This window comes from Colius striatus, chromosome 6 (genome assembly GCF_028858725.1).
Source record: "Colius striatus isolate bColStr4 chromosome 6, bColStr4.1.hap1, whole genome shotgun sequence".
NCBI lineage: Eukaryota > Metazoa > Chordata > Aves > Coliiformes > Coliidae > Colius > Colius striatus.
The window spans coordinates 41,568,133-41,711,287 of record NC_084764.1 but is presented as its reverse complement, the minus strand read 5'-3'; the positions used below and the strand labels follow the sequence as shown (position 1 = coordinate 41,711,287).

Below are 143,155 nucleotides of genomic sequence, written 5' to 3'. Positions count from 1 at the left end.
GTGATGCTCAATCAGCAGCTGTTGGCTTCACACTCCTGCTCCTTTCTTCTTTTTTTCTTCTTTTTCCCCCCCTTTTTTTCTTAATCTGTTCTTTTTTTCCTCCTCTCTTCTCTCTTTTCTTTTTTATTTCTTTTTCCTTTTCCAGGGAGTGCTGCCTTCAGGAAACAGTAGGTTAGAAATCTGTTCTGCCTCAGAATTTCTGTCCCACTGGGCTGAGAATTTTAATACTGTACATAACACTGTAAATGTTGTATTTCCCTGCCTGATACAATCTGCAGGTAGATGATGACTCTCTCCGAAGAGGGACGGGTAACTGCTGGAAATTGTCCAGCACAGGGCCACCAAGATGATCAAGGGACTGGAGCATCTTCCTTATGAGGAAAGGCTGTGGGAACTGGGGCTGTTTAGTCTGGGGAAGAGGAGGCTGAGGGGGGAGCTCATTAATAGTTACAAATGTCTAAATGGTGGGTGTCAGGAGGTTGGGGCAGAACTTTTTTTTCCTGTTGTATCAGGACAAGGGGTGATGGGATGAAGCTGGAACACAAAAAGTTCCATTTACACATAAGGAAAAACTGTTTGAGTGCTGAGGTGAGGGAGCCCTGGCACAGGCTGCCCAGGGAGGGTTGGAGGCTCCCTCTCTGGAGGGCTTCAAAACCCACCTGGACACGTTCCTGTGTGACCTGATCCAGGTGAACCTGCTTCTGCACAGGGGTTGGACTGATGGTCTCTAAAGATCTCTTCCAATCCCTGCCATCCTATGACTCTATGATTCTATGTTTGGCACTAGAGACAACTTGAATGCAATTCCTGTTTAAAAACAAGACAGATACATCTTCACACACCTCCCCAGTTCATGCAGTTAATGGTTTGTGGGTCAGTTTTGACCCAGCAGATTATTTCTCTGGCGCATCATCGGTGCTTGATGAGAGATAGAAACGTCTATTAGGCGAACGTGTAACTCCAAGTGAATACTTTGCTGCTTGAGTTTAGCGCTGGGGACCGGCGGAGGCCCCGGAGGGCTCTCAGCCCCGGCCCCGCCGTGCCCGGCCGCTCGCCGGCCTCCGGCTCCCTCTGCCGTCACCGCGCCGCTACTGCGGCATCGCGGGATGCTCCGCAGCCTTTCGGCACTGCCAGCCCTAAGGAGAAAGAAATGACCGGGACAGCCACGTTCCCCCCGGGAAGGGCTTCAAAAGGGCTGGAAATTAAAGGGAATTAAAGAAAAAAAGCCCTACAGAGAATCACACGGAATCCCAGAACGGTGGGGTTGGAAGGGACCTCTAGAGATCATCCAGTCCAACCCCCTGCTAAAGCAGGTTCACCTCGGTCAGGTCACACAGGAATGTGTCCAGGTGGGTTTGGAAACCTTCAGAGAAGGAGGTTCCACACCCTCCCTGGGCAGCCTGGGCCAGGGCTCCCTCATCTCAACAGCAAAGAAGTTTTTCCTCAGCTCAAAGTGGCATTTTATGCCCATCTCCCCTTGTCCTGTCGCTGGGCACTGCAGAAAAAAGACTGGCCCTATCCTCTCAACAGGTATTGATAAGCATTGATAAGGGCACCCTCTCAGTCTCCTCTTCTCCAGACTAAACAGCCCCAGGGCTCACAGCTTTTCCTCATAAGGAAGATGCTCCAGTCCCCTCATCATCTCGGTAGCCACATTCCGTTAGATTTAATATTAATAAATATAAATACATATATAACATATAGATATATAAATGGTAGATTTTTTTTATATAGAAGGCCCTAATACATTAGATTATTTGCCAGAAAGTACTCAGGAGGATGAGGAGGAGAGAAACGGTGCCAGTGTCTGGTTGTCCCAATCCCAGCCCTTTGCTGGGTGCCTCTCATGCTTGCCCACAGTGCTGTGGCAGCCCCATCCTACACCACTGCCAGCACTTCCCACACCCCATTCCCCTGAGCCTGAACCTCGGTGCCCTGACACAAGATGACAGTGGCTTGTAATATGTTTTCTTCCTGAGAAGCAGCAGATACCAGCTAGGAAGCTGTGACAGCCTGGAACAGCCCAGGCACTTCTCTGGGACATATATCCCCTCTCTTTGCTCTTGGAGTAGAATCCAGACACACTTGCTCATCAGTTCAAGAGCAAATCCACCTTGTTTCTATTTATTCTACAAACTGTAAACCAAAGAGGAATAAGAACTGGTCTGTTTAATACACTCACCTTAGAAAAGGACAGCCTCACCTGAAAAACAGCACAACCAAAACACAATACTCAGAGTTGTAGAGACTTTACTTCAGAGCAGCAGCTCTGGGCAAGGTCATTTGGTGAAATGTGAGTAAACACATGGCTTAGGAAGCCCAGAGATGTCTCTTAGGGCCCCCATGACAGAGCAGTTCCCTGGAGGGTGTACAGCTTCTCAGGAATGAGGCAGCTGCTTATGGAGCAAAGCCTGCAGAGCTGTGCAAACTCTGTGTGGGAGTAATTGCAAAGGCTTTGGAAATTGAATCAAATCTGTTTAAAAATCTATTGAAGGTGGTGATTTGATCCCCTTAAGTCTGAGAGTGCCTGAGTGAAAGTTGTGCTCTTATTGTGCCCATGCCCTCAGCATTCCTGGAGGCAAAGGAAGCACAGTTATCTCTGTGCACACTGTGGGAATGGATAGACAGAGGATGTGAGGACAAGCTTTTCAGCAGCAACAGGCAATTCCAAGCCCTATATTCAGGGCTATATACTTGAGAGAGTCCTACTTGCAGTGCTGAGGCTAGCAGCTTTGACTTAAATCCAGTTTAGTTGCCCCAAGCTAAACAATGAAACACGGGGTTGCTTAAAAGAAGAATAAAAACTGTTGAAATGTTGACTTAAATGACTCACCCTGGTTTGCACAGAGGAGACTGAGACGGGGCCAAGTAAACTGAATCTGCCTCCTGAATTGCTGAGTAGCAGTTGAAAAGTCCAAATCTCCATCCTTTGGGACATTGGATGTCCCCAGGGGATGTTTGTCTGTGGCACCCAACCCTTAGAGCTCAGCTCCTGGATCCTTCACCTGCCCAGCCTCCTAATGAAGCACCGTGGTGTGAGAGGTGCTGGGGTTAGTTCAACATCAGGGTGACAACAGGCAAACCTGCCTATTAAAAACAGGTCTCCACTGATGGAGATACCAGGAACCTAAAAGCTCTTACCTTCTTCCTTCTCTTTGTAGATCCTCAACAGAGGTTAGCATCCAGGCTTCAGCAACATGCTGCCTGTCACTATTGACACCTGCTATTATCATCTCTTTGCTGTGTCATCCAGAGTTGACCTTGAGAAAGAAATCTAATATATATTCATAACTCCATTTAATTTCCTCATTAGCTCTTCTGTATACCTAATTTATCACCATAACTATGTCAAAGTGGGAAGCCTGCAATTTCCTTGCCAATATACTATTGATGCAGCAAGAAGACATCAGTGGAGTGGTTACTAATCTGCTGTTGTGCCTCCCCAACCCCCTCACCTGGGGGTAGCTGAAGAGGAGGCAGCTTTTCTTTCTCAGCCATACCAGTCTGTTAAACTGTTAAACTGAATGAAATTGTTACTCCACAAATTAACTCTGTTTATACCTTAAACACATTAATAAGGATTGAAGAGGAATACTTTATTTGAAGAGTACCTTTACCTAAAAGTTAGAAAGGTGTTGAGCAATAGCATCATAAATCACAATTTGGAAGGGATGCCATGTCAGCAAGGAACTGATGGATAAACCCCCAGTTGATGCCAAGAGCATCTGGATCAGGGGTTTGCTTTGGGTTAGCCCTGCTGAAGGAAACGTGTTGAAACAAGAGTAAGGCTTCTCTTTTGTACAGCTGTCAATCTGTTGATCTGAAAATAAACTCCAAACCCACAAAATCCCTGTGTAATGGAAGAGAAATTCAATTTGGAGAGCAAAGTGACAAGACTAAGGGCACTCAGCAAGGTGGTAGCAGAGATGAACCCAAGTCCCATCAAACTTCTCTGCCCACAACATAAAACAGCCTCCTGTCACCTCTAAGAGTGACTAGTGGCAGACAGGTCTGAATTTGAGTCTACCTCACTCATAGCTCTGATCCATACATCTCAGGAGCACTGCAACTACCATTGTGTTCACAGCCACTTTCCAGCAGTTCAGTGCCTCATTCCAACAGCATCCTGGTGCTGTGAAGAGCTATAAAGAGCCCCTATCCAGCCAGTTCTGCTCTCTCTTGAGGCCAGTGACCAGTGTCTCTGTTTGGAGTCACATCTAGCAGGGGGAGCAGCTGCCAGCTGTGCATGGCTACGTGCAGAGGGACATGCTGCACCCCCTCTGCTCCACACACACAACCAGCACCTGCACAACAGCACCCTGAAATCATGCTCCTGACACCTCCTGGGTAAGGCAGGGGCACAAGCCACAGCCAAATTCAGTCACTTGTTTGAGAGACACTTACAGGATCTGTGGGGTCACAGACAAGGGAAAAGAACCTATCTTTGACAGGCAGCAGAGACAATGCTGGGGCAGTGCTCAGAAATGCTCCAAGAAACTCCATTTGCCACTCAAGAGCTGGAGATGTGCACAGACATAATTAAGAAGACCCCCTCCAAATGCTGCCTGTGTAAAGCAAACACAGAATTGGTTTGCTAAGAGGGTCTGGAAAAGCCCTGAAAAACATGGAAAAGAACCAGCACCAGAAGTAATTTACAGGGAAATGCAGAGGAGGACAAAGGACAAAGCAGAGGAGGAAAATCTGCTGGAGGGGTGGGAAATGAAGTGCAAGTGCCTTTCTTCTGAATAGTGAAGGGCAGGGTGTATCAGCAAATGACACACAAGGTCATCAGTCCTAATTGCTGCAAGAGAGATCATCATGCCAAAGCTTCAGGAAAGAGGATGGAAAAAGTGTGAGTGATTTGAAGTGACACAGATTCAGAAAGCAGGCAAAGGGACCAACAGCAAGCAGGTTGAGTTTCCAGGTATTTCTTAGCATCACACAGAAAAGAAACAAAATGTGCAATTAAACAAAGCAAAATTGAAGCTTGGCAGGATCCAAACACCCCTGAGGTGATTCTAAATTACATACAAGATGTTCAGACACTCAAGCACCTTCTTTGGAAGCATGTGAGACAATTGGATAGATCACCACGAGTGAGGGGGACCTGGAGAGGTATCATAACATGCTATGCTGTATATCTGCCCAAGGGACAGCTGCCATCTTACCTGTCTGGGTAAAAGGTAGAAAAGATATCCCCAGTGTTGGGTACCAATGCTACAGACTGGCATAAGCCACTAGGCAAGGAAGGCAGCCTCCTCATCTTGTTTTGAGCACCAGGATTGAGGTACAGATGGCTAAGACTGTCATTTGGGATCAAAAGTAGGGATGTTGCCAGCAAGACACACTAACAAGACTCTCAGGGATCATGTCAGTGCTGATGATATTTAGGGATAGAGATGAGCAGAAAGCTTGCTAGAAGCTGGGACAGTTAAAGGGTACAGCTGGCTTTGTCAGCCAAAATAACAGGGAAGCAATTGGACCTGCTCAATGATACCAAGCTGAAACTATGTATTGCTGAGCTATGCACTTGGTGACCTTCTCAGGGCAGGCTAGGAGAAGTCCAGCCCAGGGCAAAACAACTCAAGGACAAATCATCTGCTAAAGGTCATTGATTAACCATTGATGGATGCCTCAAAACACCCTCAGTGCTTGCTACTCAGGGGTGCATATGGAGCAGTTCAGATCAGCACTGTGAGTGTTCCCTGCTGGAGCCAAGCCCAACTGATCCCACCAGTGTGTGTTTGCTTTCCTCAGCTCTCCAGGAATATCGCAGCAGACTGGTCTTTGGGCAGTGTGCAGTCCTCTCATCATTGTAACCATGAGCTGGCAGCCCTGGCAGAGGCAGTCTGGTGTCATCACTAGTCTTTTCTGCTGCAGCATGGACTGGCCTTGCCACCAGTCCTTAGTCCCTAAGGAAGGACTCACCCCCTACTCAATTGACCCTCTGCCAGGGCCAGTGATGCTCAGGACCAGGGATGCTCAGGACCTTACCATCACCATAGTGAGTTTGAACCAGCAGAGAGTCAACTCCAGCAGCAGGGCACTAGAGATTTCTGTGTGCCATGTGGCTAAAGGGGAACTCTCTCCCAAGGACAAGTCCTGTCACCTGGAAGAGATGTTTTTGGCAGCACTAAATGAAGCCATTGAAGATAAATCCCTGCTCAGGGCTGCTCCTTATGGAGGCACAGGGAATTTTGCCATTGTCAGAAACACACCTTTGGAAACAAAGCTCTCCCTGGAGCTTTGTTAGTCCATGTCCAACATCCTCCCAAAGCCACCTGCTGTTGTTTTCCCAGCTTGTAACTGGGGGAAAAAAAATGTTAAGTGGTAGGAGTCCATTGGATGAAGCTGGAACACAAAAAGTTTCATTTAAGCATTAGGAAAAACTATTTCAGTGTGAGGTGAGGGAGCCCTCTCACAGACTGCCCAGGGAAGGTGTGGAGGCTCCATCCTTGGAGGTCTTCAAAACCCACCTGGACACATTCCTGTGTGACCTGATCTATGTGGGAGCTGCTTTGGCAGGGGGTTTGGACTGGATGAGCTCTAAAGTCCCTTCCAACCCCCACCATTCTGTGATTCTATGAGTCACAGCACATCTCAGGGGAGGTTTCCAAAGCATCCCGACCCACACAGAAGAGAGGACAAGAGGACACCCTGCGGTGGGGGAGCCGGAGGATGCCCCTCAGCATCCCTGCACAGGATGAAGCCGCTGTGTACCAGCGATGGGAGAAATGCCCCGTGCCAGCTCCTCGCCTGTTTCCCTCCTTCCCCACAGAGTGGAGCTGCGCCACCTGCTTTCAGGAGCCTGGCAGCCGAGGCTGGCTGCTGCTTTCGGGATGCAGCTCCCCAGGCAGCCGCGCTGCATCCCAGCACCCAGCAGTGTCAACACGACCTGCACCAGAAAGCACAAGTCAGAGTCTGGGCTGGTGTTTTTTCCAGCTGCAGGAAGGTGGGAGAGAGACGATATGGCATAAATATGAGGCTACAAAGAGCTGCCAAGATGATGAGGAGACAAACATCTCTTATATGAGGAAAGGCTGCAAGACTTGGGGCTGTTCAGCCTGGAGAAGAGGAGACTGAGATGGGATCTTATTGGTGCTTATCAGTACCTGAAGGGTGGGTGTCAAGAGGATGGGGCCAGCCTTTTTTTCTGTAGCACCCACTGACAGTACAAGTGGTAAAGGGCACAAGCTGGAACACAGGAACTTCCACTTGAACATGAGGAAAAACTTCTTTGCTGTTGAGGTGAGGAAGCCCTGGCCCAGGCTGCCCAGGGAGGGTGTGGAGGCTCCTCTGGAGGTTTTCAAACCCACCTGGACACGTTCCTGTGTGATCTAATTGAGATGAACCTTCTTTAGCAGGGGGTCAGACTGGATGATCTCTAGAAGTCTCTTCCAACCCCAACCATTCTGGGATTCTGGGATTCTGTAAAGCTTGTCCATGCAGTGCTACACCAGCAGTGCCTTCAGCACATGCTTGGACAGATGGAGGAAGTCTATGCAGCATCAGCACTTTGTGGCATAGGATTCTGGTGGTTTTGTACTGGGAACCCCAAAGTTGGACTTACTGTATCACCAAATCACAGTACTCAAGAAGTGTGAAGGACTGGGAAGTCTCCATGTCCCTGCCAGGAATGCTGGTGGGTTGTCAGCCTGGTGAACAAATTACAGCTGGACTCCTGACAAAGCAGTGATGCTCCTGAACTTATCTGCACTGCAAAGCCAGTAGCAAGAAATTGCACCTTTGAAATGCTTTTTCCATTAAAATTCTTTATTTGGAGCTCTGATTACATTATTCTAAAATAAATCTTGGGGTTTAAGGGGGAAAAAAAAACCCAAAACACTGAGGGCTGTTTAATGTCAAAGGTTGGATTCTGATCCAAGCTGTGCATGTGTAATTGCATCAGTCTCAGCTGAGATGATGCTTCTCCACACCCACGTAATGGAGACAGTAACCAGGACCCCCCACCCCATCACAGCTACCATGTGCACTCTGTGCTGGTGCTGTTATATGATTGGAAACCCAGACAAGGCTGCCTTCTTGGGATGCTGCAGCTGAGCTGAAATCACAGGTGGCCACAGAGCTACAACTTCAGAGGTGGCACTAATATTTTTAGCTGAGCCAAGTGCTCACGAACAAGGCAGAAATGACACATCTGAGAGGTGAAACCCTCCCTTTGCAAAGCAAGTACAGCAGAGCAGGTCAAATACATGCCCACCTGGATCACCTCCAAGCATTGCTTGGAGTGGAGGAGCTGGGGAACATGGGACCTCCCAGACCTCCACGGGAGTGGCTCCTCCTGGATGGGGCTTTGGACAGGGACATGTTCCAGGCACCACTGGTGTGGCCTCTGATAATAAAGACTGTAACAGATGGCTGAAAGGCAGCCCCTGATCTGTCTGTCTTAGTGCTCTGGAGATCAGGTTGAATGTAGATAACATTTCTTTTCATTCTGGCAAGAGAAGCTTTTGTAAAGCTAAAACAATATGTATTAAAAAAGGAAAACTAGAGGCAGCAGTTCAATAACCCCCTGGGACACATTTCATCAACCAAAAAAGCCCTCAAAATGTAACCTTTTTACAGAAACCAGTCATTCAAAAGACACATTTTTTGTGTGAAACCCAGCTGCCCTTTGCAAAATAAACCCCACTTTCCTAAAAGCCTTCAGCCAAGCCCAGCACCACGTCCATGGCAGCAGCAACCAGCAGAAATGCAGGAAACTCTTGCTTTATTTCAATAATTTCATTTCTTTCCTCTTCCTTCTATATTCTCCAAGGGACTATGTGCTTGTGATAGGCTCCAGAAGCCACAGACATGCTTTATCTGTGAACTGGAAGTCAGCAGGCTTCCTGTCCATTAGCATTGCCTCTCTGCACTGCATGGCCTTCTGGACAACTGAAGTCTGTGTGTGTGTAACAGAAACAAGTCTGTATCTCGTGCAAAAGGGAAACTGCTCTGCCTCTGCTCTTGCTAATGCAGCCCAACACAGTTTGGTAGCTTCCTCTCCATCCTTCTCCCCCAAGGCTAATCCTCTTATATGATAATACTATTAGGAACAAAATTATTTCCTTTCAGTAAGTGTCCATACCCTTCTGAGGGCAGGCAGGCCAAAACACAGAATGGCAAGTTGGTTTTGGTACCTTGATGTCTCCTGGGTGATGGCAGCAATAGCTGTGATGAGTTTGCCAGCCTCTGTCCAAAAAGGTGGAGGGGCAGTCTCTGCCCAGTTTTCTCTGCCTACTCACAAGACAGTGAATTAAGAACTTACCAACAACAGGCCCTGACCCAAAGTAGTTATCCTACCCACAGCATTGGAAGAGGGATACCCCTTTGGCTACTCACTAAGAGTCAAAATGAGCCCAGGTTGGCCTCTCTCATCATCTTGTCTGATGACAAGGGACTGGAGCATCTTTCCTCCAGGAAAGGCTCCAGGATCTGGGACTATTCAGCCTAGAGAAGAGGAGACTGAGGGAGGACTTCATTAATACTTACAGGTATTTAAAAGGTAGATGTCAGGAGGATGGGGTGGCACTTTTTTGTGTTGCCTCAAGTGACAGGACAAGGGGTAATGGATAAAAGCTGGAACACAAAAAGCACAGGTTGTCCAGGGAGGTTATGGAATCTCCTTCTCTGGAGGTTTCCAAACCTGCCTGGATGTGTTTCTGTGTGACCTAATCAAGGTGAACCCGACTGGATGATCCCTAGAGATCCCTTCCAACCCCCACCATTCTGTGATTCTGTGGAGAAAGAGCCAGTCTGCTGATGCTCTGGCATCTGAGCATCTATGATTCAGGAATCTATCCTGGGTGTATTGAAAAGTATGCCAGAAGTCAGGTCCTACATTGCTTTCACATGCTGTTGGTCAGCTCTGCTGTTCCCTCCTAGACCACACTGGTGGCAGGGGCTCAGCACCACCCAGCATCATGATCATTGAGCTTTTTGAGTACTTTCTTCATCTGTGAAAATGCTCTTTCCTGTTCTCAGATACACATTGTACAGTATTTGGAGTAAACACCTGCAGATGCCTCTTTTATTTTCTAACTCCTCTCCTTTTCCTGGTAACATCATGTTCTCCCAGGGAGGAAAAACATTAGCTTGGTGCTTGGGATGATTCAATTACTCAGCAGTAGGTCAGAGAAAAAAAACAAACACTGGATGCTGCTTCTTGCATCCTCTAAGCAAAAGCAGAAGCCTTGCTGGAGCACAGATGAACTGCAAATTCAGACAGCATCTTAGAGACCAGGAGTCTTATACTACTGAAATAGTTTGTACCCTTCATTAAAATGCTTTGTTTTAAAAAGTCAATTGATTTACAACCTGTGGCTTTTCATTCATTGTCTTCAAAACTTCTGGACTCATCACTTATTACTTGTTGACAGGCCTAAATATTTTCCCCCTCTACTTAGAGGGACATATGAAATCAGCCAACACATACAAATGCTGATTTTCATTATTAATCATGTCTGCTTTTAGAGAGTCCCATTCCCCTAGCAGATGTTTGGATGAACTAGAGGCAGATACAGTCATCTCCCTCAACCTTCTTCATGAGATTTCATCCAAGGGAAGACTGTGTGGCAGCTTTATGCTTTCCCTGCATATTGGCACACACGAAGCATTGCAAAAGCTGGTGAGAATTTGTGTGTAGGGAAACATTCATGCCACAAGTATTCATGCTGCCATCACACTGTAATAGGAGAGGACAAGGGTGGAAGTGTCAAATAAGAAATGTGGAAATAATGCCAAGGCAATTAGTCAGAGTAGAGAAATAATGAAGTAAGAAATGATGGGTTTCCATGAAGCGTGAAAATCTTCACGTGTAGCAAGGACGGGGTGCTGAACCTTGACCAAGAATGAGGAATGCATGCAACAAAGGAGTTGAGCTACATGTTGGTGCAAAGCCAAGGTCTTAGCTCAAGAAAATCTTCATTCAGCTATTACCTGACCACAGAAACACCCAGACTTTCTTCTTTGGCACTTCTAAGACATCAGCGCTCAGCCTCAGTGCCTGGGCTTGCCAGCATTGAGCAACCCAGCCTTTCACTCAGCTTTGCCAGAGCAGCCTCAGCAGCAAAGTCATTGGCTTGTGTATCCAACCAGGCAGAGCACTCTGGCATGTGGGCATAGTTGCCTGAGAGTGGCCACAGAGGAGGTTTGAGTATTTATGATAGCCTCACACTCACAGCATGCAGCCAAGGAAGCAAAAGGGACCTTCTCCTCATATCTTATTGCTAGCATGATCTGGCCATTGTGCTTCTTGCCCTGACATACCTCTCTGCTGGAGAAGCCAAGAGTAAGGTCCATTCAGAAGGATATGGCAAGTGGAGCCACAAAAGCAGGGCATCCCCCTGCCATGGTCTCCTAGAAGTCTCCATCCCCCTTTTATGAGCTCCTCGGGATCAGAGGCTGCAACACAGCCAGGCCTGGGTCCTGTGACCATGAAAAGGTCACAGGGAAGGATGAAGTCACCAAAAAGCCCTTTTGCTCAGGTATGCCTGCAAAATGCACTTTGGGAGCAGTCTGAACAGAATCACAGCTGCCTGAAGTTCCTTCAGGGAAGATGACAGTTACTCTCACAAACTCCTGGACTGTTATGCATAACATCACCTCAAAATATCTGTAGCTGCCGTCTGAGCTGCAGCAGGTCTTCCCCCAAAATGCTCTTTCCATGGTTTAAGCAGCCCAAGAGATGGTGAATCTGTCATAGCTCCAAGTTAAGATCTTCTCCTGTTTTGGCAGTACCAAGTATAATAACCTGTCCCTTTCCAGAGCTACTGTGAGTTTTTGGTTGAGTTCTCTGATTTATCTGGATTTTAAGGTGTACAAATCATCATGACTGCATTGGTTTACTTTCTGGGCAGGAGCAATAGTGCAGTCCCTAAACTGACATGCCTATGTACTTTTGTGATAGATCTAAGCTGAGGTACCTGGGAGCTCCCAGATTGCAGCCAATTCCCAGTCTGGTATCAGAGCTGGATGTGGGCATGTGCCAGCCCTTCCCTCTCTTTACCAACACACTCTGCTTCCACAAGAAAAATATCCCAGTGCATAGGACAGAACAAGCTGCAAGAAGGAGCAAGCATGGACAAGTGGCCCAGAACCCTGGAGCAATGAAACAGTCAGAGTTTGTGCAGCTTTAGATGCCTCTCAGAGGGTGGGACACAAAATACTCTGTGTGTGTGACAAGGCAACTCTTGGACTCTTGCATGATCTTCCTCTACTCAAGAATCACAGCAGAGAAGCAGAACAATTCAATCTAATAGTTCTGGTGGCTTATTTTCCTGCTGTCATGTCTTAAATCAAAGGGGATAAGAAACCAGGGAAAGAGATTGCCTGAGAATGAAGATAAACTTTCTCCTCTTAAGATACTTGCTGGTTCAATGAGTGCTCAGTAGGATTTGCAGATATAGGTTATCTAATCACATAGGTGGAGTAGTGCCTACCCCAGAAAAACAGACAGAAACACATTGAACAACATTGTGCTATGGACTGATCAGCTTGGCAGAACTGGTTTGAGGAAGGTTACTCTATGCTTACCTTGGTTTTGTTCCTTGTAACTTCTCAAATGTCTGTTGTTTAGGCTGAAGTTTTACCCACTGTGTACATAACACAGGCTGAATATCTTGGGAGTCAGCCTGCCTTTCAGAAACACGACAGAAAGGAGCTCAGCTCTTCCCTACAACAAGGTTTAGGTGAAGGAAATGTTGCTTTACTCATGCAAAACAAAACCCCAAAGTTACTTTCTCACAAGGTTTAGGGACAGAATGTGTAACTAAACAGTGAAGTAACTTCTGGGTCATGAACGTGGGTTTTCCCAGGCCCATGAAAACCTGTCCAGATCAGCCAGCTCACAACTTACCTCCTGATTTTGCTGCTGCTTGCAGAGGGACAACGAAATTGCAGGAAAAGAGAAGATGTCCCTTCATTAGGCATTTAAACACTGTCCCACTGGAATTAACGTGTCCCCTTGCCTCAGCTGGACCATTTAAGCAAAGCTTTCAATGTCACTAATTGCACATTCCCTCTTTTCCAGGTGGTGCCTGGGGACCCTGAAGTCTGATGTGCAGAAGAGCTGAACACTCCCAGCTGTGTTCTCCACCGGTGCCAAACAGCTCAGATACACTTTCAACAGCAGAGCCCCTGCAGACAGCTGCCTCTGTATTGGAAACCCAAAAGTGAGAGGCTTTAATCTCCAAGCCTCCCCACCTCTACAGCCTTTTTTTACTCATTATTGCACTCCCTCTCTCTAAGCAACTTGCTACCCAGAAGGACTTTCAACCTAAATTAAGCTCCCAGATGCACAAGGCGACTATGGAATGCTTTAGGTTATTAAGGGGAAACCAGCAAGAAAAGGAGCATTAGGCTGATCTTGCAGTGTAATGCCAGTGAAGTCTTGCCCTGCCTCACAATGGGTTTCTTACTTCCCTGGGAAAACCTCGAGGTCACTGACCTTATCCCAGCAGCACCATTTTTTTTACTTACACTTAGAGCTTCTTAAACCTTAATTGAAGCTGCAGGCACTGCTGGTTGCATGAAATCTATGTTCCTGGAGAAAAGCAATAGACCCAAACTGGCAGGAGGCTCTGTGGGTGTCCAGAAGAAAGAAAGAAGAGAAACTTCTGCAATCTTCATGCTTTTTGGTGTTATTTCTGTTCAAATAAGGAGACATGGTGGAACCCTGGGGAGAGGTTCTTACTGCAGGCAGAGGGAAGAACCTGAATTAATTGCCCAAGTGCTCGTGGTGAGCTGTCATCCTCACCTAAAGCAGCTCTGGGAGGTCTGGGTACCAAAAAAGCAAAGAGATGGGGAGGGCTACAAAGTGAGAGCCGTTAGCAAGAGCAGCAAGCTACCAGATATCTTTTCACCTTCTCCCTTCAGCAAAACACAGTTTATTTACCCAAGTAATCCTCATTTCTGAGTAGGAAATACATCTCCTGGAGCAACTGAAAGCTTAGTTTTCTCAAGCTGGGTATTGGAGCCAATGTTTTATTAGGAATCTAAACTAAGATCTGAGCACATGCTTAGTTGCTGCCAGTCAAGTTCTGGTAGAAATGATAACATGAAGAGATATACATATGTAATATTATATCTCCTTACTGAAATACATATCTTTTCTGCACAAGGGTACATGCACCTAAATGGGGGAGAACAGTGCATTTCTCTGCCTGACCTGTGGTAAGCAGTGTATGCCAAGGAGCCAGAAGTTTAGAGGGTGCATGTGAGTAATGTAGGGTGGATTGATCTCAGATGGCTTTAAACTTCCTCATTCTAAGTTTACAGGAACATGATTCATATGCATTTCGATTCACTACCCGTTGCCCCCAGTGCTGCCTGCACAGGAAGAGTGTTCAATCTGAAGGTATCACTTCTCTAAAATCCAGGAAAGAACACAGAACTAGATACAAGATTCTCCAAAAATAAAAAAACCCCAAAACATCCAAATCTGGGGAACCAGAATCATGCAGCAGGAACGTGGCACATTGTCACCAAGCTGACTCACAGTGAAGATCAACTACCAAACCAACACAGGCACCAGAGCAGAACCCAGCACAGATCCACAGTCTTCTCCTTCAGCCATGTCAAGGGCATTTGCACTGTCAATGCCTAAAACATACCAAAAAAGTCTGAAGCTTGAGCTGCAAGAACTGAAGACTCTGGAAAAACTTGGAACATGCCTGTCCTCATATTCTAGCAGAGAAACCTAATGCTCCAAAGGCATATTTGGTGCATATTTGGTGCATTTTCATTTAGTATTTCTGGATAAATGCAGAATGACAAACATAATACTCCTAGTTCCCGCTCTGGTTGTCCACAAAAGGCACATCCCTTGCATCTGATAGGCATTGCCTCCTCTATCACCTTGAAAGGCTCTTGTGAAGCATCCTTCACTGAAAGACTGGTGTTCTGCCAGTGCAAACATTTTTCAGCATAGCCTGATTTGTGTCCCTTCAGGGAATTTGGTCTGATGAAAGGGTGATGGAGCACTGGAAGAGGCTGCCCAGATGAGTTGTGGAGTCTCCTTCTCTGGAGACATTCAGAACCCACCTGGACAAGATCCTGTGTGACCTGTTCTAGATAGTCCTGCTCTGGTAGGGGGGGTGGACTAGATGACCTTTCAAGGTCCCTTCCAGTCCTTAAGAGTTTGTGATTCTGTGATGAAGTGCAGAAAAGGTAGACACAGATAGTACTGTTTGGACATAGTGGAAAGGAGCACTGCTCCAATCATTATAAGGGGTTTATATAGTCTTGCATGTTTATGGTGAATTCATTGGCACCCAAATGACCTCAGAAGAGGCAGAATAAGAGTTACAAACTTTGCTTAAAAGTCTCAGCTGGGGATGCAAACACTGAGCCTTGCAGACCACCTAAATGAATGCAATACAGGCAGGCAAAGCTTGTCCAGCACTAATAAGTCTAACACTTTGGAGCTTAGTTTGCTTCAAAGTTCAAACTCTACATTTCCTGAAGCAGAAACACAATCAGGCATTGAAGTATATCAAAACAGATACTTTAATCAGGTGACACAGCAACAGGATTAGCTTGAGCTTGTTGCCTCCAGAAAAGGACTAGAACAAAGAAATCAGCCTCTGCAGGCAAGGCTAGCAAGGGTTAGAGCCTCCCAGTTGCATCTCCTGGGGATTCAAATGAAGCCACAAAGATGTGGACAGAACAGAAGGATGCAGCCTCCTATAGGGTTGTTTCACAGCCAGGGTGATTTGGGATAGAGTTGTGCCTCCATGGCTGCAATGTGTTGTTTCTCTGTAAAGATGCCACAGATCTTCATTTAGGATCCTGCTGAGTGTTTTGATCTCTTGAAGAAACACTGTCAAAGGTATTAGCAAAAGTAATTTTAACATGAATTTGTGGAAGTGCAACTTAACAGAGTTCAATGTTGAAGTTCACTCTATTACTTACTACATAGAAGAAACATGTAAAGAAAACAATGAGTTAGAATGGGTTTCAAATGATGTTCACAGAGATCAGAGATGTGAAATGGTAGAGGAGACCCTCCCACTGAGACATAGCTTCCAGAATGGACCTCCTTGCTTTCCAAACTCCCCAGAGAGGAGCCTATGTGTAGCTGGATCCAGTCTTAGTCTCAGATTTGGTCAATGGTTTATATCTAAGGGATTATATGGACACACTCAATCCTTTTGTCACTAAGCTTCAGCATGCTTATTCCTCATTCACTTACCAAGTATTTAATGTGATAAGGGGTCTCTCTGTCTCTCCCTGGACAATTATACCCTTACAGACTATACACCTACCTCTAACACAACAGTTCAGGCCAACAGTAATATTTGGGTCTGAGGTCATCTTGTCCCTCATTGAATGCTTTCTCTGCCTCCAGACAGGCTGTTATCTTGTCCAGCTGCAGCTGCTGTTTGCAGTTGTAGCCTCCTTATCTCCTTTCTGGGTCAGCTCTGAAGGCTGTGTTTTGCTTAAGTAGATACATGTCAAGAGCTGTTACAAGACATTTCCATTTTGAAATGGTCAAGTTATGATTAAAGAAGCAAAGAAGTCATCCTCCCAGCCTCTCCAATAACCTGGGAAAGGGAGAGGGCTTGGAGATGGAGGACACACTTGGGTTTTGTTTGTTTGTTTTCTGAAATGGTTTGAAGCTCAGCCCATTCAACCTGTGAAGCTTTGGGATGCTAATTCAGCCAAAAAAACCTACACAACTGCCTTATTTTCTGACAACCAGCTTTCTTGCTTGTTGTAAGAGCAGCCTACATAACTACCTAGACCTCCATTCATGGTTTAACAGAGCTGATTTCAATGGAGCTGTGCCAATTCTGAGGGGCTCCACCCTTCCACTGAGCAAACACATAGCAAGCAAAACCTGAATGAGCCTCTATCTGACAGATCAGGCACTTGCTGTTTAATTATACAGATGAGTAACACCAATGAGCTGGTGCTTTTTTTCTCTGCCAGTTTGTTACAGAGGAATGAACGTGAATTAGGCTGTAAAACAAAACAACTGTGGTGTAAATAGTGTAATTGCTGCCTTCTCATCTGTGGCAATCAATGATCTGTAAGTCATTTTACATGGTTGCCCTGAGCTGCTTCACCATCTTGCAGTCTGGGGGCAATAAATAACTTCCTTGCAAAGGAAAGAGAGGAAGATGTACTCCAGTGTGGTACCCAGAGAGAGCTGCACTACATCAGTGGAGACACAGGCAGCATAGAGAATGATGTGGGCACTCACTTGTAAGCACAGAGAAGGGATGGACAAGTTTAGGTACAATTAATATAGGCAGGTTCTCATTTGCAACTCTACTTAGTAAAGTCCTTGGAAGGGATGCTTACCATAAGCCATACTTTGTGCCAAACTACACTGTTTCAGAAGGCTGAAGTGTCTTCAGCAAAGCTTTCTAATGCACAGGTATGTCAGTTAGCCATGATGCTGAAGTTAGGCTGAGGCCAATGAGTTTTAGTGGCTTGGAGGTCACAAGAGGACTGAGATGAACTGAATGAATAATTTGGAAGTGGAGTAGTTTCTAAATGACAGAAAAATCAGCTGAAGGTGCAATCCTGAAACCCCTGAGTGCCACGTCTCTCCATGCAGCACACAATGTCCTGGTCCCAGCCTCTTCACGGAGCCCTATATGTACCCTAAATGGCAAACTGGGAAATTTAGATAGTGATTTCATGACTCCTTTAGTTCAGGGCTCATCCTGGCCACTGCAGCCAGGGCCATCCTCCTCTCTCCCAATGCAGGGGTCTGGGCAGCTCACTGTCAGGGTCCCTGTTCCTTCAGGCATTGCCCCCATCTCTCTGGGAGCTGCCCCAACCTCGTCACAGCTGCACAGCTACATTGCTACAGACAGTCAAACCAAAACTCAGCCTGCCCTGCAGAGAGCTGCCCCAGACAGCCAGAGGCAGAAAAAAAGAGTAGGGTTTCTTTGGCTGTTGCCCTAGGATTAGGGACCTCAACTGATCCTTTCTCAGAAACTGAAGGAATGAGATGCAATTACCTTGTCCTATATCACTCTACAACCAGTGCTGACCCAGAGCACAGAGCAGCAGCAAGGGCCCCAAAGACCCAGGTTTTCCTCTTATTGAATGTCTGAGCCTCAGCCTCTCCATGCAGATTAATTGCCCCATGCAATGTAATTTTGATGAGAAAGTTGATGCACAGTTCTACCCAGGCCAACAAGCAGGGGCTGTCATGGTGTCAGCATCACAGGCAAGGGTTCAGTCATTCCCTTTAAGGCCTAAGATACTTCATATTTCATCTCCCTTCTCTGGAAAAGAAGAGCTTTCACCCAAGAACGAGAGACAGGGCTTAAAATCCTCTCACTAACTACATAAGCATGGTGTTTCCCTGCAGCTTGGGCTCCAGACACCCTTCCTAAATGACTGCTGGAGCTTGTCAGGGTGACCATATCAACTGTGCATGAGAAATCAAACCACAGTTGCAAAAGTAGGAAGTAGAAAGTGCTTGGTCTGTAGACACTACAGCACAGATGGTTATGAGAGTATGGAATAAGGACCTGCATATCTCTGCCTGGAGATTTCTGAGCCCAGATCCAGGCTTAACTGTGCTGAACAAGAGCCCTTAGTATGCTTTGCTAGCCTACATACACACTCAGGGGACTTCACCTCCAGCTCAGTCTTGTATCTACTGGATCCAGCCTCAGGAAAGGCATAACCCTGAGCCATGAGCACCCCCAAGACAGGCATAGTTTGGTGTGAACCACTCAGCTATGGTTCCTTCCAGCAAAGCATCCAAGTCTATGCATGACTAGTGTGCTTCTGAGTAAAGTTGCTCTGCCTTTGCCATCATTGGGTGCATGCACACCCACACACAAGGTACATGTGGACCAGGAGCTACTTGGCTTCACAGCATGAATCAGTAGCTGAGGTAGGTTATCCATCCTCAGGTCTCTCCCTTAGCATCTTTGCACTGGCACAGCAATGTCCTGCAGGGTTTGACCATACCTGTTCCTTGCAGACTTGGACACAGTCACCACAGACGAGGTCTCATTGCAGCATTATTGGCTCCTGTGCCACAACCATGACAAGAAGGACAGAGCCTATGGTGTCACAGTGCTGTCATCACAAGCCTGGCACAAGCCACTCTCTCCCAACTTCAGTGCTATTGATTTTCCTCCTGCAGGCATGGCACTGGCCTCCATTCCCCAGCCCCCATCGTTTCCCACACTAATAACCACTACAGGAGGGAGTGTGATAGCACTTGCTCCATGCAAGGTGAAAACCTTAGACTTCTCTGCCTTTGATCACTATCAGCATCTTCCTGCATCCTCTGAGAGAGCACCACAGCCTGCTGACAGTGCTCTCATTTCAAGAGCATCCTGTCATACCTGTATCTCTGGGTTGCCAGCACATGGTGTAGCTGAGCATGGCTTTGCATGAATCCCTGCTCCCAGAGGCTCTGCACTTCTCTGTTTTCAATCAGAGCCCAAATTTCCTCCTCCTCTACATTGATCTGTGATTCTAAAAGTGGACAAGATTCACAGCTTCCTTTTTGGCTTCTTGGGGGTGTAATCTCATCCACAGCAGAAGAATCTAACTAACCTCATCAACCCCAGTGCAATGACATTGCTTTTACCCAGCTGTAACTGGCAGTTCATTGCATACCATGTTTCAGGCACCTCAGCATCCATCTTTGCTTTGCCATTTGACACAAGTTCATCTCTTTTCTGTGTCCCATTCACATTAAAATGCAGGGTTTGGGGAAAGAAAAAAAAAGATTAAAAGTGACCTTGTTTTAGCCTGAAGTTCACAGTCCCACCTCCAAGCAGAAAACTGGAGCCCTCCACAATTGCCCTGCCCCTGGCATAGCAGTGAAGCCTCCCACGCTGCCTCCCGCTCCTCCCGGGCAGCCCAGCTGGCTTTAGCTGCCCCCTCCCATTCCAAGTGCCTGACTCCTCCGGCATTTCTGCTCACCTCCCACGTTACACACAACCCAGACCTCTCCATGCTGTTCTCATCTGCTCCCAGGGGAAAGGAGAGGCTCTCTCCCTTCAGAAAGAACACCCTCCACGAGTTCCTGTGTGACCTGCTCCCGGTGGTCCTGCTCTGGCAGAGGGGTTGGGCTGGATGAGCTTTTGGGGTCCTTTCCACCCCTTATGATTCTGTGATCTCTGCTTCTGAGGCTTTGCAAACATCTGAGCCATGGAGTTGCAGGGCATGCACACACTGCCCATTTAACAGCCTGTTGTCCTCAACTCATAGCAGCTGGAACTCCTCCAATTGAAAAGCATTTGCTTTGTCTCCCTTCTCCCTCTTCTGACCATCAGAAGATCCCTCCCAAAAGCCTCCAAGACCAACCAAGGGTAGCAATTTGGAGTTCATCCTTGTAAAAGAGAGGAGATATCAACCCAGGGACCTGCGCCAGCTTTAACACAGCCATTAAACATGAAAAAAACCTGTTTTACTGTGAGGTGAGGGAGCCCTGGCCCAGGCTGCCAAGGGAGGGTGTGGAGGCTCCTTCCTTGGAGGTCTTCAAGAGCTGCCTGACACATTCCTGTGTGACCTGATCTAGGTGGGACCTGCTTCTGCAGGGAGGTTGGAGTGGATGATCTCTAGAGGTCCCTTCCAACCCTACCATTCTATGATTCTATGATTCCATCTGAGCAAGCAGCTCATCCCCCTAGATTAAGCCACCAGATCACACATTCCATCTGGCTTGTGCCCTGTGGACAGTGCCCTGCCATGCCTTCACAGCTCACTTGACCACTGCTCATGATGAAAGCCAGCCAGGCACATTTGCACACTGCTGCATCAGTGTACAGTGGCTCTCCAAGGATCCAAGGCAGCCCCCTTGCTGGGGGAAACCTCCATCTGCCTTGCTTGAGCAGGGGATCAGGCCACAACCTAAGGGAACTGCAAACCTGCCAGCAGCACAGGGCTTCTCTGCACTTGAACACAGAGGTTTGTGCATGCAGCATTTTCACAGACCTCCAGAACAGAAGCCTGCACTTCACTAAGAAGCTTTGTGTGGGTATCTTCAGCAGTGGCTACCTGTGAAATATCTACTGTTTCCAGGCAGAGGGCTGAAGGCAGCTATCACTGCCCTGCTTGCTATCAAGTGCAAAGAGACTGGAGTAGCTGCATGTTCCTAATGTTTGATGAGTAAAAGAAAATCTTTTGCTCAGGCCAACATGAAGCTGAGCTCAGTGCAGGAGCAGCTTTTGCTTCTTATGAGTAATGCAAGTTTGAACTCAGTTCTCAAAATACATGTCTCACCAGCTAGGAGCTGCTAGACTCTGGTTATTCTTAGCCCCCGAGTGACTGTGATAAGGAGCTAAATGAAAGTGATTCCCAACAAAAAACAGACTGAAATGAAAATATTTATCATACTGCTTGTGGAAATGAGAGAAAGCTCTCCATTTTCAGGGCAAAGTGCTGGCTGTTTTTATAAGAAACCACTTCAAGGTTGATGTTTACTCATCTGGACTTCCTGGAGTGAAAATGAGTGCAAGGTGTTTATAAAGGACCCTGCCTCCATCCTCCCATCTGGGATCTCCTCTACATGTTTGATGGGCCAAGGGAACAGCTACACCAGGCACATGGGATCCCAACACAGAGGACCAACTGCAGTACAGCACTGCCCATGAACACATTGCATCTGTGGGGAGAGGCTGGAAAGAAGACCTCAAATGAGTAAATCCCACGCCCAGCATGTGAGATCAGGCAGATCTGCTCTTCTGACTTGGTTGTGTCTCCTACCAGGGTAACTACCTCTAGCAGGGTGAGCTCAGTGGAGAAACAGGCTCTTTTCTGGCTGAGCTGTTGATGCAGGTAGGAGATGTGAGCCATCTATTCCCCATTCATTTACAGCTCCACTCAGGGAGTTAGAAAATTGAGCCCAGCACCTACACACTTCCACAGCTTTTGTCTTACAAATTTGTCAGATAATGCCAAGCTCAAGCTTTTGGACTCATCTTTTTAAAAGCTGATGACAGATTTAAAGACCAGTTTTGCTAAGCCCTGTGCAGATTTCTAATAAATAAAACTGAAGTGAGGATAACAAAAGATCCATCTCCCTGCCTGTCTCACACTGTTTACATCCTCAGAGCACCGTGGCTACAGCAATACTTGGCTATATGGATATTCAAGGAGTCCACAGCAGCTTTCAGCAGCATCAGTAGGATATGGTTTGACCTCCTACAACTTGGCCTTTGGGATTCAGGTCTTCCTGTGCTCTGGGGAAGAGTTATGGGTCTGCAGCCAAGAACAGTCCACACTGCTGTGGTTTGTAGGATCTGCACTGTGCAACCAGGAGCCATGGCTTGGGCTGCTCATCCTTAAGATTTGGCAGCTTGAGATGAGTCATCTTTAGTGTTTATTTCAGCCACACTGAGAAGCCCTGTTGAGGAAAGGAGCCCTCCCTGCTGCCAGCCCACCTGGGATCCTTCAGCAGGCACAATTCCCCTCAGACCCCTATAGGACCCAAGCACAGGAAGGCAACACTGGAAATGCTTCTCCAGCTTTCCCTTGGGCCAGCTTCTGCTGCCAGAAAGGCAAGGGGCAAGCTCCCCCAACCTCCTGTTTTCATCACCTTCAGGTCCTCTCTGACACTCAAGACATAGAAGAGACCAGGAGGACCAAACCCATAGATCTTCACTGGGTCTGTGAAGAGTTTCCCTGGGCACACAAGCACCAGCTCTGCTTTAGCTTTGCAGCCACTGACAAAAACCACCCTGCAGTGACCCATCCTTCATTCTGCAGGGGGGTTGGACTAGATGATCTCTAAAGGTCCCTTCCAACCCCTACCATTCTATGATTCTATGATTCTATGATTCTATGATTCTATGATTCTATGATTCTGAGCCTGGCCTTGTGAGGAGGGGACTGATTTGTCCAGCCTGAAGCAATTCACCACACAGCACCAAGCATTGGATGAAGAACAAGGAAATACAGTACAAGTGAAACAAGCACAAGGCAGCACAGAGTGCTAATAGCAGGGAAACGAGAGCTAGACAGTGACTTTGAAGTCTTGCCATCAAGTAAGAGGTAGGGTATATCCTGCCCTACCCTAATATAACCCTTGCAAGCCTTATGACTCAGAGGTTCACCATGAATCACCACTCCCTCTCTTGTTTCCTCCTGCAACTGAAAGAAGCACTTAGTGCTGGCCCACAGCAATATTAAATAACAGTCTTTCTCATGCTGGCTGTGCTGTCTGGGCCCATAAACACAAGGTGGAGATGTGGCATGTGCCCACACAGCTCACCTCACTGAAGGAGGGGACACATTAGTCCACACGTGGTTGAGAACATAAGCAGGCAGGTCCCTTGAGCAGGCTCCAGGGACTAAGCTGCTTTCTGAGGTTAAGACAAACCCCTGGGACTCAGTGCAGCTGTTGTGTAGCTGGAAGGAGGGAAGGGTTTATTGTGAAAGCAGAAGCTCACACCAGTGCAGTGCAGAAAACAATCGCTCCTCTTTACCCCATCCTATCTCTAACCCAAGCTCTGAGCCTCTGCCCCAGATCCACTGTTCAGATCTTAATCAAATTCAACTCAAAACTGGTCTTTTCTTCAAGCAGTTTTCCAATGAGTAACCAAGTCACATCAGTGGCTGAGTCATAAGAAGCAAACCTTTGTGCAGTGAGAGCAAGCTATGGAAACTCCCTGTGACATCAGCTTTCTGACTGCTGTCTGCAGATGTTTCCAGCTTCTCTGCAACACAGTTAGCTCAGAACTTGTCAGTGGCAGGGGATAAATGTTTTGAAAATGTTAGCAAATGATGAAATGGTACCTTAATTGCAAAGAACAGAACTGCACATGGGGAGGTGGACTGGTTTGCCTTGTCCCACGTACATAATCCCACAGGGACATAGGAGACAAGAGGGCTCTTGCAGACTCTGTTGCCATCTTCCTCCATAGAACAGGCAGACTTTCAAGGTCTAGCACCAATCTGGAAGTTAGTTTTTAAAAGAAGCTTGGCACCCCATTTACTGAGCTCTTTACAGCTCAGGGGGAAAGGCAAAGACACTTACTGTGGGACCACAAATGCCTCACATAGGGTATGAGACCATATCCTGTCTTTGATAGCAGGGAACACTTCAGGCAATAAGGACATGGCATGCTAATCCCAATACTTTTTTAATCCATGTGCATTTTATGAGCTCTCTGATCCAGAGTTTGTGATGTATCTTTATGATTAATAGTCTCAATGAACTTTTCTCTCTTTCTAACCACTTTTGGAAGCGCTTTATTCTTCAGCCTCTACATCAGAACAGAGAACTCTACAGTTTATTGCAAGATTGTAAAGTACTTTCTTTTGTTTCTTTAAAAACTGAGTTACTGGAAAAAAATTAGTTTGTTTTATGACCCCAGGTTCTCATTTTGGGGGGAAAAAAGTTACTAATTTCATTCAGTATTCACCTCCTCCACTGCACTTACAGCATTACAGCCTCAACCATGGAGTCTTTCAGCAATCCCTCTTCCTACTCAGTAAAAAGTCTGCTCAGGACAAGCATTGCTATTGCCTTTACCATCCCTGTTGCTGTTCCTTTCTTCAGCTTTCTTCTGTTTTTGTAGCAAGGGAGTTAAGAAGTGCAGGCTGTGCTCCAGGTATGCAGCATCCCAGCAGTGAGTGCAAAACATTTCTAGAGCAGCTTGTTACGTTTTCTCTTTTGTGCTCTTTTCTTATTTGAACAATACCTAACATCTGATTTGCCATTTTCTCTCTGCTGAGCATTGAGTTGACATTTTCATAGGGTTACACAAGATGAATCTAAGCTCTTCTTTCTGAGTGGAAACAGCTAATTTTAGACCTCACTGCTGTGCACGGTTCGGATTGTTTATTTTCCTTAAGTACGTGAATTGCATCTGCTACTCTACCATTCAGCCAATAACCATTATTAGTTCCTTTCATTAATCTTTACTGTCAGCTTTAATTTTTGTTATTATCAGTAAACTCTGCATCATCAGGAGCTGCTGTCACTTCCTTATTCACTTCCAGATCACTCACTAATTCACAGAAAAGCAACCCAAGAGAAATCACTGTAGCAGTCTGTTAGTCCATTCTAGCAGTCTGTTAGACCATTCCCTCTCACTTAGGTAAACTTTTTGTTTCATATGTTATAATTAAGCCACAGAAATGGCCTCCTTTTATAGGCTGATTGATTCTTCCCTTTATATTTACTCTTTTGACCACTAATTTAATCCTCTCATTCTTTTCTACCCATTTCCCAAGGGCACTCTGAAGTTTCTCATCTAGTTTTCCTATACTCTTCTATACCCCCATCCTAAAGGACCTCACTGCTGAGTTCTCCAGAAAATCTGCCCATTCATCACCATGTCTCTTCACAATGTTTGAGGAATGCAAATGGCAATTATTTCTTTCTTTTAAAAAGGTCCATTTACAGGACTGTCACAAAGCTCCAGACTAAATGCTGAGGGTAGTCAAGGGTTTACATATTTAGAGGCAAAGCCATGTTCTGAGTGACACGTGTGACTGAGTCACACTCTTCTGCTGGAACAGATCTCTGTGCTCTTGGCCTGAATACTGAAACACACACAGACATCCATGTTATTAGAAAATGTTTATGTGTTGTTACCCCATGTGATGTTGTGCTGTAGGAGATGAGTCATTCATGCTGAGCTCTGACAACTGCCACTGCAAAAGCTCTTACCTCATGCTAATCAATTCACTCAATGCGATTAAAATGTCCAAGTAAAATTGTCCCCACCAGTAAAACAACTGAGGATTTTGCAGGAGTCTCTCTCTGGTTTCTTTGTTCTCCAGTTACAGTCAGTTATATTAACAAAGACTCAAATGTTTACATTGCAAACACTCTGTGTCAAAAGCCAGTGGTTTTCTACGTTTCCAGCACAGCAACCCAAATTTTCTTTGCATTATGAGCATAACCACAAAATGAACTGAGCAAATATGTTACAACCCCACAGAGCTTTGCAGACAACATATAAAAACTATCACTAATCTGCATACTACCACTGCTTTACATGCTTGAGCAAGTGCCACTATTCTACTGTTGGAGTAGCTCAGGCTTCTAAAGACAGGCTTTAGAGATTGTATTTTCCTCATATTACATAAAAAAGAACCAAAGTGCAGAGAGTTAGTCTGGACATTTACCATACCATGAGCTTCAAGTTACCTGTGAGGCCCAAGTTCTTCTTGGGCTACTTGTGTGTTAACCATAAATTCAGCCAAGGAAAACTCCTTAATAGAAAGAGAAGTTACAGGGATGGCAGAGAGAAGTGATGGACCACTCTGGCATCAATAAAGGTTCTTTCTCAGAAATGGTGGCAAAATATTTGGAGTCTTTGTTATCAGGCTTGGAATTGAGACCCTCCAGCCTCAGTGGTAAGATGAATTTAGCTTGTCCAGGAGAAGGCAGAGACACAAAATAGTCATTTCCTTGAAAGCAGAGTGGTATTGGGAAAGAGGCTGCCTATATCCTCACAGTGGATCCAAGCATGGCCTGATTTATTTACAGCCAAGCATGATGTATCCATGTACAACAGCCAAATTATCAAATATTTCAACCCATTGTTGAGTACAGATGATGGGGTCAGCCTTTGTTCTGCCTCATGCACCAGCTTTGAAAGAGAGCCTTTGTAAAGGAAAATGGCCTGCTGTTTGTATCAGTTTCCCTCCCCAGAATGAATTCTGCATTTCTCCCAGAGACACACACTAGGTCTAAGTCTCACTCTCACAAAGGGGCTCTGTCTGGGTGCCTTCGTTGGGAACACAGATTGCATTTATCAAAACTGTACATGAAATTCTGTGCCATGTTGATACTTAACATGCAGAACATGCTGCTTCTCTGCAAGCTAGGACAGCAGAAAGAGTGATCCTAAAGGAGAAGGGACCATGCCTTGCCCTGCCATGGTACTTCCATCCTTCCACCAGCTCAGGCCACCTAGCTAAATCAGTGTTAGCTTAGCACCAAGTTGTCTTTGGAAAGAAAAATCCCCTGCCTTATTCAAAACCAGAAGAACAACCTTCAGGGAAGAAGTGAGACAGCCTTTGCACACATCTTACCTTTTGAATTAGTCGTTTGCTAAGTCACTTAGATAAGACTTTGGAGAGCTGTTTCAAAGAATGGATAGTGACCAGACTCTGCAGGTAGTGGAGAATTACTTCCACCTATGAGGAGCAGCCTGGAAGAAAGCCCAGAAGCATAAAACCAATTGTACTGGGCCACACCAAAGTCTCCATCCAACTAGCCCCATATTTAATCTCTGCAAGTGACCAAACCAGATGCCTCTCAGTTGCCAGTGCTAAGTACAACCTATAACGATATTCACTCATAACACCTCCTCCACCTCCAGTATTTGGTGACTTCCAGAGCCAGAATTATTATCTTCATAACCCTCAGTATATTTTTCTTCCATTAATTGCGCTTCAGTGATTTTTCATGTCCACAATATCCTGCAGCAGGGAGTTTGACAAGTCAACATCATATTGGGTAAGGAATTGTCTCTTGTTATTTACCCTCAGCTTTTCTTCTGAGAACCTCTTTCTGAGGTTCTAATTCTTTTGCTGGAGAAGACACTATATAGCAATACTGTATTTTGCTGGATCCAACCACAGTGCCCAGTGCCTGTAAAAATCCTTTCCCAGAAATGAGACATTATTTTTGTGCACCTCCAGTGCTCTGGGGAGGAAAGAGAGGTAGAAGTTGTGTCACTAATGTTGTAATCTGGCTACAACTAGTCCCTGTAACACACATCTTAAGCTGGTTGGTTTTTCTTCCTGTAGCTGTGGATTGGTCATCCAAAGGTTGATGCAGTGAGTTTCCATCACAAGGAACTGTCAGTTCTCCACAGCCCAGGAGCCTTCTGTATCAAAGTGTATGAAACAGGCATCCAGGATGTGACGGGAGAATGGAAGCCACCAGTCAACCACAACCAAGGCATGAGATGTAAGCTGAGCCTGATGTATCTGAGGAATAAGAAGGGAGCCAAAAGAAGGATGAACTGTCCAAAAGCAACCCACTGTCCTTGATGACAGCAACAGCTGTCCTTGATGACTACCCAAGGTGAGAAGGCAAAACTCTGTATCACAGCCTTTCTTCATTCCTTCAGGCTACAGAAAGATGTTTAAATACAAGGAAAGGAGAATTTAGGACCAAATCCCTTTGTGATCACTGAAACTGGTGTCTGATATTGCAGACAAACCCCTCTTCTATCACTTTTCATATGGCAATGAAGCTCCCTTTTAACTCAGCCTAGGATTTTTGGCCTTTTATCTCCTGACAGGGATATCACTTTTCTGACCATTAAAAAACCTGTTCTTTTCCCCAGTGTAAATGCTTTCTTTTCTCATTAACAGCCATTTGTTCTCGTGCCAGTGTAGTTCACACATTTGAATAGCTGGAGGGATTTTACTCCTGCAAATTTGCTGAAATAACTCAGAGATGATCACATCCCCTCTCAACCCTCATTTTGTTACCCTATATCAGCCAAGGCCTTTTAATCTCACACTATAAACCACCACTAGCATTCCCTTTCTCAGCATGCTCCACTTTAGATTCACCATTTTGGGAATCAGTGAGAATTACACACAGCATTTCAAAGGATGCTCCTAGCTGAGTTATTAGCAGCAGGGACCTGAACTCCAGCAAGCTGGACATAAAAGCAGAAGGCTTTCCTGACTGAGCTGGAAACATTTCCAGGCTCTGGCAGACTTAAAAATCTTTATGCTGCCTGGATAAGAAACAGGGCAAGGAGCCACACATCACCTGTACCCTCAGTTTGGCTGACAGATGTGTATCCCACTGGTGAACAGGATACCTGAGTGAGCATTCTGAGTTTGTAACTGGTTTCTTTACCCATGGCAAGTGACAGCAAGCTTGGCTTTGCTGTGTAGCTGGAAGAGTACCAGACAAACCAAGGAGTAAGAGACTCATGGGAAAGCCAAAGCATTGAATCAGTACAAAACCCTGTCCTGTTAGTCCATGCTTTTACTGTGCCTGAATACACCAGAGCCAGAACTACAGTGCTTTAAAAATCCATTACACAGGAAACACAGCCATTAATCCTAAATTGTGACTGTGTGGGTTCGGTGGCAATCTGGGGCTGAGGGGAAGGAGACTTTAGCCTCTTCTTTAACTGCAGTGGATGTTTGCTCTGGAAGCTTTTAACCTCTTCAGAATCATGTTTGAGATGCTGTTGCTGGGCAAATAAACACCACGGAGAAAAAAACTGTTCTCAAGTGGGGAGTAGGCAAGAGGAGCAGGATGAGCCCTTACAAAACAAAGGACTCTCTCTCTCCACATGTCATCTCTAACAAAACAAAATCTGAGTGACTGAAAACATCTTAGAAAAAATTGACTGTGTTTAGCTCCATTATATAATAGGACATCAGTGAGACTCTCTTGAAATTATACAATCTGAGGCATTTCACCCATTCTGTGTCTCTAAGCTTCATAAATGGGTGGGTATTTTATCTTCCTCCCATTACAGCAACTGAAAAGATGTGTCTAAATCCTTGGGTATATATGCACCATTATTGGCTTACAAGCACTAGATTGCTTCCCAGAGCTCTTACTTAAATCTCCCGTGGTTCAGGGAACACTAAAACACAAAGATTATTGTGCTTTGGATATTACAGATAACATCTTTGTCTTTGAGGCTTTTAACTCTCCTGGGGCCCCTCCCTCAGGAAAATTCAACTGCTGCCACTGCTGTGCGACTCAAAACCAAAAAAAAGCACTTTTCTCCTGTGTTCTGACCTTCGCTGTGAGCATTGCAAAGGGCTGAAGTGAAGAAACAAAAGATCAGGGATCCTTCTGTGCAGTACATTCTCTTAACCTCCACCACCGCTGGAAGCGAGTCCTGCTTTAATCCGAGCAGGGACAAACGCAAAACCAGCTCTCGTCATCAGACCTTGGGACAACAATTCCTGCAGCTGTGCAGTAATGACACTCTCAGCATGGCAGATCTCTATCTAAAACTCAGCTAATTGGTAGGAAGAAGAATGTCTGCACAAACATTTGTGTCTGTCTGACGTTTCTGAGCTCTGCTGCGGCTCTGCCTTCACGTCATAAGCCTCAAATAAATGTTTTTAGACCTTCTGAGAGGCAGGGCACAACTGTAGGTAAAATATCAGGATCCTAGGACAGGAAGAAAATAAAGAGAGCAGAAGAAAAAAAAACTTTGATCCAAATATTTGTCATCTGGGCACACAGATTGCTACATGTCTCTCCAACTGAAATGATTCTGTCCTGTGCTACTCTATTCTATGTTAATGTAGGTAGTGAGAACAGAGAGCAATACAAGCTAAGATTGATTTAGAAGTAGCTTGTTCCACTGAAACAAATTGGTTTTTAAGATCTCAGTCCAGCCAGGACAACAACCACTCCAACTTTCCAAGCCTCATCTTCCAGCTGCAGTGGTGTTTTTTCCATCTCTCTTACTGAGATGGACTGAGCAACCAAGGACCAGCACAGGGATGCCATGGAACACAAATAGACTTGCCATCAGGGTTTTTTTTCCCAAACCAAGGCAAAACAGTGGCCAGCTGTGAATCAGTAAATAAAATGTGGCTTATGGTGTAACCAAAGGGGAATTTGGTCCATGTGGTAGACTTCTATTGACACAGTTGTGATGTCATTGGCAGTGATAGCACCAAACAGAAACTGCAGTTCATATAGACATTCAACAGCACCTTCAGTGATGCCATCCCCTCCAGGGCAGGCAGGCAGATCAGGAGCCCAGGGAGTTCAGATTGCTTTTTGAGGATAGAAGCCTTCAAGATGCAAAGCATGGGGAAGGGAGGCAGATCCAGGGAATGAAATCAGCTCCTGCATCCCCTTGGCCACATCACGTGTGCATCCAGCTCTGGACACACATGCACAATGCAGCTTTAAGCCAACAAAAGCACATTTATGTATGCTCACATCTGCTTTGGGCAAAAGGGACTTTGGTGAAAACAAGGGGCATTTCCACAGAACATCATTTTCTCTCATTGCTTTGCCTCTGCTGAGCTTTGCTCTTCAGTCCTACATGATAGTGACAGCCTTCAAAGCCCAGTAGCTATAATCTATGTCCCAGAAGCAACTTTTAAGGCCACATGTACTGTCCCACTCATGTCCAGCTCAGGCAGTATGACTGACAAGTGTCAAGCAGTAGGGTAAGGATGAGTAAAGCAGTGAAACACAGAAGAGGAAGAGCTCCCTTGCTGTCCTTTATCTGCTCCAAGTACTAGGTCACAGTGAGCTGCAGCTCTCCTGCCCATAACGCAGCCCCCCAGCCTCCCTGCTACCCTCAGCTCTGTAAAGACAGCAGGTAAGTGGATTAAAGCACCCATTGGCCAGCTGTCCCAGCACAGGCAGTCACCAGGTGCAAGAGAGGCCACAAACCTGATGCTGAAAATGCCTGAAATGGACTCATGCCTGAGGCAGTGTGAGAGAAAGCCTCATGGGTTCCATCACAGCCAGGAGCAAGGCACTCTGCCCACTTTCCTTGTCATCAAGCCCATGCTTGTGCCAGGGTTGCCCCAGGATGAGAAAGAAACAGACAAAGGCAAAAGAGAAGAAAAGCAGACTCAAGTAGGAAAGATTTGGGTCCCCTGTTCCTCTTTACACACCAAAGTAGAAAAGACATGCAGAAAATGGGTAAAGGCTAAAACAAAATAAGGAGCAGCAGCAGCAAAAGACAATCACTGTTTCCTAAATAACAAATAGCTCTTTCAAAATCAGGTTTAAAGCCTCAGAGAAAGATTCCAGGGTACACATCTATTCTTCCTGCTGTAAAACAAATGATGTACCCATCTGAGCATTGCACAAGATACCAATTAGAAGCATTGGTTTTGAGTAAAAGGAAAACTGATGAGCTGTGCTGGTTAACTAACTGCCATCCCTGAGAGGTGCAGTCTTCTTCCCTTTCTCTCCTCTGCTAAAAACAGAGGAGTGTTTTACCAGCAAACAGTAAAACCTCAGGCCTCATTTTCCAATTTGAAGCCTCAGAGATTCTCAGCGCTGTGTTCTTACCCTGTAACTATTCTCCAGCCTCCTGTAATCACACTCTGTGGTCTACGCTCAGCTCTCATCGGCTTGCAGCAGCACTTTACAGAACACTTTATCATGATTTTTGACATCAGTTATCCCTCTCTCTCCCACCCATAATTTTCCCTGGCACGTGTTCTCTCTGGCTGCTGAAGCAGAGTGGCTCTGCTCGAAACCAGAGCTGAATCTAGCCCTTAATACCTGTAAGAGATGGCACTCCTGACCCATAAAGGGAAACAAACTTTTCCACCACGCTCTCCCCAATTAGCTGATCATATTTAGTTTAACTCCACCTTTTCACCACTCCTCTGGAGACCTGATGCATTTTACCAAAGGTAAAAGCCCCCCTTCCTTCTTTTCACAGGTGTTGAAAGCGAAGCACATAAATTGCTGAGACGAGGGCACAGGGTCCCTTGGCTCTCTGCCCGCCTGGGTAGCCTGTCATCAGTTTCCATGATTCCCAGGCCGGGCATTCAAGTCCCTGTGGCTGCACAGAGAAGGACCCTTACGCTGGGGCTGTAAGCTGCCTCTTGCCAAGGCGTTTGCCTCTGGGATGCTCACGGGCGACATGAAGACAGGGCACGCTGCAGGGGTTGAAGACCTCTCTGCAGCGCCGGAGAGGCAGCACGTTGGCTCGTGGGAGGCTCTGTCCGGACCTCCGCCAGAGCCAGCCTGCGGGAGAGGAGCGGGGCTGCGGGAGGGGCTACCCCCGGCGGTGAGCGGGGTTCCGGCACGGATCTCTCGCCCGTGCGGTGAGAAACTTCCCCGTGGGGGCCGATCCTGCCCCGCCGCACCGCACCGCCCGCGCTCCGCCCCGGAACCGGGCGCGGCTCCGGCGGGCGGGCAGAGCGCGGCGGCTGCGGACGCCGGGGGAGGGTCCGAGCCCGCCGCGCCTCGCCGCCCCCCGCACCGCATCGCCCGCGCCACGGACGGCCGCGGTAAGGCACAGCCCCGCCGGGGCCATCGCGGCAGCGCCAGGGTCTATCGGGCGGGAGAAGTTGAGCTGAATCTCCCCCGACTCGCCTGCCGGGGTTGCGGCCCCGCCGGGCATCCCTCCCCTCCGGCTCTCCGTTAGTCCCAGCTGCTGAGACGGGCTCGGTGCCCAGAGAGGAGAGAACCCCGCGGGATACTCGGCCGTGGCTCTCGGCGCTGTTGGAGCGGCGGGGGGCATTGCAGGTGCGGGAGCCGGTGGGACCTGGGCTGGGATGCAGGTGTGACAGCAGATCGCGTCGCTGGGATATGGTCCGGTTTGGCAGTACGTGGGCAAAGTGGGAGTCGCTCCTGATTGCAGATGCAACAGTGCAATGCATCGGTAGGATGAGGTCCAGGTGGGGGAACATACAGGTGGGAGCTGGTCCGGACTGCAGCTGTGATGATGCCGCGTTAGGGGCTGGATGTGGGTTAGCTCGCAGGTGCAACTACTCAGCGGACAGATGCAACCTGGTCCGAATTACCTGTGATATGTGGGTACAATGTGGACCGAATTGCAGATGTGACAGGCGGGATGTGGTCTCGCTGTGTCTGGGTGTGACGGTGCATCTAAGAGCATTTACCGTACGGCTGCTGTGTCTGCTCGAGGTCTGGGCCGGTTTTAGCTTTTATTTTGAAAGATTCTGTTATCCAGTGGTTTTCAGACAAAGTCTCCCAAGTCCTGCCTGGGTTTATTCACATACTTTTCTCCTGCCTCATCCTCCCTTTTGCTCAATAGGTCTACAATGTTGAAGTGACTTCTTGCAACATCAGCATCCAGAGCTGAATTCCGGAGCTTGGGGGTGGGGGAGGAGTGCTGAGATACACTGATCTTAGGAGAAATATCCCAAAACGGTGTTCACTGTCCTCCCTCCTCATACCAGATCAGCCTTGTGAACTGTAGGTTGTTTTTCCTGGATTACTGAGCTATTTCTCGGAGTAAACAGGCTGCAGCTGTGAAACATGTCAGGCTCCCTGGTAGTCTGTGAGGAAACTTCTGCTGTAAGTCAGTAAAAAAGAAAAGTTGGAGTCAGAGGAGTTCCAGTACGGTTGCAATTGTCCTACTGAACTTGCTCAGAATTTGGGCTGTCTGGCCACTAATCTCATTTCTCTTCCAGCCACTTAAGCTTGATTTTTGGCAGTGGCTGCCAAAACTGGAGAGAGGCCAGGAGGGTGGGCTGAATTGCAGAAGCCTGTGAGGTTAGGGCATGGGTTGGGACTTTTTTTTCTGGTCCTGTTTTAAATTAATAATCCTATTCTAGGCTACCATCCAAGAATCTTGCTGCAAAAATGCAAGCAGTGTACAAGACCCATTGTGTGGAGGATAATCTAAATGTAGGACAGGAAGGGACCTGGCAGGTCAGCAAATCTAAGCACTGAATGATATTACGCCTTATTACTCACCACTTTAATTCAATTGTTCCCAGTCTCCTGGGAAGGGGAAGTTGCAGAACTTTATTGAACTGATATTCTATTTTTTTCCCTAACTATATGGCTTTCTTGTACTTTATATTTGCACTATGATTGCTTGGTCCTCTCAGTCTGATGTTTTTCCTCTCTTATCAACATAGAACTAGGAGTTGCATGCTTTTCTCCTCACTGTGCAGTGCCAAACAAGCTAGAACTTGCCATCTGCTTTCATGAAGCAGACTCCAGCTTCTGCTGATCCCCAGCAGTCCTGGGCTTTCTGACTTCCCTGGGCATGAGCAGGGCTACAAGGTTCAGAAATCCCTCTAGTGCCTCTCATGCCTTAACACCTCACCTAGAAATAAATACCTCACCTGGTAGGTGTGGCAATTAACACCCTCCTCAGGCCCCTCCTGTCTTCTGATGGGGCTGGGAAACTGGGATTTACATCCCCAGGTGTCTGTCCAACTTTTGTCTTTTGCTGTCAGCTCTGATCTTACACCGTCCCTCTTAGTAACTCCTTTTTGTTGCATATCCTCACACTGTGCTCAAGCAGTACTCTCCCAACTTTCTCTCCCTTGCTCTGTCATGAAGGGAGATGTTAAGTAGGATGGGGTCTTCCTTGCTTTCGGTTAAGACCCCTGCCAAACTCAGACTTCTCCCTTCCATGAGACATGCTGTTTGATTCTTTTAGGTCTGTATCCTATTGATGACAAACTTTAAGCTTTTGTGTGTTAACTTCTGTTTTCACTGGGCTGGTAGCAGATGTCTGCAAATTTGCTGGAAGCTGAATTGTAACTCTTTCTTGTGTGCCAGACAGGTTTCCTAGAGCAACTGAGTAGAAAACTGTTCTTAAGTTGCATTTTGTTCTTCCCTCCCGTTTATTTCCATGTCTTCAATCATTATCTTTCATTTATTCTGTTGGTGAGGGATTTTTAATCCCACCACTGTACCCTAAAGAGCCATGAGGAGGAGATGGGTGTAATTTGCTAGTGGGTAGCAACACAATGCCATAGATTAGGCTGCAAGCAATATTCTTAGAGGTGATACAGTTAGGGTCACTTCAGATAAACTCTGTGCTCATACCTGAGCTCAGATTTAACAGCCAGGTGAATATCCTTGCTCTTAATATTTGCAATAAGGTCTATCAGTAATGATTCAGAGGAAATACCACCCACTGTGTCAACAAAGTCAGCTTGTAGCATCACCCAGTGGGACTGAACAGATCCAGTTTGTTCACACAACCACCCTGGGTGCAAAATACAGCAGTTGGTAGGTGCAAACAAACACATAACAGGGAGTTATCCCTGTTTCATTGTTAATGTTGTACATTGTTCTTTTTTTATCTAACAAGGTGAAAAATAGCTCAGTGGCTTGCAGATGTGGCCCTGCAGCCTGATAGCCCTGGTGTTCAGCACACAGGGGAGGCTAGAGAATGACTCCATGCTTCTAACATATTATAATCCCTTTAGTATTATCCACCAAATTCAAGTTTATTCCAGTGTTTGTCAGCATTTCATGTGCAGCAGTTTATCATAGAATGGTAGAGGTTGGAAGGGACCTTTAGAGCTCATCCAGTCCAACCCCCCTGCCAAAGCAGATCCACCTAGATCAGGTCACACAGGAGCATGTCCAGGTGGGTCTTGAAGACATCATACAGTGCTTGTGAGCATCATGGTGCAGAGGCTGCCTTCATCTCTCAGTGGCACCAGGAAACAGCACCAGGAACAGCAAGTGCTGCAACAGAGCAGGCAAACAATCTGTATCTTCATTCTACAGAGAGCTCCTGGATTCTGTGCTGTCAACCGAGATGCTAAGACCAAACTGGGAGAAGGGAAAAAAGGGTTATGTCAAGTTTCAAGGCTTGACTTTCTCCTTCTAACAGAGGGCAGCATCATGCTGGTAGGTCTGGTCTGGGATTGTCACAGCATTCCAGTTGCTCCAGTTTTGAAGATGTGCTGTACAAACTGGAGCAAAGCACAGGATGGTGACGCTTCAAGAAAAGGTTTGCTGCATTTGTGCAACTTCTGAGTGCCACTCAGGATCCTCGAGGGCAAATATCATCTGGTTCCTTTTTCCTAGGAAAAAATAACCAGTGAGCCACAGCCAAGCCTTATGATTGCTACCACATGTCATCTGTGGTAGACAAGGAGTTGATTTTTTTTCTTTAGGCTGAATGTGGAAACAAATAGGGAGAGGGTGTGGGGAGCTCATGAGTCCCTGAGTCATAGCCTGGATTTTACAAGAGTGGCTTAAAGAGTGCAGTTAAAAGTAAGTGGTTGTGCAATATGGCAGGTGAGCATTTGCTGTCTTTTTGTCAGCTTAGCCTTCCACATCTGTGGAAAGCAGCAGGAGAGAGTTTAACAGCACGATGACTTCTCTATTTGAGGTAATGAACAGGTATCGTTCACAGATTCAGCTGTTTCTACTAGTTTGATACCTGAGCTGATGTTTCAAAGTGCTGGGCATGCTGAAGCCACAGATCAATGAAAATCTTAAGCAAGCAATAGTGTTTGCAAAAAGCTCTGGAGCATTTGATGGTTTGTTTCAAGGTGCTCTGCGAAACCTACTGAGCTGCTAAAGGATGTTGGGTAAAGGCAGGAGGACTGAGTGGATGAAGTCCTCACCCAGCATTGCAGTCACTCAGCCCATTCCAAAACATTTAAATATCCTGAAGGTAACAGTTTATTTCAGAAGTGACATTGCTCCAGCACTGTGTGCACTGTGTGTCAGATTTTGTATGTGGTAGGAGGCAATGTTGGCAGGCCTAGAATAAGTGTCAGTAGTTGGTGCTACTTTGTGTTGACTTCCCATTTGTTTTTTGACTATACTTTGGCTGATACATAGTATTCATTTGGGGGGAATATTTAGAGGCAGTGGAAGAATTTCCCCTTTGTAGTGTTGCTCCATTAGAATCCATTGTGCATCTGCCCTTGGTCAGTCCTTACTGTTGGAAGGACTTTCCCAACAGGGACATGAGAGAAACTCCAGTTGTGTAGCTGCTCACAAAATACTCCCAGGTTCAGTAACACTGATTTCTCCTCCAAATCCAACTTGCAAAGCCTTCTGTTGCCTCTGCTGCTCCCAAGCTGCTGGCTGACACTGATGCAGACCATCCCTAATGGCAGTAGGCCATCTCAGGACAGCGTGGGTCTCCACTTTTCCAGCTGGGAGAGCTGAGTCACATTTTAATGAGCGAGGACAGCAGAGGAATTTGGAGATCATTCCAGGAAAGTGTGGGAAAGGAGGCACACTGCAACCATAAAACCTCTAAATTTAGTTGTGGTTTAAAATGGAAAATATTGGTGAATTTGCTCTTGCAGATGTCAGATGAATTTGGAGACTCCCAGGTCTGTTCTGCTCCCCCAGGTCTATTCTGCTCCTGTCTGCTCTGCAGTGAGACTCTCCATGGGGAGTCAGGGATGCCTGACCTTCCTCACCCCCCTCCCACCAACAAGGCTGATGCCATGAAGGAGGGCATGCCAGCCCTGTCCTCCTCCCAGGGACTGCATGGCAAGCTCATCCTTTGCTGGTCAAACAGCCTATCCCCAGCCTGCCCTGGCAGACAGAGGGGACAAAGGGAGGGAAACAGCAACAGAGCCCCTTTCCTCTCTCGGAATCGATGGATGAGGATGGCCTCATTTCTATTTATTTATGACTTTGGTGCACAGCTCTATTTGTAGAAGTGTAGCTAAGGAATAATTTTGTTACCCTCTGCTCTGTCAGCTAAATTGCATTATTTTTAATTAGGCAGCTATCTCCGTGCTGCTTCTGTTGTGCTGATTTCCCCTATCTGGGAACTGTCTGCTCCTCAGCCATCCTGCTTTTCTGTTAAGTCACTGCATGACATTTGCTGAAAGCAGCGAGCTCTTAGCCCCAGAAGTTCCCATAGTACAAGGGAGCAACTTTTTGTATGCCATGGTTTACTTCCCACAGCCTGCCAAGAGACAAAGCTGTGGCAAATCTTCCTCCATCACTGCGACGAGATCAAAGTATCATAGAATCACAGAATGGTAGGGGTTGGAAGGGACCTTTAGAGATCATCCAGTCCAACCCCCCTGCAGAAGCAGGGTCACCTAGATCAGGTCACACAGGAGCACATCCAGGTGAGTCTTGAAGACCTCCAGGGAAGGAGACTCCACAAAGTACTTAAATGAAAAGATGGGCCCTGCTGCCAAAGAGATGCAGCCTCTCAGAGGCTGGGCATGCAACAGTGGGGCTGTGGGATGAGAGGGAATGCCTTCCAGCCCTCCCCACCCCATCAGTTTTGCACAGGCTCGTTTCTCCCAGCCAGGCTGCAGCACTACTGCCTGATGCCGAGCCCTTTCCCTTTGGTATGGCCCATCCCTCGGGTGCACAGGGTGGCACTGATGAGTTCTAGAGTCTGGCTTTGGGGATTTTCCTCCTTTACTGCCCACAACAAAGCTGCCCACCCTTGGTGTCTGCCTCTGCCGCATTGGTTGTGTGAGTAAGCCTCCCTCCTGCCCCAGAAACAGCCACAATCTCCTCCTTTGTGCGTTTCTAGCTCAGAAAAGGCTGATTCATTCTCTGAAGCAGATTAATTACTTCTGCTATTTAAAAAGAAAAAAAAAATAGAAAAGAAATCCTCTAGAGCTGGTTGGCTTAATTTTCAGCTGCTTCTATAATGCAGGAAAGCAAATGTGCTCTGAGCCAGAGCAAAAAAGTTTGCATGCAAAAAGAAACTGGGTTGTCATTTGTACCTGGCACTTCAGTAGCGGGCTCTGCAAGTCAGAAAGTATTCCTGAACACACCTTGTTCTTGACTTACAAGTGGTGCAAACTTGAGTCTTACCATGAAGTTGAACTTGGGAACAAATATTTTTATTCCTTGATACATTTTATAACTTGCTTCTCTTTTGGTTGACATCATGCTGATGTGGTACCCAAGTAAGTTGCATCCAAAGCCTGGCTGAGCTGCTCTGTTTCTTCTTCAGAAGGCTGCTTTCCAGCCTGCTTGGCTGTGCTCACTTGTTTATGCACTGATGGGCTGTAGTTCCACATTTCAGAACAAGCTGTCCAATATTCATGAGTTATTTTGTATTTACCCAGTCCTGAAGGCTTCTTTTATAAGCCCAGGGATAAATTCTGGGTTTTGTTATTTCCATTACTGGAAATGAACTGAAACTCCACCACTATTACCAAGCCCTGAATATGGCCTCTATTTATCTAGAAGAAAGGTAAGGGAAAGGAGTATCACAAAGCTCAATTGATTTACAAGCCTGTAATTCCTTAACTCCTGTTCTGATAACACTTATTAGCAAGTGCTGGAATAAGCTGTATGTGTAGAGGTGAGTCACTTATAAAATGATATCTTAATATTGTATATTTATTTATCAGGTAAATATAGTGTTCTTTCCTCTGCAAGATTAGTGACAGCCACATGCTCAGTTTGCATAAAGCAGTGCAGCTCTTTGGATTAGGCAAACCTGAGGATATGACTGAACAGTTGGTTTCTTTCTAACCTTGTTTAAAGTGATTTAAATTATTACCCAGGAAAAACTAAAAGAGATCAGAGTGTTGGTATAAGATTTCCTGCATGTAAGTTAGACCTATGTGTAGTAGACTTATTTTGCCCCAGCATGAGAATTTCCCATCATAAACCTTCCAGCTGGTTGGGCCATATTAAAATCCCTTCACATTAATTCCTGAACTGACTTAGAATGGAAAGATAATATCTAGGAGGACAATTTTAGGTCCTCTAGAAAGAGCTGGGCCAAACACTGTGGCAAACTAAAGGGTTAAGCCAGTCAGTGTTCTAGGATTACTGCATTATAAAATAGGGACTTCCAACTTTTTCACCCAGGAGCAGAGAAAATAGACTGAAGGGATCTCTGGAGCAGATTAGTTTTGAAATCTTGCTAAGCCCCTGTTCTGAAAGAATTTATTTTAAATGGCTCAAATGCTTAACTTCTTGAATTAGCAGCTGAGCATGTTCTCTGGTTCCTCTTGGTAACGTTCATATTCACACAAGCTCACAGGAAGGTTCCTGGCAGTGTCTGGCTCTGTTCCCCTAATGTGTGCAATATGTACTTTGCCTGTGCCGTTACAAATCCTGGCTGTGGATGGCCTTATCTGAACAAAAAATGTTCAGAATGTTTGCTTTTGGGCTGTTCAGCAGGTGAGATACCAGCTACTGTGATTCATCAGCAGCTGAATGGAAAAACTCGTCTCAATGGGAGGGAATCACGTCTGCAGCTTGTTTGGAGAACAGCTGGAAACATGCTGCTTCCTTAGGTACCAATCTAGTGTCTTGGTAGCTTTTTTCAGCAGAGATGTCCAGAAACACTAATAGGGATCCAGGTAGCTCTTTGGCTTAGTGATGCCTACAACCCTTTCTCCTGTGGGCCTGCTGCATCGTATTGGGTGTTAGGGGAGAGCTATTCCCTGCCTGAGGTTCATCATCCTTGTGTGTGTATGGAGGGTTTGTGTCTGTGCCAGAGGAGTACAGCTAAAACCTGTACAGGACCTGTCTGTCTCCCTCTGGGGCAGGGCTCAAAAGGTCTTTTCTCTCTGTAGTTACATCTTCTCACTACTGCAATCCCAGGGTGTGTGTGAGGGAGCAGAGTTCAGCTGCCTCAGCAGCCTTCCTCCTGACAATTGCTAAGCGGTTCCCCTGGAACCCTAGCATGGGTGTAATGCATGTGTGCAGGATAAATACACTGAATAAATATCAGGCTCTTTACTCAGCACACACATCCTTTAGAAACCCATGTGTGGGTCTGTGCCCTTTGATCGGGGCAGGACTGCTGGTACAATTTGGGGTTTGGATTGCAAATGTTGTCGTTGCCTATCCAAAGACAGCAGTGAGTTCCCCAGGGTTAATGGTTTCATCTCCCTGGCTGGAAGCACCATCCCCAAACAGGATATGTTTTTGTTGCAGAAGCTTCCTACTGGAAGAGCTGCAGAACGAATGTTTTGGATGTTTAAAGCAGATCGACCCCATTAAATACAAAGCTCCAGGAAATATGCATCTGCTGGCAGTGGCAGAGTCCTTTATTGTCATTATCTGAGGTAACTGCTGGATAAAGACTTCTTCAGTGAATGTACTCAGCAGAAAAGTAAGTCAGAGAGACGGTCTGTGATAAGAGGGCTGGAAGGATGTCAGTCTCTAAGGAGGGTAGAGAAATTCAGTGAGCAGAAGAGTCAGCAGTCAGCTTTGCAGCTCCTCTCTTGCTCACTCGACTTCCTGAGGATGCTCAGATGTCTCTGCTCTCACTGTGCTCTTCCAGTGCCCAGGAAGGTCACTGCTGGCCCACCCCATCTGCTCCCTAGCAGCTCTTCTGGCTGTCCCCATGGCCCAGGGTCATGCTGCAAAGGCCAGATGCCTTCCCTTCCTCATGGAGAGGATTGGTCTCTTCCCCCTGAATTTGTATGTCTTGACCAAATCCACTTTCAGTGGCCTTTCAGCACTTTTTTTTGACACTGATCCTTCTGGTTGCCTGACACAGAGTTCAGTTCTCAGGTGAATGAAGGAGCATGGCTGAATTATCCAGATTTCCTTCTCGTACCCTAATTTTTCCCCTCTAATCACATGGTTGTGTTCACTGGCTCCATGGGAGCCACAGCATCCAACAAACTGGACACGGAGATGTGAAGGTAAAGATTACACCTGTAGTTCTGCCATACTGGCTGTGCTGATGTTCAGTAATTTAGTAGCAGATGATACGAGGGCATTTTAGGCAGGATCACCTAAAAAAGAGCCATCACAGCAGAGCTCTGGCTGGCTGCTTTCCCTACCAGCCAGAAATGCGCTGGGTGTCTCCTTTCCAAAATCCTTGACACAACTTAGAAGAAAGGCCACTGGCACAGGAGCTGATTTGTCACATAAACACAGAGCAGGGAGAGGACACTGCTGTAATTAGGAGTAAGCTGACTCCTAAGAGCAAATGGGACATTTATTTCAATTGAATTGGGTTTCTGCATTTGGTAGACCATGTGTGCAGAGGAGCCACTGTGCTGCAACCTGGAGGCAGAAGAGCAATACTGGAGCTTTAGAGGGTCTGGGCTCTTCTTGACCTAATGTGAGACTAAACTCTTCCTGATTTAGTGTCTGGTTTTGATGTAATTACTATTCAGAGGACCATCAAATGACCTGCTAGAAAATCAGGGTAAATTTGGGCTGATTTGCTGTTGGAAAATCATTAGCACTCTCTCTGGGCAACCTGAAAAGAAAGTTGCTGAGACAGAGGCTCAGATGTGAGGGGATGGATTCATAAAAGCTTTTATACTCTCAACACCCTCCATCCTTGTGGTCTAGGAGCAAAGTTTTGCTGCCTATGACAGCTCTCATCTCCTGAGAGAGAAGCCTTCAAATTCCCCACCAGCACCCCTCTCCAAGCACATCAGCATGGAGCTGCTGCTGCTTCCTCCAGAGGAAGAGGAGGCCAGGGGTGCCAAGGAAACCCTCACTGCCCAGGCAGTGCCCAAAGCATTCAGACACGTGTGTCAATGTGGGCTTTTTCTGATCATGCCATGAGAAGCAAACACTTTTGCTAAAGCTGAGTGATGGACGGTTGGGTGGATGGACTTCAGCTGGGGCTGAGCCAGGCAGAGTGCAAGTACCTGGAAGCAGTGCAAAGAGCACTGCAGGAGCTGGAGGTAGCAACTGCAATCCAGACACTCATTTTCCTCAGCTATTGCCCATTGCTGCTGTTGTTCATGTGCCATGGGGCACACAGATGAACACTGCAGCCCCAGAGATGATTTTCCTGCTTTTTGAGCCCAGTATCTCTGCATCTGCCTATCTTTTATGTGGGAGGCAAAGCAGCTTTTCTAAGAACACAACCATTTCTGTTGTTATCTCACAGCCCCAGGCTTTGGATGAAACCTGGTGGGAGCTTATAGTCCTTTAAATTTCTTCTGTGGATGCAAGGACTGGAGCTTACAATCCCTTCTTTGCAGGACTTATTTTTTCTCTCTATTTTTCATTTCCCCCCCCCATTAAACCTGCTGTGAGCTTCATCCTGCTCCCAAGAACCAGGATAGTGACTAATCTTTTGAGGACTTGGGGATTACACTTTGGGAGTGCACTTAACATAAAGTGATGTTCATGTGCAGTTGTAAAAGCCATCATGAGTTAACGTTTGCCTTGGATCCTATAAACACGCCCTCCGAGGGCTTCCTACAGCAGGATGGGGAGCTGTGCAGAGTCATTTCCCTGCATGTTGAATCGTTGTGGTGAAACTGCCTTAATTAGAAAGCACGTGGGCCAGTTTGTTTCTTTAAAGGTTAGCTGAATTTGGGCCAAAGGGCAGAAAGATTGGTGTATTTCTAATATTGGTGGAGCTGTGCTTGTGTACACAAGGGTTGAGTTTTGACACCGAGGCAGGAAAACTCTTGCCGTGGGCTCCAACTTTTGCTCTAAGGGGTTCAATTCAGGGTAGATCCCTCACAGAGTAAGAAAAGAACTATATTTAAAGCCTAACCACTACCCTGAGCCAGGCAGGAGGTCTCTGCTGAAATGGGCCTTGTTGGAATATTCACAATTTCATAACGACTGGCTTTCAGTTAACACCTCCCGAGAAGATAAATGGATGCATTTTACAGCCGTGGCTCACAAACTTAGTTTCCACATGAAACCTTCACCACAAAGGCACAGAGACATTTTCAGTTAAAAAAGAGCTTTGAAAGTCTCCAGACTGCTCATCCTGTAAAAGCTGGGCTGGACAGAAGCTCAGTGAGCCCTGGTGAGAGCTGGAATCCCTTCATGAAACTGCTGATGAGCAAGACACTGCCTGAGCTCACCTTTGCTGTGCTCCTCTCTCCTAGCTGCCCATCTCAGGGTGAGCAGCCTTGGGTCAGATATCATCATTATTTTAAGCTGTCCTGCTTCTCCCAGCATTTCAGAGACCTCTGAGATCTTGCAGTGTTTAAAGCCCTAGTGCCCACAAAGCCCAAAAACCCCACAGAGGTGACACAGGGTGCAAGCAGCTGTCCCTGCTGCCTGCCCACCTCCATGCTCTCCATCCCAGCCATCCTGCTTCCACTTTTTTCTCTTGTCTTTTTTTTAAGCTTTCCTTTGCCAGATCATTTCCCTGCCTTGATCACTTCCCTGCTCTGAGTCACCCCATGCCAGGACCGCTTGCTCGTGCTGGCGGACAGAGGTGTAGTGTGGTACGAGCCTCCCTCCTTCCCAGCCCATGGGGAAGTGTCATCGTCCCAGTGGCTACTCAGAGTGAATGGAGTGACAAATGATATACAAATGCCTTTCCTGGAGGCTACAGAAAAGTCACTTCCTTGCACCTTATAGTATTTACATACTATTAGGCTCTGACATCCTGTTGAACTTACTTAGCGCATGCAAATTTGCAGACACGCTCGTTTGGGGATTTAGACTTTATTGACTGAAGGTTGCTTGGCAGAGAAGGAGAAAATGAGCTGGCTGGGGAAGTGAAAGCTCGTGCAGCCAGTGGAGAAGGATCCTTCCATGCAAGAGAGTCAAGGGAATCATTTGGCTTCAGCTCCGAGGTAGGAATTCTTCCCTCTGCCTGTTTTTTCTGTCCTCTTGGCATCCCGTGGAGGTGTTTAAAAACAAACAAAACAAGCAATACAAGGTTTCTGGCTCTCATAATATCTATTTGTGTGACAGCTTCCCACTGAACAGGAGCCAGGAGAGTCTTAGAAAGTTAACCACCACGCTGTCCGTGTTGCTGGGTAACAGCTTCTGCTCCTCATGTAACCCCTCAAATCATCATAATAAATTGTGTCCCAAAATGCTGAATGATGCTGCAGTTGCTGGTAGGTGGATATGCTGCCTCTGCCCAAGAGGATGCTAGAGCAGGGATCTGGATTTGAGTCCTGTTCTATTGTAGTTGGGGTTAGGAAGCCTACCTGGCTCCTTTGGGACAGCCAGGGATGGCAGGGAGGGATCTGTGGTGAGGAGGGGGAAGGGTTCGCATCCCCACTTGCCCCAGCACAGCTGGGAGCTGACCCCTCTGCATGGGGAGAGTGCTGGCCACCACCTGGCATCCCTCCAAGCCAAAGGAGGATGTGAGGATGCTGCAGGGCTCATTGGGGAAAGCTTTCTGAGTTGATTTGGCTGATGGAATTCAGATAGGGAAGGCTGGCACTTTTCTTCTGGCCAAGTCTCCCTGGCAGCAGTGGCCGGTTCTGAAGCGAAGGTCTGGCAGCTGCACCAAGCTGATTTAAAGCTGGCTTACTGAGCTAAGGTGAATTGCTTATTGAGTGTCTTCACTGTTACTGGCCTAACAAAAAGTGGGTTTAAATCCATTTAAAGCTGGGTTAGTGCAACCTTTAAATATAAATAAGGCTTTAGATGCCACGGAAGATCCTAACATAAACATCCTTGAGCATCTCACTTGAGCTTGATTTGTTTGTGGTACCTGTAGCAGCATGATGATTTGTTTACTTATTTATTTACTGGTAAGGAAGAAGGCACCAGTGTTTATTTCTACTGATAAGATTAATCTTGGTGTAACCCCACCAGTACCAGTACATATTGAATGGACATGGTCATGTGTGCTGTTCTGGCACACAATATCCCAATAGTGGGCTGTGCCAAAGCAAAGGGTGGTGTCCTGGAGGCTTCATGGATTTCTTCAGTAATGCAGAGCAAGATTGGGTCATTTCAAGACCTTTTAAATTATTTTTAAGCATAAATCACTCATTCTGCATTCTGATAGAGGTGAGGGTCAAGCATACATAGATCTGCAGGTGACTGAAGGCACTGGCTATGGCAGCAAAGGGCTGGAGGAGTTGGTCTGCATGCTAAAGCAGAGCTTGCTGGGCACTCCATGCCTGCTGGGTGCATGGTAACCTTACCATCAGGTCCTCTGGGAGACTGAGTACACTGCCAGTTCCTCCTGATGCTACTGGCCCCACGTCAGGTTGGCTTCTAAAACAGAGATTTGTGGTCCCCCCTCCACACACACACTTATTTCCATGCATGAGAGAATGATTTCATTACCCTCTATGTACATGAGCTGTTCAGATGCTGTGTGGCAAAACACTGTAGTGCAAATGAAAGCAAGAGGAAGGAGGAACAAACCCATCAAGCTCCTTGAAGTGGTTTTGGAAAGCACAAAGCCAGGGTGTTGTTTCTTTTTAGTGACTGAGTAGTCTGACGTTGCAAAATACAAAGGCTCGGCACATTCCCAGCGGCAGAGTGAAAACTGGAGCTACCCAGAAGCAAAACCTATCATTAGCAGTCAGACAGGCAGAATGGGCTCCTGAGGGTCAGGAACAGGCATGAAGAAAGGAGGGACTGAGCAGTAAAAAAGAGCCTTTTCTGAAGGGCTGGCAATGTGCCCCAGCAGCCTTGCAGAGAGCAGCATGTGGGTCAGGATGCTCCCAGACTCCTTCAAAGGGGCAGCAAGGAACTGCTGGTCCCCTTCATCCTGCAGCATGGGCAGTGGGCTCTGCTCCCAAATCATCTGAATGGTTTTCACCTGTAATTTCCCCCCCCTTTCTTTTTTTTCCACTCAATTATACTCAGCTACCCTGAGAAATTGCTTTTTACATGTCCTCTCAGGTCCTTGCTTTGATCCATGTCATCCTGGAGGCATGTAATAATTTAGAGTGAAAGCTGTGCTGTGCAGCTCTGTTCTCCACAGCTTCACAGGATGGAGAAAGTATTGACGTGCCCTGATTCATCTCCCACAGATGTCATCTCCCTAGGAGCTGACTTGAAGGACAGAAGGGCACAGAAAACTGAATCTGGGAAGGACCTGATTCTAAAAGAAAGGAGTCAAATGTTTTATGAGCATCACAGCTTTGCAAACATAATGATCCAAAAAGGTAGCACCATGAGCCACAGTATTACCATGGCTGGGTGCAAGAGGACAAGCCTTTATGCTGCCTCTGTGTTTGCTAAAGGAATCTCTTCAAGTTAAGGGCATTTTTTTTGTTAATGCTTCTTTGTCATTCCCCATCAAGCCTAACCAACCTCTGAGGGTGAGAAACAAGATGGAGAAAGGGTTGCATGCATCAGAGTGAATGTTACAAGGGTGTGATGGGCCCTGAGGAGCAGCACCCACACCAAGCACGTAGCTGGGGAGGACAGACCATGGGTATTGCAGGTAGTCAGGCACAGAAGCTGTGGATATCCATCATCACATCCTCCTCAGTGGCCTGGGCAGCAAAAAGCAAAGCTTACCATGCCCTTCTGCTGGCCAGGAGGTGAGGTGTATTCAGCCTTTTAAGTGTAGCTGCTTGTCTCTTTTTTTGTCAGGGAGCTTTCCTTCCCTCAGCTAGCATAAACAGCCTCTGTGAGGTAGTCAGATAGATTGCCTTCCATTTTAATCCCTTATCTATCTCACTCTGCTGAGGTCATTTACCTGCTCATAAGCTCCTGTGGTCAGAGATAAAAGGCAAAACTACCAGCCTTTTAAAGATGTATCTGAGTGGCTTTGCAGCACTATGCTTCCTGGAAAATATGGAAAGATGTTTCATTCATAATATATCCCTTCTATCTGTGTTTGTAAACAGATTTATCACACCATCTGCAGAATCATCCTGCAATCTCCTCTGTATTTATTTCCTTTCCATTTATATAGTACAGCTCCTGTTTATTTTATCCCCTTTTTCACCATTAGATACATTAGCTGTCTTTTTTTTTTCCTTCCCCACAAAAAGAGTGCACTCTCAGTGGGAAAGAACATTTAATCAATCCAGTTTGTTCAGCTTCTTGCACAAAAAGAGTGCTGTTTGGGAAGATACCTACCAGGGTTTGTTTCTCATCTCCTCACATCTCTTTGAAGCAGGTGGGGAGGAAAAGATGATTGAGAAGGTATCCTTCAGGAAACAGGATACTCTGTGGGTATTCCCTGTCTCCTGTTGCACTGATTGAGCATCATTTTCAGAAAGCAGCTAAGCCTAAGGTCTATAATGCTATTGTGACCTCTCTGGCTTTCTGCAGCTGATTTGATGTACAATAAGGTATTTGTACAACTGGGAGCAAAAAGCCAGCTCACTTTGTTATCTCGTTTGATAAGAAACATGTAATCATATGCAAATAAAGTCATTTGCTGAGTATAAAAAGAAACCACACTGGGAGAGAGGGAGCTTGTAGTCTGCAGACACCTCTGCAGTGAATGGTGTGAGCCAGGAGGGCTGTCCCACTCCAACAGCCACTCCCGAGGGCTTTTACACATGGCAGGACCATGAGGTTCTTCCATGCACACTCAGGGCTCAAAACCAGATTCTCTGCTTGGTGCACACTTTCATTTTGGGGAGAGGAAGGAGTCTGCATCAGGGCCAAGAGAAGGGATGGGTCCCACTCAATGAGCCCAGACTCAGCCCCCACCACTGATGCTTGGCTTTGTGCTCATCTCCTGTGCAGAAATAAAAACCATCAGGACAGTCAATTCCTTCTCCCAGGCAGGAGCCTGAGGGATGGTGGATCTGCAGGGAAGCCACAGAAGAGTGAGGCTGGTCAGGATAAGCTGTGCTGTACCCTGGTCAGACAGTCCTCAGCACTGCCCCATGCTGAAGGTCTGTCCTTGATCACTGGAAAAGGTCTGCTGGGCTCGATGCACAGGGCAGCATTCGATTGCAGATCACAGACTCTCAAGGGCTGGAAAGAACCTCGAGAGATCACCCAGTGCAACCCCCCTGCCAGAGCAGGACCACCTAGAGCAGGGCACACAGGAACTCATCCAGGTGAGTTTTGAATGTCTCCAGAGAAGGAGACCCCACACATGCCATCTGGGCAGCCCCTGCCAGTGTTTCCTCATCTGAACAGTGAAGAAATTCTTCCTTGTATTTCTTTGGAATGTCTTATGTTCGAGCTTGTCCCCATTGGCCCTTGTCCTATCATTGGACAGTACTAAGAAGAGCCTGCCTCTATCCTTTGGATTGCTCCTCTAACTCTGAGATGAGAGGTGTAGGGCACTGCCCCATCGCCAGGGCTATGACCCTGGGGCAAGACACTTGTACTTTTCTCCCTCCAGGGAGGGAGTATTTCTCTTCTCCTTTGCATTGAGCCTAACATAAATTCCTGGGCTTGTGCACAGAGGAGTGGCTGGGGGTGACTAACTCCAACAAGAATTTTACCACAAGTGAGTCAGGGCTCTGAGCTGCAGACAGTGATGACAAATCTTAGCAACTCAAGGCTGCTCTTTGGCAAGAGTGTTTGTTGTTTAGGTTTTGGGTTTGTGATTGTGTTTTATTGTTGCATCCCTTTTATAACTTTTCATTTGTACAGTGTGTTCTCAGATGGTATATCTGCAGCTTCATGGTTTTTGATCATGGCTGTCATTATTTCAGAAAACAGAACAGTGAACAACTTCTCCAGCTCTTTCCCCATTGAAACTAAAGGGAAACTCTGCAAGAGAGTCTCTCCAGAGCTCTCTAAAAGGATTTTCTGTGACTGTATCCTGCTACTCCACCACCCCTCAGACCATTACTCAGCACAGACTTTGGTGTTGTGAGCTGAATGTCCCTACCAGAGAGTCCCACCATCACCATTTCCCAGGGGAATTGGTCAAGCTTTCCAGAATATCCCATCCCATTGTGCTTTGCATCTTTTCCAAGAGGCATGTTTAAGCTTATAATATCATGCCTACCCCTAATTAGTGAGCAAACTTTTTGGGTGTACATTTTCCAGGAGGTGAGTGCCAAAATGAGATATTTGGGTAAACCAGAAGCCAAGTGGCTCAGTTCAGATTTTTCAGGCCTTTTCCCCACACACTGCAGGGCTAAAAACCCTTATGCTGGAGCTAGTAAGGGAAAGCATGACTCTTCTATAATCCCTTCAATTCCCCCAGTGCTGCATTTCAGCAGGCAACTGGCCCACAGGTTGAGTCCTGTGTGGACTCACCACCCCATGGAAGCAGAGGTGGCATGGCAGGGAGGAGAGGTAGTGCTAGTGGCTGGCTTTGGCTCCAGCAGGTTTATCCCTCTTTTGTGTGAAAAAACTGTCCTCTCTGTGAGCAATTCAGCTTTAAAATGACCGTGTTCAGCATTGAAAAGGACTTGCATTGTATAACTTAGTCACTGTGGTTCTGACAAATAATAATACTGCCTAAAACCATAAAATGTGTCACAAAGAGTTAATCAGGCTTGGCTTTGCTATTTCTTTATGCTGAATCATCTGCTCACCCTCCTTGCTGCTAACAGTATGGCTGAGACAGACCGTGTCTGTCCTGCAGGTAGACAAGCTCCTTAACATCCTGGGGTGCATCAAGAGGATTGTGGCCAGGAGGTTGAGGGAGATTCTCCTCCCCCTCTGGTAAGACCATCTGGAGTACTGTGTCCAATTCTAGGCTTCCCAGTTCAAGAGAGACAGCAAACTTCTGGTCAGAGTCCAGCAGAGGGCTACCAAGGTGATGAGGAGACTGGAGTGTCTGTCTTACGAGGAAGGGCTTTGAGACCTGGGGCTGTTTAGCCTTGAGAAGAGAAGACTAAGGGGGGACCTTATCAGTTCTTATCAATACCTAAAGGGCAGGTGTCAAGAGGAAGGAGACAGTTGGGTTTTTTTGTAGTTCCCAGTGACAGGACAAGGAATAACAGGCACAAGCTGGAACACAAGAAGTTCCACTGGAACATGAGGAAAAACATCTTTGATGTTGAGGTGAGGGAGCCCTGGCCCAGGATGCCCAGAGAGGGTTGGAGGCTCCTCTGGAGGTTTTCAAAACCTGCCTGGATGTGTTCATGTGCCCTCTGATCAAGGTGAACCTGCTTAGCAAGGGGTTGGACTGGATGATCTGTAGAGGTCCCTTCCAACCCCTGCTATTCTGTGGTCTCCAAAAAGCCACACTGCTGTTTTCATGGCTGTCTCTGCTGTCCCTGTGCCTGCAACCTGTCAGGCTCTCACACCATGATGCACCAACACCACATTTTGCAAACATATTTGCTATTACAGCAGACAGGAGGAGATTGAGTGCTATAAAAGTAACCTCTGCATCAGTCAAAAGAAACAAAGGCAAAAAATAACAAAGTAATCAAATGCTCTTAGGAGCAGAATAAGCTCAAAATTACTTCTCCATCCCACTACAGATGCTTAGAAACTGCACCACCTCTCCAACACAGAGAGGTCTTAAAGTGGTCTATTGGGCATAAGGAGTTCAGACCTGATAATGCTGCTTCCAGCCTTATCTCTGCATGAAAACAGGTAGTGGCTATTGAGTGGTATAAATTTGCTACTTTTAAAACTGTATTTGCTGGTTTAGATGTACTAAGAGCCTCTTCTACAGAGTTTTCAGGGCCTGAATGTAATGTGTGTGGTTAAGGAGGAGATATATTGAGTTTCTTTGGTGGGTGACTGGTTCCAGAGCGTGCCCTATGTGCTGGAGAGCTGGGGACCTGCAAACTTCTCACTTTGTCTTCTCTTTCTCTTTCAGGACAAACTGTTCATGATGTCGATCAAGAAGGAGAGTGCCCACAAGAAGTGGGCTGCCCTGAAGGAGAAACTTGGACCCCAGGACACTGACCAGTCGGAGGCCAACCTGGAAAATGCAGAGCCGGAGCTGTGCATCCGTCTCCTGCAAATGCCATCGGTGGTGAACTACTCCGGGCTGAAGAAGCGGCTGGAGAACAGTGATGATGTCTGGATGGTTCAGTTCCTGGAGCTGTGTGGGCTAGACCTGCTCTTGGAGGCTCTGGACAGGCTGTCAGGGCGAGGAGTGGCCAGGATTTCAGATGCTTTGCTTCAGCTCACCTGCATTAACTGTGTGCGAGCGGTCATGAACTCCCACAAAGGCATCGAATACATTGTGAGCAACGAGGGCTATGTCAGGAAGCTCTTCCAAGGTGAGAAGACATCTTCCTGCCTCATCCATCACATGCAGCATAAGGGGGGGACTCTCTGTTGTTTTCCTCCTGCCCTGCACCAGGCTTCTTGCAAACTGTTGATCACAAGTGGCAATTTTGTGCTGTGAAGACCACCTTGGCCTTTCCAGTGGTTAAGCTTGCTTGTGCACTGATGAGATTGTTTTCTTCCTTAAAATGTTACTACTTTGGAATCACATTGCCACTCAGTGCTGTTGCCACACAAATACTTCTGTAGTTTACTGAGAAGCCAGGGATAAACTCAGCCTTAGCATTAGAAGTCCTTGACCCTTCAGTTGTCAGCAGACGTTTGCTGTTGAGTCTTTGTGAGCCCCAAGGGCAGAGGGAGAGGAATTGAAAGGGCTTGGAGACTTGTAGCCTGTAAAGAGAAGGGAAGGTGGAGTGATTTAGAATCAAGAATGTCCATTCTCTGCACTGCCCAATATCCTCCTCTTAGAAGATGGTAGGTAATACCACTCACTTTCTCCTGCCATTCACTTGGCCTGTTGTGAGTTAAGAAACTCATCAGGGCGTCTCCTAGGGCTTATTGTACAGCTGGGAGGATGACTTCTGTGCTGTTTCACAGAGCTCAGATCACAGATATTCCCAGAAACTCGTATTAATAGTCTTTCAAATGCATTCAGCCTGAAAGCTAGCTTGCTCCCGTCTTCAATTTTCTTCCTTCCTCTCCACCCTGTATTTTCTTAAGCAGTGTGAAATACAGAGCTGGCAATTTTGTGCTGTGAAAAACAAGAGGGTACCCTGGGCTTTTCAGTGGTCAAGCTTGCTTGTGCACTAATAAAGCAAAAATAAGATGGTCTAATCAACTCCTCCCAACTCCAGGGCTCACAGAGAAAGAATAGTGGGGAAAAAAAGAATACATGGGGACTGGTTAGAACAATTGGCCTACTTAATATGCATATTGGATGCTTCTGCACTAAAATAACACTCATTAATTGAAGAAAATGGTTCATCTGTTGTTCTAGAAAATACTCATACATGATAATGGAAATAAAATGTATGATTGTGAGTGTTATCTCAGCTGCTGTTTGCAGTGTGCCTCTGGTACATGGAAGAAATGAACACTGGAAGCAGCAGCAAAATGCCAGTAGGGTACCTGAACTGGTATTTACTGTTTCCACTAGAAGTTACTACAAGATATAGCTGTTGGGATGGAATATCTATAAACTGAGATATTTTTCTTCCCATCTTCCATGTTTTGATTCCACTGCTTCAGTCTTTTCTCTACCACTGCTCATAAGCAATATAGCAGGAGACACTGAGATTCAGAACATTAATGCCATTACAAACTCTTTTGTGTTTTGTTTTGTTTTCCTCCAGCACTTGACACAACTAATGTCATGGTCAAAAAGCAAGTGTTTGAGCTCCTGGCTGCACTGTGCATTTACTCATCAGATGGCCATGCTTTGGCTTTGGATGCCCTGGACCATTACAAGGCAAGTGTTGGGCTGCAGCAGGAGATATGGCTCTGCTCTGGTCCATGTGGGTAGATCCAAGTACCACGGGAAAAGGCTGGGAATTAAAAGTCCTTTTGCATCATTTTGGTAAGAGAGGCAGCAGAGGTTCACTGTGCTGCTTGTCTGGACAGATGACTGCTAACCACAAGGTCCTTTTTGGTAGGAAATGAGCTACCAGATTAGCAAAATACATAGTGCCACATCCATGGCTTTCCCAGGCCACAAGTCCAGTGAGGTGTATCAGTTATAAGAAAGCATAAAGAGATACAAAGAGAGTTTCACTGGCTTTCTCTGCTGACCAGACCGTGCTCTGTGATGGAGGAGTGCTGCTTTCACAGAGTCATAGAATCTTAAGGGTTGGAAAGGACCTTTAGAGATCATCCAGTCCAACCACCCTGCCAGAGCAGGAGCACCTAGAGTAGGGCACACAGGAACTCTTCCAGGTGGGTTTGAATGTCCCCAGAGAAGGAGACTCCACAGCCCATCTGGGCAGCCTCTTCCAGTGCTCCCTCACCTGAACAGTGAAAGAAATTCTTCCTTGTGCTTCTTTGGAACCTCTTGTGTTCCAGCTTATACACACAGCCCCTTGTCCTATCATTGGCCATCACTGAGCACAGCCTGGCTCCATTCTCCTCACACCTACCCTTTACATATTTGAAAACATTAATGAGGTCACCCCTCAGTCTCCTCTTTTCCCCAGCTCCCTCAGCCTTTCATCAGAAGGGAGATGCTCCACTCCCTTCATCATCTTTGCGACCCTTTTACCTGTAGCTTCCCATCTTGTGCACAGGGGGATAAACTGAGGGGTTTTGAGGTGCTAATTTTATCTGAGAACCTGCACCAAAGTAGTAGGTGTTTCTGATCTGTCTGAACAGAAATACCATTTGTGTTAATAACAGACTGTGAAGAACCAGCAGTATCGATTCAGCGTCATAATGAACGAGCTCTCCAACACAGACAACGTGCCCTACATGGTGACACTGCTGAGTGCCATCAATGCCATCATACTGGGGAAAGAAGAGCTAAGAACAAGGACACAAATCAGAAATGAGTTCATAGGTAAGGGTATTTGTTGCACCTGACTTTCTCCAAGCAGAATCACTTGCTAAGGAGTTTTATTTTCAGATGTGTCCATAAGGTGACTAAGGAGGGATGGGGACCAAAACTGCAAATGTTAGAGACAGAGTCTTCTGTTGGTTTTTTTTTTTCAATCTTTTGGTCTCTGTTCTCTTCAACAACCTTTCTGTACCCAGATGTTTTTAAACTTTGCTGCTTTCCTCTAGCTTTGATCTTGTCTGGAATCCCAGCAGCATTGGGTCATTTGAGCTTCTTCAATACCTTTCTATAACCAGCCACCTTATGTAACCACATTTCAATATGCTGAAACCTCTCGTAAGAGTAGATGAGGTTTCTTTGCCCTGTGTCCACTAAGTTGAGCCACAGAAGCTGCTCTTTGATTCAGAAATACTTTCCCACTGGTTGAATACTAGGTTCCTAACTACCATTGTTGGGATCCACCTCACATAAACGTGCACATCTGAGGTGATGAGCCTGGGCTCCATTGCTCTGTGGAGAGTAAAGGAGAATTGACTGCAAATTCATCTGATTTTAGATAGCTAATTTGGAATGAGGTGTCTCATGTCTCAGAATTGGCTGTGTCCCTTGGGGAGATGCTGCCGTGGGTCACCAGCTGCAGATGTGTGCGGGTCTCCTCATTTACCAGATGACACTAACCACTTTGACAGATCCATCTGAAGATATTTTCACATCCTCTCTCTGCAAAAAAACCCCAGTGTTTATGAGCATAACATTATATAAGGATCTTAATAAACCAGTACCAAGTGCATCATAATGACAATATATCTACTGTTTTGTTCTCCCAGGGCTTCAGCTGCTGGATATTTTAGACAAGCTAAGGTAAGGGTCACTGTTCACATTTTCTTTTATAAATGATGTTCACAGTAACTTAATACTTATCAGCCTTCAGCTGTGTGAAGTGAGGTACACCTGGATGGAGTGGACCACACTTGTGTGCACCTATTACATGGGAAACAGAGGCATTAGGTATTCAGTATTCAGAATTCAAATGCTCTTACCAACCCCAGTGCCACGAGGACAGCTGTTGGCACAGATGGCACTAACAAAGGCTCTGGGCACAGATAGAGCAAGGCTCAGTGACATCTGTGTTGAGGCTGTGTTTTGAAGAGAACCTGAGGTGATCCTGTGAGCTCACTGAACAGTTTGCTGTATTCAAAACCCCTTCACCACTGGTCTTCATCCCAGAAGCATCCAGCTAAAATAATTTACTAATGCATATCTAGACATATTTGTCTTCACAGTTTCTTAATTTAAAAGTGATGTTCTGCCAGAAACATCCATGATAAATTCTAGAATGCATTATATCTAGCAACAGGACAAGGGGTAATGAGATAAAGCTGGAACACAAAAAGTTCCATTTAAGCATAAGAAAAAACTATTTTACTGTGAGGTGAGGGAGCCCTGGCACAGGCTGCCCAGGGAGGGTGTGGAGGCTCCTTCCTTGGAGGTCTTCAAGACCTGCCTGGACACTTTCCTGTGTGACCTGGTCTAGGTGACCCTGCTTCTGCAGGGGGTTGGACTGGATGATCTCTAAAGGTCCCTTCCAACCCTACCATTCTATGATAAGAACCTTACCATCACCATAGTGAGTTTGAACCAGCAGAGAGTCAACTCCAGCAGCAGGACACTAGAGATTTCTGTGTGCCATGTGGCTAAAGGGGAACTCTCTCCCAAGGACAAATCCTGTCAGCTGAAAGAGATGGTTTTGGCAGCACTGAATGAAGCCATTGAAGATAAATCCCTGCTCAGGGCTGCTCCTTATGGAGGCACAGGGAATTTTGCCATTGTCAGAAACACACCTTTGGAAACAAAGCTCTCCCTGGAGCTTTGTTAGTCCCATGTCCAACATCCTCCCAAAGCCACCTGCTGTTGTTTTCCCAGCTTGTAACTGGGGAAAAAAAAATGTTAAATGGTAGGAGTCCATTGGATGAAGCTGGAACACAAAAAGTTCCATTTAAATATTAGGAAAAACTATTTCAGTGTTTCAGTGAGGGAGCCCTGGCTCAGGCTGCCAGGGAGGGTGTGGAGGCTCCTTCTTGGAAGTCTTCAAGACTCACCTGGACATGTTCCTATGTGATCTGATCTAGGTGAATCTGCCTTGGCAGGGGGGTTGGACTGGATGATCTCTAAAGGTCCCTTCCAACCCTACCATTCTATGATTCTATGATATGTGAGCTGCCATTATCCATGTGACTGAAATTGCTCCATCCAACCCCGTAAAAGTTAGATCTTTCAGTAGTGCCAAGAGTTCCTGCACTGAGTGGTCTTGGCAGTGCTGAAAAAGTTGGCTTTAGAATGTTACAGGGTTTTTTTTTTAGTCCAGTTATGAGTAACAGAGAAGGAAGTTTATTTTCATACAGAAGTATCATTGGAATATTTTCATTTTGTCTTGACTTTTTAAATAGAGAAGGTGGCCTAGTTTCAAACTGGTAGAAATTCCACTCTGTTGTTACAGCTCCATGAAGTCCACACAAAGCAGCCACCAGGACAGGTTATGCCATTTGTTTGTATGTGTTGACTGCAGGGAGAGGTACATTCAGTTCAAGAAAGGATGCACAGATGGCCTTTGATCCTTTATCAATGGGGCAGAGTTGGGTACTTTCAACACCAGCTGACTGAGTCTGAGAAACAAGAGATAAAAACCGTTTAGATAAATACAATTGTCTGAAAATCAATGAAAGGCTCTCCAGTGAAAATCAATGATGTAATATTGCAGAGACATAGAGGAGGAGGATCTACTTATCCAGTGTGACACATTTGAGGAGTTCAAGATCGAAGATGATGAGGAATTATTAAAGATATGTGATGGGATAAACATGAACGATCATCACGAGGTCTTTTCATCTCTCTTCAATAAAGTAAGTAGACCCTCATGTGGGTTGCAAAGCTATGCAATGGGAGAGTTAACACACTGTGCTTGGAACCAGCCTTGCTGTGATGGAAAGCTGCCCTGTCTTCCAGGTCAGCCGCTCTCCGGTCTCCATCCAGCTGCTGTCCATCCTCCAGAGCCTGCTGCACTTGGAACCGTCTCATCACTCCAGCCTCCTGCTGTGGGAGTCCTTGGATGCTGTGGTGAACAGAGCCCTTTTGCTTGCAAATGACAGTAAGAACGATGTATCCATCCAGCCTTGCACTCTCCTCTTGTTTTCCCTTGTCCCTCTCACTGCCCACGAAAGTCTTTCCCAAATGCACAGAAAATAATCTCTGGTGCTTGCTAAGAGCTGAACAGAAGGTGGGACAAAGCTACACCTCCTGCTTAGGGTAGAGTCTTGATGTGAAGACCCAGCATTTTGCATGCCAGTGAGAGCTGGCCACATTTGGCAACGGGCTGGGGATCCACAGTCTTTGATGGTTAAGCCCTGCACTTTCAATTGTGGGAGTCAGTGGGAATACGTCCTGGTTGGCATTCTGCCACTGGTGCCTGCTAGTCTTGCTGGCAGGCATGCTCAAAACAGTGTTTGTGGGCCAGGACCATGGGAAGGAAATTGCCTGGAAGCTACAAGTGCAGTTTTGTAAAGGGACACCAGGGAGTGGGCTCTGTGGCTCCAGGTCTGCTGCTGGGTGAGTACTGAACAGCGTGAACCTTTGTGCCCCATCCCTTTCTCTGACCCAGGCTTATTTCTCTAGTCCAAGGGAACACAGTTGAAGAAGTCATTGAGAGGCTACTGTCTATCAAGAAGCATCCAAACAAGCAAAAGCAAGCAGACAACCAGCCATGCAGGAACACGAATGGAGGTGCCCAGGCTGAGCTAGAACCATGTGCACGTGCAGCTCAGAGCCCAGCAGCATCATCAAACCCCTCCAAGGCACCAGCAGCTCCTCCAGGGCCACCTGCCAATGAAAAGAAGATCTCATCCTCCCAGCTCACAGCCTGCTGTGTTTCTCTGGAGACATCTAACCCTCCACCCAATGCTACTCCTGCCCCACCACCTCCACCCCCATCCCTTGGCACAGCAGCCGTGACCCCCACATCCCCCATGATGAATGCACCTCCAGCCCCTCCACTCCCTGGTGTCCCACCCCCTCCTCCCCCATTGCCTGGCATGGTGGGCATCCCTCCCCCTCCTCCCCCCTTGCCTGGCATGGGTGGCATCCCCCCACCTCCACCTCCATTGCCTGGCATGGTGGGCATCCCTCCCCCTCCACCTCCATTGCCTGGCATGGTGGGCATCCCTCCCCCTCCACCTCCATTGCCTGGCATGGTGGGCATCCCTCCCCTTCCACCTCCAATGCCTGGTATGGGTGGCATCCCTCCCCCTCCGCCTCCACTACCTGGCATGGGTGGCATCCCTCCCCCTCCGCCCCCACTACCTGGCATGGGTGGCATCCCTCCCCCTCCGCCCCCACTACCTGGCATGGGTGGCATCCCTCCCCCTCCGCCTCCACTACCTGGCATGGGTGGCATCCCTCCCCCTCCGCCCCCACTACCTGGCATGGGTGGCATCCCTCCCCCTCCGCCCCCACTACCTGGCATGGGTGGCATCCCTCCCCCTCCGCCCCCACTACCTGGCATGGGTGGGATCCCTCCCCCTCCACCCCTCCTGCCAGGCATGGCAGGAGAACATATTGAAGCCGTGGTGGCCTCCCAGTTCAGCTGCCCTCTTGGCTCAGTCAGACCTCCCCGCAAGACAGTGAAGACGCCAACGTTGAGAATGAAGAAGCTGAACTGGCAGAAGCTGCCCTCCAACGTGGTGAGAGGTGAGTCCTTCTGGCACAAAGTCAGTGTTGCTTTAGAGGTGAGCCAGGGGAGGAAAAAAACACCCAGTATTTTTGAATTAGACAAATGTGGTTGACTCCAGTAAGGTACAGAGCTTCCCTGATTTCATAGAATCACAGAATGGTGGGGGTTGGAAGGGAGCTTTAGAGATCATATAGTCCAACTCCCCTGACAAAGTAGGTCCAGCTAGATCAGGTCACACAGGAACGTGTCCAGGTGGGTTTTGAAGACCTCCAGAGCAGGAGCCTTCACACCCTCCCTGGGCAGCCTGGGCCAGGGCTCCCTCACCTCACAGTAAAATAGCTTTTCCTTGTGTTTAAATGGAACTTTGTGTGTTCCAGCTTCATCCCATCACCCCTTGTCCTGTCACTGGATACACCAGAAAAAGATGCTGCCCCAGCCTCCTGACACCCACCATTTAGATATTTGTAACTGTTAGTGACGTCCCCCCTCAGTCTCCTCTTCTCCAGACTAAACAGCCCCAGGTCCCACAGCCTTTCCTCATAAGGAAGATGCTCCATTCCTCTGATCATTTCCATTGCATCTGACTTGGAGAGCTTAAATAAATAACAGTAGAATTAAACATGATATGATGTGATGTGATGTGATGTGATGTGATGTGATGTGATGTGATGTGATGTGATGTGATACGATATGATACGATACGATATGACATCCAAGTCAGTAGTTTGGATTCCCTTGTTTATAACTAAAAGGCTTTGAAATTAAGATAAGGGGAAGGGATGGGAATATTTCCCTAATCCACCATGACATGCTTTAAGCTTAAGTTCTTAAAAGTCTCTGAGCTAGGTTCTCCAGACTTCCATTCACAAGATCATCCATACTTGTATCTGGGTATGTTAAAGTCATGAGAAAGAGTGCAGGTAGGGATCACATCACAGTTTGAGGACACTGAAAAAATTGGAGTCATTGACTCGTCTCTTGATTTTTGGGTTACATTTCCCTCTCTTAATGGATCCAAAGAGAAGCATGAAATGTGAGAAGAAGTCAGGACGGGCAATGTCAGCTTTGTCCTAGATGAGCAAGGCATCCACTGCATAGAAGTTGGCATAGGTGAAGTCTAGACAAGGCATGGTTTCAATCACAGGAGCACTTAATTGTTGGGATTGTTTCAGCAGAGACCTCTACAGGCACATTTGGGTGATGCTGGGTTGGGTTTTTTCGGTACTTTTAAGAAAGTGTAGTGGGAATTAATGCAAGCAGTCCTGTAGCCAGCTGTATGCAAGAAGGCTTGATTATAAAATGAAATATAGAGGAAAGCAACAGTCAGAAAGTGTCCAGGTATGGCCAGTCCCTCAGCTACCACACAAGGACACAAAAATAACATCAGCTATGGGACTAGAAAAGAAATTACCAAGGTCCTTCTTGTGCTGACCCAGTTGGCCTACTGTGGAGGAGAATGCAGTTATACAGAGAGAGATGAGGCTGTACAGCTGTGTGTTGCCAGTGCTGCATCTCCTTACCAGCACATCTTGGGGTAAAGCACCAGGTTTAATTACCCTTCAGGCCCTTTAGATCCTGCCTGTAGAACTTGCCACTTCTGGGTAATTAGCTTTTGTCCAGGACTAACCCATGTCATCTCGTTTCACTCATCTTCTCAGAAGTGTCCCTTCTGGCAACCAAAAGCCAGGAGCTTTCGGATTGTCCCTGTAGCCAACCTGAACACCTTGTCTTTTTTCAGAAGGTCACTCAATGTGGGCTTCAGTGAGCAGCAGCAGCGAGGAAACTATAGAGCCCAATTACACAAGCATAGAGCAGCTGTTTTGCTTTCCACAACCAACTCCCAAGGAGAAAACAACCACACCAGTGAAGGCAGAACCGAAGGAGGTGAGGAGGTCCCTCTCATTCTTTGAATAAAGATCACTGCAGGCAGCTCATCTAATATGAGATATCTTCTTTTTCTTTGATGAAGATCACATTTTTGGACTCCAAGAAAAGTCTCAATTTGAACATATTTTTGAAGCAATTTAAATGGTAAGATATGGCCAGTTTTCGTCACAGTTGACAAAACTCTGAGCAGGCTTTGCATAGTGTCTGGGAGCTCCTCGTGAAAACTGTTCTAGCCAGTGTGCTTTGGCTTGGTGGTCTGTGTTACTGAAATGTCTGAACATTTCCCAGGTTGTCCTACATAGTCTTTAAAATACTGAATTTAGGTGTTTGATGATGTTTTTGCATATGACATCCCTGTATGTTGGCAAAGGTGTTACATCTCCATGTTGAAAGTTCTGGCACAGGCTCTTAGGGTCACTTAGCCCGTGAGACACCTCTTGAGGTCAATCACCTCCTCAAAACAGGGCCAGTGGAGAAGTTAAGAATTCCAGTTTCTTTGAAGTTAATCAAATGCCCAGAGACAGAGGTCTGAGTTGCAGGATTGATCTCTGGCCTTGAGTCATTTGACCAGGGACAGAAACAAAATTTGGGGCATAGCAGGGATTCATGTCCCGATTCTAAGTTAATCACGGGGATGTGTCTTTCCTTCTGGATTATTGTGGCTCTTATATGGAGCTCTTGTTCAGATCCATGTCTCAGTAGCATGTGATTGTGGAAGAGGGGTCTCTGGGTGCTGGCTGACTCTGCTCCTCTTCCATGCAGCTCCAATGAAGAGGTGGCTGCCATGGTCCAGAATGGGGACCGGACCAAATTCGACGTTGAGGTTCTGAAGCAGTTGTTGATGCTGCTGCCTGAAAAGCATGAGGTCAGGAGGAAAATTGATACCCTTAGTCCACAGAGTTGAACACAGAGTGCAGTCTTACAGTCTTGATTATTTATTTCTCATTAGATAGAAAACCTGAAGGCCTTCAAAGAAGAGAAATCAAAGCTAGCAAATGCAGATCAGTTTTATCTTCTCCTCCTTCAGATTCCCAGGTAAGAGTGCTGGTTATGAACTTCAGCCCAGTCCTTTCCTTGGTTTACCTCTGGGAAGTCTGAATTTCTTCGTAGGAGGCTCACAGATGATCACTGATGTGTACAGCTGGTGTGTTCTCCCTTCCACCTTAGAGCCATCCCCTGTACCCGTTAGTTACCCTTAGATGAAGGGCTGTTGCTGCTCCAGCACCTCCTCTCCTTCTGAAGCAGCAGAAGCTGCCCTAGACTCAGGACCAGACCTGCCCAAGCAGTGCCAGATGCAGTGCTGAGAAGTGGGATCCCATATCTCACACAGTGGTCACTCTTCTTTTTGCTGATCACAGTGCATCAATAGAAACTACATCTGCCCTGGTCCCCAAGGCAAGCAGCAACCCTTCACCTCCCTCCACAAGCCACAGGCATTGGTCTGATGTGGCTGTGGTTCACAGTGATGTTGTGGGGTAGCTAGTTACCTGGGAAGAGGGTGGGAAGACCAAGATCACAGTGCCTTTAAGCTGGGAATCCATCTCAATCCTTAGCTACCAGCTGCGCATTGAGTGTATGCTGATCTGTGAGGAGACCACCGTTGTGCTGGACATGATTCAGCCGAAAGCTGAAGCCATCCGGAGAGCCTGTGAAGGTAAAACATGACCTGTCATTATTTTGGATCTTACTGGTGACAAGAAGCTTTAAAGCCTACCCCCAAATTTCCCTAGAGCTCTGTGATGATACTACCCAGCCCCACCAAAACTCCCCTGCAGCCCATTCATGGGTTCGCTGCAGAATTCAGGATTCAGCTTTAAGTGTCACCACCAACGGTCCAAGCCCTTGATAGGGCTGGAGATCATTATCCCTAAACCTCAGCCCTCTTTTTCTGCAGCAGATGTATTCCTCTGAAACACTTTCAATGGTGAAGCATTGGAAGCTCATCAGCCCTTTCAAAGGAGCTGAATTTAGGCAGTGGAGCTGGCCCTGCTACAGCTGATTCACCCAGCATTATTTCCCACATTGAGACCTTCACACAGCAATTTTTTCTACTGCCAGAAAAACAGACCCCAAACTTCCCTCAGAAAGTAGTGATGGTTTCGTTTTCCCCTGCTTACAAATGGAAACAGAAGAAAAAGGTTGTTATTTTGGGCTGTTATTTGCTGATGCTCCAATTTTGTGAATACATGAAGACATTATGCAATACATTTAGGTTTCCTCTGGCAGAAATCTGAGGCCCTGCTGCACTGAGAGCAGGTTGTTCTTGGCACTGTCATGTTCCACCTGTCTCACAGCCCTGGTTCCCCCAGCTCCTACCAGGGGTTTCTCCAGCTGGCATTACAGCTGCCTACTGGAATAAATTGAAGCATACCCCAAAAAAGACTCTTCTCAGCAGCCCAGTTGTCCTTTTGGAGCTGTTCCTGCCTGAGAGCTGAGTGCTTCAGAAAGCACACCACTGCAAGCGCAAGGACAGGGTCTGTATCCTTCATGCCCTGATAATCACCTCCACCATGCAAGACCAAGAACAGGGCGAGTGTGTCTGGTTTGGCAGCTGGTAGATGAGTGTAAGGCTGTCAGAACTGGCTGCACTGCACAGCTGAGTGAAGTCATCTGCCAGATTAATATTGCAGCCCTGTTCCCCTCACCTACACCAGGATAAATCAGGGTACTTCCAAGGAAGGCAGCGAGTTGATGGCTGTGCCATTAGGAAGGAGAGACCAGATGGAAAGAAGTCAACAAGAACTTTGACAACTCTTGAAATGGAATCTATGTAGAATCAGTTTCTCTGCAGGCTGGGCCATTGAGCTGCAAAGCTGAAAGAGCAGATTTGGTTTGGTAGAATCCCAATTTCACTTCCAGTTAGGAAATGTTCTGGTGTAACAGAGGCTTTTGTTTCAAAGCCCTTTCTGTGTTCCAGATCTTCTGAACAGTCACCGCCTGCCCGTCTTTTGTCAACTGATTCTCAAAGTTGGAAACTTTCTGAACTACGTAAGGACTTCTGTGTTATCCTCCCCCTATTGAAGTATGGGGATGATCTCCTTTAGAGTTGTAATTTGGGTGGACACAGGAGTTATATCTGCTTTCTTTCTGTCTTGCAGGGAAGTCACACGGGTGATGCCGATGGGTTTAAAATCAGCACTTTACTCAAACTTACAGAAACCAAAGCAAACCAAACCCGCATTACGTTGCTCCACCATATTCTGGAGGTACCACTGCCAAGTCCTGGGGAGTAGGGAAGGGGGTGGGTTTTATTACAGATGAACCATTTCTCCTGCTGTGCTTTCAGTTAATGCCACATGCCTGTATTCATATCCTCCCTGGGCAGCCACAGAGTGTCACAAGTTTGGAGTGTTCACGTCCCTCAGGCTGGTGGAGGCTGCTTGTGTGCACTGCTCAGAAAGCTCCTTATTTTAAAACTTGTCCTGCTTTAACATCTTTCCCCACAGTGTCTGGAACTTCCTTTTTCATATTTGTGCAATCTGCACATCATCAGCTGCAAACCACAGAGCTCATGGCTACCAAAGCTATTCTGGCTGGTCTGGACCCATTCAGCCCTTCTGCCTTTCCATAGCCTCTCCCTTTTCAAGCTATTCATGGTCCTCTCCAAGCCCTCTTGGTGGCTTTCTTATTCCCTACAAAGCTGATTCTTCCTGTGGCTTTCTTATTCCCTGCAAAGCTGTTTCTTCCTATTTTTCTTCATGCTCTGCTCTGCCACCTTCAGTCATCAAGGTCCCTCCATTCCAGCTATGCATGTTCAAGCCTCACTTTAGCTGGCAGTAGTTCAACAAGCACAGCCATCAAAGTTAGTTATGCAAATAAGATTCAAGCCCCTTTAGTACTCTCCTGGGATCGTAGGAAGTGTCAGACTGCATCAAACCCCACTCCTGACTCTTTCCATGGCCAAGAGTGGGTGTCTCAGAAAAGGGTAGAAGAAGAGCTCAGTGGCAGGTCAGCTTTGCTTTCAACTATGAGTATTGCTTACAATTCAGCCCTCATGTATGTTTTTATAGCCTGGGAGAAATGCATTTCCTCTCTGAGCTTGCCATCCTGTTTTAAATGTGTCTCAGCTCTTCAGGACAAAGCAAACTAGAGAGGGGGTTCAGCAGCAGGATGTGGTGCAGCCATCCTTCCCAGGCACTTCTGCCCGTGTCTCTTGCTCCTGGCTTGCTCTCCCAGCTCCTGCCACACAGCAAATAACACTTATTTCTCTCTTCTGCTTCAGGAAGTAGAAAACAGCCACACGGACTTGCTGGAACTGCCAAAGGATCTTGAATATGTTTCAAAAGCAGCAGGGTAAAATTGTGTGTCACTTCCTTCGAATTAAACACAAAAATAAATCCCATACACACCAACAATGTACCAGAAATTAGGACACACACAGCTGGTATAGCACATTAACAAGATGGCATCTTATTTAGTTTTAACCGAGAGATTTGACTGATGAATGCTGAAACCCCTCTAATATATAATAGTTGTGCTACAGCTGGCAACACTTAGGACTGCAATTTGCAGAGCATTCGGTTAATGCTGCCTCCCAGGCCCTTCTAAAATCTGCACTGCCTCTGTGACTGCAGGAGCTTGTGAACGTCAGCTCCCCAGAAGCGTTTCTGCAGTGTCTTCAACCAGGGAAAGTGAGCTAATGCTGAGCTCTGAGGGTTGAGAACAGCTCCTTGAATGGGTGGACTTTTTTTTGGCATTCAGCTACTCAGTAGTCCAAGTTGTGTTTAGACCTGTCTGCCTTTCCATGAGTGCTGTAGAGGGAAGCTGTGCTCCGTGAGCTCGGGCTGAATAGAGAGGTCAGAGTTCAGGTTTCAGGTCATTGATGGGAAGCAGAGTGACAACCAAACTGCCAGCTGAGACTTGGCCACTCTTGGGTCTGCACAAGATGCTGGAGCATCAACTAATGGGGTGTCTTGTGTCATTTCAGAATTAATCTTGACATTATACGCACAGAGTCTGGCGCCAATTTAAAGAAGCTGCTGGAGCTTCAGCGAAAAGTCCTGTCATCAAACGATGATGTGAAACAACAGTATGAGAAACCTATCCAGGTCAGTAATGGAGCTCCCTATATCTCCCCCCATTGCACACAGATGCAGTGTGTGCTACAGATGTGGCTGAGGAGGCTCGTTGAGAGGGTGGAAAACATTGCCACAGAACACGCTTTCAGATTTGGAAATAGGCTGCAGTGCCACACAACCCATGGGTGTCTATTTGCCAGCTCCACCCCAAACCTAGATACCTTTGGTGAGGACATTTCTTGATGGCCCAACTGCTCTCTCCATTCTGTTACATCACTCTTCACTTTGAGTGAAGATGTTCACCTGCTGTGTAGATCACCAGAGTGAAGCCCTCCTCTCAGGATTAAGCTTTGCATTGAGCATTCCATGCCATCCTCAAGCCAGCCCAGTAAACTGGCACAATACAGTCACCAGGATCAAAGATCATAGAATGGTAGGGGTTGGAAGGGACCTTTAGAGATCATCCAGTCCAACCCCCCTGCAGAAGCAGGTTCACCTAGACCAGGTCTCATCATCTGCAAATCTTAGTTGCTTTCCACCTTGTAAACTCTGCAGCAGGTAAAAGCAAGGGCTCAGAGTCCTGCTCCAAGCTCTTACACTGCACTTCACTCATTGTCCTCTGGATGGTGTTCTACTGTGTGTATTAAATGCATTTCAGGATAGCATTGATGCCTCCAGAAAGCTGGAAGAAGAATTTGAAACCATTGAAAGGAAGAGAGAAGAACTTGCAAATTATCTCTGTGAAGACCCAAGCAAGCTGTCCTTAGAGGATGTATTTAGCACCATGAAGACCTTCAGAGACCTCTTCATACGAGCCCTGAAGGTTGGTATCTGCATATGTGCTGCTAAGCAACCTCAGAACTGGTGCATGCCTCTGCTCTGACAGACTGGGGTGAGATGGGCACCAGAATCTGCTGGGGAGAAGATGCTGGCTACAGCCTCTTCCTTTTAGCACTTGGGATGAGGTCACCCAGTGAAGATGTGTGTGATCCCTACTCCACTGCATCCTCAGGCAGTGTTGGTGCTCCTGCCCCAGCCCAGACCCTTGTGATTTGTGGTTTGGGTGCAACTTTAGCTGCAGAGTCACAAAGATGCTTTGGAGGCAAGTGTGTAACTTTTAGCAGGAGGGGCTTTAGCAGGAGGAGTAGGGAAAAAAAGGCCACTGGTTTGGAGGAAATCATGGCTTCAGTACCTTCCACTTTTGCCTCAGCTGAAGGTATGGCAGAAGATTTTCACTCTAGGATGTGGCAGAGTCCTGGCCAAGCCAGCAGTCCCTCTCTGACCCTCTTGGCAAAGCAGCTCTTATTCCCCATGCCCATTTTATTTATTGCACAGGATAAGGCCAAATTTTCTCTTCCTCCCTTGCAACCATCTACAGATCTTCTTTGTCTTCAATGGCTTTTCTAGCAGACAACTTTCTCCTTTTGCCTAACTGTAGGAAAATAAGGATAGAAAGGAGCAAGCTGCTAAAGCAGAGAAGAGGAAGAAGCAGCTGGAAGAGGAAGAGGGGAAGAGACAGAAAGGAGAAAATGGAAAAGTCAGTGAGTATCTGAAAGGGCTTCAAAAAAGAGAGATGGAGCCAACAGGAGCTCTTTGCGGGTCCCACTAATGGACCAGTAGTGGTAATTTATTGTGTGGGTTTCTAGGTGCTGGCTAACTAAAGGCTTTTAGGTGTCTGACAGCCACAGCTAAGAATTGACTTTTCACAGTTGCAGCTGGCCAGATAAGTTAATTTTAGGTTTGCTGACTGAATATCAGAGAAAAAAAACCTCAAATTGAAACATTTCAGTTCAGTTTTTCAGTTTCTAAACATAACCTTTGCATCTCAAGTCTAACAAGAAGCATTTGACTTCTCTCCTCTCCAAAATCCCCACATACAGTTGAATAGTCTGTCTTTACCACAGACTACTGATGCCCTGAAAGTCTTGCAGGTAACTTAAATCTGCCTTTCTCTGCATGAAAATGAAAGGCACAAGTGAAAAGTACAATTGGAAGAAGCTGAAAGAAAAAGCAAGATTGTTTTCCCTCCATCCTTCCCCTGGCCCTCCCTCACCAAAAAAGGCCCCCACCAACACAAATAACAAACAGGAGGTGCTTCCAGTCATGGTACCATCAGGCATAAGTGCAGGGAGAGCTGGTTCTACAGGTGCCAGCCTGTAGCACCCATACTTGGGGCAAACAGTTTGACTTCAGCCAGGACACGCTGCTGCATGGGCACGGAGCAAGGGCTGCTCTCAGGCCTGGCACCAGTGTCTTGCTCTTGCCCAATACCCAGCCCAAGCAGTAGCATTGCTGCAAAGTGTCCTTCTGCCCCATCTCATGGTCAGATTTAACACCCATCTCTCTCTGTCTCTCCCAGTTAAGAAGGGGCTGGTGAAGCAGGAGGAGGTGTGTGTCATCGACGCGCTGCTAGCTGACATAAGGAAAGGCTTCACGCTCAGAAAGACAAAGAACAGGAACGAGTCGGATGCTGTTCCTAAAACCTTGCCTGCAGAGAGCCTGGGGGAGAGTCAGTCAGGTAAGGACACAGACCCAACTGTACCTGCAGTTATTTGTTCCCATCTGCCTCTGAGCCTGAGCCAAGCACACAGGCAAGAAGACTTCACACTTGCATTTGGGGCATTTTATGTAAGGAGGCTTTGCAGGCAGTGCTGTGGAGAAGAGGAGCAGAGAGCCCTGAGCTCTTGCCACCCAGATCTCTCCCAGAATTAGCAGCAATTTGGAGCAGCGTGGCCTTGCACCCTTGCTAGTAAACCCTCTGACAGTTATGGGCCATGGGTCAGCCACAGAACCGTGTCGATGGGCCACTGTTGCCATCCCCACACGAGTCCCCTCTGTGCTCTCGAGCTCTACAGCACAGTTTGTCACTGCCTGTGCTGTGTCTTGCATGCATTTGGGAGTCTAAAGAAGCCCTTAAAAAAAGGTTAGAAAACCCTATTTGCAGAAGGATCCAAGCCATTTAGGTGCTTGTTAGGAGACAGCCTGTGAGTTTATCATTCCTTTGGTCTCTTGATCTTGGTATCAGCGCACGTTAGATAAGTTCAAATACATGACCTGTCTTCTCCTATGAAGACAGGCTGAGACAGCTGGGGTTGTTCAGCCTGGAGAAAAGGAGGCTCGTGGAAGACCTTACAGCAGCCTTCCAGAGCCCAAAAGGATCTAGAGCAAAGCTGGAGAGGAACTTTTTAGAAGGGCATGTAGTGACAGGACAATGGATAAAGGCTTTAAACAGAAAGAGAGGAGAATTAGATTAGATGGAAGGAAGTTCTTTCCCGGGAGGGTGGTGAGGCACTGGCACAGGCTGCCCAAAGAGCTTGTGGGTGCCCCATCCCTGGAAGTGTTGCAGGCCAGGTTGGATGGGGCTGTGAGCAACCTGGGCTAGTGGGAGGTGTCTCAGCCTCTGGCAGGGGGCTGGAACTAGATGATCTTTAAGATGTCTTTCAACCCAAACCATTTGATGATTCTATGACACTTGCCTACCATAGAGCCTGAGTTATGCCTTGTGGCTCTCCTAAACCTGCTCTGCAAGGGTGGAAGTAGAGTACCTGAAGGGCAGTTTTGATGTACTTGTGCAGCCAAGCCAGCAGACCCACCTGGCTCAAGACCTCTCAGGTGGGCTCCCTCTGCCTGCTGTAGGCTTTCAGGCACCCTTGTGAGTTGGAGAGAAATCAGACAAGTGCCAGCAAAGACACATAAGCACCTGCTGAAACCAGAGCAGGAGCTTTGCTGAGCTGGAGCCATGGAGTCCAACTAGGGTGACCACATGGGGTGTAAGGAGGGAATGTATAGGGAGGATAAAGTGGTGCTGCCTCTGCAGAGCTGCCTCAGGGCCAGTGTGCCCTCCACAGGCAGCTGCTGGCATGTAACCTATGCAATGGCAGAAATACCTGTACCTTGATCCCAAGTACAGCTCTGTGGCTGATTGCATGTTTTTTGTTTAAAGGAAAGAGCATTAAGGATCCACAAGCAGCAGGAAAGCAGATTGATGATAACACCAAGCAAAACGATGGTCATCCCTCAGAAAGCACTCCCCTCTCAGCCACTGCCCTGACAGAGATGAGAGGAGACATCACAAATGCCTCAGCTTCACACCAGGCATTATCTAAAAACAATGCTGAAGGAAATTTGCCAGCAGAGTCTCGGACAGAAAGCCCCTCAATAAGCTTGGTGGAAGCTGTGGGGGCTGATCAGGCCATGGCAGGCCCTGGGATGGAGCAGGCAGGTAGCTGGGCAAACCTCCAGCCGAGCACAGCGAGCGGTTCCATTGCCTTCTCTGTTGCTAACATAGGCACAGGGATAAGGTTTGAGAGCAGTAGTTCAAGCACCACTCTGAGAGACAAATTCAGTGGGTCCATCAGAGAAGACCAGGACAAGGAAGGCCCAGCTGATGGTTCAGAGAGCTACAGGCTGGCACAGGAGCCAGAAACCAGGCTGAGCGAGACCAGAGTTGACCCTGACAGTGCTCAACCTGCTCCCTGCGATGGGGCTCCTCAGGCAGAGGCTAAAGAGATGGCAAAGGAAAATGAAGACCCTGGTACAGACTCACTGCTGGACACCTCTCAAGAGAAGTCCTTCTCGGAAGAGCCAGCCACTGACTCCTCATGTTCAGCAACTCTCCCCCCAGGGCAAACTCATCCCGACAGGGAAAAGCAGAGGTCAACTGGGAAACGGAGGAAGAAGAAGAGGCACAGCAAAAGCTACTCAGGTAGCCAGTTTAATACATAGCCCCTGGGGACTGAGTTAAACTGGGGGAGTTTGCTTGTATATTTGTATGTATCCATTCCTCCCCACTTCGAGGTCCAATGCCCCCTGCCCCTAGAGCCACCCTGTTTTCATGGAGCTGTTATTTTTGTTAAGCCTGAAAGACATTTGAAAGGAAAAACACAAGCATAGTTTATTCTCTTTGACATTTAGAAGTGGTTTATAAAGGGGTAATGATGAATCAATAATTAAAAAGCCCATTACACATACACAGTAAAGATGGCAATAAGCACATCTGTCAAGTGTGCTAAAGGCAGCTACATGGCACAGTTAAGTGCAAACAAGAGCTCTATTAGACTCCACAGCAGTGATTAAGAGCAGTTAATGCTGGGTACTTAATTAGCCATCACCCCCTCTCAACTACTTACAAACACATAAAGGCAGCAACATCAGCACTGCCATGGGGTTGTTTGTTTCTTCCTCTCCTAAGCCTCATTGCCAGAGCTGCCATGCTGTGCCTGGAGAGAGCTTGGCTTGCAGAAGCCTGGAGCCACCCAGGTCTTCCTCTCGTGGAGAATGTCCACAGCCAGTCCCAAACCCAGCAAATGCATCCAAAGTGCCACCCTAGGGTGGGTGCTTTACTCCCAAATTAGAGGTGCCTCATAGGGAAGACCCATGGGTCTAACAGCCTTTAGAAAGATGCAATATTCTGTCCAAAGCCTGTTTTCTGCAAGATCCTGGGCTCAATCAAATGGCCAGGAAAGTGGTAGAAGTCTGTTTATCGGTGTTTAATGTTTTCCCTTACAAGGAAGGTGGAGGAGAAAGGAAAGGCGGGTTTGAATACCCACTGCTGAGAAAGCTGGCATGGGTTGAGCATCTACCACAGAAAGACTTGCCCTTATAGTGCCTGCATGCCCTGGGACTGTAGTCATTTATGTTTCTACACACCACTTTCCCCTAGTTAAAAAACAACCCATAGAAGTGTTTTCCCAGAGCTGTGGTTCCCAAACTTGCTTCCCAGGAGGTAGCAGGAGGAAGCTGCAGCAACAGGAGCACCCCACAACCCCAGCCTTGGCAATGCTTTCCTCACATCTGAAATGAGTGTTTCTGGCTTAAGGAAGGAACCCCCTCAAAAGCCACAGGGCTCCCTGGGCACCCAGGGATGGAGTCTTAGGAAAGTCTCTGATACTAGACAATGTTTTCACCATGAAAAGTTCCCTGTTGTTACATTTGCCTTGCCATGCTCAGCTGTATTTAGTGTCTCTCTTTTATTTAAAAGCAGAGGTTGAGACTGATACTGGAGATAATAAAACAAAAAAAGGTTGTGTGGTACAATGAGGTATGTAAAAAAGTGTTTCTGTGTGAACTAACCACAGCATTGGGACTTTACAGACCTAATCAGTATTCAGCATATCAGCTAAGCTTTTTGTCTTTGTGTCTAATCACAAATATATGTAAAATAAATTTGTTCCTCTGATTTTTTACTCTCCAGGCTGTTGATCTTGCGTTGAGTGGAGTCAGTGCTGATCTCCTCTCCACACAGGGTCTCAGCCCACGTGTCTGTCCTCTGTGTCAGCAGCAGCCAAATCTTCCCCTGCAGATAATTAAAAGTCATTATTCTAACCAAGCAAATCCAGCTTCATGTGATAAACAAAGTCCTTGCTTTGATCCCATTATTGTCTCAAAAACTGTAAAAATGCAATTTCAGTACCTATCTCCTGCAAAGAACAATGTTTCCTTTGCTTGTGGGTATCTGCTTCCTACAGAACCATTTAAATATAAGTATCTGGAAAAGGAAATAAAACTCTAGGCCTGGGGAGTGGTACTAGTTAGGACAAGATACCAGCTCCAACTCAAAGCCAAATTCACTGCCAAAGTTGCACACAAAGTAGTCCGTTGGAGCAAACAGACTGTCTGCTTCTTGTGTGCATTCATGCAGCTTTCAGGGATGAGAGCAAGGGAGAGGTGTAATTTGACTTTTTTTCCACACAAAAAATAACACAGGTAAAGCCAATTTGTAGTGAAGCAGAGTACCAAGCTCTCTGCATCCTTCACTGATGCTGGTGATGTACAGTTGCCCCTCAAAAGAAAGTGTAAGGAGTTTCAGAATGAGACTTTCATGTGCAAAACTTTGCCTGTTTTTACAGCCAGTGGAAAGAAAAGTAAGAAAAAGAGACAACCAAAACACCCACAGTACTGAAATTGCATAGTTACACGTCGTCTTTTCCGTGCTGATGAACATCTCTTATGAACTGAATCAATAATGCCAAATCTCTCACCGTCTCACCTCCTGAAAGGAATGCATTTGTTTTCCAGCAGACCCAATGCCTGGGGCTGGGAGCTGGCCTTGAGCCCTGGTGTCAGGAGTAGTAGAGCTGAGAAATCTCTGTGGCATTTCTACACAGAGTTGCTTTAGATACTGCAGCTGAAGCATCATTGCTAGCAAGAGAAAGAGAGATATAAATCAGATAGTTGCAGTCCTGACTACTCCTGCCCTCCTCTTGGCCCTTTCTGTGCCGTACTGCAGGATTATGTCAAGTGAAAAAGGGAAGAGGCTCTGTTGGTTTAAAAATCCAGAGTAAGTTTTGCATCAGAGTGGAAAATAGTAGCAGCAAGGCACAGGTATGAAATATGCCAGGCTCAGTGGTGCTGCAGCATGGGGAGGGCACCTGAGACCGTGACTTAGCGTGTGTGTGTTTTAAGCACAGGGATTCCAGCATGTAGGCTTAAAAAAAGTCATAGTTGGAAAAAAAATAAGACACAGACAGCTTTGAATTCCCCTTAGAAGAAGTAGAAAAGTGATACAGAGGAACACATGGACAAACAGTACTTTTGTGAGGTGACTGAGTCGAGGCAGGAGTTTCAATGCCTGACACAGCCGTATCACACTGACAGCATCCAGCGGTGCTGAGGGAGCAGAGACCAGCTGCACCTCAAAACCTGCCATTTCCTTTTTCCTCTCCTCCTGTCTCTATGTCACTTAGAAAGGTTAATGGAAACAAAAATCCATTGGCTTCTTTTAGTGTCCAGCCATAGTGCCTTCTCACCCAAATGCAGCTCAATCCGTGCCCTCCTGGTATGACAGACTCAGCTACCAAGAGTGCTCCCCATCAGTATTTTATCCTAAGATATTCTACTTGATATTTTCTTGTAATGTCTTATTTTATTGTATTTCATTTTTTTATCCCAAGCACACATAGTCTGCTCCAGTCACAGAACCAGTTCTCTTTTGATACAGGGTATTTCACTCTCTGGTGGATTTGCTGGACGTGGAAATTGCTGGGTCTCAGTGAAACAGCAACAATCTTCTTCCTTCTTGTGCATAGCCAGCTGCAGGGATCAAGACTCAATCCTCTTATCAGTTTTTAGAGCTTCTGTAACAGAAGCAGAGTAAGGACAGGAATAGCCTGTGACTCTATGAAATAATATTTCAGAGCAGCGAAAGAATGTTGTAATCAGCTTCTGAGCTCTTGTCTTACCTTGACTGTATCTTGTGCAGCAATTTCTGTATTAGTGTTAATGTTCCACCCAAAGAGTGGGATGCCACATGATCTTCATGTTCCTGAAAGAAATTATTTAGCTGGCTTTCCTGTGGAATCAAGACAGGTTGTGGTCACACTGTGTTTGTGCATGTCCTGGTAATATCTGAACTCATTTTCAACCAAATCTGAAAAGAGCTTGAAGTAGGTCCATTTAACAAAAGCTGACAGTCAAATGGTGGAGTACATGTGGAAATGCCTCAACTCAGGAGAAGTGCTCTTTGAATTCCCTTCTCTTTGAGTTCCTTTTGTCTTAGACCCTAGAGAATTGCTTCAGACAAATGTTCCTGTCTTTGTGCAGCTCCCTTTTTCCTCTCCTCCCGTCTTGATGTCACTTGGAAAGATTAGGAGAAACAGAAGTCTTGAAAGCACAAGGCCATAAACAACCAGGCTTTGGCAATTTCCCTGCTCACAAATCTACTTGATTTATTCCCTAGAAAATAAAAGAGCAAACCAAACAGGGAGCATAGGCCAGTGCTTGAAGACCATAGCCTGGTGAGAAGGGAGGGAAGGGGGAGGAGGGGATGCCGTGCTGCCTGCCAGCAACTACAACGTGAACATGGCACAATGGGACATCAGCCTCTCCCTGCAAAGAAACAGCAGGGAGAAGGTCAAGGGTTGAGAGTCAAGGGTCCTTTAATTCTAGAGGAATAGATGCTTCACTTGCCCTCCACAGACTCAGTACTGTCCATGGGCAGTTTTCTAATGGAACACAAGAATGTAATCAAGCTAATGCTCATCTTCCTCTATGGCCTTTGCCTGCAAGTCTGTCATAAGTAATGGTATTTGCTTTGGTTATAGAGACAGGCTCTTAAAAACGACAGTGTGCCCCCCTCCCATCCTTCTAACAGTCCTGCTAAATCCTCTAGATTTTGTAAGCTGAGCAATCTAATATCTAGAAGCATAGTCCAATGTTCTGCTTGGAAAACACAAGACTCACGTTGTTGTGTTGCCCAGCTTCAAAGTAAAGTTAGCCAAACTCTTGAACATCAGGATCAGTTCTGGAGACATGAGGGTTTTTATTTATTACATAAAGATTTAGCTCTACCTGTTCTGGGTTATCTGAGGAACATGAAACTGCTTTCCCTAGTAGCACCCTGACCATTATAGATACACACCCATGCCAAAACACACCACTTTCAGTTTATAGTTGCAAATACTTTGCATTTCCCCCTCCTCCTGCAGGTGTTATGGCAAGGCAGAAGAAATGACAGAGACCCAGCAAACCTCTCACGTGTCCCCACAGTGCTGCCAGCTCCTCAGAAGCCGGGTTCTGCATCGCCGAGACACCACCGTGGCCGCCTCTGCCTCACCGGGACACGCTGCTTCGCCTCCCACAGCCTTTCACTCCCCTCCCCATCACCCACAGAGCCTCCCCTGGGGACTTCAGCCCTTCAGCCCATGCCTTATGCCATGGGTCCTTGGGGATGGGGGCTGGTTCTGTGCATGGTGGCATGAAAGAGTCAGACTTCTCCTCCGCTGTCCTGGAAACCAAGTCTGTCAACCTGCTCTTAGGCCAAACTCCTCTTGAAATGGCAGCTGAGTGTGGCCCAAGGAAGGACCACAGTGTTTAGCCCTTAGAGAAATGTTAAAAATAGCAGTGCCTCAACTAAATTAAGGGTATAAATTAAGCAGTGGTCGCACCATCATCAGGTGGAAGTATGTTAACTCTCTCATCGCCCAACGACGATTTATATTGGACCATGTCCAAGACACAGATCAGATGAATATATTTTTACCCTGAATCATTTAAAGCAAGGGAAATTGGTTATGGGGAGGGAAAGTATAAAAAAACCAGAAAAAAGTAGGTATTTTAGTAAGCATATGGCCGTAGAAACAGTGTCTGGTTCCTGTGTGATGCTGTGTGCAATTAAGTTGATGCACGTCAGTAGTCTTGCAGCACTCTTCTCACATGCACAGATGCATCCATCAACTTTTGGAGAACCAGGACCTCAGTTCCTTTTATTAAAGCAACAGAAAGAGGGTTTCCAGACACATTTTCAGCTCATCCTTTAGTAAATCTCTGGTTGTTGTCAGCTGCTTGCACTCAAAGTTCTTTGTGTTCCAGGTGCAGGACATGTGGATCCGTGTTACTTTTGCTTTAAAACTGGGAATGTGGAGTGTTGTGTTTTCAAAATTCAGAGCTTTATTCCTCAAGTTTTGTAATAACATTGTATAATACTTTTGTACATAGCTGTCCATTTAAAATGATCTATGTTTGTTGAATCTATGGTGTGATGCTGTGCTGAAACATGAATCAAGTGGAAGAGCTGGGTACATTTAAGAACTCTGCCTTTATATGGTAACTCCCTGTGGCTAGACTAATGTTCAGCTTATTTTTGCTTTGCTTAATAGGACTTGTCCTTGTAATACTGAAAACTTTGCTGGACTAAGTTAAACCAAGAATTAAATCACTGGTTTATTTTAACCAAGGCTTTGCTATGAGCATATTGAGAGTCGGTTAACGAAAGCAGAGACCAGCTGGGGGCAGACACATGGGCAGCTTCAGTTTGGGAGACCACAGAGCGACACGGCTCCATTGCAGCTGAAATCCCATTCTGAGCTGGCAGGAGCAGGCAGAGCCCCACCTCTCCTGCAGATCCACCACAGGTTTGACTGAGAATCACAGAGCTGTTTTGGTTGGAAAAGACCATTAAGAGCATCAAGTCCAATTGTGGCTTGCAGGACTGTTTCACATTTATAGGTTTCCCCCTTTTTTCCCTCTTTTCCAGTCTCAGAGCACGTCACCTCAAGCAGCATCCTTTTACTTTTTGATCTAGCTTCTCTGCTCTCAGATTAGACCCCAGGCTACAAGATCCCTGAGTTCCCAGCAGCTTTGCAACCTCCACATCTGCAGCAAGAGCCTGCAGCACAGGCTAGCAGGGAGCAGCCAGCCTCTTCCTCCCCACTCAGCTGTTCTACCGTCAGGAGCAACATCATTTGGAGATTCAAGACTCAGGAACAAACAGGCATTCTGGATGTTACCCAGGAGCCTTGTCTGCTGATCCCCCACAGGTTGCTCTCTTCAGATGCTGTGGCAGGTGTTCACTTCCCTATCTGGATCTTTCAACTAGCTTTATTTCTACCTAGAGAGAGCAGTTTATTTCACACAGCCAGAGGTTTCATTGCTTTGTGTTCTTACCTTGGCCTTCAAAGAGGGAGTGTTTTGATTAGCTTTCCACTGCCCTCAAGAGTTTACAGAGAAATGGGTTCTTTTGAGCCCCTACTAGTTCTTTTGTTCCATAGTCATCTGTGAAGACTATATTAAATTATCTAGTCAATCACATCCCAATAAACAGGCTGAAGTACACCGTTTATTATTTATTGCTCCAAAGCAGCTCAGCTACCATTACAGTGATTATTTAAGATGGACAAGGGGCAGAATCAGAGCAGGTCAAAGAAAAATGTTCAACTGGGATGTGCAGTTTTGCTCAGTTTGTGAGCTTGAAATAAAGTTCATGGTCCTGAAAGTTTTTCAGTGGTTGCAAGGCCAAGTTAATTACAGAATCACAGAGTCTTAAGGGTTGGAAGGGACCTCGAAAGATGATCAGGATCACCTAGAGTAGGGCACACAGGAACTCATCCAGGTGGGTTTGAATGTCTCCAGAGAAGGAGACTCTACAGTCCCTCTGGCCAGCCCCTTCCAGTGCTCCCTCACACTGAAGAAATTCTTCCTTGTGTTTCTTTGGAACCTCTTCTGTTCCAGCTTGTACCCATTGCCCCTTGTCCTATCATTGGCCATCACTGAGAACAACCTGACTCCATCCTCTTGACACCCACCCTTTACATATTTGTAAACATTAATGAGGTCACCATTAATTGCTGGTAAAAACAAGGTGTCTTGCAGCTACTTTAACACATCTGTGATCATTTAAGCCCACAGTGATTTTGGACCTCAAAAAGGAATTCTTGTGGTATGTTGCAGTGACTGCTTATGGAGTCCAGCGTGGAAACCAGGCTGTGAACACCACAGGTTTCTATCTGCCACATAACTGCATGTTCCTCAATTAAGCTTTGACTATATGGTAAAATGGAGCCATGGAAAAAATCAGCAGAAGTTTTTTCCAAGTATTTCACCTCATAGTTCAGATAAGTTTAATGGGATGGATTTTCAGGGTGGGGTTTGTTGTCTTTTAATTTCCATGCTGAAAATATTTCCAGGTTTAGCATAAAATAAGTACTTGGCAAGTTTCCTTTCTCTTGTAGGGATAGGAAGATATGATCCACCTGAATTTGTCCATCAAAATCCTACATTTTCCACATCGTTTATAAAGCACCTAAGCATATCATTGTTGTATATGCTTAGTATTAGTTATCCATTGTTTTTGCTCAAAGAAACCAAGACATGTAGACAGAGCTATATCTAGTATGTGAGCATCACCACAGTGTTGCACTGTACTGAGAGCACAGCTGAAATCTCTTGTGTCCAAAGTTACACCAATATCTTTTGGTCTGAGTGTACCATTTGGTGCTTTCCTATGTTCAGTAGAGCAGAAAGTGCTGATAAACACCTTCTGTTCTGCTTAGAGAGAAAGAAAGGATGCATTGAAATAAAAGAAAAAATCATGAGGCTTTTTCAGCAAAATCAACCAGTTTTCATCCTGTCTAAACATAAAGTCTGAATCAACAGCTCCCCACTCCTGGTTTTCTGTACCCAGTGTTCTGCTCAGTACAACAAACAAGCTTACCAATGATGAAAATTGGCACTGTGCCAAGCCTAGCTCACTCTGTCTGTGAGGTAATGGTCACAGCCATGAAATATTGGTGAGCATGATGTTCGTGGGGTTACTTTGACCTAAAGTACCTGAAAGCGAAGACAGTGGTGAACCGTCTCCATCACAAACCACGTTTTGTTTGGTTACTTCACAAGCTGTGGGCAGGATATGAGAACCAGCTTTGCTGTGTCTAGAAGTACGACCTCAGAGAGTTAGAAATGGAGCAGTGCTAGGGAGGAAACCTCTCCAGGTGTTTGCAATTGCAGTGACAACCTTGCAGGGTAGCTGCACTGTTTGCAGGATTTGCAATGGAAATGTAGGTCCATAGCACAGAAAAAGGTTTCAAACACCTTAGTGTAGAGCAGGTACCAGACCTTAAATACCAGTGTAGAATCTAATCACTGTAAATTAACAGCATATTCTCACTTTAGGTATAACTCACTCCTTCATCTGTACTGTGCTAGCACTTAATTCACATTAGGGACTCTCTAACACTCACTTTGCTGCAGCGTGAACAACTCTTGCAATAACTGTGTGTGTCAATTCATACAGAGCCAGGTGTCAGTAGGAATTAGCAGGAGCTCTGCTCTTCCCTAATGGAGACTAAGCAGCTTCATTACTCAAACTCAGTAGAGAAGAATCACTCTGTGACAGTCAGCTCCTATCAAGTCAGTTTAGATAGACTCCTAGACTGTCAAAGTAGGTTTTACTAGGATCAGCAGTCTTTACTGATGACACCTACATTATGGTTATGGTTAGTTTGCCATGCTCTGGGCATGAAGAACATGATGTGTTTGTTTAGTACTTATGCAACTTCATACAACATAATCTGCAATGATTCTAGTCATGAATTCAGTCAGAATAGATGGAGAAAGTCAGGGCTACCACACAGAGACAGGGTTTGCCCAAAGAAGAAGAGGCAGAACAGTAACAGAGCTACAGTGATCCTTTGAAACTCACAACTCAAGTTTGTAATAGAAATGAAACTCCCAATGGCACAAAATTTGCCTTTCAGGCTAACAGACCTTTTTCTATACACTTTACCATGCTTTGTAATCTCAGTTCTTTAAGGTTTTCACAGCTCAGTTTGACAAAACCATAGCTGATCTGATCTGTAGTGGTGATGGATAGTCCTCTGAAGGTGAGCTTTGGACAAGACCATCTCCAGGGTCCCTCCCAACCAACACTTCTATGATTGACTGTTCAGTAAGTACAAGATAGAAGCAGAGTAGTTCAGAAAAGATAGGAGGAGTCCAGAAAGCTTTTCAGGTCTACTGATGAACAGGTATCACACACTCAGAAGAACATGCCCTGGGAGTAGTGACTACATCCCCTGTGGTAGCAGTCTACAAAACAAAGGGTTTGCTTTTCTAAAATACCCCCTTAATTGGAAAGATCCCAGAGAGAACAGGGTGACAGAAGAGTTTTTTCTCCCTCCAGGTACTTTCAACTGCTCTATCTTGCTTATAGAGGTCTAAAGGACAGAGTAGAGACATTGATCTCTACAAGGCATGTTCTGTGACACACATCGCTGCCTGCAGAGGTCTGGATGCAGATCACAGCATAACTGCAGGTAGATCAATTGACAGCCAACATGGCCATTTCTTCCAAACCACAACCAGTCACAAACCTAGCAAACATCCAAAGATGAAAGCTATTATATCCTGTCACTAATCCCTTCAGCTGTGCAAACCCCAATTGAAGTGACTGCTGAAATTCCTTTCCATTTTGAAGAGTTCATCCTTACTCTCTACAAAGTCCTACACTTCCCTTCCTCTCCATCTCCTACTTTCACAGCCCACCCCATACAAGAGTTTCCCCCAGCATTTGCCATCCACAGCTGCTGCTACTGGTCCAGGCTCTATCTCCAACAGATCCCAAGGCTCCTGCCTTCCCACCAGCTGCCAAGAAGAGAAGCCAGTGCCCTTAGAGGGCTTTTCCATTAACTCATCACTAGGACCAAGTCTGCAGGCAGTAAGTACACTGACTTCACAGCCATGCTCCAGACTGAAGCAGAGGCAGTTATAAAGTGAAATGTGAACACTTCTACTTGGTTTCCAACTGCTTCCAGCTTCCTGCTATGAGAAAACAGAGGCACAGCAGCAGCTGGATCCTAATAAGGGGGAGGTGGGTAACTTGCTTACTAGATTATGTAGACTAAACAGGTTTTTGACTTCCAGAGCACTGAAATGAAATGAGGGAGACTTAGGCTACTGGGATCACTCGTGTTCTGCCATTGGCTTCTTGAGTGGCTGTGGATAATCCATTTCATAGAATCATAGAATGGTAGGAGTTGGAAGGGACCTTTAGAGATCATCTAGTCCAACCCCCTGCAGAAGCAGGGTCACCTAGATCAGATTGCATAGGAACATGTCCAGGCCTCCAAGGAAGGAGCCTCCACAACCCCTCTGGGCAGCCTGTGCCAGGGCTCCCTCACCCCCACAGTGAAAGAGTTTTTTCCTATGAGTAGATGGAACTTTTGTGTTCCAGCTTCATCCCATCACCCCTTGTCCTGTTGCTAGCTACTATAGAAAAAAGGGATGTCCCAACCTCCTGACACCCACACTTTAGATATTTGTAAATGTTAATAAGATCTCCCCTCAGCCTCCTCTTCTCCAGACTAAACAGCCCCAGGTCCCGCAGCCTTTCTTTGCATTTGTCTATGCCTCAGTTTCCATGTCTGTAAAGTGAGGGCAATGATATCCTTTGAAACACTTTGACAACTGTTAATGAAAATTAACATAAAAGAAATACTGTTACTGATAATAAGAAAAAAAAAAATCTCATTTTCTCTTTGCCTGTGGAATATTGTGTCCAGTTCTGGGCCCCTCAGTTCCAGAAGGACAGGGAGCTGCTGGACAGAGTTCAGCACAGGGACACCAAGATGATGGAATGGAGCATCTCTCTTCTGATAAAAGGCTGAGGGAGCTTGAAGAGGAGACTGAGAGGTGACTTCACTCATGTTTATGAATATGTAAAGGATGGGTGTCAGGAGGATGGAGTCAGGCTCTTCTCAATGATAGGACAAGGGGCAATGGGTACAAGCTGGAACAGAAGAGGTTCCAAACAAACACAAGGAAGAATTTCTTCAGTGTTCAGGTGAGGGAGCACTGGAAGGGGCTGCCCAGATGGGCTGTGGAGTCTCCTTCTCTGGAGACATTCCAAACTCACCTGGATGAGTTCCGGTGTGACCTACTCTAGGTGGTGCTGCTCTGGCAGAGGGGTTGGGCTGGATGAGCTTTCCAGGTCCCTTCCAACCCTTGAGATTCTGTGATAACACATTTGCAGTGATCTTAGGGTCAAAACAAAAGGAACAGGATAACTTTCAAAGAGCTACTATTCCCCTAAGACCTCTCTGAACGCAGATTGCAGAAAACCCTTGGAAACCCCTAGGAATGTATCTGAAAGGAACAAAGTGACACTCATAGCAGCAAGATTACTTTTCTTCTACTTCTTATTTTTGTCATAAACATCAAGAACAGATTACACCTGTTGAAAAGTCAACAGTGAAGAATATCACACAGGTCCCTGAATCCAAACCATACCAAGTAGAGCCCGTTGGGAGGTAACAAACAATAGCTTTGTACTAGTTTGGGACAATCTGCCTGCATAACTAACTGTCTCCTTGGTTGGGTTATCCAGAGTTGTATACAAGGTTATCCTGCAGCTACATAGTACTTTAGAGTAAATAGTACATTTTCTTACCCTCAAAAATATCTTGCATTGGAAGACATTGGCTGTTGTGCTTACACTTTTGGTGGTGAACTTGAAAGTGTATGGGGCACAGTTTTTAAACAACAGCCTACTCCCTCCAAAACAAAAACCCTTTAGGAATAGCACACAAGAGGAAATATCAGGTTTCATTGAAAATTCTGTTTCCAGCATAATTGTGACCAGTAAATGAACTTCCAGCCACAAAGAAAAATCAGATGTTACAGAATAGCAAAGCCCCATATCAGCCCAACTGCTCCCGTGGCCCAGGACACACAGATAAAATGGGGTTTGGATCTAACAAATATTCAAACCCTAAGGCATGAAAATGCAACTTGTCTTTTTAGGCAAATGAGAAGTGTATCTGTTTTTAGCATGTCAGTAAGCAGATGGAAATGAAAGCCTGTGTTGTGCCAGTCCTCAAACATCAGCAGCTTTCCCAATTAAAGAAAAAAAAAGGTAGAATGGCAGAGCACTGAAAACAGCTTCACAGTTAATTGCAAGTTAATTGATTTTAACTAGATCATCAGAGTTGGGCTGGTGTATTGAGTCAATCTCTGTTCCCTGCCTTGCCTAAGTGGTGTCAGGCAATTACTGAGCTTCTGGAGCTTTCTGCAGTGTGCTAGTCCTTGTGTGGTTGAATTGAGATGTCTGTGTTTATCTGTGTATATTTAACAGAGGGGAATTTTGCACTTTCTAAGGAGAAATGTCACATAGAGATTTATTTTGTTAAATATACCTACAAGCTCATTTGAACAGCACCAGCAAAGGAAGTTACAGCTGCCCTGAAGTTACAGCAGAGCTTTAATCTTCCTAAGAGCATGGATTTCTCTACACAGTCTCCAAAGTGTAATCGTTGAAAGTACATTATTGTAATCCTATTTATCACTCAAAGCATATTAGCTGTTTCTTGAGTAGTGCTCCTTGTTTGTTAGGATTTTTTAAAACAAGGCTTTCCTTTACACAAACCCTGTAGCAATTTAGATGAGCGCTCTGATTAAACAAAAATGAGCTTCCTAATTAATAGCCTTTTACTGATTCATCCAATAGCTTAATTAAAATGAACAAGCAGCAGAATTTTAACATGATTACTTCTAATAAGATTTTTTTTTTAATCAGATCATTTTATTCCTAATATTTCTAACAGAAAGTGGCTTATTTCTCATTAGGCTCTTTCATAGTATTGCTTCCCTCACTTGTCCTGCTAGGGTAATTACAGACATCTGTACAAGTTTAGTACAAAGACTGTGAAGTCCTAAAGGGGATACATTAAATTGTTGACATAAATGCAAGCTTGCTTTACCTTTGGGAAAGTGTTAGTGCAAAAAGACATTTATGGAAACCAACAACAAATTAATTCAAGTAAACAGCAAATGCAGTTAGTGCTCTTTTTTTCTTTTATAGACCTTTAGCTTAACTATTTTTTTAACTGCTTCCATTTTGTATGGAAATCAACTGCTATTTACTGGTTGATTTAACATTTTAAATTAAGTCATTCTTCCTAAATCAGGATTGAAAATACAAATCAAAAGTTTAATTGCTTTCTTTTGCCTTCTTCAATTTTATTGAGGCCTTTGTAAGAGCTAGACACTGTCATCAGTAAGAACTGCTTGGCTCCAAAGACAAACTGTTTCTAATTCTTGGAGATGCTTTAGAGGTGTACTATGGACTACAGATGCATTAATAGCAGGTTTTAATGTAGATCCCTTAAAGAGTTCTGTCTGTGTAAGGCATCACTGGCAGGTCCACTTCCATATTTAAAATCAGGCATGTGGACAAAATGAAGGTCATGCATAGTATTTTCATAGAATCATAGAATGGTAGGGGTTGGAAGGGACCTTTAGAGATCATCCAGTCCAACCCCCCTGCAGAAGGAGGGTCACCTAGATCAGGTCACACAGGAACATGTCCAGGCGGGTCTTGAAGACCTCCAAGGAAGGAGCCTGCACAACCCCTCTGGGCAACCTGTTCCACTGCTCCACAAGAAGCCCTAAGAGAAACTGTAGAGTCTCAGGGTAAAGATTTGTCCTAGTTGAAAATTTGGTTGAAGGGCAAAGTAAAACCATGTTACTCCTTTTAATGCCTACTAGTCATTTCCTTGTGTGGCCACAAGCCCCTAAGCAGCTCAGCCTGAGTCCTCCTCACCTGCAGCTTGTTTCATTTATTAGGCTATTTTGAGTTTCCCCCAAAATCCCCACCCCTCTGCACTCAAGCTGAGTTGTGGTAATATGGTTTCTCAGGAATAAGTGGCTGTGCTCTTACTTTTTAAGTCCCCTTTGTAGAGCATTTGAGCAACTTCCATAGAAGGCATTCATTTTGCTCTTCAACAGAAACATCCACTGAATGGCTGAGCGACGAGGGAATAAGAGCAACCAGGTAGGGATTTATTCTGCTAACAGGATTCTCTTTTCCTATCTTTATGTGTCCCAGTAAGAAGGAAGACAGACTAAGTCAAGAAGGAACCTTATGGCCAGCAGTACAGCTTTGCTGCTGACTCGTACGGCTGAAACTGCCACGAGATGTCGTGTGTAAAGCAGATGGGAATCTGTCTGCAGTTTACCTTTATGGGAAGGTTGCTGTTATTTCTCTTTCTCTGTGGGAGTTAGCATTAGCCAGAAGTTGTGAGGAACTTTGCTAATCTGTGCACCTTCTTGTTGTCTTGTAGAATGGAGGAAGGGAACCAGGGCAAGTCAGGGAGAACCCATTGTCAAGCATTCAATGTCCAAATCAGCACAAACCAGCATCCAGAATATCTATTCAAAAGGTGAACAAATGCATTGAAGTTGATCTAGACTTGAGAGAAGAGAACCCCAGTGAACATCTGAGCCTTTCTCCAGCAAGTAGACTTTCTGGGAAGCTGCAGCAATCTCTGGGGAACATGTCACCTTCCCAGCAAGATGTTTCCTCGTCCTCCCAAAGACAGGGTGCCGTGCCACCACCCCTGCCAGCCCCTCCACCTCTACCCCCTGGGTGTAAGGTACCTCCTCCACCCCTTCCCATTACTCCCTTGCTCCCAGCTCCCCAGCCATGCAGTAGTCCCAAATGCAATCATTTTACTTGTGGATATGGGATGCAGCCTCACCTTAAGAAGATACCAACATCGAGAATGAAGATGTTTCGCTGGCAGAAGCTCCCCTCTGACGTGGTGAGACGTACGTGCTTGTTTCTAACACTGGGCTCATCAGTTCATTTACTTTCATCCAAACAAAAATGCTGATGCTGGGAGGGCTAGGCCTTTACTCAATAGATCAGGTCCCACTGCTTGCTCTCACTCCCACAAAAAATTGGTAATCTCAAATATGGAAAGGGCAAGCCTTCACCAACAAATGGAGGAAACAGTAGCTTATGAAAAGCACTGATTGTTAAAATCATCTTAACCTCTCAGTCTCTATTTATTACTTGTTAAATTGATGTTGGGAGTCTGCACTAATTAAGGATTGCAAAATACTCTGAGTGTGTTTGAGTGGAAAGATCTGTTGAACAGTCATGCTCTGTGGTTCTTCCTAATAAGCTCCTGGCACATCACCAGTGAGTGTCTCCTCAGATGAAGATGTTACCTTTTATTTTTGCCTTCTTTCCTTGCACAGCCAGAAGATGCATCAGCTAAGATCTAAAGCTGAAAGCTCTTGTCAATAAGGCTGAGGAATATATACCCTCAGAGTAGAACACGGCTTCCAACTTGATTTCATACTGACCACAGTCTCATGATTTGTGTGGGGTTCTGTCCCTCAACCCCAACCCAAATAACACCAAGGTCTGTGGTTAACATGTGGTATCCCAAAAGGGTTTGCAAGTCTTGTTCAACCTTCAGCAAGGAGATTGTAAACGTGTTTTCGTTCTCGCTGCAGCTTTTAATAGTTCACACAACACAGATCTCATAGTTGTTCTCTATTGTGCTTATTGGCAAGAAAGGGGGGTATGGAGGATAAGAACTTGCTGCTATACATAAACACATGTGTGAATAAACCAGTTTGAGCCATAGTGTGCTTTCTTGGACAGAGATGAAAGTCTAGATCCATCCCCAATATTTTCAGTGCCACTATTGTATTCTCTCCTAAAGAAAAACGAGGTGAGGTCATTCGTTAAAGATCACAGTGCTGTAGACAAGTTCATGTTCTGAAGTGCTATGTGTTGTTCAGATGGTTCTGATGATTCTGGTGATAATTCTGGGCTTGGCAGTCCTTATATCTTGCACAGACTTTTACCTAATTGGATGCAACGTTCCCTGTTTGGGTACTACAATTCTGTGGTGTGCAGCCAGTCAGCAATAGCAAAAATAATTTGGAGCAGCTCATTAAGCTCATCTGCTGCCTTTAGTTCAATGAATTGAACGTGACAGTGGTTTTTCCAGGTTTAATTAGCCTTCAGACCTTTGGGATGCTCTCTGTGGGAGCTGCCACTCTTAAATAATTAACGTTTGTCCAGGACTAATGAGCGTCGTATTTCATTTATCCTCTAAAGTGTTTTCCCTTCTACAAATCAGGCTGCCTTGAAAGTGCTCCCCTGCCTCTGTGGTCCATCTTGAAGTGTGATCCTCTCCCTTCCAGAAAGCCACTCCATGTGGGCTGTGGTGCCAAGCACCAGCAAGGAGCTTATAGAGCCAGACTATGCAAGCTTGGAGCTACTTTTCTCCCTTCCACCAACACCACCTAAGGAGAAAACGAGGCCAAAACTAAAGAAAACCAAAGAGGTACTTGGACAGCTTGCTTTCTGTGGCAAAATTCCTGGAAGTGAAAACTTTACTCACTCTTTATGGCTGTTAGTCACTCACAATGAGAAAGTTTGGAATATTTTGATATGCATTGCCTAAGTTTACCTGAAAATAGCACAGGATATGTTTACAAAGCTGAAATAGCGCTGCTGAGGGAGAGGCCTTCATCAGAGAAGGAGGACGTGATAATTTCAGTATTAATTCTTATAAGCTGGAATATTCTAAACAAATCCACTCTCTGTGCCTTTACCTCTTTCTAAAATAGATCTGTACTGTTGTAAATTGCTCAGAGTTTGATCCATGAGGATTGTTGATAAGGTGGTTGTCATGAAGAATGAATCTTCATGGAGAATGAATCTCGCTCAACCAGCAAACAAAAGCTCTAATGTTTCTGTTGAAATCGAGGTAAATGTATTTCTAGCTGACTGCTTTTCTTCTTTCACAGATCACATTCATTAGTCCAAAGAAAAGCCTTCTTCTGAGCGTGTTTCTGAAGCAATTTAAGTGGTAAGGTTTGAAGAATACCATCTGAATGACTTCTTTGATGTGACTATTCTCTCTTCTTCTTTATTTATTCAGACATTAAATGAAACAGTTTTATCTGAAATACTTTACAGCTACTCTTTCTCTAGCAAGGAGTCACCTTTTTTCCTCTTTTGTTAAAAAAATACCCATGAAGGAGATGTATCAGTCTCTTTCTAAGCAATTAATATCATGTCTCAAAATGGTATTAAAGCTAAAATGGATCACTAACTCCTAAAATGAAAGTATTCATGATCTAAGTGGACCTGCTTCTGCAGGGAGGTTGGACTGGATGATCTCTAAAGGTCCCTTCCAATCCCTATCATTCTATGATTCTGTGAATAGCTAAATCATGTGGAAATACATATAATTTTTTTTGGTGCTATTGACATAAATACTCACTTCTGGAAGCAATTGTTTGTGAAGATTCCTGGATGGAAGTTTTAAGTTCCTTGATTGGTTTTCAAGAGCCATCTCCAGGGGTTGAGCTTCAAAATCACACGTTTTTATTATTTGCAGATTCTCTATAAATAGGAAATAGTTTCTGTAGTTAAACAAATGGGCTCCTCAGCTCCAGAGGGACAGGGAAGTGCTGGAGAGAGGCCAGTGCAGGGCCACCAAGATGATCAGGGGACTGGAGCATCTTCCTTATGAGGAAAGGCTGTGGGACCTGGGGCTGTTTAGTCTGGAGAAGAGGAGACTGAGGGGAGATCTCATTAATAGTTACAAATATCTAAATGGTAGATGTCAGGAGGTTGGGGCAGCACTTTTTTTGTATTGTATCTAGCAACAGGACAAGGGGTGATGGGATGAAGCTGGAACACAAAAAGTTCCATTTAAGCATAAGAAAAAACTATTTCACTGTTCAGGTGAGGGAGCCCTGGCCCAGGCTGCCCAGGGAGGGTGTGGAGGCTCCTTCCTTGGAGGTCTTCAAGACCTGCCTGGATGCATTCCTGTGTGACCTGATCTAGGTGGGACCTGCTTTGGCAGGGAGGTTGGACTGGATGAGCTCTAAAGGTCCCTTCCAACCCCTACCATTCTATGAAATGGATGTCTACTAAATCACAGTCCTCCCAGGAAGGGGGGACAAAAAAAAGAAAAACAAAACAAGAAAGAAAGGCATCTGTGCTAGTATTTGGCAAAATATCTTTTAGACATCTCTGAGACTACTTGCAGGATGAAGCTGGATGTTCTGCACTCTCCTTGCCCTTTGTGCAATGGCCCACGTTACGAGGGCTTCAAAAGGAAACTCAGCCTAGAAGTTGCTTTGTGCTCAGAGTAAATCAGATTTAGCCAGAGGGATTTTTTTATTATTATTGTTTTCTTTTATTCTTTTTCTATTGCTAACTGCTTCTTGGTGGGGAAGAGCTGTGCATAGCCTAATCCAGCTGCTATTTCCTCTCTCAGCGTGACTCCTGGGGCAGCAGTGAAGTTCTCCTGAGAGCAGTCAGTGACCGTGGGATCAAAGAGTTGAACCCTTGTGAGGGCTGAGGCTGCTCTGCAGTCAGTGCTGCCTGTAGTAGTGCTTGTGGCTGCAGGGAGCCAAGCTCTCCAGAGCCCAAACCAGAGCAAGCTGGACTAGTTTCAAAGACATATTGTCTGCCAAAGTTTCAGGAAAGGATTTTGGGTAAAACCTTCTGGGATCTTTATAAATACCTCTCAGCAGGAGGAGAGCCATCAGGTTTAGCCTTGACTTTTCTGTAAGCAGTGGAGAAACTCAATAGTAATTCTCTTCTCAGGGGCCCTGGAAACTCACAGTGAGAGGAGAGCCTTCAGGGTTGTATAAAGACAAACAAAGGCCAGAAGCACATCTAGAGAAATATTGCTTAAGACTTTAAAAAACAAACAAAAATCCTTTGCTTTTTCATATTTCCACTGTACTTCTGCAGACTAAAGTCCAAAATGTAAGGGGAGGGATAGTATTGTAAGAATGACTTCATTTTCTCCTACAGTGCTAGCTGAGAGATCTGTCTCTTCTGTTTGTCATGTTACTCCTCTCTATGCTGTTGCTCCACAGCACTTGTGTCTTTCCTACAGCTCCAATGAAGAGATTGCTACCATGATTCAGAAAGGGGATAGATCCAAGCTGGATGCTGAGACACTGAAGCAGCTACTTAAACTGCTGCCTAAAGAACATGAGGTATCTGCTAATGGTATTATTCTGGTGGAACTGTGTGTTTTGTGCTCAGCTTGAAACACTTCCATTGCTAAAACAAGAAGCTCTGACTGTATCCCACATCCTCTTGCACCATCTCAGTCAATGACCTTCCAAAGCCCAGCAGTGAGAAGTCCACCCCAGCAAGAGTATGGCCTCTTCCCACAGAGGTTAGGTAATAGCACATGGACTGACTCAACTAAGGTGTAGAATGACTGCTTCTCTCTATTCCCATCACTTCAGTTAGATGAAGTGTGTTGGCATGATCAAACTCGGAGCAATTTGTGATACAGCCTTTCAGAGAAAGTTTCATTCAACAGAAAGGGAAAGGACCCATTCTTTTAACAGAGTTGCTGGACTTCTATGTGCTGTAGCTTACTGAATCCCTGAGAACCAGAGATTCATCCCACAAGATGCTGTACAAATGCAGCTGATCTTCCAGTCAAAACAAAACCTTGCCCTTGCAAACCAGTTCTTCTGTGGAATTTATTGCTCATCTGCATCACTCACATTGACTGTGCCCACAGCAAGCTCAGAAAAGCCAGTTTCAGGTCTGTCAAAATAAACAGGCACTAGAAATATTTGTATGGTCATTTTACTGTTTTATTTTTCTTTAGGTAAATTGCCTGAAGTCTTGCAAAGAAGAGAAAGCAGAACTAGCAAATGCAGATCAGTTTTATCTCTGTCTCTTGGAAGTTCCTAGGTAAGCCAAACTTTCTTTTTCTTCACCCAGTGAGGATGACTCTTTCAATATTTGTCCATAAGCATTAAAGGCTGTTTCCTGTGCTAGAGGGATGCTCCTGATTTTCAGTCTGCAGGATAACTCATCTGACTGCTATGTGTAGAGATGGTTTGAGAAACTTTTTCTTCCTGAAGTCCAAAGAGGCCTTCAGATAACTTTGGTAAACTACAGTTATGAGAAAACTCTTGACTGCTGTACAGTTACTATCTGGCATGAAGTTGCAGACTGAATCCTGTCACCAGGCTGCTGATTCACTCCAGCCATGGTTTAGAGATTCCAGCCTACTAAAGACAGCACACAAACCCATGACTGAATCACAGCACTGTCTGTGACTTCACCACCTCCCTCATTTTTGCCAAGTCAGATGAGATGCATGCAGAGAAATCTTTATGCTCTTCATAAAAACATAGTGATATGTCGTAACTCACAGCAATAGCCTTCCGTAAATCTCATCAGTTGCCAGGCCACAACCATTTTTTGCCAAGAATGCCAATGGCATCCTGGGATGCATCAAGAAGAGTGTGGGCAGCAGGTTGAGGGAGGTTCTGCTCCTCTCTACTCTGCCCTGGTGAGGCCTCATCTGGAATCTTGTGTCCAGTTCTTGGCTACCCAATTCAAGAGGGACAGGGAACTGCTGGTGAGAGGCCAGTGCAGGGCCACCAAGGTGATCAGGGCACTGGAGCATCTTCCTTATGTGGAAAGGCTGCAGGAACTGGGGCTGTTTAGTCTGGAGAAGAGGAGACTGAGGGGGGAGCTCATTAATAGTTATATAAATGGTAGATGTCAGGAGGTTGGGGCATCCTTTTTTCTATTGTAGCTAGCAACAGGACAAGGGGTGATGGGATGAAGCTGGAACACAAAAAGTTCTATTTAAACATAAGAAAAAACTATTTATCTGCTGAGGTGAGGGAGCCCTGGCACAGGCTGCCCAGGAAGGGTGTGGAGTCTCCTTCTCTGGAGGTCTTCAAGACCAGCCTGGGCACATTCCTATGCAACCTGACCTAGGTGGACCTACTTCTGAAGAGGAGTTGGACTGGATGATCTCTAAAGGTCCCTTCCAACCCCTACCATTCTATGATTCTATGGTTTTTTGAAAATGCCATGATGAAAATGTGGCTTCTCATTTTCTCAAACTTATAACTTGCTGTAAAAGTACTTCAGAAAAATGTTTTCATAGCTCTTCCACAACATTAATCCATGGTGAGGCACAAATGTCATTAAAGGAAACCACTGCAAAAATATTTAGACTTTTTGGTTTTGAAGTTAAAAGGAGAAACAAAAATCCTGGCTAGAGCTGCCCAGGAATTGTAACAAAAAAATATGGCCTTGTTATGTAAGGAAGTCACTGCCAAATGTCAGTGCAATATTGCTGCCTGAAAGAGAAGATGATAATTGTTTCTGGGACATCTTTGGAAACATCCAAGTGTTTGATTTATTTATAAGCCACTTCTTGTGTCAGAGCAATAAAGAGAACATAACAATGCTGGTACTGAGCTTTGCCTAAAATGGCTGATTCTGTTGCTGTCAATGAATTTGGCTTGTGGGGTTGGGTTTTGGGGGGTTTGTTGTGTTGTTTGGGGTGGGGGTTTTTCTTACAACTGATTTCTTTTAGCTACCAGTTGCGGATGGAATGTATGCTGATTTGTGAGGAAACAAAAATCCTGCTGGAGTGTCTGTGGCCAAAAGCACAGGCCATCAGGACAGCCTGTGAAAGTAAGTACCCCAGTGCTGTGCCTATGCCCAGGCTCAGTCATAGAAAGCCTCTCTCTTACTTGAATGGCGTCAGTGGTACCCTGTGCTGTATTCTGATCAAAATTAACCTTTTATTTGCTGAATATGATTCTATGAAAAGTAAAACTGATGCTACAGATTCCTGCTTCTAGGATCCATCCTGCAGAATTGCAATTTGTGCTGTCCTGCTTTGAAGTGGGCCCTCTGTCAGCATGAGCAACACAACCCTCTCACCTCTCAGTGGTTCTGCAAAGAAGGAGATTTCCTTTCTTTCAGATTCTTTCTGAATATAGGTTTAATTTTTGTGTGCAGTGGAGATTTTTGTCCATAGCAATGAACAGGTTCCAGTTTTCCCTCTAGTGTACACTCGTTGCAGCCCAGTTTAGCTCTGTGGTGGCTTGGCTTCCAAAACAGATGCCCCAGGTGATGTTCACCAGTGTTTCAGCAATCCCCTCCACACAAAATAAGCCTTGGGTTTAGTTTTAAGTTGCCTCTTTCTTGAAGCTGCTCTTTGATTCTAGTTTAATAGCTTTAGAGAGTCATTGACCTCCTATTGAATAGATAAAGTGCAACATTTTTGTTTATGTTTACACATAAAACTTGTCTCTACCTGGCTGATGTCAGTGCTGTAGTTATTTGTCACTGTGCTGCAATCAGCAGCTCTCTCTCTGCCATTTCTTTCACCCCTGTTGCATGGGCCAACATTTCTGTTCTAGTTGTGCCAAAAGCTTTATTCTTACCCTAAATTTCCCTACTAAAATGCACAGTTCTGGTTGTCACTCTCACTAACGATGATAACAAGGCAAAAAGCCCTTTGCTTTTCTTAACCTGGCATAATATGTGCTGGAAAAGGGGACTGTGGACTTCCACAAGTTTCTCATATGCAGTTCTTCCTCAGGTTTCTCATATGCAGTTCTTCCACATAAGTGACTGTGGAGATAACACACTCCAAACTTGACAGAAAAACTAGTTTTCAATTTATTTGTAGAGAAGAGACCACAATAGAAACTTAACTCGTTCCACTTTCATTCAACTGATTTATTTCTGTACTGGTCTATTTCCAAACCCATAACAACGCCTTGACATAACCTTGGATGAGAATTTTGTTACCCCAGTGTCAAATTGAGGGAAAATTCTATTTCAGGTCATTTAATTTGATTTATTGATAATGTCTCTCTCTCTGTTTTTCAGCACTTCTTACCAGTCACCGACTGCCAGTTTTCTGCCAATTGATTCTTAAAGTCGGAAACTTTCTGAACTACGTGAGTAAACTGATTTCCCTCATTCCTGTCTTTCTAAAGATATCAGAAAACACAAATGCAAGACTTGGAAACTGAAGGAAGGAACTTTTTTTTCTATGTCTTCTAGGGGCACCACACTGGAGATGCTGGAGGTTTTAAAATTAGTGCGTTGCTCAGACTAACAGAAACAAAAGCAAACCAAAGCCACATTACTCTGCTTCACCATATTTTGGAGGTACAACAAAACTCTGATATTAGTCCTGCAGGCATTATGCTCAAACATCAATTCCCCCAGAAACTGAGTTTAGAGAGTTAATACTCTTTCCCAAGTTTGCTTAAGATGTCTGCTTGCTGTTTTCTTGCTCTTCTCCAACTATTTTCTTGTGTTGAATGTTATTTGAAAGCTGAATTTGGGAGACATCATTTTAGTGGTGTGAAGGCAAAATCTCAGGTCAGCTTATGCACCGTGGCAGCACGTGGGATGTGAGCCTGAGGAGCTGAAACAGCTTTTGCTTTCTTTTTAACTCCATACGAGTGTCAAGACGAGAAAAAGAATAAACGAGATTAAATTTACCCCTACGCTTATGAGAATGAGAACTGAAGTGTTAGGTTTTCAGCTTGATGTTATCTAGGTGAAAAACTTTCTTCCCCTTTGACTGACTATCCAAGGTAAACATTTTCCACTTCAATTCTAGGAAGTTGGAAAACACCACACAGATCTGCTGCAGCTTCCCAGAGATCTTGAGTTTGTTTCCAAGGCAGCAGGGTAGGACGTTATTGTTTGTTTTTGTCATGTGTGAATTACCAACCTCTTTAATGGCAAGGAGGGGCTGACTCATTTTATGGTAGTGTAATAAGGTCACAGGACCTCTCTGCTGTGGGAGAGACAGGTTTACTTCTAACACCAAGCAGTGTTGAGATGGATAAATCAAGGTGGTTACAACTTTTTATGTCAAGCTCAGTGTGATTTTTTTCCTTTTGGATAATGCAGCACTACCTTAGAAGTTAAACTGTGTAAACAGTGAACTCCCTCATTTTCAAGGACTGGATTCTTCTTCCACATATAGTGATAGAAACATATCTTCCCCAACATTTCTCAGTCATACTCATGTGCAAGCCCATCAGGAGGTACATGCACAGAGCTGGCGTAAGGAGGGAATGATCAGCATGATTTAATGGCAATTGGAGGAACTCAGGAGTCCCTGAGTTGAGTATCAACACAAGTTTATAAGGTCTATGGGTGGAAAGAGGAAAAAAAATCTATCTCTGCAGACTTTCCTGCATGTATGTGAAAGCCTCATGAGTCTAATGCCAGCCCTTTCTGTTTAGCTCAGAAGAATCACGTGGAGATATGTGAAATTACACCAATCCAAATCCACCTTTATAGCACCAGGATTGACACTTTTTAATCCTGTTAGGAATTCATAGCAACCTTGCAATGTTTTCCTTGTAACGAGAAGCAGGGGTAACTTTTAAACCTGGAGATGGATTGACATTTGTTCAGTAGCTGCTAAATGATGAAGGGGAAAGAAAAGTGTATTTATTCAGTAATGCAACAGAAAATATGGCTTTTGTGAGTTCGCTGTGCAGAACCTGAGCTGGATGTTGTTTTGAAACGTGAATTTCTTTCTGGGTCATGTCATAATAGAAGAGGTTTTGTTACTTGAAACTAAATCTTTTTGGTCAGTGATATATATGTGCTTCTTTTTCTTATAATGTAGTTATCCTCTAGTTTAGTCAGCCTCTCAGATTTCCAAAGCTGATTTGCTAATCAGTCTGTGGAGAACTGCTTATGATGCAAATCCTGCAAGGGACTGTTGTCATGCTGCTCGCATCTGGATGCACTGTGAAACATCACAACAGGTTTTGCTGATTCAGTCCTTTCTGTTTGGCACAGAGAGTAGGTCAGAACACAGAAGATGTTGGTTCATCAGTGTAATGTGTTTGAGTCTCCATGTGACCTAATGAACCCCGAGAAGAGAGATAATTTTGGATTATAAATAGATTAGGGAGAAAAGGCTAAGTAAGGACAGTGTTGGCACAAGGGAGATGAGCGTGTATTGCCTGTGAATAAAAACAGGCTGGAAATTTTGGAGGAGATTTTGAATATTAGAACACTGAGCTTCTTCCACAGTCTGTCCAGAGATATAGTGAGGGCAAAAGCACAGATTCTTCCTTGGACAAACGTTTGAGCACATACAGAAGGATTTATGTAGAGAACTACCCACAAAAGCAGGGTCCAGGTTGGATGATTGACTTTTACATTCATCAGCAGAGATAATACTGCTTATAATAATCTTAATGAAAATGAAAAACTCACCCTTTCAACACACTGTCCCCTTTGTGGACCTTTCAGGATCCGCTTTGACGTGCTGCGGGCTGAGGCAGGTGCCAGTTTGAAGAAACTGTTGGAAATAGAGAAGCGCTTACTTTTGTCTCCAGACGATTTAAAAATACAGCATGGAAAATCTGTTCAAGTAGGTAATGTGGGTGTGACAACCTTTCCCATCCTTCTTTCTAAACACATTAAATCTCTTCTCAAAAGGCACTGGAATCCAGGTTGCAAATGGACACAGATTTCTATGGGAATGAGGTCGTAACTATACTCCCGCTGCACCCCGGTAGGAGCATCCCAGATCCTCCTCTTCTGTCGCGTGGTATCGTGATGAGGAAACAGCTGAGGAGCAGGCAGCTTTGTGTGTGGGCAAAAGAAAGGAAGACCCTAAAAAGGAAATGGGAGATGCAACTAGAAATGTGCACAGTGCAGCACAGAAACATGTTTTGTCTGACTGGGTGGTTTTTTTATGGAGGCAGAGAGGGAAAGTGAAATGTATTTCCCAAAATCCTATCTCTTCATGTTGCCTAAATAGGGCCACTTCACTAAAGCTAAAAGGCAGAAATCCTGATGCTGTATCTCCCTTGAGCAGACACCTCAGACTGTGTCAAATTTCCACATCATTACATGATGTAAGTGGCAACATACAATGAGCTGCTTTAGGTCGAACGAAACCGGGAGAAGTGCAGAAGGTTCTGTTCAGAGGAAAACATCACACATTGTGAACCAATCTTAATTTCCCATATGCTACTTCTTAATATGCATAAATTGTGTTGCCAACTCTGTTTCAGGACAGCCTCAGTGATTTAAAGGACCTGCAGAAGGAGTTTGCCACCATTGAAAGGAAGAAGGAGGAACTTGCCGATTATCTTTGTGAAGACCGAAACAAAATGTCTTTGGAAGATGTCTTTAGAACAATGAAAACCTTCAGAGAGCTGTTCCTCAAGGCCTTACAGGTGGTTGCATTTGTGAATGTTTAGAAATAGATTGAGATGTTTTTACTTAAGACAAGAAAGTACTTCCTTTTTCCTTCTACTTCAAGCTGGGCTTCCTAAACCGTGGTTGCAGAAGGAGATGAAAGGAACCGTTTGCTTGCAACTTGCAGCAAGAAAGGAGCGTGTGGATATATATAAAATGGAATGGTTTTTTAATTGTGGTGGGCATTTTTTTCCTGTGGAGAACTAAGGAGCCTCTAAGTTGTTGTTCCCATTGTAAAATCATTAATCAGGCCTCAATGCAATAGGAGCTTAATGGCCTGTGAAAGAATGAGCAGCCTGGCAGGCTTTAAAGGCTGTGCCAATAGGCAAAGGTAAATTTTCCAGTAGGCAAAGCCTAATTGGAAGATATGTTTATGGGTAGGTATTTTATTGCACTAGCTAGTTCAATACAGTATTTTTTGTGTCCCCTACTAAACTATGGCTCTCCCAAGAGATTATATTTAGCACTTTATTAATGTATAAGACTTCACCCCTTGCAATATGGAGTAAGAAAACAGCAATTTCACCATCAGTGTCATGCAGAGCACTTTCCAATTAGTAGGCCTCCTATATTTGCATCCCCTACTACATACTTCACACCTTGACTTCCTCTAGGGTCTCCTTATTGCCAGGTGACAGTGGCAATCTAGTGACCTAGATATTTTTAACAGCAACTATGACCCACTCTTGTGCTGATTCCATGAGAGCCCAGGCCAGATTTGCCTTTTATAGAGAGAATTATTCACGTTACAAGAAGTATTGCAAGAATACAGACAACTCTGCTGGGCAATGTCAAGGCAAGAGAGGCTGAAGAAGTGCTTTAGGGCAGATTGTAGATTTAGATGAGAACTAAGAAGCTTCTGAGGAAGTGTTGGAAGAAGCAAGATGAAAAACATATCTTGTAATGTTCCCATTACCTGTTTCTGCTGTGAGGATTTTGCAAGGGATACAGCTACTCAGGCTCTGAAATTACATGATAGCACCACAGCCAGTCTGGAAAAAGAAACCTTACAAACCACAGATCCTTTGGCAACAAATTTCATCCTCGTGATTCCCGAAACTCTAGGCAAGAAGGGAAGAATTAAGAGTCAAGAATAAAATGGCTCAGCATCTGTGGAGATGTATACTGGAAAATTGCTGTGAAGGGTAAATTGAGAAACTGCAGTTCTTTTAAGAAACAGTCCCACTAAAGGTTTTGTAGTGTCCTAGTACAGCTGCATAGGATTTAAACTAGTTTCTTTGGGTGCTGCTTGTTCACAGACAGGTTTGGAGCAGAGAGAAGGAAGCTTCTCTTTATCTATGCAACACATAAATGCTCTTTCATCCTATTTTTGGTTGCATTTCTCAGCAGCACCTCACCTCAAAGCTACCACAGTTGTTAGCCACATTGTATGCATCTCTATTACCTTCACTGCAGACCTGTGATGTAATTTCCTCTCCCCTCTCCCCTGGCTTTCTCTCTGTTGCTATAGTAAAGATACTGTTTGTGCTTGAAACAACAACACGCTGCAAAGTTGAAGGTTTTAATTTGTAAAACATCTTTTTGTTCTGTGATTTCTTTATTTTTGCACTAGAATCAGCCACATGTGTTATCTCTTTCCAGTGCCACTTGACATAAGCTTTAAGGCTAAGGTCCAACTTTTGAGATGTGTTCTGTGTAAAGCAGGACTCTTAGAACTACCAAAATCATTAATGTTATCTCTTCATTCTCACATCAAATAAGAAGGCAAATAATTTTGATTAATAGTGATCCTATAGGGCTCTTAAGCTTTCCCAGAGAGGTATTGGGTTTGTTACTTCTTTGTTTCAACAAAACCTTTCTCCATTCCCTGAGGTTCTTTCTGGTCTCTTATCCTTCAGGTAATAAAACCTGAGCTGCACAAATGAAATTAACAGTAATCTGCCTTCTCTTCTGTTTACTTAAAGAGGAGTTGGGGAAAGAGGCACTTTTCAAACACTCATATGATCCCCAAAACTGATAGAGACATAAGGAGCTGGTTTGTTGCTGGGATGATCACTGTTTCACCAGTTCTCAAAAAATAAAAGGAGCAGGAGGAAGGAGACAGGGAGAAAATAGCTTCCCAGCTCAAAGATAAAAAACAGAATTGGAAATACACTGAGAACTGAGTTGTAAAATTGCAGGGGAAAGAAATATTGTGATTATAGGGGATTGGGGTAAACATTTGATTTCCCTTAGCACTTGGAGCTGTTCAAAGAGAGGAGCTCCCAACAAAGGAGCTCTCTAATCTCAGGAAAAGGAGAAAAAACGTTAAACAAAATCTGCTCTAGGAAAGACTCAGATGAGAACAGAGGTTATATAGACAGCTCTGTGCAGGGATAGATCCCCTGAGTACTCTCCTAGGATAACCGAGCTGGAGCAGCTGCTCCTCAGTAGGGTGCATATGGTGTTGGAACTGGATGTGCTTTAGATAGTGTGGGGATCAACAGTTGTCATGGAGCATCTTCTAATTCAAAGACCAGGCAAGTATCTAATGTCCCACGAAGTGCAAATCCAAAGTGATGCTCTTCTTTCATTTAATCTCATTCATACAGCTGCCTTCACTAATCCAGGAGGTGGAGAAGGGATTGTGAATATTCATTCCTTTGCCTTGCTAGTACTTTACCTTGTTGGGCTTTCTGGTGTTGAAGAAGTTCCATTGCCAGTATATTTGTGTTGAATCATTATGTATATGTTTTTTAAAGCTTCTCTGGATAATTCAGATCAGGTTTGCTCAGTCCATAGATTTATTCCTATTGTGTGTCTGTTTGTTCTCAATCCTGTGTTTATGCTGTACAAGTAGCAGGACAATGTATCCCTGAATTCACCTCCTTTATTTTTGTTACATGTTACATAGAGACATTCTCCCAGGGCCCACAGATCTGCAAGTCTCTCAACAGCCAAAATATCTCAAAGACATTATACTGAGACACAGCAGGAGTTTATCCAGCAAGCTCGTAGGAGGTGTTCAGTGATGAAAGGTTTTTAGCCTTTCTGTAAGACTTCACCACCTTTACCTCATTCTTTCAGAAGCATCCTCTATTCAAGGCAAATATATTCTTTGCTTTCTTTATCCAGAGTACACTCCCTTTTTCTCCTAAGCATCTGGTGAAGGTCCTCATAACCTTGAGCCTACAATGCTTCTCTATTTTCAGAGAGACTAATTCTATTAGTGCTCACAAGTTCTCTTTATGTGTCTGGAAATTTCTTTGGGTAAAGGATCCTTGACTTTTACTTTCTATAAAGGCTCCCAGAAGCTTGTGCATGTTTCCTGAGGCTTCTTCATCTTATGGAAATAGTGGTAGATGATCCATATCAATCAACCAAATCTATGGCTATAATGGGAACATGTCTTTTCTGCTGCCAAACTCCCTGCAAAGGAGACCAGATATAGCTCATCGAGAATCCTTTTTGTACAAAATCATTAACATCTTCCTGGATGTTATCAAATTTTGTAATGTGCCAGGGCAGCACTCTCCACTTCATGTCAGAAATCTCTATGACAGCAGGCCCAGTAATTACAGATCTACCTATAACCTGTAGATTAGTTACTGGCTGGTTGCAATCAAAAGCAGGCAAGCTTCCTGGTGGTGATGGCAATGTTCTGATGAGCAGGCCAGGTTGGATGGGGCTCTGAGTAACTTAGTCTAGTGGAAAGTGGCCCTGCCCATGGCAGAAGGTTTGGAAGTAGATGATCTCTAAGCCCCCTTCCAACCCAAACCATTCTATGGTTAGAGTTCTGGAACAAGGACTGCATAAGTTTTTAGCATAATGGCTTTTATCATCTTGATGTTCTGCTGCAGCCATCCCAGGTACTCAGAAATACCCTCTCTTACAATTGTGCCAGAAATACTCTTCACTGAGCAAAAGTCTTCCTTTACAAGGAATAATCTTTCAAAAACTTTCTTTGTTGATCATATCATCCCAATACCAGAAGCTCTGTGGAAACCAGTTCTATCTGTCTGCATAAATCCCAACAGGATTTATGCCATCCTGGCAGTTGTATGACTGGTACCAACAGACATCCAACTTGGATTCCACCATTGAACACTAGTGCAGAAATACAGCTGGCAAATTTAACTGGTGCCTAAGAGAAGCTGTGAATTGCTGCTTAACACAGTTGAAGAGTTCCTGAAATTTCTGGTACAAATCCCTGAATACAAACAATATAAAATCAAGGTTGCTATGAGATAAATCTCTACAAGGCTAAACTAATGGTCTGTTTTGTGGACAAAGGGACTAATTAAGATGAATGCATTTCAGTTCATAGTCAAACACTGCAGTTAAAGCCCATGAAATACTTTGCTGGTAACATCATCACGTGGAGAAAGCCAAAGGGATTGACTAGGAAGTTCTATTCTGTTGTTTGCCCTCAAATCCAGAAGCTGTGGGTTTTAAGTGTGCATAGGGCATATTCAGAGCAGCTGTTTGGTGCTACTTGAGAGTTTCTTCACCAGCTTTTCCTTCAGTAACTCTTCCATTTCTTTTTATTTGTCATTCTATCTGAATGCAGGAAAATCAAGAAAGGAAGGAGCAAGCTACGAAGTCTGAGAAAAGGAAGAAACAGCTTAAAGGAGAAGATGCAAAGAGGCTAAAGGGAGAGTATGGAAAGAGGAGTAATAAAAATTAGCTCTGTTTTTATTAGCTACTCTTTAATTAGGAGGAAATTATCTGTTTAGCTATGGCTGATCTAGTTCAATGACAGTGGTTTAGCCATGGATGATGTAGTTGTCAAGTAGGTGGTATAGCAAGACATCACTTCTCAAGTGCTTGGAAGAAATGATGATAGGGATGTTAGAAAAATGTTACTCCCAATGAGCAAGTGACCACCATTTTGCTTAGAGGTGGCTGATATCCTGCTACTGCTCTGAATAGCTGTTGGAAGACTTTTAGGAGTATAGAAAGTTGTACATACTTGAACTTGGAGCTCTGTGGTGGCACTGAAGTAAGTCAGTTGTGCCACACGTTACAGTTGCCACAACATTTAGGGTTTTTTCTGATTAGAGGTCTGATTCCTTAAAGCTGTTGTGTGTGTACTTAAAGGAATGTCTACACTTTGACAAAGAACTTTTGACTGACATAAATGCAGGGACAGAAATGTTGTGCTGGGCCAAGCTGGATGTGAAACTTTTTTAGGGTTAACACTGGCATGTGTATGTATTAACATTTTATTTTGGCAAATACTAGACATCCACTTGTCTTGATGATTTTCACCAGGAACATTTGGTTACGATTCTTGGTTCTTCAGCAAAATTTGAATGGAATTCTTGTAAATATTACACTAGATGCTCCCTCCTTGGAGGACTGTTTCTCTTTCTATCTATTGTCTGAACAAATGGCCTTCTTTTACCTTTTCACTTACTCATCTTTAGAAAAACGTTTTAGAACTACATCAAATTCACTGAAAACAACCAAACCAAAGCTTTTCCATATTGTCCCAACAAGCTGTACTGCAAATGTTTTATGTGCTTAATGTAAAGCTGCAGATTGAAACAATAAACATTTTGCTGTAAATACAGAAAAGTCATTTAGTATCTAGTATACAGTAAAATCAAATTACACAGTGACATTCAGCAGCTTTAAGGATGGAAGTTGTGCTTCAACCCTGTGAAGAGAAGGAGCATCAGACCAGAGGAACCTTCTGCACTTCCAATGTGCAGTTTAGATGGAACCATCATTTTGGTCCTTTGTGAAAAGGTGCATTTAATTCCTGGGGTAAAAAAATTAAACATGAGGAGTGCATTTCGACTCATAATTGTTTCTCAGCACTTATTTGAACAAACTGTGTGTAGCACTGGTGACAATAAGAATCAGGCATTTTTTAAACCTGTTTTAATCTCCAGCAAGATGCAGTGATATAAATTATAGAAGGTATCAAATGTGGCACAGCAGGATGTTGGAGCTCATTTTAATGTTCTTCAGTCTATGTCAAACTTTCCTCCTTTTTTTTTAATCATATAATTAGCAAGTTAAATAGCTATTTCCTGCATTTATTTTCTGAAGGAGGGAATAAAAAGACAGTGAATCTGATGAAACCCTGTTAGTATGTGCTTACAGGATTGTCAAGGCCTCGTTTCACAAAGGATTAGGCACCCTTTTAACTTTGTAGGAATCTCCCTTGAAGCCAGGAATATGCAGCACACAGATTAATCCTGTGCCTCTATCTTTAAGGCCCTAGTCTTACAGTCTTTGAATCTCTGACCTTAACTCCAGTCACATGCTGTGTCAGTGTCAGTATCTAGTTTGTCCAGTTGTCTGAGGATCATTTCTCTGCAGCTGACAGATCTGCCAGGGACAGCACACAGCAGCAAAGAGTCCTAGGGCAGGCAATAATCTCACTTTCTCAAGTTCAAACAGGAGAGATGAAGGCAGAAGCACCCATCACTGATGTATCATCAACAGATTACATGGAAGAGCTTGGAAGGAAGCTCCTAAAAATTGCTGGGAACCAAGCTGGGGCTCAAGTTGCTACCAAAATTCAAATGTATGGCATGAGTAAGAGAACAGAATTATATGCTACTTGATCCCATGTATTTAAAACAGCTTTTCTGTCAATAAAATTTAAGCTACAATCTCCAAAATATTTGTGTGTCAGGCTCCTGCAGATGCCAGGGACTCAGACCTCATGAGGTTTTTTTTAACTCCTCTGAACATGTTTACACATGTATTTACCTTAAGATTTTTTTTTTGGTTGTTCTTGATAATAGATGAAGTAACTTTCATGCTTTAATTTTTTGGGCTTCTTTTGCAGCAGCTTCCACTACTGACCAGCTTAATTATTTAGGAGAATTATATTAGATACTTGCAAAGATCAATTCTATACGTTATCTCAGGAGAAATAACATATAACATGGTTTCTTTAGCTAACCAAGTGAAAAAATGATCTGCTTCTAATGCAAATTTGAGGACAGAGTGAATGACCAGGGTAAATAACAAAGCAAAACCACTGAAGAATGAAAAGTGAAAATGTGCAGTTAAATATGTGATGAGAATTTATGTATGTCACTCTAATATTGTAACTGCAGCAGAAAATGAAGAGCAACCAAATGTTGACACACAGTAAAAGAGTTCCACCGCATAACTACCACCATTACATATAGAGACCAACTGCCAAAGCAGACTCCTCCAGTCTAGTTTCTTATGTTGATATATTCAGGGTCAAATACTAGAGCTTCTCTCTGGCAAAATCCCTATTGTCTCTGCTTACATGGAACTTATTTATGTGGCTACAAGTAACAAACTGATATATGGTAAAATGGCATTAACATAACTGGCCTTGCACTATTAAAAGCACCAAGGCTTCAAGAGCTGGGGAAATCATACAATGGTAGGGGTTGGAAGGGACCTTTAGAGATCATCCAGTCCAACCCCCCTGCAGAAGCAGATCCCACCTAGATCAGGTCACAGACAAGCAAATGTTCTGCCTCCAAAAGTTTACTGCTTACTGGGTTGCTGTTGCATTGCTTGGATTTGCCTTTCTAAAGCATTTCATAATGGTTTAAAAAACTATGTACTAAGGACAAGTCCAACTTTCAATGCAGAAATTTACTTACTCTAGTACATATTTGCAATCCAGGATGTATTTTACTTTTGTATATGTTCATTTTAGTAAACAGGGCTAAACATATGTACCTGAATCTGTGAGCATTACTACTTGTGGTTTTGAATCACACACTAGTAAACAGGATCCCGAGCAACTGTTCTTCCTGTGCTGATTGTGAAAACTGTTGTGGTGGGTTTATTTCATTTGTCAGCACAACAGCAAGAATAGACTATCTGGATCTTGATCACCTAAATAAGATGATGAATAGATGAGAAAAGGCTTCTTAATTGCACCTAGAAAACTGTTATGTAGCCAATAATTTGCACAAGAATTCTAGAAAGATGCAAATGTATTTTAAAAAGCCTGATCCTGTGCCCCAGAGTTCAGGCAGTTTGCCACAGTTCTCTTACTAGGAGCCTGGCAGAATTCAGGCTCCCACAGACATAAAGGAGCATAACCATATTGCAGTACTGCTTTAATCTCTGTTGTAAAATAGAAGTCACTCTGAGACTGTCCAACTCATTATATTGACTGGAGAGGTGACTCAAATTGAGCTCATTTCATCAAAACATGTTTTTAAATCTTCCCATGAGTTTTGTACTATTTTATTTCTGTGCATATTGTTTACTCAAGCAACTGAAATGATGGGAAGAAGGCTCTGGGTTTGGTAGCAGCTCGATTATTTGTGAGTCAGAGAAAGATGCTATGTAATTCAGCTATTAGAGGGTTCACCCTAGGATGCCAGAGAAAAAATTTCCTGTTCAAGTCTCTAGGCAGGGGAAAACAAAGATTTGAACCAGTCAGTCTTTGTTACATCACAGATGAGATCCTCAACTCCTCAGCCATTCTGTGGTGATGGTCCAAATAGAATTTGTGGGGGCATTTGCTCTGGTTTATACATGCACTCACTGTTCATGAGGGAGGGACCTGGTACCAAAGCAGAACACCCCATGTGAGACACCTCTCATAGCTTGACACAACAAGCTGAACTGTGGGATAAATTGCCTGTGCCCACCCACAGACACGTAGGTGATTACAGAACTGGGTGGCAGCTAAGCAACTTTGTGAGTGTTGCTGAAGTATTTGACCTGGGCATCTAAACCCCCCAGGGTTTGGGTCAAAGTCTTCAGAAAAAACTTCAGCACCAGGACTTGCACAGTTAGCAATGCTGGTCTAACCCAAAGCAGTTAGTGCTGAATCATTTTTGCCTAATCTCTTTTCAAAGGATGCCCAAGGAGACAGGAATCATGCAGCCTAGACAAGCTGCTCCTTTGCTGAGATGGTGAGCAAATGCTGCTGTGCTAAAATGCCATCCTTAGGGGCAGTGTTGGAGCAAAGCTGGTCATACTGACAGCTTCTCTTTCAAGCCTTATAAAGCTTTATAAGCTTTGTCCACATTTATCAGATCAGTTGGTTTAGCCTAATAAAAAGATGGGAACTCTTTTCATTTCATGCTTATTCACCATAGAGCAAACACAATAACACTCCAGTTTAATTTGCAGCAACCTTTTACATATTTGGAGGCAGTTGCCATCTCACCTCAGGTCTTTTTCTTCCTAGACTAAACAACCTCAGTTCTTTCAGGTTTTTGTTCTGGGCTTTTCCTAGTTTTTATGTTCATGAACTGGTGGCTCTCTTCAGCTGCATCTCATCTTCCTCACAGCATAGTGCTGGATCTCCAGAAAGGCAGTTCAGCAGGGCTGAGGACAGTGAAAGGAATCTTCCTGCATTCTACATGATGTTTGACTTAAGTTTGGAACAATGTAACAGTTTGGCTCCTATTCAGAAAAATGTTTTGGTCTCCAGCATGCTTCTTGTTGCTTCCAGCTTCATGCCATCTGCACATTCAATCAATGCACTCTACTGCATGCTCCAAGTCTTTCATGGAAACAGGCAAAAATGTCAAGCCCAAACTAAGCCTTTACAATTTGATGTCCCAGATAAATCACTCTTTACTACTGAGTATAGTTCTTCATGTGCTTTTGCAACAATGTGCTGTTTTCATCAGGGCTTTGAAGAAACAAGTGCTTGGTAAAAACATAGCTCTGAAAAGAAACTATCATTTCGGTTGATTGATTCTGGGGTAAATGTAAAGTGCAGTGATTTAATTACATGGACATATTCTGCTCCTGTTGCCCTTAAGTAAAAAGCACTGCACTTTTTTTTATCTGAGAAGGCAAATGCTTGAAAGTTTTTCTGTGACATTGCAAAGGTCAAGTGTTGTCAGGTTTTAATGGAAGTGCTTTGAGGAACAGGGAGCTCCTTGGAGACAGCGATACAGGTTACTGAGCTAATGGTTCCTTCCCTTGTCAGTACCCAGGGGCAAGTGACTCACGGGGTACAAGGGACACCACACACCTGCAGCCTTTACAAGTTTCATGTCATTCTGCACGATCTCACTGTTAATTTCATGCATCATTCCGTTTAAAAGTCAAACATTTGCTTGCAACCCAGCAAAATCTACCTCAAAGGTTAGATTTTTTTGTCCACCTCACACATCAAACTGGGTTTAAATCCATTGATTTCAGCAGACCTGAGCTTGGTTTTAAATTGGTGTAAGAAGAAGAATAATCCACTTCAAGTCATGAATTGCTTCATATTATTTCTATGCTGATTTACATGGTTTGAACTTTTATAAAGAGAAGTGTTTCCTGGTCAATTAGTTTGCTTGCAAAGTGTTCAGTAATTTTCTTCATATGAAACAGTTTGTAGCAATGGAAGGTTTGACATTGCTGGCACTGGAAAGAAAATGCAGCTGGAGTTTCTGACCATCTCACAATGACAGGGGATCCAATTACAGAAATGCTGATAAGAACATTAAAAAAAATCAAGTCTGCTACATATGAAATAACATTAAATAAAACCCAAACCAGAATACTTTAGAATACTTTCTGCCTATTAAGAGCAGAGAAACTGCACCTTTCTTTGCACCAAGCCAGCCACTTTGAAGATATATTAAAGTTATTAATGTATAAATGGCTGAGAGCCACAAACAGCTGGAAACACTGTCATCTCCTGTTAAAAAGGCTAGATACTGTCCTGAAGCAGGGCAATTTTCATGTAGTCATGCCAGGATGATTTGTTTTAAATAAAAACTGAGTGTAAGAACAGCAACAACGTTACTCTGGCAGAAGACTTGAGTTCCTACACTAATAGCTGTAGGGTGTTGTAAATAGAGAGGAAACGAAGATGCGTGAGAATGGTGATGCTAAATGTGTGAAAATAACAATAAATATAATTCTGGGATCCTCTCTGGCTTTGGAATGTAGCTGTACACAGCTTCTCCTGCAGAGGAAGAACACCAGGAATATGTCTTTCTTGTAGCAAAGGGTGTTTTTGTATTCCAGCTGTGCAGAGAAGACTGGCAAGCTGTCCGTTTTGAGGACAATTAGCATGTGTGTGTGCAAGGGAAGTGAGTGACACCACTGAGACCTGATCTAGGTGAACCTGCTTCTGCAGGGGGGTTGGACTGGATGATCTCTAAAGGTCCCTTCCAACCCCCACCATTCTATGATTCTATGATGAAGTGGCAGATTTGATGGAACAGTAAGGAAAGCTTTCGAGGAAGTTTTGAAAGGAAACAAAAGCCTGGAGTGGAATGACACTGGAATAAAGCACAAAAGGGATGAACAAAAGGAGAAACAGGCAGCAGCTTCCTTTGCCAGCTTATCAAGATAGATCAAATGCAGGAGGCAGAGACTTCATTAAGACACTTCATGTGGTGCAGAGTATGGGCTGAGTACAGTTACAAAGGTGGCTACAGTATCAGATAAAGACAAATTTAAGTCAGTAACAAGAATTTCTGTTACATAGCAGGACCAGGCTGGCTGCAAATGATTGAGGAGATGATAGACTGCAGAAGTTTTTCAGATGAGGTCCACGAGCTGTGAAGAGAAACATGTTCCCACGTCAGATGCACTAAGTTCAAGCTTGACTGGTCTGGGACACTGGGCAGCTCTAGACTGGCTGGTACCAGGGCAAGAAGCCCAAAGAGTTTGGCACGAAGCCTGTGCTTGAGGGGTTGTGGCCATACATTTGGTGAGTATTAGACCACAGGAAGTGAATGTCTTAAAAGGCTTCACAGTAACCTTCCATCCTTACAAGTGGAATAATGGTCAAAATAAAAGTAAAGGTTAAAATTCTACAATGCAGAATTCTGAAACCCCAGCTGGAGGCTCATCTTTCAGGCCATGTCAGATTGCACGTGGCATCTGGCTGTGAATACACACGTGAAATGCCAAGTAGCTCCATTGTGCGTGTGAAGTGGCCATGGCAGAAAGAGGTAGCAGCACTTTGGTGCGTGGGATACCAGCAGAAGTGTGGGAAAGGAGCTGACATTTATCATGTATGTGAAACTTGACCGGCCCAAGAATGTCTTAGGTGAGATATTTCCAGCTGATAGAAGACATTAATTCCCATGTAGATGGTGCTAGAGAACACGACGTGGAGCACAGCATACAATCCTAGCCATCCAGATTGAAGAATGAACCAAATTCAGAACAGGTGCAGGGCAGGCAGATGAGAATAACCAGCAAATCAAGAGGCAGTCTTTAGAGGAAAAGAGTAAAAAAACCTTCTCCTTTTCTGTTGAGCAAAAAAGCAGTGACTGGATGTAATTCCTTCTATAAATACATCCACAGGAAAGGGAAAGGAACAAGTATTTAAAGTAAATGGCAATGTCAGCACACAACATTTGGATAGCAATTGGACAGAAGGATGAAATTGACAGAGGCATGAAACAGCTCTGCGACAGTTATTCAGTAGGAACAGTGAGGTGAAATAGGGGAACCCAGGCTCAAACATCAGGAGCTCCCTTCCAGTCTTCCACATTTATCACCTCCACTAATCAATACTAAATACTCAGCAGGAGTATAGGGAGTGTTAAATCTCCCCTACCTTCTTTTCCTAGAGGAAATGTTGCAAACGCTAGAACTGAAGCAAAGCCAATGTCTGCTCTGTTTGCTACCATGAATGCTTACAAGGTGCTGGAGTTTAAAATATATTCTATACCACTTTTACACATGCACACACATAAACTCATACATATGTACGTATATACATGGGCAGATGCTTGTATACATGCACACACACACATACAGAGCCCACATATGTAAATGTTTGAAAGGGGCTGTACATGCTGTTTTATTTCTCAGGAGTTCACTCAAGTATTCCAGTACTCTCTTTTCATCCTTATACCAGGACTGTAAGAGTACCTTTCTGCATTTGGACCAATGCATACACAAAGTGTTTGTGTGATCTTGTCCCACCTGAGACACAGTGCAAGAGAAGGAATGTACCACTTGCAATTGCTCTCTTGGTAGCAATCACACACATGCATTCGCCAGGAGGAGCACACAAGCAGCAGCTGGTGCAGTTCACCCTGCCTAAAGCTGCAACCTGCTGCTGTTTTACTTCTGTGCATGTGTGTGTGCTCAGGCATGTGTGCCCATGCATATGCCTCATACTAACACAGCTGCATGTGCCTCAGATTAGTCTGATGCCACATGCCTGGACACATTCTGTAACGTGTGCTATAGAAAAAGTCAAGCCTAGGATATGGCTGGTGCATGGGGAAGGGGTTATGGGTGCCAGGTAACGTCTGTTTGCCTGTCACACCGGGGAAGCAGTGGTGTAAATCAGTCCCTGTGATAGAGCTTTACATGCCTCACTTGTTTATTTGTCCCACAGTGATAGTCCAGCTGTGTTATTCCAGGTCAGTGCATGAGCATATGTGTGAGTGTGCATGTGTGCCTTGCTGAAACAAACCAGGACGGGGTATGTGCCAGTTCAGGAAAAACAGTTGCATGTATTTTAGGCTATCGTGTGTGTCTGTCAAACTCAAAGCATGCCTGCCCAGCTTTCTCAGGCCAGTGGGCAGACGTTTGTGTCTCATGACCCATGTGTGCCAAAATAGCTTGTGTGCCTGTCCTTCTCCCTCTTGACTGTTAGGTGTCACGGGGTATTCCAAGTGTACCTGTGCACACGTCAAGCTACTCTGTGCGTGCAATTCTCTCTGTATCTGACAGTGACTGTCCAAAATCAGAGTCATAGAAACACAGAATGGCAGAGGTTGGAAGGGACCTTTACAGATCATCTAGTCCAATCCCCCTGCCAAAGCAGGTCTCACCTGGGTCAGGTCACACAGGAACGTGTCCAGGCGGGTTTGGAAGACCTCCAGAGAAGAAGACTCCATAACCCTCCTGGGCAGCTTGTTCCAGTGCTCCACCCCCTTCACAGTATGCCTCAGAGCAACATCTGTCTTGCAGCAACAGCCACCAATGTCCCTCAGGCCAACGTCTGTCCAGAGGCAACACAGGCTCACGGGCCCCAGGACTGTGTTTCTCACAGTGACACAGCCCTTGTGCCTAAGACCAGTGTGTGGGCCTGTCTCGTGGTGTCCCTGTCACACACACTGCTCCCACGCCTCACAGGGACAGTCATGCACCTCAGCACAGCCCATCCCTGTGACAGCCCCACGAGCCTCAGACCTCAGTGAAAGCCCCACGCCTCAGACCCACGCGTTGTGTCTCCTCCACCACACAGCCACATGCCTGAGACCCCTGACAAAGCCACACAGCCGCGGTCCCAGCCCCTCGTGTGTCTCTCACAGCTACACAGCCCTGTGTGACCCAGCCCGACATCTGCCAGTCTGTGCCGTGCCACGGGCCCGGCTGCCTCAGGCAAGCGTATCTGTCTGCAGGTGACACAGGCCCACGTCCCTCCGAGGTTCTCAGTGCCTCGGAGTTCAGTGCTGTGCGAGTGTCTCAGGGGGCCGTGCGAGTGTGTGAGGGGCCCGCGTGTGTGCGTGTGAGGACCCGGCGCGCCGGAGGAGCCGGGGCCGGCGGGCCTCGGTGTCGGCGGGCAGCGGGGCCGGCGGGCAGCGGGGCCGGCGGGCAGCGGGGCCGGCGGGCAGCGGGCCGGCGGGCAGCGGGGCCGGCGGGCAGCGGGCCGGCGTTCAGCGGTGTCGGCGGGCAGCGGGGCCGGCGGGCAGCGGGCCGGCGTTCAGCGGTGTCGGCGGGCCGCGGTGTCGGCGGGCTGCCGGGCCGGCGGGCAGCGGGCCGGCGTTGAGCGGTGTCGGCGGGCAGCGGGGCCGGCGGGCTGCCGGGCCGCACGTCAGCGCGCCGCGCGGGGCGGGAGGCGGCGGCCAAGCCGTTAAAGGCGGGCGGCGGCGGCGCGGCGCGGGCAGCGCGCAGGGGCTGGGCTCGGCGGGAGAGCGGCGCACAGCGAGGCGGCAGCTCCAGCCACAGTCAACCCTCTCTGCCTCCCACCCACCATGTCAGGCACCCGGGCGTCCAACGACCGCAGCAGCCACCCCGGCGGCGGGCTCAAGCGGGCGCGCAGCGAGCCGGGCGGTAACAAAGTGACGGTGGTGCTCGGAGCGCAGTGGGGGGACGAAGGCAAGGGAAAGGTGGTCGACCTGCTGGCCACCGAGTCGGACATAGTGTGCCGGTGCCAGGTGGGTGCAGGGCCGGGCCGGCGGTGCCCGCCGCTCCCGCTCGGTGCTTTCCCGCCCTGCGTTTCGTGCTGCCCTCGGCCTCCGCTTCGCTTCCCCCGCTGCTCCCGCTCTCCCCAGCCCGCCGCCCTCCTTCCCCTTTCTTCCTTCTTTCTCTCTGCTGCTCTCGTTTTTCTCCCCCGCCGCCCAGCGCTGCTTCCCACTGCCTGACCGCTTTCATTATATTCTTAGGCTTCTCGCTCCTCTTGTTTTTTTCTCCTCCCCTCCCCAGCCCCTCTCCCGCAGCGAGCGATGGGTTTGCCGGTGGGCAGCCATGTGCTCCCCGCAACGGCCATGTGCTCACACCCCTACCCTCCCAACCTCTCCCCGCCTGCGCCTCCAAATGCCACTCGGAAAGAAAAGTCCTGAACTATAAATATAAATAGCTGACCCTTCACGATAAGCGACACAAGATCCCGAGGTGTCGGGCGGCAGGCGGGGGCACGGGGCTGTGTGCCCGGGGCGGGCAGAGCTGCCGGGGCCGCTGGCGGGGCGGGGAGGGCAGGGCAGGGGGGACCGGCCGGCGCTTCGGTTCCCGGCGCTGGGTTGTTTTGGGAAGTCGAGCCCCAGGGCTTGGGGTGGGGTCAGCTGCTTGCGAGGCCGTAACGCTGCGTGTGCTGGGGTTGTTGTCTCGGGGCGTGTTGCTCCTCGTGGAATAAAAACAAAACCCTGTTGTGAGCCGACTCAAGACCGACTGGTAATAAACCTCATGAGTGTTCTTAAGTTTTACTTAGGGGGATTTTTCTGGGGACATGCAGGTTGTGTTCCCTGCAAACTGCCCGGAACTTTGTTCTAAAAATATTTGTAAGTGGAGCGTGAGTAAAATGGGAAAAAGAAGCTGTGTACAAATACCGGATTTGAGCAGTTTGATGGTAACTGTAAACCTCTTACATGCCTTTGCTTGTATGTGGTTTTTACTTGAATATAGGGCAGGGATTCTTAAAACGATCTATTTGCCTAACATAAGCCAAATTAGACTCAAGAGTGATCTCAAATATTAGTGTAGAACATGTAAAAGAATTGTTTTCAAACAGTGATTGTGAACATATTAGACCAATACACCTAATAATCTTCTATTATCCCTATAAACTATGTGAGCAAGTTAATAAGTAGTCAGCTTAGTTCAGCTCAGTTGGTATGTACCATGACACTTATTCTGCTTTAAAATGCATGATAGCTACTGAAAGGGTACAGGTATCTTTGAATCTGAGATGATACATACAAGGACGTTTGTGTAATTAAGGATGTTATGTAAATAAATGTTGCCGTGCAAGTTAAATATTTAGAAAGTGGAGGAAGTGTTTTCAATTGGAACATTAAACTCCAAAGAACTTGAATCACCTTGGGGAGAAGTTTCCCTGCAAAGTTAGCTAATGAATATTCAATAACAGGACTGTAGCTCCTTATTCGTCTTTATTTCTCTCTTCCCTCCCCTACCAATAATGTGTTGCTAGTGATTTCAACACAGGTCTAATAATTGCTTTGGTGAGAAAATAAAACTTGCACTGTTTAACTGAGTAGGACCATTTCATACAGGTCCCAGTCAAACAGGCTTTCTCATGGCTTTACTGTTATTACTGCAGGAAGTTATGTTGGTTTATATTAGATTCATTTTTGAGGGATGCCCTGAGGCTGCATTCAAGAGGGATTTGCTGTCCATCCAGAGAACTAATTCACAACATGGCCCTCAGGTGCAGCTTTGGAATAGACTTTGAAGGATAGAGGATTCCGTGAGCATGCTGCAAGGGTTGGTGTGTTAACAACAGGCCAGGTGGTTTAAATTGTTTAACAGGCTGGCAGGCACATCTAGATCACCTTTCTGTTGTCTGATGATGAGACCAGGATGGAGGGCAGGCAGATCTAGAAGAGCTCTGAACTTGCACTGATAAGTGCACACACTGTGTGTGTGATACTATAATGGGGTAACTAAGATGCTGATTTATTGGAAGTGTCTTCAGGAATGGAGTTTAAGGAAGAATAAAAAACATTTGAAAGAGCAAACACAAGTAATTATTTTTGAGTAGCAAAAATTATACAACTGAAGTGAGGAGTGGGGAGGTTTAATACTGGAGTGGGGATTTTACATGTTTGGCAATTTTGAGGATGCTCTTTAATCCTTTCATACTTTCAAAGCAAGTCATGCTAGTAGGCAACAGTGTATGATGTTTTGCCTCTGTTAGAACTCAGATGGGGCCTAGTAAAGATAAGCACATATCTAAGCATGTGAACAGTACTGAGGAGGTCTCTCAATTGGAAAATGGTAGGTCGTAAACTTAGAGGCATAACCAGTTTGAGAGAGACTTCATGAGTGCAGTGTACTGCCATGACAAACATTGGGACCAGAATCCTGCTAGTTTCACGTCCTTCCTAGAAACTAAGAAAAACTTCCTTAGTGCCATAGCACTTGTATGCTTGAAGACATTGCTTAAACATGAAATGCTGAAGGTCTGTCTTATTAGAGACTTCAGAGAAAGTTCTGTCAGGGTGTTTTAGTGTTTTAGAATCTGGTGATTGAGGGGGTTATTTTCTATCCACTCTGTTTTCTGAGATGTTGATAAAACTGTGTTCAACAGCTTGTTATAGCCCTCAGCAAAATAAAGGTCAGAAAGAGAGAAAATGAATGCCTTAAAGGGAACAATTGTCTCTTAAAACAATGTCTCAGATTAAATCTGCATAGTGATGGGATACTCTTTGAAGTATCTTTGTTTTTGTTAAAGTTGGGTTCCTTCCCCCTCATCCCCTTCTGAATAGAATTTTCAAGTCAGGGCCAAATTTGAGTTTGAAGAGCTTTTCCCTAAGAGTGGTTCCCTAGTATTGCTATAAAGGAAATAGTTTTCATTAAACACTTCTCAAGCACTTTAAGTGTGCTGGTTTAATGAGGAAAAATCCGTGACAGCTAGACTTCTACACGGGAAATGAAATGGTATTCCCTGGGACACTGGAAGGACAGGCAAGCGGGCAGATGAGGATAGGAGGTTCTTCCCAGGTACAAGGGAAGCTTAAAAATATGTTAAAGACACTTCTGCATTAAAACCACCACATCATTATTTTTCTTGAGCTTTCAGAATTAAATTGTACATGATTGAGGAGTCTCAATTTGTTGATCGTGTTTCAGCCTGTCTCAGTATTCAGACTATACACAGTCCAAATGAATTGCAGTATGCTCCAATTCATTCAGTTTTTGCATTAGCAGCACTGAAATATGTCACATAATTCAAATATGAAGTCTTAGTTTACCTGTAAGAGGGTGTTTCAACAAAGGTAAAAGATATCTGCATATTCTTGTAGATCATGTTGCCCAGAACTTTTCACAGGCTGCTTTCATTAAAATATCAGACCCACTGGCCACCCATACCCAAATAAACAAGCAGAAAAGGTATTTCTAAATAAATGAATAACAACCAGCAATTTAAGGCTGTTGAAGATCTGAGTAAGATTGTCTGAGGTGAAGTTATTAATGGAGAACATCAGGCATGTGTTTCCTCTAAACTTCAGCAAGCAAAAGCATCCAGAAGCAGAATGGTAGAGGCTAATATTTCTTATTGTGGCCTCCTGGGGTGTAGAACTGTTGCATTATGCTGTGCAATACTTTTAATCCCTGGTGTATTTTCAAGGAAGGGTTTTACTATGACATTTCCTTTAAAAATGGGGTTTGTACGTCTGTTTAAAGCTTTTGAGTGATAGAATATCAGATATAAAGACAGAAGTTCACTTCTCACTTAGCCTCTTAGCATGTCATCATAGAACAAGAAGTACTAATGTAAGCTTAAATATTTAGTAAACATATACTTATGAAGAGAGGTTTGGCCTTGTTCAAAATAGGACTTCAGATCACATTTTCTTCAGTGGTAGCTGTTGTTCCAGCTGTATGTTGCTTACGTCACCTCACATGGTGTTGGTGGCTTCCTTCAAGACTAGAGCTTGTGTCTGCTTTCACCTACCAGGGTTTTAATTAGATAATTTCTCCCATCTGGTTTGGTGCATGATCAGACAAATAATTATCACAGCTACCAAGGTGATGTTCCTCCAGAGGCACCGCTTAAACTAAGATCTGCTCCCAAAGGGTGGTGTGTATAACTGCTGTAGTAAGCTCAGGTTAACTGAGGTCAGCTGGTGGTTATGCAGTTGTAGCCATTTCCTTAAGCTGAGGCCACACAAGATATGCTTGTGGAAGTAGCTTTCCACTGCACATATTCACTGTACAGTTCTGTATGGGCATGAATGGAAAATGAAATAGCATGCATTGTCATATATGGCAGGAGAAGTACCATGCATCTTTGCCAATAATGGTAAATTACTCATGAGACACTTGCTCTTTTATAAGTTAGCTGTGTGCCAAGAATGTCTAGGAGTTCCTGTTGTGATGCAGAATGAACAGCTCTCCCTTTCCTCGTGTAGTTTTCTTGTGCAACAAATTGTTTTCAACAAAGCATTGTGGGAAAATGTGCCATAAAAAACTGGATTGAAGGGGAAGAGAGAGAAGTTTTACAGAAGGTCATTGTGAAGGCTAAAACAAGTAATCTTGCTAATAAATCAGCAGAGCCCCTGTGACAATAATCATTACCTGCAGAAGGTTTGACGTTGGTTACTGATTAGATTGGTAAAACAGTTGTGGCACAAATAGATGGCTTTCCTTCACTTCATTCCCAAACCCATGGCAGTAATTCAGCAGCAGGACTGGTCTAAGACAGTTTTCACCTGGTTTTTTTTTTTTCAAGCCTTCATTTTGCACTGCTCTTCCAGTGTTGCCCATGCCAATGCTGGTTGTGTCAAACCTGTGACACTTCTGCCTTCTGGAAGCCTGCAAATAGTCTGAGTGATGCTATCAGCATTCCCTTAACAGCTGGTGTCGAGGAAACAGAACCAAATTGTAAGAATGGGAGTGCAATAAAAGATACTGCTGATTTTTTAAGCCTCTCATGTCAATGTGCTTTTATTTTTCACTAAACCTGCAGTCTTTTTAAACCATTTCCTCTATTCAAATAAGTATGCTTTCAAGTTAAGAGTTGCTTTGGTTTTAAAAGGGATCATCTGATCTTTTGGAGTCAGCTAGACAAAAAATAGAGTTAATGTTAATACTGATGAAAAGCCAAGGAGATTGAAACAGGTACCAGAAAATCTTGCTGTTACAGTCTTTTGTGGCTGAGTAGTTTGCAGTCATTTGGTCCAAAGAGATTTAGTGAAGCGGTTCACCAAAGATGTGAAGTGGTTGGCTTTCTCCATGTAGTGAATGTTAACAAGAGAGAGAGGGCTTAACCAGTAAGAAAAGCCTTGAAAGGCTTTGAGCTTGTTCTATGAATGTTGCAACAGTATTACAATGTAGGAAAGGGTGGAGGAAGGTGCCCAACACTTACAATACAAATAACTGTTGCATATTATTGCCAGTTTTCTTGGTTCCATGTTCTACTGTTTTAATGAATGTAAAGTAAATACCATATATATATTAGAAATGGTACTTGGGGAAATGCAAAGGAATATACTGTGAGCAAGTGATGGAATAATCAAGCCCCCACGTGGCAGAAATGACAGACAAGAAGGTTGCTTTTAGTGGTTTAGTTGTGAGACAGGGCAGTTTCCTTTGTTGCTCTCATGCTGCTGACACGGCAGGGCAAAGCAGGCACATGCTGTTGTGACTGTCCCTATTGATCACGAGCTGCTGGAACTGTTTGCAGTGGGGATTAAATCAGGGCAGTTTTATGTGGTGATTATGTAGAGTTACAGGGTCTTTGTGGCCTACTATTTTTCTCTGTGTATATCACGTGTTACTCTCTTTTCAGTCAGATTTAACCCTGATATTTAGTATCATTTCTCCCTACAGGATAAAGTAGTATGTTGAGACTTTAATCTCTTAATGATTCAGTGTTTGATGATCTTCAGTGAAGAGATTGACCTTGGAGTCGTGAGTGTGCAGTGACTGCAGGACTGTTGATTTTGATTTCTCTGATGTTTGGGAAGGCTGATAATCCTGTTCACATGTGCATGTACATTCTACAGGTGTATTTCTTTCTCTGATGTTTGGGAAGGCTGATAATCCTGTTCACATGTGCATGTACATTCTACAGGTATATTTCTTTCTCTGATGTTTGGGAAGGCTGATAATCCTGTTCACATGTGCATGTACATTCTACAGGTATATTTCTTTCTCTGATGTTTGGGAAGGCTGATAATCCTGTTCACATGTGCATGTACATTCTACAGGTGTATTTCTTTCTCTGATGTTTGGGAAGGCTGATAATCCTGTTCACATGTGCATGTACATTCTACAGGTATATTTCTTTCTAAGTATTCTTTTGCAAGATTCCCCCCGAAAAGGTAGAGTTTATTTTGCTGTTTAACACAGGAAAGAGTTCATTAAGTACAAATGGTGTCCTTAGCTGCTATAAAGAAGTCCACCCTTTCAGAATTGAAACTTGTTGTAGCAACCTGCCACTTAAAATGTATTTTATCCTTTTCTTTCCCATTTATTATACTTGCATGCTACACTATATCCTTTCAGGCTTTAGAACAACATGGTGACATTGCTATTTTAAACTAGCCTCTCCTTTGGGCATCAACTCAGATCATCTCAGGACCACCAGGATTATAAATACTGTATGAGAAGGTCAGGTTTAAAGTTTCCAAATCTCCATAAGAAAGCAAGCTTAATTTTCAATCCCTGTTATCAAGCCTGATGAATTTATTATCCTCTACAAGCATCAAAAGAAAGCAGCTGAAAATTAAGCTGAAATGACATCTGTTCTCTTTCTTTCCTGTTGTAGCTCACTAGCTGTTGTTAACTTGTTTACAGATATAAGAAAAGTTATGTTCATATCCGTGGATCATGTTACTTCCCACAGGGACATGACTAGACTTCTGAAGGAGAGGACTAAAGAGGAGCAAACATGTCTAGGTTTTTCACATTTGATTTGCTTTGTTGTAGGGTTCTGCTAACCTCAGTCAGAATGCTTTTTCCACTATGGCATTTCTGTCAATATACTGTGAATTTGTTGTTTTCTTTACATCTGCTGCTGAAGTTAAATGTGGGTGGTGGTGTAGTGACCTGCCTTAATAGACTGACTTTATGTGGTCTGACAGACTTAATTTTGAGAGGAAACAATTAGAGTGTCTAGTTTGCATACACTGACTGATGTTTAAAACCTGAGCTGAATTAGACCTGACTCTGCCAGTTGCATTGTTTATATGCTTAGGAAGATCAAGGTGTCCCTAGGGTTGCTTTTCGTTTGCAGTAAAGGCAATACACTACATTATTAGTGCAAAATACAGTATAACATTAAAGTTTTGGCATTTGCATAAGAAATACTTGTATATATTTCTTTAAAAGGTCTTAAGTTTTGAGTCCTTATTCATTTGGAAGATTGAATCCTGTGGATTTTGCTCATCCTGAACAGATGCATGAATCGGTCAGAGCAGCTCTGTGCAGAGTTGTTCTTACTTGAAACCGTTATTGCAAATATATTCTTTGGGAAGAAGAGCAAGGACAAACTAGATTTAACTGTTGATATATGGTGTCAGAGAATAAATACTTGCAACTCACTCTAGCTCCTTGTCACCACTATGACATTAAATTTGCTGTTCTCTCAGTTCTTCTGGTGTAAGTGTACTTCAGATCATTTCCTAACCCACCTCTTTCCAATGACTTGGGATAAAAATAATGATCCATTTAGAACTGATCTAGAGTGAGATGGGTTACTTTCAGGTGATAGTTTAACTGGAAAAATTAGCAAGAAAAAGCTTTCAGTAAAGGAAAATACAACAAGCATCTATGGCAACAACCTGCCCACTGCAATGTACAGCACTTTCAGTTACCTGAAATGCTTTCACATAGGGGATTTTTGTGACGTTATATATTCAGAACACTTAATGTATTGCATTTGGCTGTGGATTTGTTTCTCTAAACCAATGATGTTCTAGCTGTAAATGAAGAAAAATACAATGAAGTGCAATGGGTTTATGGTATTATAAAGTTCAGGTCCAAGCTGGTTATCCTGGTAGCACTTACTAGGTACATTTACTCAAGTTATTTCCAGGCAATTGCTAGTGTAAGTTAGAAACAGTCATCATTAGTTACCTTGTAAAGAGAAAGAAGGAAAACATTATGTAACAATGGTCCTTGTTTTTTCAGAATCACATATGAAATGCTATATAGGGATGAAAACAAATCCAGATAAGAAATCTGAAGTGTTTTGTAGTAGGATGAGATGTATTTGACCTGCAGATGCAGTTGAATTTCAGAAAGTGTTTTTGCTTCATCAAAAGATGGAATTAGTAGAGCTGAGACACAGTGTAAAGGTATAGACAGGAATCATAGTATTTGTTTTCAGATGCAGACTTCCCAAACTGCAGGTTTGTGGCTGGTATTCCAATTCATAGATTATAGTGCTGGGGCGGGAGGGGTCATCTTATCCAAGTACCAAGGACACAGTATTCTAGTAGCAGTTGCACCACTGCCAAAAGGAGAGGTAATACAATCTCTCAACTCAATATTCCCATTTGTACATGTGAGGTTTGCCTTAGGCATATCAACTGGTACTGAAACCATGGTCAAACACCTCCACATGTTTCCTAGCATAGACATCTCCCATCCAAAGTTTGGCTTTACCGTTCTGTTTCTAATTAATTTATTCTAATCTTGGTCATAACATTTTATACACTGCCAATACCAATTGGCTGAGGAGCTCAGGTTGCTGTGTACTGCTGCTACACCACACAAATGATCGTGCTGGCTGCAAATCTTCAATAGCAAGTTCCTATTTTTTCCCCATTGCATTGATTAATGGGTGAGAACTGATCACTGTGGGACCCACCAGAAACACACATGGTTTGTGTTTATCCTCTAGTTATAGTTTGAAACTATCATCAGGTTTTAAGGCATTTTGTATGTGCTCTGATGACTTTCCATCTCTAATCCAGTTAAGTTGTGTTTGAGCAATGTAGGGAGCACTGAGGAACTGAAAGATGAGCTAGGCAGTGGAAACTAGCAGAGCATCTGAGAACACTCCTCCCACACATGCAGAATGCAGTCTCTTGCACACTACTTGGCTGGCAAGGACAGGCAGAAACATATCTAGGCATCAGGACACATTTCATTGCTATTCAAACATATATCATAAGGCTAGCTGGGAGAGAAGAGCTCCTGTTGCAGGTACTAAACAGCCTCACTGCTGCTATGAACAGAAATGTTTCTACCTTAAGATGTTTCAGCTGTGGGGCATAAAGAAGTGATTTAGAAAACAATACAAAAAGCACCAGCCTTTAAATGACTGACTACTTTGGAAGGTGGAATTGTTTCTTCATCTTTGTGTAAGTTCTACTAAAAAGAGGAAGACTGTGTTGTCCTCTGCCAGCCTATGCATAATTATCAATTCCCTGAAAGGTAGTGTTTACTGCTGGTAAGATACAAAAGCTTCTGAATAAATGATTTGGTTCTTGTGTTTGCATCCTATGGATTAGTAATCAAAGTCCATCATTTCAGTGCAAGAATCCAATATCACAAATAAATCAGCACGCTTGGAAATGCATTTTCTTTTTCAATAAACTAAAGTACTGAAACAGAACATGTAGACAGTTTTATGAGGTAGCTTAAGTTCCTCTAGCACCTTCAGGTGCTGGGACAGCATGTAACTTTACTCTTTGATTGCTAGAGGTCTAAAAACATTACATTCTTCCACTAAAAATCCAATTTTTATCTGAGTTCAACTTAATTTTGCAAGAATGTTTAAAAATCCCCAGACATCACCACAGAGGATTACTCTGCTCTCAAACTAATGCCTAGCATGTTTCCTTTTGTTTAGCTCTTGAAAACAACATGTTGCAGCTCTTTCTATTAACTCAAAGCGTGTTTTCCAGCCTGGAATAAGCACTTTAGCTTGTTGAATTTAAACCACATTACTGGTGATCTGCTGGATTTTAGAAGAAAAGAGGCAGAGCTGGCAGCACCATGGGGTAACTGAGCATCCCTTAGGCAAAATATATTGGAATAATACATATTTAATGCTGTTAATAGAGCCTCAGCTTCTAGCACTTTCATGGTTGTCAAAAACTGGTTTGTTCAGCAATGTAGGTACTCTCTGAATGCTAACTTTCCACTGCAGGCTATGAACGATTTCAGTGAAAGTTATTCTTAAGTGCCTGATGTCATTGTGAATAACTTTATCAGTTAGCAAATACTGTTTGAAACAAGGACTTATGTGCTCTGAAACACAAAGCAAACATGAAGAAATACAGCTGTGGGTGCACAGTAAAAAAGTATTGTAACTAGGCAGTGCCTTAAAGGTGAGATTTTTTGTGTGCTCTCTGGAGATGAGCTTTCTAAATGCTATTTAGATATTACTATCTGCACTGTTGTCTTAGGCATACTTAATACTTTCTAGTTCTAAAGTTCCCCTTTATTGCTGCCATTTGCTGTAATTGATAGCTCTGGTCACCTGCAGCTGGTAGGTTCCTCCATTTGGTACAGTTTTAATGAAGTCACTAGGGATTAACGTGGCTTAACAGAAGGCGCACAAGTGGTACTGAATGTATGGGAATCACTGAAGGAGCAATGTGGAAAATTATAGGTTGAAGTGGATGCTAATCATCAAGACACTGCTGTCATCTGAGTTGCACTCAGACCTTTGGAGCTTCAGCAGCTCCCTTAATGGTTCTTCTTGGGAACAGAACTTCCCACACCAGAGTCCTGAAATGACAATGTCCAGGCTTCTCAGATTTTGGAACTGCTGTTTGTGGTCATACCATCGTTCTGCAATATGGATGATGCCAAAGTGTCACTGGTGATGAATCTGTCAGAAGTTGTTTCCTTAACTTTCTCTTAGAGAAGTTTTTAGAGGACCACAAATGGCAGCAGCTATGATCTCTGGAGACCTAGGAAAGTGCAAATGATGTAAGATAAATAAAGTGCAGATGTGATCAATAGTGCACAGCAGAGATTCTGTGAGCTGAGTCTGGATATTAAATGGAAGCTCATTGTGTAGAGCTGCCTTTGAAGCAGGGGTGTCTTGATCCATGTGGAAGCATACTGAGAGTCCAGAGAATACTGTCACTAGGTATGTTAGTGTTGTCACTGCTTTAATGAAATACCATTTGAGAAGGGAGAGTACACAGTTGCAGCCTACCAGGCAGTTCTCTGCACTTTCAAGCATTTAATCTTCAGGTGAAGCTGATAAAAACTTTCAGGTTCTACTTATGCTTTGTTAGCAAAAGGAAAGGCTCATATAGACCCCGTGTTGCCTCTCAGAACTCAAGTAAAATTAGAACAGGAGTAGATATCTTTAATATCTGAGCTATTAGGCTGCCAATATGCTGCTATCTGTGAAACTGAATGTGAGAAATTACTGTGGTGACCAGAAAATAAACAAAGTATCTCATCAGACCATTGCTTTGTATGTTTTGCAAGTTTGGTTCTCTCTTTTGGGCAACCCAGTGCTCTACTACCACTTTAATTGTATCTGTAAAAATGTCATTAGTTAAGCTGTGAAAAAGATATTCAAAAGACACTTGTTTAGAAAACACAAAGCAACACCAAAAGCAGTTCTAAAGATGTCAACACTAGCTTTAAATTGGAGAAATGATGCTTTATAAGGTGTGCCACTGAATTCTTGATTTATGTTGTGTGTCCAAAGGGACTGAAGCCCAATTTCATCCATTAATATTTATGGTCATTAAGAAAAGCAGAATATAACTCTAGTATTAGTGACAATAACTATTTTTGAAGGAGCCTGGTTCCCCATTTTCTCGGGAAGTGTGAAAGCTGTTGTTTGTAGTAGAGATTAAATCAATGGTAAAGTTTCCATCTTGCCATCATCTGTAGGCAGGTGGAAAAGGAAAGCTGATTGTCTCAGAAGTTGCAAGCCTCTTTCTCAAGGCTGATGTCACCATAATAAAACAATGTTTCAACCAGTGCAATGTCTCTAGTCTCAGACCTCTTCAATAGCACGTAAAGGAGTCTCCTGCATGATTTATTAGCCTGCTAGATAGTTCAGTACATGTAATTAGATCCAGGTTCCTACAACTGGCTTAATATATCTGGAGGCAAGCTAAAATACCCAGGATGGTTCTGCTTTCTTCAGGATTCTCCAGACAAGTTATAACTCTGCATTAGCAAGGCATTTGGGAGTCCTCCCCAGCCCAAGGATGAGCTTGCTAAATCAAATGCAATTTGTATGTGCACCAATTTTTCCTGTTACAACTCCCACTCAGCTCTCCCTTAGCAGGTTGTCTGTTCAAACTTCATTGTTGAGCTTGCATCTTCCAAAACATGAGCATTACTTTTACCATACTTAAAGGCATATTTCTTAATGTTTTCCTCCTTCCCACTGCTTAAAACCCCCTGTTTTTAAGTAACTCTTTGCCTTTATTTTCATGTTGTTTTGTGTTGTGTTTCTGCACATCTGCATTTTGAAAGAAATATCAGTTGTCATTTTCCTGTATATGGCATACAAATGGCAAATGTGTAAATAAAGAGAAAGTCAAACTCTGGAAGGATGTGTAGTATTAACTTTTATCAATGACCAGCCTATCTCAAAGTTTGCATATAACAACTCCAAACAACGCTCTTCATTAGTTGTGAATTAGCAGTAGATGCCCTCCCTCATTCTAGACACTTCAGACCTCATATTTGTAATTGTTTTGGAAAATACCCACAAGAAGCAGACAAGTGGTCAGATTTCTTGACATTATCAGTAGGAGGAAAAGGTTCCATCATGACAAAACAGCCACAAATGTTAAGTCTGTTAAGAAAAGTGGACCTTTAGTTTTTTGAACTCTTCACTGTTTCTGTTCTACTCATGACCTTGATTTACTCACCTCTTCCCAAGTTTGTGTGTTGTCTCATCTTTCTCTTTTACAGCTGTTTGCAAAACAAAAAGTAGTTTCTGGCTGAGGGAAACACTAGCTCCTATTCTTAGGTGTCTTAGGTGGTTGTGTAAGTGATGAATTGGAGCAGACTCCAAAAAGTGGAGGTGGTGTTAAATGGGAAGATTGTTCCTTGATAGGGAGATTCTGAGAAGCTGCAAAGACTGCACATGCTCCCAACTTCATACAGACCTTTCATCCTGGACACCTAGAGCAGCAGTAGCTGTTTGGGAGTGAGCAGGCAAGAAGAGCTTCCATTCAAAAGGAAATATTGGGTATTGCTGACTTAAACCCAAAGAAATGAAAGTGCACAGAAAATGCCCGAAATCGATGAGGTGCTGGAGGCACATTGGAGCCGTGATTTCACGGGGGGGTAGTTCAATCCAGTTTTGTTTCCTGAAAACTTCAGTTCTCTTCTAGCTTCTGCTACTGCTCCTGCATTTACTCTTGCTTTGCCCCCATCCTGCCTTGTCTCCATGGTATCATTCTGCTGTGTAATGCTACACAGTCCTGCTAATTGCACTCTCCATTAATCTTCAGGTGTTTTTCTGTTGCAGGGTGGAAATAACGCAGGCCATACGGTGGTTGTTGATGGGAAAGAATATGATTTTCACCTATTTCCTAGTGGCATCATTAATCCAAAAGCAATTTCTTTTATTGGTAAGATGATTTTGGATCTTATTAAATAAAATATCATTACATGGTGGGTAGCTGCAGCCATATTTTTCAGCAGCAAGCAAATACAAACATATAGGTGACTGTCAGATGGATTTGCTTTAGCTTCAGCTGTTTGGTCTTTTATTTCACTGCTGCTTTAACATGAAGAGGTATTCTACTTTCAGTGTCAGTTTTGTTTCTGTTACTAGAAAACTGAAAGTAAGAACCTCCTCTTTCTATCCTGTTCCTCTTTCTTTATGGTACAAGTTTGGATCCCACCCTTTACTTGCATACTCCTTTTATACTTTAGTAGCACAAGGACACAGTCCCCAGCACTCAGGCTAAGTAAATGTATAATGTATCTCTGGTGTCTCTTTACTGACTTTCCAGATATAGACCCCAGGATACCTGGCTCTGCTTGGAAAGTTTTCATCCATTCTCCTTTTTGTTCACCTTGTTTAAGGTGATGTTGTCTTTCACTGTAAAGATGTTTGACGCAGATGGCAGCATAAAATAAAGCTTCCATTGCCTACTGTGTGTTAAACTCATTTTTAAGTCACAGGCAAATTTAAGCCTTTTACTTGTCCAAAATTACAGTTATTTCTGGCACAAAAACTTGTATACAGAATGTGCAAGAAAGGAGTGTAAGTTTCAGTGAGCCATTGAGTTTCAGTTTTGTTCCATTTGATGATGTCTCAATGAATGACTGAAATATATGAAATGTGGTTTTTTTCTCTCTAAATACGGCTTTCCAATTGACTCCCTGAAGACTATAACTTCAATTATCTTAAATTTAGGCTCAGACAGGCTCTTGTGTATATTTCTGATGTTGCCAAGCAGCTGGTTCCAGTCCACTGCATCATTAATGCTCCACGTCTCATCAGTAATGCTCTGTGTTGCTTGTGGATTCTGTACCTTACCTCAAAACCAGGGGGACTGCAATGCTAATGTAGGACAGCACTAGTTTGAGCTGGATTTAAAACAGATGTGCAAGAAAATATTGTCACATTGGCTTGTCAGTGGTGTAAGGCCTCGGACTTCTTCAAGCTTTTAGCAGTGAACAATTGAGGCCGAAGTCGTGGTGCAAAGTCCACCACAAACAAGACAAGAATCCGCTTACCTCAGCTGGCTTCGGAGCAGGCTCTGCATTCATGTCTGAAACAAGCAAGCTCTGTTTTTCTTTATGATTTTCACAGTCTTGTAGTTGCTTCCCCAAAATGAAGATTTATACCAAAAGTTCTCAAGGTCACTTTGTGAGGAATGTGAGAAACTCGGTCTTACTTTTGAAATAACATTTCAGACAGCAAGTGTTTACGTGCCTTACATCCTAAGGATGAATATTTCATTTCTTGCCTTAAAATAAATCATTTATGTTCCCAAAGGTAATGGAGTGGTTATACATTTACCAGGCCTGTTTGAAGAAGCTGAAAAGAATGAAAAGAAAGGTTTGTATCAAGTAATCTTTTAACTTTTCTTTATATTGGCAGCCAGGTTGAGGGAGGTTTTTAAGCCTTTTGTTTCTGGTTGTAAATAGTGCAATAGCGTTCTGTGTTTTCAGTAATTAGGAAAATGGTATTTTAAAAAATGGTGAATTGTGGTGTTGTCTTCAGATAGGTTTTGCTAAAACAACCTTCTCCTGGGTTTTCGGGGGGTTTTATGGCATTTGATACCATATTAGATAGGAGAAAAAAATCCTGAAGTGTATGGCAAAGCTCCCTTTGACCTCAAACTGAGGTGATTTAACCCAGAACTTCCATGTCTCTGTTTCTGTGCCCAAGTGTAAACTCAAGATGGTCCTGCTTTGAGCGAGGCTTTGGACCAGATGACCTTCTAAGGTCCTTTACATCTGACATTGTTTGATGATTCTCTCTACAGAAATCCTCTATTTTCCTAGGCACAAATGGAGTTTAAGTGATTTCTAATATAGTGTAGTTAAAGAAGAATCTTTCCCTAAAATAAGAATTGCATGTAAGCCACAGCATTCTGGCATTAGGAAGAAACTTTGTCCCTACCAAAAAGAGACAGCTGAAAAAGTATAAAATGAGAAAAGTTTCATGAAAGCACTGTTGTTATTTGCTATTCCATTTATCCATTTTGTCTACAGTCTTCTTAGCAAGAAGCTTTATAAACTAGAAGAAAGACATAAACAGACTAAAAGCAAATCTCAAAGTCTGAGCAACTAGCACAGCTGAAATCCAACTTTTCTTTATATCTTCTGGCAGGTTTAAAAGATTGGGAGAAAAGACTGATTATATCAGACAGAGCACATATAGGTAAGCGATGATTGAAGGGGAAAAGCCTCAAAAATGAACTACGTTACTCCACAGAGCAGTTATATTTGATCTAACACGGCTCCTTTGTTGTGTAACTGAAGATAATAATGAGATTTATATCCACTGAAGAGTGATGTTTTACTTGTTTTCACAACGTTTAAGGCGTGTTTGCTCTGTTTTTATATGAGGAGGTCTGTGCACTATCACTGATGACAGAGACAGTTTGTCTTGAAATGACAAAAGTCTGTGATTTAAGGGATGTTTTTCTCCTTTGGTCTCTCACTATGTCCATTTGATTTTCCATTGCAGTGTTTGACTTTCATCAGGCAGTGGATGGGCTCCAGGAAGTGCAACGCCAGGCACAAGAAGGAAAAAAGTAAATCTTTTCAGCACTTTGGTTTCATCAATAATTATGCAAATTTGGGGGGAAAAAAGGGTGTAATTTTGGAAAACACAAATGTAATGTATCTCTAAAGAGCTTTGCTGATGTTTTGTGACTCTCTTCTGCTCCAACTTAGGTTAGGGAACAAACTGAGGTGTTACTGAAAAGGCAGAGTATGAGTTCTCACATGTTTCCGTTTTCCAGTTCTCTGTAATGTATAGAGACATTGTAAAATTCCTACCAAATCCTCAAAACCCATCTCCATTAAAGTGATGCTTCCAGACCAGTTTGATACCAGGCTAGTGAATCGGGTCTGAAGTGATGATTGGGGTCCACACTTGTAGCCATTTATTGTATATCCACTTACTCTTCATGGAGATAGTAGTTTCTATTTACATTTTAATCTTGCCCTTTAGCACAGTATGTATCTATTCATACATCATTATTCTGGTTTCTGGAAGAACAAATGTTTACATGAACACACTGTATTTTTCTCTCTGTCATTTTTTGATCCCATTGGACAATTTCAGCCAACCTTAACATATGAATAGAGGTCTCAAAATTACTGTCTTTCTAAAATCCTTGTGACAACAGGCATGTGGATAGGGAAACAGTTTTTTATCCTCATCAAGGTAAGGACTGCAACAGTTCATAGGGACAGATGTGGTATGAATAATGCCATAGGAAACCAGTTTGATCACACACAGATCTGATTGTTAGTTACAACTATAGGCAGTACTGCAACTGTGAAAATGACTTGTGTTTCCTATTGCTTGTGTTAAGGGATGTAGTATTACCACAGGATAATACAGTCAACATTGTTACTGTGTGATATATGTATATACACACATAGTTTCCACTAAGCTGAAGTCAGACAGAGCCAAGGCTTAATGCTTTACTGCATACCATGAGCTTTAGCAATATTTATGCAAATCCCCTGAAGCATGAAAGTTGCTATGTATTTTTTATTATTATTATGGAAACCTAGTAACTTTTTATGGCTCAGACCTCCTGCCCAATGTATGGTGTATTGAAGACCTTTAACAAACTGACTCTACATAAAGCATATTTTTGCATATGCTTATGCATGTTTTGGGGGGCTTATTTTTACTTAGCATTGGCACAACAAAGAAGGGGATTGGACCAACATATTCTTCCAAAGCTGCACGAACGGGTCTTCGAATTTGTGACCTCCTCTCTGACTTTGATGAATTTTCTTCAAGGTACAGCTCTTTTCATTTCTAAATGTTATGTTAAAGGCCAATACATTTTGGCTGACAGATTTGCTTTTAAATATGTGTCTGAATTTTATATATAAATTATCTAGAAGGAGAAGCAAACTGGAAAGAATGTGTGTTCATTTCCTCTACTTCACAGAGTTCCTTGTAATTTCAAATGTCATCCTGTACATTGTGAAATGCACTGCTCATGGTATTGAAGCTCTGGGTATTGTCTCCCTATAGCTCTCGGTGTTGAGTTCTTGCCAAACATTCTGTGAGCAGTAAATATGTCCTTCATAGGTACACTTTTAATACCTTGCAGGTTTAAAAATCTGGCACAGCAATACAAGTCAATGTTTCCCACACTGGAAATAGATGTAGAAGGACAGTTGAAAAAGCTAAAGGTAAGGATTTAGCACTTGTCGTATTTGTTCATATTCAGGGAAATTATAGAAGAAAACTATATTTAATGTAAAAAGTAAAAATGAAGTGAATCACAGCTACTATTTACTAATTAATTAATTTAAATGAAAAATACATATCTTCATGATTGTGAAACCTTTTAATAAGCAGTAGCTATGCTTTAGAATAGAATGTTCTCTTATTGTGAGCATTAAAATAGATTTCATGGGTGATTTAATTCTCTTGCAATATTTTACTCTTGGGACACGAAATAACTGTTGTATTAAAGTAGCCAAGAGAACACAGGGTGACACCTGCAGTTTACAGTCTCCAGCCATGACCAATCAGTCTGTCTGAGAGACTTCCACGCTTCCTGAAGAATTGATTGTTTGTGGAAGCTGTGTTTGAAGATACTACAAGAATAATGGCTTTATATAAATAAATTTGGAAGAGCTACTGGGAAAAGATCTTTCATGAATGTGTACAAAAGAGAATGCTAAACAAAAAAATCTCTTAACCTTTCCCAAGTTTTGTCTGGTACTTGTTCAGAGCTGACACCTTACCTTTAAAGATATTTTTTTAATGCATCTGTGAGCAGTGGGATTTTTTCCTTTAAAGCTTGCACTATTTCCAAGTCCCACTCTCAGTGTGTCTAGACCATAGACACAGTATATAGAGACTACATCAACAAAATGATGTAGGTGTACAACATCTCTGTAAATAGAAATGGTACAGAAATGAAGGCCTTCTAATGCCACAACAAATCATGTTTTCTTACAGGATTGCTATTCAAGACATTGCTTTGTTTTCAATATTATAAGCTAATGGTGGTGTTTTTCAGGTGAAACACAGTTATTGAGACTGGTGTGTTAGGGCTACCTGTATGTTTCATGTTTCAAAAGTGAACATGGTGTTCCCTGCTTGCAGCCATTGTCTGGGGAAACTGATGTTTCTACTCAAATTTGCAGGGATATGCTGAAAAAATAAGACCCATGGTTCGAGATGGTGTGTACTTTATGTATGAAGCTCTTCATGGCTCCCCAAAGAAGATCCTTGTTGAAGGAGCCAATGCAGCATTACTTGATATTGACTTTGGTAAGTTAGCTTCTAAACTCAATTTAACTCCTAAGAGATTAGTTTTGGTTTTATTTCTCTTTATATCAGCCTTGCAAACAGCAGGAAAATAGAGAAACAAAGTAGTATTTCCTTTAATAGAAACAAATGTCCCAAATGTAAGGCAGAGACTGTATCATTAACGGGATTAAGTGCTTGTGGTTTAAATATTGATTTTTACCGAAGTTTATTCCACAGGAGTTGAAATATCACTCCAGATATTCTTGTCTTTATTACTTCTGAATGTGTGTGCACATTGCCATACCTTCCAGGCACCCACTGGAGTGCTGCTGAGATAATTCCCGTGCAGTGGAGGGAGGGTTAAACTGTCACAGATAACCTGTAAGTCTGGTTTCTTCAGTGCATCTCTGCTCTGGTCTCTTACCAAGAGTCTAATTAAACCCCTTGAGTCTCCATGAGGATGCAGCAAAGAGCTGGAATGATTCCCCAGTCCTGAGTCATAGTAGTAGGGATCATTAATAGCCTCTTTAGACTTAGAAAAATTTACTGCAGATACTCAGAGCTGCTTGTGTAGAGCGTCAGACTGTGACCTTTACACCAGCCTCTCCCTGGATGTTGCAGAAATACTTTGTGATACACAGGACAGTGGGGGAAAAAAAAAGCTTTACCCAGCAGCAGCATCCTAATGAAAGCTTCAAAATCTCTGCCTTGTGGGCAGCCCTCAGTGAAAGCTGCAAAGGATGAATGCAGAAAAGCTTATGCCTTGGAACAGCTCACACATACTTGATACCTCCTGAAGCATAAGAAAGTAGTATGTTTTCTTTTTTGCCTTTGTGAACTTCTTGCTCACTCATACTGTGCTTATACAAATTACCAGGAGGAGTCAGCTGTTGGAGTGGGGAAAATCCTTCATTCTGAGGGGTTTCTGTGGAGCTTTAGAAATCTAAATAGGTATTATTCACTACAGGAGGAAACAATTTGGGGAGGACAGATTAATTTGATCTCAAAAGCAAAATGGGCCCATGTATAAGGTGGCCACCAAGATGATCAGGGGACTGGAACATCTTTCATGTGAGGAAAGGCTGCAGGAACTGGGGCTGTTTAGTCTGGAGAAGAGGAGACTAAGGGGGGATCTTATTAATAGTTACAAATATCTAAAGGGTGGGTGTCAGGAAGTTGGGGCAGCACTTTCATCTGTTGCACCTAGTAACAGGACAAGGGGTGATGGGATGAAGCTGGAACACAAAAACTTCAACTTAAACACAGGAGAAAACTATTCCACTGTGAGGTGAGGGAGCCCTGGCACAGGCTGCCCAGAGGGGTTGTGGAGGCTCCTTCCTTGGAGGTCTTCAAGACCTGCCTGGACACGTTCCTATGTGACCTGATCTAGGTGGACCTGCTTCTGCAGGGGGGGCGGACTGGATGATCTCTAAAGGTCCCTTCCAACCCTACCATTCTATGATTCTATTATTCTGTGAATTTACTCTGCTCTTTGGCTGCTATTTCAGTTGAGCTTTAAAGCCAAACAAACACATGGGTGAAAATTGCCTTTCAACTCATAAAGGAAAATGGGTCTTTTGTTTCTTATCATTGCTGAAACAGGTGTTACAGTGGTGTGTTTTTTTTCTGGCAGGCACGTATCCTTTCGTGACCTCATCGAACTGCACCGTGGGTGGTGTGTGCACCGGCCTTGGTGTTCCTCCCCAGCACGTCGGGGACGTGTACGGCGTGGTGAAGGCCTACACGACTCGGGTGGGAATCGGAGCCTTCCCCACTGAGCAGATCAATGTAGGTTTAATGTTACAGGATGCAATATATACAGCTGCCAAAAAATGAGGTCAATGGAATGGGGGTAAGGGTATACCAATGGTAAATAAGCACTGTAACAGAAATGCCAAGCAATTGCATTCGTGAAGGGAGGGGAATTGCATTATAAACTTGAAGGTACTTCTCTTTGGAGGAAACAAATCTCAGTATGAGGCCTCATCTGGAGTAGTGTGTGCAGTTCTGGGCTCCTCAGCTCAAGAGGGACAGGGAACTGCTGGAGAGAGGCCAGTGTAGGGCCACCAAGGTGATCAGGGGACTGGAGCATCTTCCTTCTGAAGAAAGGCTGCGGGAACTGGGGCTCTTCGGTCTGGAGAAGACTGAGGAGGGATCTTATTAACATTTACAAATATCTAAAGGGTGGGTGTCAGGAGGTTGGGACATCTCCTTTTTCTATTGTATCTAGCAACAGGACAAGGGGTGATGGGATGAAGCTGGAACACAAAAAGTTCCATTTAAATATAAGGAAAAACTGTTTCACTGTGAGGTTTAAAGAGCCCTGGCACAGGCTGCCCAGAGGGGTTGTGGAGGCTCCTTCCTTGGAGCTCTTCAAGACTTGCCCGGACATGTTCCTATGTGACCTGATCTAGGTGACCCTGCTTCTGCAGGGGGGTTGGACTGGATGATCTCTGGAGGCCCCTTCCAACACCTACCATTCTATGATTCTATGATGCTGTTACATTACTGTGACCACACTTCAGTTGTGAGGACTGGCATGAAAACAGACTTCAGCATTTTAACACCTTTAGGTTCATTTGAGTGATGAGAGTTTGTTGTGGACTGGAACTGTCAGTGAATCACAGGAAAGCTTAAATTGCAAGACACAGCTTCTGTGCTTAACAGCCTATGTTGTGTGTGATTTACAGAATAATTGTGGTATGTGCATCAGCCACTCATGCACAAATTGATCAATAAAAACTAGAGGAGAGATTTTGATTCTTTTAAACTGTCTATTGTATTTTCATTATGAAGAAACTAGAAAACTGAGGGTATTGATTATGATCTTTGCACACAGCAATCTCTAGGTAAGTGATCTGAATCTAATTGAAGGGTTTAGTCACTGAAATCCTTTCTCTAATGGCTCAAGTGAATCTGTGCTATCCTTTAAGTTGTATGGATCATGAGCATAAAGTTTCTTTCTTCATTTTTAATGCTTTATAAATGCTGCCAGCCCAAAGAGAACAGTTGGCAATCTCATACTGTGGTAGAACCTTGAAGCATTTCATTGTCCCAAGCATTTCACTCTTGCCCCCTAAAACAACAGGTGAAGAAAGTGAACAAACCAAACATTTAGAAGGAGGATGAGCCGTCAGGGAAATCTTCCCATCAGACAGAGAGGAGGAAAAGCACCTCCCTGGAACATGAAATACTCATATTAATCAAGTATTTGGAGGATGGTAGTGATTGAAATGCAAAAATCCTTTGCATGAGGGGCTTGCTTCTCAGCCTTAGTCCTCTCTTAATAAAGCTTATTTCCCCCCCCTACAAAAAAGGCCTTGGACTTCAACAACTCTCTTTTTCTTGCTGTTTGTCTGTATTTATTGCTGTCTGTTTTCCTGCTGTGTTTCAGTGAGATCCCATCAGCACTCTTTCTGTCTTCTTTTAGGAAATTGGAGACCTTTTACAGTCCCGTGGCCACGAATGGGGAGTAACAACAGGCAGAAAGCGACGCTGTGGCTGGTTAGATCTTGTCATTTTGAAATATGCTCATATGATCAACGGATTCACTGCGTAAGCATCACAGATTTTGCGCTACATTTGGAAGGGATAATTTTGTGCTTCGCAGAATAAATATGTAGGTAACGTTAATATAAGTCCAGTAAAGTGTTACATTTTAAGCAATAAGTCACAAATGGCAACTGAGAATTGTCTTCATGCTCATAATTAATCTAATTACTTTGATTTGTTTTCAAATCAAATGATTTCACAGAATCATAGTGATTATTTTTCATGCGTGTTTCTACATCAGGTGGCCGTCGTAGATTGAATCATATCAGTCTTTGAACAGTTGACTCTAGTGTTCTTGATCCAGTGCTTTCCTACCAACTTACCTTGAGATTTAAAACCCACTGGTTTTGAGCTTTGCTTGAGTCTAGTGGGTCATACTTGTAGGACCCATTCTGCCTCATTCAGAACCACTACCTCTAAGTGAAATCAGTGCAATGACACAGTGTACAACAACTAACTAGCACAGCTTTCATTCCAATCCTGACAGGTTCATTTATTTACACAGATCTAGTCAAGCATTGTATTAGAGATTCTGCTTTTAATGGCCTGAGATTTGTTTTTCTTTGGGACTGAGCAACCTAACTTGGTTGATAATTTAATATCTATTTTGAAGTATAAAATAATTTGACGTTGTAAAGAAATAGCTTCTGTTTAAAGGAGCTGCTCAAGACCATAATGCCATCAAGCTAGCTTGTTCAATGCTAAAATCCTAGTAACTCTCATAAATCCTTAATTTAGAACTAATTACCAATTATTATAGTTCTGGTCATAGAAAGTGTAGACTTATTCAAGCACTAAGGAAAACTTGTTCATATGTGCAAAGACATGACCCTGGGCATTTTAATGTCTTACAAACTGAGCTTTAGTGTTGTTTATGCTGCTAATGTTACAAAGGAACACTGATCATTGTTCATTCATTTATCAGAAGGAGATTTAACTTTTATTTTGCTGTAACTTACACAGTTAGTAACTTCCACAGCTCACGTGGAAGTATTATTAGGAGGGCATTATGTTTCCTTCCATGGGAGTTCTATGTGCTCACTACACTCCCATCTACAAAACTGTCATCTCTGGTAACTGACAGTTAAAAAACACAGGGAGATTAAGACTTACCTAAAAAGTTGAATAGCTGTCTTGTGCAGCTTCTTTCCTCAAAGGTCTTTTAATTTAATCATTGCATTCACATATACTTACTGAGCACATATAGCATGGACTATTATGCACCTACTTGTCTAAATCATTAGCTACTCATATGCCAGACCAAGCAAGGTCTGGCATATTGTTTGTAGAGAATTTGGCTCGTTTGAAAATGCAGCTTTATTCTGGTCAGTGATTACTACAGTGTCTTCTTCAGGCTTCAGTTTTGTATTTCAGCTTGTTCACTAGACTGACAGCCCTGATAGCACAACCCAGGCACTGAAAGTCAGGCTGTGGGATCCTTCCAACTGAACTGCATACGTGATTTTAGTATCCAGATTATGCTTGTGAAGTCTGTTATAAAAACTGTAATGTAGTTAAGTCTGTGCTTTAGTTGTTGTGAATCAGTAGGAGTAACAGAAGTATTGAGTAGTAGTGACATGCCATCATGCATACCCAAACCAGGTCCAGTAAGTGCCACTTCACACAGTCAGCTTGCATTTTCATGCTCTTAGCTGAACACTCTACACCTGTATGAGCAGCCAAGCATCTGGAAACGTGGCTCAGTAGCTCAGTAGTCATCCAAGAAGGGGGAATTCGATTAACCATATCCATAGTTTAAGATGTTGGTGTATTTCTGCTTGCTGGGCTGCCTGGTCTGGATTTGTGACTACAAAACTAAAAGAGAAAAAAATGAAACAAAACCAGGTGGAAAGTATTAAAGAGGAAATTCATCCTGTATATAACTCTAACCAATGTTTTTCTGTGCAGTTTGGCGTTAACAAAACTGGATATTCTTGATGTCCTTGATGAGATTAAAATTGGTGTTGCTTACAAGTTGGGTGGAAAAAGAATTCCGTATTTTCCAGGTATGTTGTTAAATATCTGTGTTCATTTTTCTCTTTCCTGTTAATTCCTGAATTAATCTTCATACCTGACGTGAAAGACTCTTTAAAATCAGGCTTGAGTTCTTTTTCACTAGACTTTGTGTATAAATCTGCAGAACTGGTATCAGTATGAAAACTGCTATATCAGTGCATTAGCATTTTCAAAGAATCATAGAATGATAGGGGTTGGAAGGGACCTTTAGAGATCATCCAGTCCACCCCACTGCCAAAGCAGCTCCCACCTAGCTCAGGTCACACAGGAACTTTTCCAGACAGGTTTTGAAGCCCTCCAGAGCAGGAGCCTCCACAGCCTCCCTGGGCAGCCTGGGCCAGGGCTCCCTCACCTCAACATTGAAATTGTTTTCCTTATGTTTAAATGGAACTTTTTGTGTTCCAGCTTCTTTCCATTACCCCTTGTCCTCTCACTGGATACAACAGAAAAATGTGATGCCCCAACCTCCTGACATTTTCTGTTCACCTTGTGTCTGTATGTGTGAGTTTGGAGCAAATCAGATGTCATGTTAGGGCCTCTATGTCTTACCCCATTTGATTTTTTAATTGACAAAAGGTCTGAAAGTCAGCAAGATTTAAGTCAGTTATTGTACCATCAGCAATAGACTTTAACAAAGTAATGTATAAAATAAAACCAGTGCTTAAGCAGTGCAAAAATGAGATGGACAGAAGCAGGATAAAGCTGCTTAGGGACTGGTAGCAGCTCCCTGCTACAGACAGTAGCACTGTGGGGATTGTAATGGGGGAAGGTTTGCAGACACCCATGTTTTTAGCAAGACTGATTTAACCCTGTTCCATCAAGGGACAAAACCTTGAGAAAGTCATGCCTTGTCTATTTTATTCCTTTCCATTTTATTATGGGCAAATATGAACCAAAAAGTGCAACTACTGTAAACTTCAAATTATTTGTTTCCTTTGAAACATTACTGGAGTCTTCTGACAACCAAGTGCATCCTAAGGTTTTGACAAGAGGAAACTAGATTACTGGATCCTCTTTAATCAGAGATATCTTCCTGAGTAATTCATCTAAGTTAAGAATCAATTATTTACCCAACCAGCAGAAGCACTTCCAGGGGTTTATTTATCATATTCTCATATGCTGTCAAAAGACTTTTTTGGTCAAGAACCACGGGGTGTGTTCTTTTGAGGTGGAGCAGATGAAATGAACTGTGATTAAAAATTGTTCTCCCACAGCTAATCAGGAGATATTACAGAAGGTGGAAGTAGAGTATGAAACAATGCCTGGGTGGAAGGCTGACACAACCGGTGCACGGAAATGGGAGGACCTCCCACTGAAGGCCCAGAATTACATCCGCTGTGTGGAGAACCATGTTGGAGTGCCAGGTAAATCTTGCTGGAGCTGTGGAAAGGAGGATGCTGCAACAGACAGGAACAGCTCTGTCAAAGTGCCCAAGTCATCAGTCAGGGAGTTGGCTTGATTTGGGCAGGAGGCAATGGAGGTACCTGTGGTTGAGGTAGTGTTTGGTAAATGACAGCTTGCAAAAAAGTAGCAAAGGGTAGTATTCTGTGGTCAGATCTGCAGTGTTGCAGAGACCTCCAAGCTGCTGCTGACAAGGATTTAACAACAGCTAAATGTATATTGCTCTTGGCAAACTGCTGTCTTCTGTCAGTGAAAATTCAGGGCTCTCTGCACCATGCTTCAGTGCGTAGCTGGTCTAATGTCCTCCCTTTACTAGTCTCTTCCTTCACTGCATCCCTGTTTGAACAGAGACTGCTCTCTTGTGGGCTTTTTTTCCTTTTCCCTTCTCTCCTCTGTACTTACCTATATAAAGAGATGTGTTGCATAACGGGTACGAGATTGTGTAGCTCAATTCTTCCCCTTTGGAAAAATATGCATCATAATATGATCAGTCTCCCAAGGTTCAACCATCCAGGTTTTGTTTTTCAAATCCAATTGCTAGAGCTCTAGAGATGCTTAGAGCTGGGTATGGCAGGAATGGTGCAGTTTGAACGGTAGTTCCAACCACAGCAAGCTTAGAAAGCTGGCATATGTGCCTTTATTTTCCATAAAGCACCTCAGATGTCACATGTGGGGACTGTGGGCTAAATAGAACTGGCAATTCCAGAATTATTCATGGATTAGGAAGCATCTTGTGTGGTTGCAGACACAGGCGTGAGTGGTGGGACAGGTGAATAAAGCTGCCCTTAGTCTATTTCTCTGGTTCTCAGTGAGCAGGCAGGGTGCCTTGGTGGGTTTGATGGCTACCTACCTAGGGTCAGTTCTGTAGCATTCATGGGCAATAGAAACCATAGTGGAACAATTAAAGTATGGTATTTGGGGTGGCTGCTCCCACTGGATAATGTTTGAAGTAGAAGCCTTACAAATATCAATGTTATAGCATGTGTGCATCCCTATCTCCTGGGCCACAACAAGAAAACTTCAGCATGCAAAACACTTCATGTTTCCTCCCTGCAAGGACTTAGCTGGACATCCTGTCAGTCAAGACAGTTACAGTTAAACCTGCAACAAACATGCTTGACCTTCTGTTAGGCTTTCCATCTGCTTTGTGATCATGGTAGAATCAGTTCATGCTTTCAAATGTGAGTGTACTGCACTTCTGGTCATGCAGCAGGGGATTTTTGATGGCAAAACTTCCCAGCATTGTGTTTCAGCACAAAGTTGGCCCAGTTCAGCACAGATTTGAAGTGAAGCCTTTTATAATACTCTCAGTAACTGTTGTAATGTCTTCCTCCCTAGTGAAATGGGTCGGAGTTGGGAAATCGAGAGAGTCGATGATCCAGCTGTTCTAAACAACTGAGGAACTTCGGTGATGAGAAGCACAATGTAGCGTTCGTCTGTTCCTTACCGCTTCCTCTTTCAGTGGAGATGCTATTTCAAACCAACATGTTCTTCTAGGAGTTGGATAGAAATAAAACCTATATCCTGTATTGTAACATTTTATTTGAGTTCTCAGTAAATTCAGTGTAAAAATCTTTTTGGTGGCCACCGTGGAAAAAAGGAATCGGTGGTCTTAAAATAAGGAGACAATATTTTTTTAAACCTGTGAACTATGTTACCATTTGAAAGCCTCTGACATCCATACAGAGTTGTTTCTTCTTGCTGGTAAGCCCTTTCCAGTAGTTACTGGGTAACTTGGAATTGTGAAGGTCAGATTTGTTCTTTGACTTCAAATCGCCCGTGTGTCTGGGTTGGCAGTGATGACACAGAGCCTGTGGACTTACATTGGTTGGGTTATACAGATTTTTCAGTTTCTAAGGTACAGTGTAGGGTGTTTTTGACTGCTCAAAGCAAACATAATTATCTAGAACTCTTATGTAATGGTTTTTTTTTAATAGCCCACTAAAATGAATGGAGTATTTTTATAACAGAGCCTATCCTAGTAACAGAGATAACATCTGTAGAGGGGCCAAACTGCAGGAAGCTGACCTGTCTAATAAATCTTTCAAGTATCCTGTGTACTAACAGACTGTTAGACATGCAGCCTTTGTTTTATGCAGCAAGGGAGTGAGGGAAGGTGGAAGGAGGAGAGCCTTCAGGGTACAAAACACACAGGGAGAGAGGAGCCGAGACAGCATGCTGCATTTTGTGAGTGAACCTGAGATATTCTTCGTGCTAATGCCGTGGTTGTATTTGCCAAAGTTTTACTCTAGTTATCTGCTGAGCAACTTGGGACTTGCAGCTCTGTAAAGCACACTCACTTCCACAGCTCCTAGGTTTCCAAGAATAAATCAATGCATGACTTAATGATGACTGCTGCAGTATTTACACCCCCTTGCACATTTTGACCTTCCTCAGCAAAATGTAATAGCTATTTATAGAAGGGGATGATACGTGGCAGACAGGATTGAGACATGTAGAGAGATCTGAGAATCTTCAAGAATACAGTTGGATTTCTTTGTGGATCTTCTGATTTACAATGGCTACACTTCAGTAGCCCTCAAAAAAAAGCCCACAAAAGCAAGGCCTACCTCTTGTAGAGGAAAAAGAATACACTGGAAATGGAATTTTCCATGTAAATTCCTTTTCTATACTTGCCTTGGAGAGCTATAACAATGTTTTTTTGTATCATTCCCAGGGGCTGTGGAAATGGCATTGTGTGGTGTGTGAAAATACCCATTTTCTGAGAACTCCAGGGATACAAAACAATTACAGTCTTTGCATCAGAGATAGGGAAAAGGAAAAAACCTATCTAGAGTATCTGGTGTCTTAAATAGCAGTTATTCAAACCCATTTGTGTACCGGTACAAGCACGTGGCAAGCACTAGAAATGTAGCTGTTTATGGATGTGCTGCTGCTTGTAAGGCAGGATTCTTACACCCTCTGGCTGCAGTGCAGTCTCTTCATACCCCAGTTGATCACAGACTGTGGCTTTATGCCACAAGAAAATACCTTTTTATCACTTAAAAAAAGCAAAGATGCCCAAAGCTGCCCAAAGCTGCGAGTCCTTCATTCAGCTCCGGCTCCTTTGTCCATCTTTGACAAATTGTCTAATCTCCCTGCTACTGCTTTTATGATCTGTAGAACAGCAATTTGGGAATGCATCCTCACCTCTTACACTGCTTTCTGGGTTGAGCCCTGCAGCCCTTGCTCTGGCATTGATGAGGAAGCTCTCTCTCCCCCTGGTATTTGTGGGTGTCGTAATGAAAGAGCAGTAAGATTTCCTACCTTATTTAATGTTTGCAAAGCACTTGTGGAAGGTGGTAAGTGCTAATTATTACAAGCACTGTGCAATGTGCCTCATTTATAGGAGGTAATTTAGGCATAAAGATGCTTGGAGGTACAGTAATTAAGTTTTATTCTCACATGGCTTTGCTTTGTGACATTTGCCCACTGGATGATCTAGACCTGTTCCTTGTCTTGGTCCCATCTTCATTGGTGCATTCGTGCTAGGAGGTTACCGCTATATTTAAGCTTTGGTTGATTTACAGGCAAAGTCCACAGTGGATAACAAGCCACTTGGTATGCTGAATAACTGGATTAAATGAAGTATCTGTCACATTAAAAGAATTAGGTTTTGTAGCTTAATGTTCACAGGATTGCTTTCTCTTCTTCACCTGATCTTTTTCTTTTCCATCGAGTCTCCATTAGATCCACGTTACCTGTCTTTGCATTCAGGGATGCATCAAAAACCCAGCCATGTTGACAGTGGGGTGGTGCAATAGACAATCATCCCACCACTTGCTCTGGTACCATAAAACCACCAGCAAGCATTTCATTTCATAGCATGGATCATTTTAAATGAAGGTTCTACTCCTATTGAACTTCATACGTGTTGTCCTTGAGGTAAATGTGTAAAGTACATGCTCTTATCAAAAAGCTCTTTCATCTACTGAGTGACATGATGCTTAATGAGAACATTTGAATGTAAATTTGCTTTCATTTGGGCTGTTTCCCATATGTATTATTTTGTATTGTTTGCAGTTTCATTTTAATAACAATCACTGTGATAAGTGGTATCTCTCTCTTTCTCCCCAGCCAAACGCAATAATAGTGACTAAAAGTGGTTGATGCATCATCCTTTTAGATATTTGGATGGAAGAGGAAGGGTAAACACCTACCAAAATAGCATCATTTGTGGTAAAGATTATAGTTTTTTACAAGTAGCAGTTGCTGGTTCACTTGTGCACATCCATGTGTTTGACATATTTTCTTGAACCCTTACAATGTGGCCTTCATAATGCTTCCTAACACATTGCAGTAGAGGATTTTTGAAGCTGTTGTAATTTTTAATTGGGCTATACATGGTCTTACAGTTCTGGCATAATGCACTTTATTCAGAGGAAAACAAAGCATTTTCACAGTAACGTGCAAACTATACTTAACACCTTATGCAGATATTTTTCAGATGAATTTTGAATCCACTCCTGTTTATTTTGTCTTGAAAGACATATTAAAACCAATTTAAAATGACAGTGCTTGGTCTCTGCTTCTCTCTCTTTGTTTTTTTAACCACAGTACACTTTTAATACAAGAACCTGGTCCAGTGTTTCATTACTTGTAGCAAATAACCAGCAGCACTACTGGGTAAATGGATCTTTTCAGTCTACAGATTCTCAGTGGTGGCCTGTTTGTTTTTTCACATGAACTCAGTCACACTTTTCCCATTTGCAAACTAAGCAGGGATCCATCCCCCTGTTCCCCCAGGGATTCAAGGGTAGTTGGCATTAGTCAGCTCACCTGAGTGAGCAGTGGCTTTATGAAGATAAACATTTCCTCATCCATGTATAAATGTTCTTGCCATACCAGGTGGCTCGGAGTGACTGATGCCAGCTCCATCTGGCTCTTTATCAACAGCACTGTGCTGGAAAAGAAAGGTGGATACTGGCTCAGATAAATAATTAGCACCTCTAAAATGTGAGTGAGCTTCACACAGTT

General features: G+C 44.3%; 3 protein-coding genes across 8 annotated transcripts; all 3 read left to right on the top strand.

Annotated features, from left to right (window-relative positions):
• Window positions 1–32,807: 32,807 nt before the first annotated feature.
• On the top strand, window positions 32,808–76,907 carry LOC104552999 (inverted formin-2). 6 transcript variants are annotated; one of them, XM_061997876.1, is made up of 23 exons: window positions 32,808–32,892; window positions 51,651–52,059; window positions 53,419–53,534; window positions 54,455–54,614; window positions 55,439–55,472; window positions 57,370–57,511; window positions 57,615–57,756; window positions 58,281–59,351; window positions 61,073–61,218; window positions 61,304–61,365; window positions 61,984–62,086; window positions 62,171–62,256; window positions 62,775–62,875; window positions 64,139–64,209; window positions 64,320–64,427; window positions 65,444–65,514; window positions 66,149–66,269; window positions 66,898–67,062; window positions 67,678–67,780; window positions 68,599–68,757; window positions 70,183–70,944; window positions 72,220–72,279; window positions 75,665–76,907. In XM_061997876.1, exons 2-22 carry the CDS (start codon window positions 51,663–51,665, stop codon window positions 72,276–72,278), a joined length of 4,179 nt encoding a protein of 1,392 aa, XP_061853860.1. In that variant the 5' UTR covers window positions 32,808–32,892; window positions 51,651–51,662; the 3' UTR covers window position 72,279; window positions 75,665–76,907. The 6 variants fall into 6 exon arrangements, with proteins under 6 accessions (XP_061853860.1, XP_061853862.1, XP_061853859.1 ...); XM_061997878.1 differs by having other exon boundaries at window positions 32,808–33,130; window positions 72,223–72,279; XM_061997875.1 differs by having other exon boundaries at window positions 32,808–33,130.
• Window positions 76,908–86,011: 9,104 nt separating this feature from the next.
• On the top strand, window positions 86,012–101,947 carry LOC133625676 (inverted formin-2-like). Its single transcript, XM_061998838.1, has 8 exons — window positions 86,012–86,057; window positions 87,453–87,595; window positions 90,156–90,278; window positions 94,135–94,242; window positions 94,703–94,773; window positions 96,364–96,484; window positions 97,134–97,298; window positions 101,831–101,947. Exons 1-8 carry the CDS (start codon window positions 86,012–86,014, stop codon window positions 101,945–101,947), a joined length of 894 nt encoding a protein of 297 aa, XP_061854822.1.
• A 10,107-nt stretch (window positions 101,948–112,054) lies between these two features.
• Window positions 112,055–142,641, top strand: ADSS1 (adenylosuccinate synthase 1). The gene is made up of 13 exons (XM_061997806.1): window positions 112,055–112,316; window positions 125,759–125,861; window positions 127,241–127,303; window positions 128,081–128,131; window positions 128,441–128,507; window positions 129,629–129,736; window positions 130,056–130,137; window positions 131,104–131,230; window positions 132,843–132,997; window positions 134,640–134,764; window positions 136,670–136,767; window positions 137,992–138,141; window positions 139,517–142,641. Exons 1-13 carry the CDS (start codon window positions 112,134–112,136, stop codon window positions 139,567–139,569), a joined length of 1,365 nt encoding a protein of 454 aa, XP_061853790.1. The 5' UTR covers window positions 112,055–112,133; the 3' UTR covers window positions 139,570–142,641.
• Window positions 142,642–143,155: the final 514 nt, after the last annotated feature.

Excerpts from the sequence above, each read along its gene's own strand:
- LOC104552999 (XM_061997876.1), top strand. The coding sequence starts at position 51,663 with ATGATGTCGATCAAGAAGGAGAGTGCCCACAAGAAGTGGGCTGCCCTG. Across the intron at positions 53,535-54,454 it reads ATGCCCTGGACCATTACAAG|ACTGTGAAGAACCAGCAGTA; the intron begins GCAAGTGTTGGG and ends TGTTAATAACAG. Across the intron at positions 62,257-62,774 it reads CTCCTCCTTCAGATTCCCAG|CTACCAGCTGCGCATTGAGT; the intron begins GTAAGAGTGCTG and ends CTCAATCCTTAG.
- LOC133625676 (XM_061998838.1), top strand. The coding sequence starts at position 86,012 with ATGAAGATGTTTCGCTGGCAGAAGCTCCCCTCTGACGTGGTGAGAC. Across the intron at positions 94,243-94,702 it reads TGCTTCACCATATTTTGGAG|GAAGTTGGAAAACACCACAC; the intron begins GTACAACAAAAC and ends CTTCAATTCTAG. Across the intron at positions 97,299-101,830 it reads TGTTCCTCAAGGCCTTACAG|GAAAATCAAGAAAGGAAGGA; the intron begins GTGGTTGCATTT and ends ATCTGAATGCAG.
- ADSS1 (XM_061997806.1), top strand. The coding sequence starts at position 112,134 with ATGTCAGGCACCCGGGCGTCCAACGACCGCAGCAGCCACCCCGGCGGC. Across the intron at positions 125,862-127,240 it reads AAAAGCAATTTCTTTTATTG|GTAATGGAGTGGTTATACAT; the intron begins GTAAGATGATTT and ends ATGTTCCCAAAG. Across the intron at positions 134,765-136,669 it reads ATGATCAACGGATTCACTGC|TTTGGCGTTAACAAAACTGG; the intron begins GTAAGCATCACA and ends TTTTCTGTGCAG.